This window comes from Vipera berus, assembly GCF_964194415.1.
Source record: "Vipera berus genome assembly, chromosome: 9".
Lineage (NCBI taxonomy): Eukaryota > Metazoa > Chordata > Lepidosauria > Squamata > Viperidae > Vipera > Vipera berus.
The window spans coordinates 17679531-17823709 of NC_138212.1; the positions used below are offsets into that span (position 1 = coordinate 17679531).

The window sequence follows — 144179 nt, forward strand, 5'->3', positions numbered from 1 at the left end:
CTGGGCTCGGAGGGCCGGCGGCGGCGGGCTCCGGGTAGTAGCGTTGGACCGCGGCGATCGGCTGCAAGGTCGCGCTGCCTGCGCGCTTGGCCGGAGCTTTTCGTCCAGGGTTCCGACCTTGGGAGGACGATCGCAGGAGATCGGGCGCGGTTTCCAGCCTGGCTGGCTGGCTGGCTTGGGGATCCCTGGCTGCGCCTCCCGTCCCTGGACAAGAGGGGTTGACCGCTGGGTTGGCAGCGCTTGGGGGGGTCCAACCCGGAGCTTCCCCGACTTGGAAGGGAGGCCAAGGGCTGAGCAAGCCGGCTAGCAGAAAATCTGGGGCCGGGGATAGGAAAGCCGGCCCATCTGGCGTGGAATCCAGGGCCACCTTTGCGGGGGGCGGGGGGGGGCAGAGAAGCGAAAGCGAGTTTGGAAGGAAGAGATCCTCAAACCGTCCCTCTTTGCTAGGCTAAGGCGGGATCTTTCAGGACTTGGTGACAGGTTCAGCAGATCCGAAATGGATCTCTCCGGTTCCCCTCTGCCTGGGTAGGAAAGATAGAGGAGACCACCCTGGTGGCCCTTGAGTTATAAACCAGGGGTCTTCAAACGTGGCCCTTTTATGACTTGTGGACTTCAACTCCCAGAATTCCTCAGCCAGCGTGCCTGGCTGAGGAATTCTGGGAGTTGAAGTCCACAAGCCATAAAAGGGCCAAGTTTGAAGACCCCTGTTATAAACGAAGACTAAATCCTTTGTGCTTTCAGTGGGTTGTGCAAGCTTTGTCCTCTATAACTTGACTGCCCTCTTCCCTAGTGGGCGGTCCACTAAGAAAAGGGCTCTCCAACCTTGCAACTTTAAGACTTGTGGACTTCAACTCCCAGAATTCCTCAGCCAGCAAAGCTGGCTGAGGAATTCTGGGAGTTGAAGTCCACAAGTCTTAAAAGTTGCCAAGGTTGAGGACCCCTGCACTAGGAAGTCTCACTCCCTGCCAATCACTACTGGGAGTTTCCAGAGAGATGTTCCTCCTCCTCCCCCCCCCTTTCCCTCAACAGTTTTTCTTCCCCCCCCCCCCCCGCAATTTCTATCTGGTCTTCGAAAATACCGTTGCTAGACTTTCTGAGATGGCACTTATGCCTGGGGGATTTAGAAAATTATCAAATGTTTAGAGCAGTGACTTTCAACTTTAGCACCTTGGAAGATGTGCGGACTGCAACTCTCAGAAGCTGGCTGGAGAATCCTGGGAGTTGAAGTCCACAAGTCTTAAAGTTGCAAGGTTGGAGAGCCCTGCCTTAGTGGACTGCCCACTAATCAAGAGGGCAGTCAAGTTATAGAGGACACATCTTGGAAGTTGCTAGGGTTGAGAAAACTGGGATTAGGGGCCTGTGCAATAGGAGATTTTTCTTCGTTTGCCTAACCTCATCCTAAGTTGAGTAAGTAATTGGGTTTTTTAAATCTGTGAAACCTGCGGCTGTTGGGACTGAGAGCCCCTTCCTCCTTTGATTCAAGAGGCAGACCTCTTTATTCTCCAAAGGGTGGGCTGTGATTTCTCCAAAACAGAAAGGAAAGCTATGTTTTCCCACACCACTCTAGGTAGAGCAGGAGTCTTCCAACGTGGCCCTTTTATGACTTGTGGACTTCAACTCCCAGAATTCCTCAGCCAGCGTGCCACGTTGGAAGACCCCGATGTAGAGTATAGACGTTGTGAAGCAAAAATGTCAGGTTCCCTCTTTACAAGAGTGGGGTTAGACATCCAAAATGAACATGCTCTTGGCTTCATCCACACCCCTCTCCTGTAGTATTCCCTTGAAAGCAACTTTATTTTGGGGTTCAGTCTCCAATAGGAGGTAAAGATGGAGAGGCTAAGCAAGAACTGACGTCTGCTTTGTGCTGTCCGTCCGTCTGCCGCTTTCTGTGTGTCCAAATTTCATGGCCTTGTCAATTCTCTTTGTGTGGGATGCTCTTGTTCTTTGAGACTGGGAACACTTGAGACTTTCATGGCCTTGTTCTTGAGCAGTAGAGAAGGTCCACTCTTGCTCAGCTCCATTTCTTTTCTGCTGAAGGATGTTTCAGGTTTCCATTTTGTCCTTGTCCTTTTTTTTTTGCTGCTCTGTTGACACAACATGGCAGCATGAGGTTACCTCAGGATTTGGAGCAAGGCATTGTCAATATTTAGAAGATACCCATCTCTCTTGTTCTTACACATCTCAATCAGCTGCAATAATGGGTGTGGTCTCTCACTGTTCAGCACTGCCTCCAAGATAGGGGGTCTTCAAACTTCCCTTTTATGACTTGTGGTCTTCAACTCCCAGAATTCCTCAGCCAGCCATTCTGGCTGAGGAATTCTGGGAGTTGAAGTCCACAAGTCATAAAAGGACCAAGTTTGAAGACCCCTGCTCTTAAGATGTGCAAACAAGCCAAGTCAGCTCTGAAGCACTTTAGAAATCTGCTTACATCAGGGGGTCTTCAAATTTGGCTCTTTTATGACTTGTGGACTTCAACTCCCAGAATTCCTTAGCCAGGCACGCTGGCTGAGGAATTCTGGGAGTTGAAGTCCACAAGTCATAAAAGGGCCAAGTTTGAAGACCCCTGGCTTACATCAACTGCTGGCTCAACCGCTTCCCTGCAAACAAAAAAATCACATCAGTAAAGCTTCTTCCTAACAAGGACTGTTGATGGGTAGTGCAACTGTGGAAGTGATTGGAAGTGGATTGGTCTGTGCCCCACAAAGGATCAGGTTTGTTAGTTTGGTCCAGAGGTCTTTTCCAAAATCCAGGCCTTCCCCTGGAGGATGACTAGCAAATGGAATACAAGGCTCCTGAATGTCTTGTGCCTACCTTTGATGTAGTAGGGTAGGTTTGGGAGGCCTTTAGTGGTTCTTCTAATCCAGCCCTCTGATCAGAGCTGGAATCTTCATATCCTCCTGGACAAATGGCTGTCCAATCTTTTCTTGAACACTTCTACTGGTGGAGCACCCATAATGTCAGGAGGCATCCATTCTTTTATAGCTCTCACCATCGGGAAATTCTTTCCTAATTTGAGTTTGGACCTTTCACTTGAAATAAGGAGGAATTTCCTGATAATGGTAGAGTAGGGAAGTGTAGCTAAAGAGTCTGGCTGTTGAAAGCAAACGGAGAAGTCATCTAGCAAACCATAGCAAGGTCAAGTCATTGAGGTCCAGTCAAAGCACGTTCTCCCAAATGCGTCTGTTCCCAGCCAGATACTTATAAGCTTTTGGCTACCATCTAAATATAGCTGGCACTGATCAGAATTAACTGCAGAATCTAAGGTGCCCAGAGATAATAGTCTAATCTACAAGCAGTCCTCTACTCTCATGGTGCTGTTCCAAGCAGGTAGCATTCTGGGTCTTTGGCTATAGATACAATTCAACTGACACTTTAGGAGACTTGGAAATCAAGTTGTTGGGTTAGATTAGAGACATTAGAGAAAAGCAGAAGAGTTCCACCCTGATCTCACTGTTAGATCAAAGCCATCACGTTGTTCTTTGTCTTCACTTGTACTGATTTGTCACTTCACTTGTACTGTTTCTCAAACTTGGCGACTTTAAGATGAGTGGACTTCAACCTGGCTGGCTGGGGGATTCTGGGAGTTGAAGTCCACAATCTTACAGTTGCTAAGGTTGAGAAACACTGGCCTAGGAAGTGGTGACATTGCTGTCCTTGGGCCGAAGAGGTCTCACTGTAGTTATCTGCACACAGATCATTTTACAAATAAATCATTATTTTGCCCGAGAATTTTAACTAATGCAGGATATGTCTACTTCCCTGCATGTTGGAGTTATGTACTGGGAATCTAATTAGCTGTCCTTAAATAGAACTGTAGGATACCGGTACATTTCCAAATACAGTACAGGATGCAGGTGTTTGTTTTAAAGATAATTTGGGATCTTAACAGCTGTCAGAAGAATCTTTCAGGCTCATAGATAATTCTAAGAAGCTTCGATATGTCTTGAGATTTTAAAAAAAAAAGCATTTTGGGAAGGACTTTTTTTTAAAAAATGTGGGACCCTCTTTGGAACCAAAAGTTGGTGAGGGCCATTTAGTTCATGTCAATTGCCCTCTTGATGTTTTAAAAATATCATAAGTGAAGATTTTCTGATATGTTTTTTCCCCCCAAATGTACAAACATTCGTAATCTTGGTTTCTCGTCTGGTCTACCATGTAGGGCTAACAGAGCCTCTGCCTTGCTCAAGCAGGGCGAGAGGCCACAGTGAGAACTGGGTGTGCTTGTTTGCAATAGGACTTTGGAGCCGAGCAGGCAGGAGATAATTCTGCTTAAATAAAGTGCCTTTGATTTCTTGCTCTCTGCAAAGAAAGAGCCCAGGGGAGATAAAATGACATTTCAAATAGCTACTCAGGGAAAACCAATCAAGAGCCACGGGGCTTTTTAAAGACCAATAAAGTTAGGGTTAGTCTTTTAAAATGCTATCACATACTCTGTGGTGGTTTTGTCATCTCCCCAGGGAATTCAATCACCTGCAGATAAATACCCCCTTTTCTAGCAAAAATGGATTCTTGGCCCGAGTCTGCTAAAAGCCATTGTTTGCTGAAATTGTGCCCCTACAGGAATGCTTTCAGTGCAGGCTTTCTGCCAAATTAGGGGGACAGATATGGAGGTATATCAGTCCTCCTGTGAACACGGCTCTTAATAATCATCAGAGTCCTTTCCTCTTTTACCCTTAAATCATTTTAAATGAATTACCCTTAAACCTTTTAAAATGACTGCCAGCTTCTTGCATTCTGTTAAACTAATAAAAATGGTTATTTGATCACAGTCCAGAGCACTCACAATGTGCTTACTCTTCGTGCAGAATGGCTTAGTTGGAGGAATAGTGAAGTATCTACGGCAGGAGTCTTCAAACTTGTCCCTTTTATGACTCATGGACTTCAACTCCCAGAATTCCTCAGCCGGGGATGCTGGCTGAGGAATTCTGGGAGTTGAAGTCCACAAGTCATAAAAGGGCCAAGTTTGAAGACCCCTGATCTACGGAGTAGATGGATGGACCGATAGAATATTTATAGCTCAGGATTGAACTGTGGGGTTCTTGGTGCTCTCTGACCTTGGTGGTTTTCTTGCAGACATTTCGTTGCTAAACTAGGTAACATCATCATTAGCAGTGGAACATCTGCAAGAAAACCACCAAGCTCAGAGAGCACCAAAGATCCCATAGATAAGGGTCTCCAACCTATGGTCCGCGGGCTCTTGGCCAGCAGGCCGTGGAAATGGCTGGCTGTTGTGCGCACACGTGGGCATGCATTTCCCCTCCACTCACGCTAGTGCCCGCGGTCCTGTTTGCACATGTGCGCAGGCGTGAACGGGAATGCTAGCGTGGAGTGGGTGTCCGTAGCCCGTTTGTGCATGCGCTTCTAGCCTGAGTGGTTTGCACGGCCCATTTGTGCATGCACGAACAGGCCGCTAGTGGCCGTTCATGCATGCGCACAGCGCCAGCACATGCCGCATGTGTAAACGGGGCTGTAATGCCGCTCCAGTGTGTGTGGCCCCATGTGCATGCACACACACCAGTTTTGAAGTTGCTCTCCTTCCTCTGGTCCTCCAGCCTGGAAAGGTTGGAGACCTCTGCCATAGATGCTTTTAAACAGACACTTTAAATTGGGATTTTGGGCCAGACTGATCATTGCTGATGAATGTAGATATTTTCCCCATGCAATCTATTTTCTGAGCATGCCTTGAATGTAACTACAGGTAGTCCTCGACTTACAACCACAATTGAGCCCAACATTTCTGTTGCCAAGTGAGACGTTATGATCTTCATTGAGTTTTGCCCCATTTTACAACCTTTCTTGCCATAGTTGTTAAGTGAATCACTGCAGCTGATAAGTTTGTCATCTGGTTGTTGGTTTCCTCCTTGACTTGCAAAATCTGGTTTCCTCCTTGACTTGCAAAAAGGGATCACATGACCTTGGGACATAGCAACGGTCATTAGTATGAAGCAGTTGCCAAGCGTCGGAATTTTGGTCATGGGGAATGTTGCAAAGGTCGTAACTGTGAAAAACGGCCGTAGGTCACTTTTTCCAGTGCCGTAGTAACTTTGAACAATCACTAAATGAATTGTAAGCCGAGGGTTCCCTGTATCAGTTTAGTAGAATTGCTGATCCTTCCACTGTGTTTTCTTTTCATTTCTACAGATCCCGTTTGGAGTCATGTGGCCCATCTTCTGGGCGAGCATACGAACCTATGCTCCCTACGTTACCTTCCCTGTAGCCTTTGTGGTTGGGGTGGTGGGCTACAATCTTGAGTGGTTCATCCGGGGCAAGCCCCCTCCCCAGACCCCTGAGGACGAGAAGAGCATTTCAGAACGGCGCGAGGACCGTACGCTCCAAGAGAGTGTTGGGAAAGACCTTACGCAAGTGGTCAGCCTCAAGGACAAGCTGGAATTTGCCCCCAAAGCAGTTCTCAACCGGAACCGACCTGAGAAGAATTAAGGAAGCTGGTTGGTTTTATTGCTAGCTAGTTAGATTTTCTTTCATTCGAATTCTGAATCCTTTGATTCTGAATATTGGTTTCCAAACAGTGTTGAGTCTGTCAGCCCATGCAAAGTATGTTTGCTCTTCTCGCCAGCTTTGGCAGATTTCTGCAGCTGCTGAGATCCCACGGAGATGAATATGGATTTTATGAATCTTAATATTTGGCTTTGGAATCTCCTATCTTCCATAAAAGGTTGTTTATCCTCAAATGGAATGGCCTCCGAAGCTCAGTTAATGGGCATCCAAAAGATTAGTTCAGCATCCAAGAAAGGATTTGGCTGTTAAAAGGAAGGCAGGAATTTGGCTGTTAAAGGGACTGCCGCAAAGTATATAGACCTCTTGTAAGGGAAGATCTTTTCTTCAAATAGCTTGGAGACTTTTTGACTCTGGATAGGCAAATGAAAAACTGTTCCTGTTACTGCTGGACACCTCACTTCAAGGGGGAAGTTATTGGCTGCTGACAGAGGCCACTGTTGAACCATATTTGCACTGTCACCTCTCAGGAAATTGTGTATTTCTTTCCCTGGAAATTTCTGTTGGGGACAGTGTGCTGGATTTTTATTTTTTTTATTTTAGAACGCCGATCCACTGCTGAAATTAAAGATTTAACTCAGTTTCCATGTTTGGTGGAGCCCTGCATTTTGTACCAGAGCTGGTAGGTGGGAGAGGATAAATCTATCTGCAGGTTGTATTAGCTGTACCGTTGCCTGAAAACTGCTTGAGATTCTCACCTGTGTGTTACGGTAGGAGTTCCTCAATAAACAGGAGTGCTGGAGAAATGACAGACAGTTTATATTTTGCTTGTGTATCTTTATAGCAGTGTTTCTCAACTTCACAACTTTTAAAGGTGTGTGGACTTCAAACACCCAGCCAGCATGCTGTTCGTGCACTAAGCATGCTGGTTGGGGAATTCTGGGAGTTGGAGTCCATATTTCTTGAAGGTGCTGAGGTTGAGAAAAATTGCTCTACACAGGACACAATTCCAAGAAAACTGTCAAACATATTGAGCCGTCCAATATACAGGGAAGTCCTTGCTCAATGACCATTCAAATTTATGATGGACTTCCCCCAAAGGTACTTATGACTCAATTTTGAGGTTAGAAGGACTGTAATGCCCCCTCCACTCCGGCAGTCATGTGATTGCAGTTTGGGTACTTGTCAGTTGGCTTATCTTGTAAGGCCATTTGCGCTGTAGCGTGGTCCCGTGACTGATTTTCCAAATTTTTGCTTGTTCCTGGTTATTTCCAGTTTCCAGCAAAAAATGCACATTGGATAAAAAAAGGACTTGCTTAAGGACTGCAGCGTTTGCTTAACAATTGGTGCAAATAAATTCGTCAAATCAGGCATGGTCACGTGGTGACTTGCTTAATGACCGTCACAACGTACGAACATAGTTCCACGCTCAAGTATGTTCATAGGTTGACGTCTACCTGCATTATGCTGTGGATCAGAACTATCCATTTTCCCTATGGAATCCTTGGGGGATGTAAAGGGGAAAAGATTTAGGAGTTTTTGAAAACTAAAAAAATTGATGGAAGACAGAATCCTACGTTCTCTTTCTCCTTTGCATGAACACAATACACACTTATAGAGCCAGAAAGGCTATCGCACAATACAAACAATTCAAACCTAGAGTATGTAGCTGCATTCATGTTGCATCTTAGGCTGATTACTAAATTGGGGTCTACGTAGAGTAGATTGGGGCCACACGCAGTACATTGAGCTGCTAATTAACTGAATGAGTTGGGGAACTGCAGCAATTAATTCAAGAATGCAAGTCAAAATGTTCTAATCTGGGCAAATCTGGCCGGTGTAGTTGTTTAATTTCTTACTGACCTTGAAAGTTGCAGCTTGGGTAGGAAGTTTAATTTTTTCCTAAATGAATAAAAGTAACGTTGAATCTGCTGGAAATGGTAACTTCAGACTTGAGCTATTCAAAAGCTTCTTTTTTCCATACTACTCTGTGCTTTGTTTCAACTTGATACCTTCCAAATCAAAAGAGATTTTTTTTTTTGCTATTTGCAGTATGTGTATATGAGAGATTAAACGGTGTGTGTGTGTGTGTGTGTACACTTTAAAATCAGTTTTGATTTCCGCGGTTGCCAATTTTGACACGATTTCTGAAGTGGTTGGTTCTTGCCTCCTACCTAGGGCTGAGAGAGAATGACTGGCTCAAAAATCACACTTTGTGTCTAAAGCAGGACTAGAACTCGCCATCACCCAATTGTTAACCTGGTACCCTAAACACTAGATCCAACTTGCTCTCTCCCAAACTCCTCAGCTAATACATTCCTCTATCAGGTTTAAGTCAAACACCTAAGTCCAGAGTAAGTCTAAGGAGACTTCAGAACTAGAATTTACCTCATGGTAAAACATGTATGTCTTTTTTGGGAAGTGAAGCTGCTGTTGTCTGTACTTGAGTTCAAAACTGTTAAAACTGGTTTGTTTGTGGAATTCCACCCCCCCCCCTTGAGTATTGAGTCCTGGAGACAACCAAAATCATCCTTGTAGGTTTTTTGGCAAGATTTCAGAAGAGGCTTGCCCTTGTCACTTTCTTAGAATTGAGATAAAAAGACTGGCCCAAAATCGCCCAACTGCCTTTGTAAATAAAGTAGAACTAGAATTCACAGTCTCCTGGTTCCTACCCTGGTGCCTTAAGCACTGCACCAAACTGACTTTTTTTTTGTAATGATAGACTTATCACAAAAACTCTATATGACAATATCTACAACTATTCCTCTGAAGACAATCTTAGCTTTAAGAATAAGCTAAAATACCCCCCCCCTAAAAATTACATTATAAACAAGACTACAATTAACGTGAAGACAATGAAGGTGATGTAAATATACTAACATGAAAGTGAAGTTTAAAAAGCTAAGATAACCAGCAGGGCAGTCAGAATGTGGCAGATGGGGTTTATTTATTTATTTATTTATTTAGATCTTCTGTCTTAGTTATCACTCCTTGGTAGAATTTAGAATATGAAAAGCAACTGGCTGTGCAGGATTTCCCATCACTGAAACATCCGCTTGACTTTAAAATGGGGAAGGTGTCATTTTTTTAAAATATGCAAATATTGATGCTGTTTATATATGTATAACCATTAACTGATTTCGAAGAATTTTAGGGGGGGGGGGAAGATCCGAGACCACTGCGGTTCTCTTTGCCATCCATCTATTTTGTCATCGCTGCTGCACCCCCAAAAAATGGAAGGAAAGGTTTGAATTAAAGAGTGATGAAAAAGAACTGGTATCCAATCGATTGAGGAAGAATAAGGCAAAGCAACGGACTTTCAAAAATTATCGTAAGGGTAGAGTAATAGTAAAAGGGTTTTTTGTTGTTGTTAAAAATGGCTGAAATTGCATGCCTGCTTGCCAAGAATATAACAATGTTTACGTCCAGGGTGCTGCATCGATGGGCCCAGGTTAAGCACTTGGTGTTTTGCACATTTTGAAGCGGCAGCATCAATGCACTTGCACAGTTCAACTTGGTTTTAAATAGTTTACAGAGACCTGGGTGCTTGTAAATGAACACTGGTTTGCTTTTTTTTTTACTGATTCATCGTGTTCTTGTTATTAATTATGAATGCATCATACTGCAGTTTAGGAAGTCAGAATGGTTTATGCCAGCCACTGCCAACCTTTTGGGAACCAGGGACCAGTTCCGTGGAGAGAGGTTTTTCCGTGGACTGGAGGAAGCGTGGTTTTGTATGCTACCTGCATCCTGAGGATAGGGCTTCGCTTCTTTGTGCGGACCAGTTGCTGGCATGCTGCAGCTCCGGTACTGGTCCATGGACTAGGGTTTGGGGACCCCTGGTTTATATGTCACTTGCAGAACCCTTTCACAAAGTCAATTCAATGCCTCCTCATTCGACTAATCACGGGCATTCGTTCACTTACCATACGCAAGTAGCACTTGTTTAGCGACTGCCTCATTTAGTGACCATTCGCAGTTACGACGGTGATGAAAAAGTAACTTTACGACTAAACCTTATACTTACGACCTTTGCAGGTCAGTGAATCATTTCTTGTAACATGATAAGCACCATTGTGGTTTTACTTAGTGACCGCTTTCTTAACAGAGTTGCCGGCCTCAACTGTGGTTTTTAAATGAGGACTATCGGTGTGGGCAGTAAGTCCTAACACACACAATTAATGCAGCAGCTCATTCTTGCAAGATTTTTTTTTCCCCTGATGCTCCAATAAGTCCTGTCCAATAGCATCTGAGAAAAGGCTGAAGATGCAAGAAAAGTAAAGATGCTTGAAAAAAACTAAAGTATTTGGAGATGCCAAGTGTTGGTATCTACCCATGTGGATCAATGGCATTACAATGCATTTGTTTGAGGACAGTGGTCTTGTTTTTCCTCTGCTTTTTCCTCTTCCTAGCTCTGAGATGTTGAGAGTAGAGGAGCACAGAAATGTTCATAAGTAAATAATTGCTTTTTACTGCAGATGTGGAAAATCCTAGTCTCACTTGAGACTTTCTTGAGACTTTGGAAAGAGTGCAGAGAAGAGTAACTAAGCAACGAAGAGCAATGAAGACGATTAAAGGCCTGGAGGCTAAAACAGTTGCTGGAATTGGGTATGTCTAGTTTAACGAAGAGAAGGGTGAGGGGTGACATGATAGCAGTGTTCCAATATCTCAGGGGCTGCCACAAAGAAGAGGGAGTCAAGCTATCCTCCAAAGCGACTGAAGGCAGGACAAGAAGCAACGGATGGAAACTAGTCAAGGAGAGAAGCAACCTGGAACTAAGGAGAAACTTCCTGAAAGTAAGAACAATCAGTGGAACGAGTGTTTATATATAGTATATCTGAGGGGCTACCACAAAGAAGAGGGTGTCAAGGGTGATAGGTGAAAAATGCCGTTGTAACTTTGGCGACTAAACAAATGGCTATAAATCGAGGACTGCCTGTAATTGTATTTCGGACTCCTGTAAAGGCTGACTGTCATAAATATGAGTCAGTTGCCAAACCTCTGGATTTTGATCACGTGACCCTGAGGATGCAACGGTCGTAAGTGTGAAAAAACGGTCGTAAGTCAGTTTTTTTCAGTGCCATTGTAACTTTGAATGGTCCCTAAATGAACTGTTGTAAATAAAGGAATGCCTGTATTTTGTGCTGATTACGTGCAAATAGAAAAAAAAGAAAAAGAAAGAATTGGCTGGGACTAACAAATTCAGGTCTCCTTTACCTCTTTCTTTGACCCCCACATGCTGTTTTCTTTTTCTCCTTCACAGTGATTTGGGTGATCTCCACATTCCCAACGTCCTTCTGTCAGCTGCTTGCAGAGTTTGCTTGTTTGCTGGTTTCCTCTGGTCCCGATTCAAGGTTAGAGGGTGCCTAATTTCCTGCAGATGTGGGAAAAGGTCAAACAGCTGATAGCTTTGGATAAGCTGGCTTGGTATTTTTTTGTGCCTGTGCTGTCCTTGAAAACGTCGGACCCTTTGGAACCCTTTCACACATTCAGTCTGTGAAAACATAACAAGCCCACGGCTGTCATCCATATCTGAAAAGAGGTAGGAGTCCCCAGACTCCGGAGGAGAGATGCAAAGATACATGTGGACGTTTGTTTTTTTTTAAAAAAAAGCAAATAAACTCTACAGAGCAAAATTCCTAGGGCTATGTCTGGGGGAACCGGTGCATTTTGTCAGGAATAATTCTTATTTCCTTGCCGTGTGGATTTTTTGTTTTGCATAGAGAAAGTCTCCATCTGCTTGCTAACGGCTTCCTGTTAGTGGCTTAACTCTCTTTAGGTATGTGCTGATTCTGCATGGAAGGAGTTGAAAAAGTTAAGAGGGTGGTCACATTGATGCAATTGAAGTCACCCTCCTGTGGACACCTCTGTGCTAATGCCGGCTGAGTACACTCTGGTCACTACCTTAATACACCTGATTTCCAGGCACACGTTGGGGGGTCTTTTTCATTGACAGAATCGATGCAACCTGAAAAAGTATAACGGTAATATCCAGCTGTTCAGCTCAAACTGCTCCCGGTTATTCTGCAGAAGGTGCATTTATTGTTTTAAAATGACGGGAGGCTGTCATGCAGATCAATATGGGATAATAATGTTAATAATGAAATGCAGGAAGTTCAACCCTGTGTGTGTGTGTGTGTGTGTGTGTGTGTGTGTGTGTGTGTGTGTGTGCGCGCGCGTGCACCTTGAGCCACTCTTGATTTTTGCTGACTATCTGGTTCCCGGGATTTACTTGGCAAGATTTTCAAAGTGGTTTGCCATTGCCTCTTTTCTAGGGCTGAGAGAAGTTGACTGGCTCAAGGCCACCCTACTGGCTTTGTGCCCAAGGCAGGAGAAGAATCCTGAAACATATGAAGAATGATTGCAGGAATTGGGTATGGCTATTCTAATAAAAAAGAAGGACTAGGGGGTGACATGATAGTAGTCTTCCAATATTTGAGCGGCTGCCACAAAGAAGGGGGGGGGTCAACCTATTTTCCAAAGCACCTGAAGGCAGGACAAGAAATAATGGATGGAAACAAATCAAGGAGAGAAGCAACCTAGAACTAAGGAGAAATTTCCTAACAGTGAGGACAGTTAACCAGTGGAACAGCTTGCCTTCAGAAGTTGTAGGTGCTTCATCGCTGGAGGTTTTTAAGATGAGAACGGACAGCCACTTGTCAGAAATGGTATAGGAGGTTAGACTAGACGACCTCCAAAGTCCCTTCCAACTTTATTTATTCTGTATTTGTATCTCCTGGTTTCTAGTCCCGCACCGTCATCATTACGTCAAACTGGCTCTCATTGCCTTCAAGTCAGTGTTGACTTCTGATATGTACATGAACAAATTCCAGTAGTTTTCTTGGCAACATTCTCAGATTTCACTTCCATTCCTTTCTTCCTCGGGCTGAGAGGGGGGAACTGGCCCCAGGTCTCCTAGATGAGACTAGAACTCAGGGTCTCCTAGTTATTCTGATACCAGCTCCTACACCAAATTGACACTCTAATTCAAACAGATAGAATGTATGTATGTATAAGATTTCCATTTCATCTTTCCTCCAGGAAAGGATGACAACCCTTGTCAGCTCTTTGAGGTAGATCTGGCCAGGAACTCTGTTGCTGCAGAGTATATAGATAATCCTCCAGTTACAACCGTAATTGAGCCTCGCGGTTAAGGTTGTAAGTTGTGATGGTCATAAAGTGGGTCACCACATGACCGGACCTGCTCTTACAACTTTTTTGCTGCAGGCATTAAGTGGACAGTCACTTGTCTGAAATAGTATAGGTTCTCCTGCTTGAGCAGGGGGCTGGACTAGAAGCCCTCCAAGGTCCCTTCCAGATTCTATTCTATTCTATTCTATTCTATTCTATTCTATTCTATTCTATTCTATTCTATTCTATTCTATTCTATTCTATTCTATTCTATTCTATTCTATTCTATTCTATTCTATTCTATTCTATTCTATTCTATTCTATTCTATTCTATTCTATTCTATTCTATTCTATGTGACTAGAACCCAGCTGATCCTCTTTCTTGTCCCACACTTTCCCCCAATGCTCCATGTTGCCTCTTGTCTCCAAAGCCCTGGGTCTAGCCAGCAAAACAGAATTCCACCCTCCTTAGTGAATATATGATCATTAGGTAAAGGCACTGGCTGATTCCCCTCCCCCCACTGTGTTGAACGGTTCCTTTAGGAAATGTTTTGGGGCAATCCAGAGATGCACATTGTCTGTTTAGACCTTTTGGTACATCGGATGCTTTAGGGGGCACTGTTGTGCTGCATTGAAAGAACGCTGCACACTTATCACACTAACATAATCCGCCACTGTACTGTCTTCTAGCTCTTTTCATTCTAGAGTCATTTAGCAGAGAATAAATGCATCTGGATTATGAGATTATCTGGAACCTTGGATGGGGTAGTGGTGCTGGTCCTGTGGTCCAAGAATGATGTGGAATTTGAGGGTCTTTGGGGAGTCCAGGTTTCTGCTCAATGAGTAGGTGGTACCCGTGGCTAGGAAGGCTTCTGGAAAATTCCATATCTTAGATCTGAAGGCCATTCAGACCTTCCATAGTGTCTTAGTTATCTCAGGTGCATCACCTAGGGTTACCTTGAAGATCCATTGGGAAGGTTCAGCTGGTCAAGAATGCAGCAGTGTGACCAGTGATGTGTATGTCTCTGTGCACTAGTATGACACATCAATTTTGTGAACTTCACTGGGGCTTTGCCAAGTGTCAGGGCAGTGATCAGGTGCTCAGGCAACTGGTTCTTTTGGATCCAGAGACAATAAGCACACCAGTAAATACAGGGATTTTAAGCTTTATTATTAGCTCAAGCAAGCAGGCTGAAAAATACAACATAAAAAGCATACCTAAAAAGATGATCTCCAAATCTCTTATAACAGGGGTCTTCAAACTTGGCCCTTTTATGACTTGTGGACTTCAACTCCCAGAATTCCTCAGCCAGCGTGTCCACAAATCATAAAAGGGCCAAGTTTGTTTTATAAGCTGCCAGGAGCTCCTTTATAACAACAGCAGAGATGCCCCATTGGCTGGACCGTTTCCACAGAGGCCAATGCAAGGTACCCCTTTCTACAAAAGTAAAGAAAAAAGAAAAAGAAAAAAACCAAGCAAGTTAGCTCAGTATGATCCCTAAACGTTTAGACTTTCCTTAATATGAAGGAGAAATAAAAACATGTCACTGAACTCCTCCAGATAGCAACTGTCTTCCGCATTGCCATCACAACTGGCTGCCAGTTTGCTTCCAGGTGTGATTCAAGTTACTGCTTATGGCCTATAAAGCCCTACCTGGCATGGGGCCTGGTTGCTTCAGGGACCACCTCATTCTAGTGGTATTTGCCTGGCTGGTTTATTTCTCATCTTAATGGTATTTGAGGAAACTCAGAAAACCTAAATCTTCCCCTGGGCTTTGAGCTAGAACAGTTGGAGCCCTTGTTGGGTGTGTGATATTGTTGTGGTCCAGATTTGCCATCTTTATTCATGTTAATGTTTTTGTTCCAACTAAATACTATTTCTGATTTTTAGGTTGCAAGCTGCCCAGAGTTTATTCGAAATTGGGCTGCACTGAAGGTAAATATAAAAAAATCAAATCAGTCAATCTGGACAAAATATTTCATAGCATATATGTAGATCAGATTCAGAGTGGCGTGGTGAAGACACTCTCCTCTCACTGTGAAGGTTGAGAGTTTCATCCTAGGCAGTGGCAGATATTTCCCTATCAGGGTGCAAAGAGGAAATATCTGCTGTGAACTCCGTGTAGGCATCAGGAAAGGCATCTGGGCAGTAAATGCTCAGCTCCATTCAGTTGCCTGAACTCCAAAAAGGGATATATATATATGAAACAGGAAAGAAGATTTAACTAGCAAGGTATTCAAAAGATTTGACAAATACTTAACACATATATACATACATATATATATATATATATGTATATATATATGTGTTAAGTATTTGTCAAATCTTTTGAATACCTTGCTAGTTAAATCTTCTTTCCTGTTTCAGCCTAGCCCAAGGCTATCTGCAGGCTATAGTCACAACTTACGACAGTTCATTATTTGTGTAAATTATTCAAATTGCTAATAAAGAATTAGGGAGTTCGAAATGGCCATATCAGCCTCCCTAATTCTTTATTAGCAATTTGAATAATTTACGTATGTATGTATGTATGTATGTATGTATGTATGTATGTATGTATGTATGTTAGATTTACCTTCCCAACTTACTGATGAACAGTGCTTCTGGGATATATGACTTTTAGCAACTTTAAGATGTATGGACTTCAACTCCCAGAATTCTGGGCATTGAAGTTCACACATCATATAGTTGCCAAGGGTGGGAAACACTGAGATAGAGAAATAACAATAATGATTTAAAAAAACACCATAAGAACAGGGGTGTCCATAGAGTACGGTTAAAGAAGACTTTGTTGGTGTGTTCAGAGGTATGACTGTAGGGATGCTACAATAGTCATAAGTGTGAGGACTGGTCATAAGACCCTTTTTCATGCTGTTGTAGCTTTGAAAGGTCGCTAAACAATTGGTTGTAAGCCAAAGACTATTTATTCTGCTCTGTTTGGTATTTTGAATACGTCTCATGGGTGGACTTATGAAATGGCTGCCCATAAACCTATCTGCTCGCAAGCCTGCGTCTCTGCTGGGAAGGTTCACTCACAATATGCCCATTGAACAGAAGGCAAATTGATGAAGTTGTGTCTTATCTCCCCTTCTAGCTCCTGACCGGTTCATCCATTTTACCTTTGCTGTTGTTTTTCTGAAGAAATGGGCATCCTGTCAAAGAAAGCCCTGGGCTGCAACCATCTGACATTTTTATTTTTTAACACCTCTGCAAACTCGGAGAAATCATTCTGAGCAAAGATGATTTTGATGTGGTTTTATAGCAGGTCTGCCACCTTTTTAAATTAAAAGTTGCTTTAAATATGTTGCAGTAGATAAGAGGAGATATATGCATAAATGTCAGGATCCAAGACGCCAGATTACCTAGGAAGAGCCGCATTGGTGCAGTGGTTAGAATGCAGTATTGCAAGCTAACTCTGCCGACTACCAGCAGTTTGATTCTCACTGGCTCAAGGTTGACTAAGCCTTCTATTCTTCCGAGGCTGGTAAAATGACCCAGATTGTTGAGGGCAATATGTTGACTCTGTACACTGCTTAGAGAAGGATTTAAAGTACTGTGGAGCGATATTTAAGTCTAAGTGCTAAGTGCTATTATCTGCTTCTGATAATGCTGCCACGAAACATGGAGACCTATTTTGCTAACTTTTATCGTAGGCTTCTTATGCTCCATATGTAGCATCCATTTCCCCCCTTTTTCAAATGCTCTCTTTTCCAACGACTCTCACTCCATCTGGTGGCCTTGAGTTCCATCAGCTAACTGTGCACGATGCAAAAAGAAGCACATTCTTGTCATTTGTCCTGCACTTGGGACCGATCCTTTAGCTCAGGGGTCAGCAACCTGAAACAGTGAAAGAGCCACTCGGAACCGGTTCCCTCACAAAAGGAAAAACTGGGAGCCGCAAAAAATGTGTGCACATGTGCGTATATGCGCGCATGCGCAGAACAGGATTTGACTGAAGAGTGGAGCCAAGGCGAGATATGCACTTACCCTGCATATTTGAATTGATTGGTTGAACTTTTTTAGTCCCACTTTTTTTTTGGACTACACATGGCAGAGGACTGGGAGCCGCAGGAGGCGGCTGAAAGAGCCGCATGCAGCTCCGGAGCCGCGGGTTGCAGACCTGTGCTTTAGCTGAATCCAGGGATTGCTTTCTGAACCTTTAAATTTGTATCAAAATTTAAGAATGAAAGAATGATGGAAGCTGTAGTCTAATCTCTCGGGTGGGCAGGAGACAAAGTATGGCTGATTTGGATTCTTGGGAATAATGAAGGAAGTTCTCCACCCCCACCCACCCACCCACCCCCAAAAAGCAGGCATTGTTTCCTGTGATAGGGAAGCACTTGTGTAAAAGAGCTTGTTATCTCTCTTTGCATACTGACTGGCAGTTCTTATTTAGTTTATCAGGAAAGCCAGAAACCAACAGCTACACTCTAAGCTGAAGATACCAAGTCTCCATTTGTTGGCAGAGTCCAAACATCAGAGTCCACATCAGCAAAGCTTTGGGCAAAGAAGTTTTGGTCCCTGGAAGTCTCTATTGCAGAGAAAGAAAAAGCTGTGTGTTTCCGTGTTCCTTCGCACGCTTCCCCTGCATGTTCCATCTTGAGCAACAGAGATGGTCCTTAACTTATAACCGTAATTGTGCCCAGGATTCTGCTCTTAAGTTGTAGTGATTGTTAAGTAGGTCACCAGATGATTGGGCCTGATTTCACAGCCTTGTTCTGTAACTGTTGTTCAGTGAATGCAGTGGTCGTTAAATGAATCGACTATGCCCAGGGGTGTTTTTGATGGAAATTGGAACGAAATGCTGGAAACCAGCAAAATCAGTGAAAATTGTGGTCACATGACCCCAGGATGCTGCAAATAGCCGCTAATGTGAACTGGTTGCCAAGTGACCCAAGTGAGATCTTGTGGCTGCAGGGGGTATACAGCTGTCAGAACTTTGAAAAATTCATTTATTTATTTGTTTAGTTTTCTATACCGCCCTATTCCCGAAGGACTCAGGGCGGTTTACAGGGCAGCATATAAAAGACAATATAAAAAGATAATATAAAATTAAAATAAATTAAATTAATTAAAGCCCAACAATTAAAACAATATTTAAAAAGCTAAAACCCCTTCAGTCCAGGCCTGATAGATCGAAAAGCCAGGTTTTCAGGTCCCGGCGAAATGAACGCAGATCGGGGGCGGTCCGGAGTTCCACAGGTAAATCATTCCAAAGGGCAGGTGCACCCACAGAAAATGCCCTCCCTCTGGGGATCACCCGCCGGCACTCCCTAACCGGCGGCACCCTGAGAAGGCCCTCCCTGTGGGAGCACACAGGACGATGGGAAGTTGATGCTGGCAGCAGGTGCTCCCTCAGATAATCCGGACCCAAGCCATGTAGGGCTTTATAGGTCATCACCAGCACCTTGAATCTCACCCGGAGGGCAACTGGAAGCCAATGCAGCTCGCGGAGAAGAGGTGTTACATGGGAGTACATATATTTATTTATTTATTTATTTATTTATTTATTTATTTATTTATTTATTTATTTATTTATTTGGTTTATATACCGCCCTATTCCCAAAGGACTCAGGGCGGTATACAAGGCAAAATTTAAAAACAATCCAATATAAAATTAAAATAAATTAAAATAAATTAAATTAAGTCTAGCCACAAAAATTAAATCACAATTTAAAAACATTAAACCCCTCAGTCCAGACCAGATAGCTCAAAGAGCCAGGTTTTTAGGTCCCAGCGAAATGAACGAAGGTCGGGGGCAGTCCGGAGTTCCGTTGGCAGTTGATTCCATAGGGGAGGCGCGCCCACAGAGAACGCCCTCCCCCTGGGGATCGCCCGTCGGCAATCCTTGACCGGCGGTACCCTGAGGAGGCCCTCCCTGTGGGAGCGCACAGGACGATGGGAAATTGACGCTGGCAGCAGGTGCTCCCTTAGATAATCCGGGCCCATGCCATTTAGGGCTTTATAGGTCATCACCAGCACCTTGAATCTCACCCGGAGGGCAACCGGGAGCCAATGCAGCTCGCGGAGAAGAGGTCTTACATGGGAGTATCAGGAGACTCCCATCAGAACTCGCGCAGCTGCATTCTGCACCAGCTGAAGCCTCCGAGTGGTCCTCAAGGGCAGCCCCATGTAGAGAGCGTTGCAGTAGTCTAACCGGGAGGTCACGCCCCACAAAAATGGGGTGTAAGGAGCTTTGAGGTGATCTGTCTAACTTTGAACGGTCACCAAGTGGCTGGTCATTAAGTGAGGACTACCTCTACATCTAACTCAGTTCCAGTTCCCTTAAAACGTGCTTGAATTAAATTAAAACTCTCACCTCATGTTCAACAGAGGAATCCAAACTTTGTCAAGTTCTGAGGGGTATTTTTGAACTTGCTTCCTTGTTAGAAGGGATGTACTAGAACAGGGATCCCCAAACCCCGGTCTGTGGACTGGTACTGGGCTGCAGTATGCCAACAACCGGTCCGCACAAACAAGCAAAGCCCCATCCATGGGATGAAGGCAGCACACAAAACCACATAACCTCCGGTCCATGGAAAACCCTCTCTCCACGGAACTGGTCCTTGGTGCCCAAAAGGTTGGGGACCTCTGTACTAGAACTCACAGTTTTTTGATGGTTGGCTCAAAGTCTCCAGTCAGCTTTCATGCCTAAGGTGGGACTAGAACTCATAAAAATGTAAAGGTAAAGGATCCCCCACACATGCGCGCTAGTTGTTTCCGACTCTAGGGGCTGGTGCTCATCTCCGTTTCAAAGCCGAAGAGCCAGCGCTTGTCCGAGGACGTCTCCGTGGTCATGTGGCCGGCATGACTAGATGCCAAAGGCGCACGGAACGCTGTTACCTTCCCACCGGAGTGGTCCCTATTTTTCTACTTGCATTTTTTACGTGCTTTTGAACTGCTAGGTTGGCAGAAGCTGGGACGAGTAACAGGCGCTCACTCTGTTACGCGGCACTCGGGATTTGACCCACCAAACTGCTGACCTTCTGATCAACAAGCTCAGCGTCCTAACCACTGAGCCACTGCGTCCCTTTAGAACTCATAGTCTAGATCAAATTAACACACATTAAAAAAAAACCACCCTATCCTAGCTGCCCACACTTTGCAAACTGAAGTACACCCACAAATAGGACCAAATGCCTTCCTTTGGAATTAAATGGGAAACTGTAGAGCATTGGAGAGTTGAGTGTGCAATAAAAATCCGTTTCCACAGGTCGTTTGGCTATCTTGTCACTACTAAACAAATGCACGACCTCCACACCCTTAGTCAGATGGGTCAAACTTCTAGCACATTGAAGTGGAATGGGAAATAAAAGTGTAGGAATCCTTTGCAACAACACTTAACCAGTGGAACAACCTGCCTCCAGAAGCGGTGAATGCTCCAACACTGGAAGTTTTTAAGAAGAGACTGGACAGCCTTTTGTCCGAAATGGTGTAGGGTTTCCTGCCTGAGCAGGGGGTTGGACTAGATGACCTCCAAGGTCCCTTCCAACATCACCACCACCACCATCATCATCATCATCATCACCATTATTATTATTATTATTATTATTATTATTATTATTATTATTATTATTATTATTATTATTATTATTATTATTATTATTATTATTATTATTATTATTATTATACCACAGCTGTAGATCCCTTCCAAACATTTTTCCAGAATCTCCTCTCTCTAACCTCAGCCTGGAACAGTCCAGAATTCCTTGTGCCCCAGTGAAGGCAAGGAAGAGCTGTAACAGAGAAGACTATCTCAGGGTTGAATGATGGAGTGTTTGGTGCTCTCTGAGCTGAGTTGTTTTCTTGCAGATGTTTTAATCATTTGTCTACAAGCAAACAACCAAGCCTAGAGAACACCAAGGACTCTGCAAGGAATTGTGCCCCCACTGGTGAAGATGAGAACAAGATGTGGTCCAAGGACAAGCAGGTTTGTGGAACGGGATTTCCGTTCTCTTCAGCTCAGCTGGGTCTTTAGTTAACCAAGTGGCTCATTTCCTTTTCCTCAATTGGCATGACCCTTGTCCATTGTTAGGCAACAATGACTTCTTTGCTGATGCTAACCACTAAAAATAAGAAGAAGAATGTAAGACAATCCCTGGTGGCCATAGACAGATGTTCTGCAAAGCCACTACATTGTCATTGGTTGGGCAGCCCCATCAAAGCACATGCTTCCTTGTGAAAGGCGGAAGTGAAAGAGAAAGATCCTTCATCCAAATGGCTTACTGTTCATGCTATGAAAGTCTCCAGCCTGATACTCCAGATGTTTAAGAAAAAGAAAGACAACCTTTGTAGCTCTATGGAGCTAAGCTTCTCCATCTGCAGACTTTCCAACCTGTGTTAAATAAGTGAAGATCCCCTGATTCCAGATGGATAAGGTGAAAGAAGGATCCTGCTTCCACGCAGCTTCCAATCTATGCTTGGAAATCCATCTGCCCCACCAAGCATTTATAAGTAATACAAACACCAAGGAGAAGGTACCAAACTCAAAAATAGTATTTCCTAGCTGAAAGAAAGAGGACAAAGGAAGGAAACTTTAGATACTCTATGTGGGAGGTATCACCATAATAATAGCAGAAAATGACATCATGGCTTGTGGCAAGGGTTAGGTACCAGGATCTTGGAGCAATGATGTAACTTGGAAGTTTGGACAAAGTGGCCTTCCCAATGTGAGGTGAACTTCCTAAAGAAGCTTAAATCAAGATCTTTAGAACTAACAGTAGTAAAGGTAAAGGTTCCCCCGCACATGCGTGTTAGTCGTTTCCGACTCTAGGGGCCGGTGCTCATCTCCGTTTCAAAGCTGAAGAGCCAGCGCTTGTCCGAGGACGTCTTCGTGGTCATGTGGCCGGCATGACTAGACGCCAAAGGCGCACGGAACGCTGTTACCTTCCCACCATAGTGGTCCCTATTTTTCTACTTGCATTTTTATGTGCTTTCGAACTGCTAGGTTGGCAGAAGCTGGGACGAGTAACAGGCGCTCACTCTGTTATGCGGCACTCGGGATTCGACCCGCCAAACTGCCGACCTTCCGATCGACAAGCTCAGCGTCCTAACTAACACTAGACTAGGCTAAAATGGGATTGGGATTTGAAGTCCATTGGCTTGGAAGAATCCCAGCCATTGCCTGAAGTCATTGTGTGAACCAGGCTGTCACACAGAACTATACTATAACTTACATTAGGAGAGCACAGTATATTATTCAAATACAACCATATATGGTTAACTTAAAATTAGTACCAGCCATGCTGGCTGGGGAATTCATAGCATTGAAGTCCACAAGTTTTAATGTTGCCAAGGTGAGACACCACTGGTTTAAGCAATCTTTTGTCTTTTTTTGTCTGGATTTTCCTGACAGGTCACGGGTGGTCAGGATTATTGAGTAGCATGGATGGCAAGGCTGGCATGGAGGTTATTCTTCTCACTGGCTCTTCCTGGGCTTTTTCTTGAGGAGCATCATGGTCAGCCCTGCCACTGAGCTTATGTACCCACTCCAGGCAGCCTTCATGCTGTGTCTCTTGCCACCTCTCAGAGGAGAAAGATGCCATTGTAATGGGAGGCCAATATGTTGTGGAGCTTAAAGTAATCACATTTTATTGCAGAAGAACATTCAGCCCCTTTACATTGAAGGGGCGAAGGGATAATCAGTTTCATTCATCTTTTATACTTGGTTGGAGTAAATAAAGGGAGAGAAAAGGAGAGGAGTCAGGAATTATGGTTGGAACCAGTTGCTGGCTAATGTAGTTAAACACTCTTGCTGGCTGATGCAGTTCAAATGTGTTTATTGAGTTGTTAGGTTTATATTTCATCTTTTCGCCAGGAGATTTCCTTTCACTTTTTCTCTCTTCATAACAACCATCCGATGAGTCTGACTGACCAGAGGGAGAGAGCAAGAGAGCATTTAATGTTCCCCAGTGTCGGAAAGCAACCATCCCAGTCAGAGGTAAAAGGTAAAGGTTCCCCCGCACATGCGTGCTAGTCGTTTCCGACTCTAGGGGCCAGTGCTCATCTCCGTTCCAAAGCCGAAGAGCCAGCGCTTGTCCGTGGACGTCTCTGTGGTCATGTGGCCGGCATGACTAGATGCCAAAGGCGCACGGAACGCTGTTACCTTCCCACTGTAGTGGTCCCTATTTTTCTACTTGCATTTTTATGTGCTTTCGAACTGCTAGGTTGGCAGAAGCTGGGACGAGTAACAGGCGCTCACCCTGTTACGCAGCACTCGGGATTCGACCCGCCAAACTGCCGACCATCTGATCGACAAGCTCAGCGTCCTAACCCACTGAGCCACCGCGTCCCAGTCAGAAGGAAGGATCAAATGGGGAATTAACATGGACTTATTATGTAAACACAAGAGAGTAAGGTCTGACTCCCATTTAATGCTTTTGAGCCTTATCTAGTCCTTTTCACATGAAAGCTGCCAGTCTGGGGGTGGGGGTGAGGATTCCTCTACTATAGGCAAGGAACAATAAAGTAGCTTGGCTGAACTGTATACACATGGGGCTGGTTGGTCGTGCCTGACATCAATTAGCTTCTACGGCTGAGGGTGCACATGTCCAGGGTGAACATATCTAGATCTTTTAAGTATTGCAACACAACCGATTTTGAGGAATATGAGATGGAGGAAGCTCTTGCATGCTTTTGAACTTTGCAGGTATGGAGAATCACAGCGTTTGAAACATCTTTTCCAAAGACTTCATGGCTGCTCTACCAGGTGCTAGTCTGCAAGACTGTTCATGCCTGCTTGCTCCTTTATTCTAGGTGGTTGATCCTAAAGGGCAGATGCTAACCACCACTTAGGTATCTTTATTGTCCGTTCTAAGACTGGTGCTATGATTGGTTTGGTCTCTTTTGCATTTAATTTTAGTTCCATTTTTTTCACCCTGTTCCTTGACTTTCATTACTAGAGCTTGCAGATCCTTTGCATTTTAGGCTATCAGAAGGGAGGGGGAGGGAGGGAAGGGAGAGAGGAAAGAAGTCATAAGGGAAAACTGGGCACTCCTAGAAAAAAAGGTCCTGATTTTGTTCTTCACATCTCCTTAGAGTAATGCAACCCATATAAATCAATCAATCAATCAATCAATCAATATTTTTGACTTATGACTATTCATTTAAAGAAGGTTCAAAGTTACAACCATTTCAGAAAAAGTGACACGACCCATCCTCAAAATTACCCTTGTTGTACTGCCCCTGTGGTCATGTGTTCAAATCCAGATGCTTGGCAACTGGCTTGCATACACAATGGCTGCAGTGTCTTGCGTTCATCTAATCTAAACCCAATTTGTGACCTTTCCAGTGAACGTCTGACAAGCAAAGTCAATTGGGGAAGCCGGACTCACTTAACATCCATGGTGATTTGCTTAACGACCACAGAAAACATGGTTGTAAAATCAGTTCTGGTTATGTAATGATATGTTTAAGGACCACATCACTTAGCAACTGAAATTCTGTTCCAATTGTGCTCATACATTGAAGACTACCTATACAAATACACACACACAGAGACACAGAGACACATACACACTAGACATTACAAATCCAAAGGAAAAGACTCCATTATAGCAATGGTTAGAATGAAAGAGATTGCAAGGGCAATCCTTAAAGTGATTAAGTGCAGATCATTGTCTCAGGGAAAAAAATAACCTTATTTCTCTGAAAAATAAGCCCCTTTATTTTCTCAGGATGGAATTCTTTGACTTTCAGATGCAATCAGACCTATTTCAGTCCAGGGCACTGGTTGCCCTGCAGTTCCTCATTTATTATTCCAGATATTGAACTACTAAGAAAAGATGTGGAACTGTTACTTTTGGATTTTAAGAAAGGTCAGTTTTGAAGTTCAGTTTAAGAGAATGAGAAACTGTAGGGGTTCATGAAAAGCAAAGGCCTGACTCTGGATTCAGACAAAGGCACTATTAGCCAAGGATGGGAAAGAAAATGATTTTATATGCAATTAAATGTGAACTTTCCTGAAATCTGCACTTTTATGAATTTTGTAAAGCAATTTGACATGCTCCCTTTTAAAAAGCACATTATATTAAAAAAATGCCCCTGTTTAAATGCATAAAGATGCAAACATATTAGTATGATCTATTTGCAAAGATACAAAAAGACACAACCGGAGAAGCATTTATCAAAATTCTTGCAAGTTTTAGTGTCAAGATTTTATAAGATTGTCGTTTAACAAACAGGCTGCGTAGACTTGCAGAGCTATGAAAGTGAAAACAATTGAACTTAACCAAGTATCCTAAAATCAGCAAATGGATGCATTCATCCTTCTACAGGACTACCCAATACTTGTGGGTATTGGGACCATGGAAGGAGATTTTCAACATTATTCCCACCCTGCCCTCTCTTATCCCCTTTTCCCTGGAGAAAGCTGCACCTCAGGGCCTCTTATTGTCTTGGCCTTTATCAAGTCTTTCCAACAATTGACATTCCAGGAAAGTGAAGGTCCCAAACAATTCCTTTTCATTGCCACCGAAGAATCAGGTTAAATATAACACAGTGGTGACCGAGGTCGTCTCAGACAATCAGGAGCCCAGAGGACTGGCTGTGCCATGCCAAGAGCCACTGACAAATGTGTGTGAACATCCCAGTTAAAGGAAGGCTCGCTCAAGAAATTGCCGGGTAACTTCCTGCATCCTGACATTGTCACTCCCTCCAGACACATTTCCGTGGGATCCTTCCAGAAAGGGGGTGAGGGTAGATTTGATCACCCAGCGCAAAGATCAGAAAGCTTGTATTCTCTGCTTGAGCAAAGATATTTAGATTTTTGTGCATCAACCTTCTTCCTGGGAACAGTTAGGGCTAGAATTGGGTCAAATATGGGTTTGAGATGTGAGGTGTCTTTAGAGAACCTTTTGGGTTTAAGCTCTGTTTTGAAACCAAGCTTTGGTTTATGTTTTTCCTACAAATCGTTTTCTGCTTTTCTACCTTACTTTCAGGAGAGGTTAAGCCAACCGTGGTGGCTCAGATGACTAGGACACTGGGTTGACCATTGGCAAACCCACGTTTGAAGCCTGAGTGCTGCTGTGTGTGTCAGGTTAAGCTCTTGTCGTTCGCTCCAGCTCCTGTTGACCTAGCAGTTCAAAAATGTGCAATCGTGAGTAGATAAATAGGTACCACTTTGGTGGGCTCATTATTGGGGACATGAAAAGAGCTCCAATAGGGCATTCCCCTGGGCAATGGCGATGTCACCTGCTGATCCTTTCAACGTGGAAAAACTTTGGTGCTTCCGACATGGAAGTTTTTGTATTAAAACTTCTTTTGAAGAATTTATTTTGGATTTCTCTCACTGAGGCTTTTGGGGCGACCTTGTTGCTAGAATTGGCAGACCAGGTTAGTGCTGGTCTTGCTGTTTTCTCTGACTTGCCCTTCTAGTGCTCCCCACATTGCCAACGGGGGAAAAAAAAGTCTGCTTGGAAGAATTCCCAACGCTTTGTGGATCCTTTCTCTGTCAAGACAGAGAAGGAGGAGGCTGAGATCTTTGAACAGAGGTTGGTTCAGTGAAAAAAAATCCATTCACAGCCATCTTTCGGCCAACGTGCCACCAAAAAGGCAAGGTTGCCAGTCCACATTTGTCTAAGGGAGAATGACACTAGAACAGTGCCCCCCCCCAATTTTTTGGGCATCAGGGACCGGTTCTGTGGAGAAAGGTTTCCCCTGCAGACTGGAGGGGGCCTGGTTTCACCTGTTGCCTGCATCCCACGGATGGGGCTTCGCTTGTTTGTGTGGCCCGGTTTCTGGCACGCCACAGCCCACTGCCGGTCCATGGACCGGGAATTGGGGACCCCTGCACTAGAAGTCTCTTCCCCTTTGGAAAAAAAAATGGAAAACAACTACTTTTTCATCAGATTGAAAGACAACTTTTTGGAAAAAAAATAACCCAAGCTTCTGGCTTGCCTCAAATGATCCAGGTCTAGCTGTGTCCTTGCCCTTTTGCAAAAGTGATGATTGGCCCATCTTTAAGATATGCAAAAGCCAGATGAACTAATGCAGTTAGTCCTCAATTTACGATCGGTTTCTTAGTTGCTTATGACCAACCTGAAAAGGGGGATCTAAAATTCCAACTGTTGCCCCCACCCACCCACAATTAAGTGACCACACTTACAGCTGCTTTCGGTCATAGTCACCTGACTGCACTTTGGTTTTGCTGAAAACTGCGGCAGAAAAGGTTATAAAATTGGATCAGTCAGGTGACCAACCTGTTTTATGACTATTATTACTTATGATTATTGCAGTTGTAACTTGAGGACTGTCTGTAAGTATAACTTTGAAGTATAACTCATTTAGGAGAGCAACAAACATAGAAACATAACTCTGTGTTCTTCCACAATCATAAACATTTCAACAGCAGAATTTCCAATGTCAAATGAAGAGGATGCAGGGGAAAAACAAATTGAACATTGGTCTAGAGGTTAAGGCACCCAGCTAGAAAACGGGAGACTGTGAGTTCTAGTGCCACCTTAGCCATCAAAGCTAGCTGGGTGACTCTAGTTATGGAGAAAATAGGAAACAGGGTATGTTGGATCTGTTTGCCATCTTGAACTATTTGTAAAGGGTTAGGGTTGACTATGACCATTTTCTGCAGCCAACTGACCATGGCCAAGTTGCCACAGGACAACTCATTGTGGGACAAAAGGTAGAAATTAAATTAATTTCTAATTTATTTTAAATAATTAAATAGAATTGTTAAATTGTCCCACAATGAGTTGTCCCACGGCGACTTGGACGTGGTGAGTTGGCTGCAGTGAGTTGGCTGTGGCAAGTTGTCCCCTTCCCTTTTGTAAAAATAGTAAAGGCTGGACAGAAACAAACAAGTGTACAGTATACAGTATATTGGTTCCATGTCAGTTGGAAGATGCTGCTGCTGCTTCACAGCCCCAAGTGCCACGTTCTTATGTCACATAATAAGCAGTTTAAACATGAACCATGCTTTGCTGCAAGTTCTGATCAATTGAGTGTGGAATAAACAAGAGCCAAAGAGTTTACCCTTTGGAATTTATACTCAAAATCCAGGCGGGGGTTTCCTATTCTATCAGAGTCTCTATCGTCTCTTGCTTCTGGTTGCCAGAAATGAAACTCCAATTGGGAGGGAGCGACACGAAGGCCGCTGGGGACTGTGACCAGAAGGTTTGGCCAGAGAAGGCAGAAGGGCAGGCAACTTTCCCACAGGGTCAGGGGAAAGGTCAGAGAAGGAGCATGGGAGAAAAAGCGACGCAAGGGGGAAGAGAGAGCCGATTCCCTGGGGGAATGGAAAGAAGCAGATTGTCTGCTTCTAATATGCCTCTCTCTCTAACTCAGCTTTTGTCACACTGATGAGTTGCCTTCTCCGACTTCATTGGATTGAACCGGAAGCCTGGCCTCACCACTGATTCACCCAGTCTGGGGTGGGCAAGAAACTCTACTGATGGAAAATGTGCTGTCCTCATTGGCAATCCCTCTCTTGCCTCTGTTCGTCTTCGTTCGGTTCCCCCAGTTTCTCTTCAAAGTCATAGGTCACCCAAAGCCTGATAACTTTGATATCATAGCAACGGATGGAAACTAGTCAAGGAGAGAAGCAACCTAGAACTAAGGAGAAATTTCCTGACAGTGAGAACAATTAATCAGTGGAGCAACTTGCCTCCAGAAGCTGTGAATGCTCCAACACTGGAAGTTTTTAAGAAGAGACTGGCCAGCCATTTGTCTGAAATGGTATAGGCTTTCCTGCCTGAGTAGGGGGTTGGACTAGATGACCTCCAAGGTCCCATCCAACAACTTTCTTCTTCTTCTTCTTCTTCTTCTTCTTCTTCTTCTTCATCATCATCATCATCATCATCATCATCATCATCATCATCATCATTATTATTATTATTATTATTATTATTATTATTTTAGATAATCTGGGAAGGAAGAGTAAAAATCCATCTTTAACACTGGCATAGCTATGGATGACTTCAGCATATCTCACTCATGGGATGGGTCTGACATGGAGATAACTCCTGAGCAGAAAAAAATAATATATTGTGTTAGTGGGTTTGCCCCCTTTCCCCTTTTGGCATGATCCTTTATGGAGATTCTCAGTCATCCATCCAGGTCATGGTTGTCCCAAAGGTGCTTTTTCAAAAGGCAACTGGACTTCCTTTGTTTTTCCTTGAAGACATTTTGCTTCTTATCCAAGAAGCTTCTTTGGTTCTCAGTTCTTGGAGAAGAAGTGAAACGTCTTCAAGGAAAAACAAAGAAAGTCCAGTTGTTTTTTTTTTAAAGAAAAAGCACCCTTGGGATCCTGTTTATGCAACACAGTCAATAGGACAAGGCTTTGTTCCATTCCTCATCGAGTCCTGCTGCATTTTGTTTGCAAGACTTGTTTCTAGTCCCAGGCTGGAATTTTTGGATGCATTAAAGAGAGATTTGCAAACTTACTTATTGTGCAATCAACAAGCAATCAACGCCCAGATAAGCAGAGATTAACACCAAGATTAATACTACACCAACAGTCAAGCAATAAACAATGCCCCAATCAAGGAATTGTCAACTCAGATAAACAAGCTAACAACAGCCAAATCAAGGAACCAGCAGGAACATTCCCAACAACACCGATAGGCCATTTCACTTGTATATAAACAGAACAAACCCCATTCCTTTCTAGTACTGATAATATTACCTAGTTGGGTAATGAAATGTCTGTAAGAAAACAACCAATTTCAGAGAGCACTAAAGATCCCACACTCTTATCGAATAATTCAGATAGATGAAGTACCGGTAGGTGTGGGATATTATATTTGTGTAAGTGTTCTTTTTATGGTGATTGTGAAACAATTTGGCCAATGTAATATCGATTTTATAGGTTTTGTCTCATTTTTGCCTGTGTTTCTGCTTGACTGTTTTAATTTTAATTTTATAATTTTAATTGTGGTCAGGCAATCAGCATTCTGGGGTAGAATGCACAATAAATACAATATTTGTTTTTCAAAGCATGTTTTGAGCCATTTTTATTAGGGGCAAATAGAGAAAAGTTCCAGGATAGTAAGAGAGACCCTTTTCCTGCTGTGGGTGCCACTCAACTGTTTTCCACACACCCCTGTCCTTTCTGCCTTGCCTTTAAATTGCAGTCTCATGTGAAACAAATAAATAAAAAATCATAGCCTGGAGTAACATTAGATGCAAGACTTTTTCAATGATTTATTTCAAAGTGAATGTCACTAAGGATCTAGGATGCAAATGGAAAACCAGACTGGGATTTAGCTTTTTTGAACTTCGAACGATACAGGCCATTTTGGGAGGAGGAGGAGAAGAAGTTGGTAAATCCCACAGCTCTTCTGCAGGATGGATTCGAGTTGTCTCAGAGTGCTGAAAACCTGCTGCCCAGCTTCTGGCAACTACCATATTTTATCTGCAGCAGTCCAGAGATGGCTGCTAAGAATCAATCAGTCTGCAGCTACCCGGGAGATCTGCTAGGTGCTCATTCAGAATATACCAGGCATAGATTAATAATAGATTATGTCCCCAGGCCTTAATCAGGACAGAGTAGCTGTTAGCTCATGATGATACTAAAACCAGCCTGCCCAGCTTTGGTCATTGGTTGGCTGGCTAGACATGGCAGCAGAGCAATGTGCTATGGTGTGTGTGTGCGTGTATGTGTGTGTATGTGTGTGCGTGAGAGAGAGGTGCACTTTTACTAAGAAACTAGGGAGAAATAGCACCTAACACAGTTTCTCAACCATGGCAAATTGAAGATATATGGACATGCTGGCTGGGGGATTCTGGGAGTTGAAGTCCACACATCGTTAAGTTGTTGAGGTTGAGGAAAGCTGGTCAATAGATAATGGAACTGGGTCTGGGATGCTGATCCCAAACAGGAGAGGCACAGGAATGTGCTTGATGTTGAATCAAACTGTTAGCTCTATCAACTCATTTTATTGAGTAGATCCTGACCATGCATCAAGACAGAAATGGGTTGAAGAATAACCTGCTGGCTATAGGTAAGTCCCTAGTCTGGATTTGCAGCCCACAGGATTGCGTGGTTAAAGTTCAGTGGAACGTATCAGCTTTGGGATGGCAATTGTTTTAGTCATCTCTCTTTCCCCCAGCCCTCCATAAACAAAATCAAGGGCAAATTTAAAATCTTGCAACCTTGAGTTTGAGATTTTTTTTAAAAAAAAGTAATAGAAACAATTTCCCTATATTACTGCGATCTAAAGCCCTGTTTTAGTTCAAATACAGTATGATGTTGAATAAAAGCAACAAAACCCACAAATTGCCTAAGTAAATCATCATTTATAAACAGCGGTATCTGCAGGGATGGTCAAAACCTCCAGCATGATGGATAGAAACTCAACCTCACTTGTACCTGTGTAGAAATGCGGTAGGGCTTTTAATCATGATGATGAACCAGCCATTTTTACAGATGTTGACACTTCCCACTGAATAGCCCTGTTTATAAGCTCAATTATCGGTTTCACAGGACATATTCAGCCAAGACAAAACAAGCCAATTTAGGTTGGTATGGTACGAAAATCCAGTTAAAGAACCCCAATTCTTTGAAACTTCTGAGCTTGTAAGTCCATCTTGCTCTATTACATGTTATTTTCAGTCCTCACATCAGTTTCAGAGGGAAGAAAGTTGTTTCTTGAGTGTATGTTAAAGGCTAAATAAACAATTATGCAAAATGTTTTGATGGTTGCAATTTCTGGAACGTTCACTTCCTGGTCATAAGACATGAGATCGGGCAGGAATGAGGCAGGAGGAATGAAGGGTTTAAAAATAGGGGCCACAGCGAAATACTGTATGGGAAAGAACACAGAAAATATGTAAAAATTGCCCAAGAGATCCAGCTAATTTAGCTCTACATTCTGTTTTTAGCAGTCGTTGGCCAACAGCAACTTCTCAGGAGCTCACAAGTAGCCATGATTGTGCCATAACTCTCCATAACTCTCCCCTTCTTGCTTGCTTCCTCTGAACATTTTAAACAGATGTTTTAAATTTGGAGAGGAATTCTTTATTTCTATGATAGTTTTGGGATCTCACACGCATTCCACATGGACGTTCGTAGAAAATCAAAATGGTGGATGGCTTAGACCAGGGATCTTCAACCTTGTCAACTTTACAAGTAAAGGGAGTCTTAGGCCAGGCCTAATGGCAGCCATTTTGTGAGAGGAACTCAATATGATCTCAGCCTTCTGAAAGGGCCTGTGAACCCCGAAGTTTGCTTCCTCCAGTGTTATAAAGAGGATTTCTGGGTTCCTGGCACAAAGCTTTCTCAGTTCTTCCTGCTGAGCTTGGGGATAAATAGAGATTTCGTCATCCTGCATGCGCTGTTTCCCAGTTGAATAGCCGTGTGGTGGGATGCTTTGTTCAATTTTCTCCCGTTCTCTTTGCCTTATCACGAAAGTGTTTCCTGACGACTCCAGAAAGAATGGACAGCACACCGCTGAGGACTTTATCCCTGACTTTACAGCACAAAAGCCCTTGTAAGCTTTTTCATAAACTTTGAATTGCAGGAAAAAAAGAACAGGCATTCCCAACTGGGCCAAAGAATTATAATAAAACATACACAAAGCTAATCCTTAGAAAGAAAAAAAAAAGAACATGAAATTTAGAGCTCGTTGCAAGGAGACAGAAGGATTCACATTCCATCGTTAGTTTTGCTTTTCCACGCATTCAGTCATTTCAAATCTCAAGTGCTTTCTTGTTCATCTGAGAAGAAGCAGGTGGATTTTTTTGGGAGAAAAATTCCAAAAAAGGGATAATCCCAAGCAATTTCCCCATCCAGCTGTACTACTTATTTATAGTTGTGTCACTGGTGACAAAGCAGAATCTCCTGCGGCTAAAGGAAGCCAGACCTAAGAGTGTCAGTATGATTTGGTGGGTTTGATGGTTCAGATGTTAAGTTGACACCCACTACTTGAGCATGGGGCTTATTTGATGGCTGTAGATAGCACCTTCGCCCTCGGTCCATCCAACCTCACAAATGTGGGCCAAAATCGGGCAAATAAATATAACGAGAAGAAACTGTAACATATTGTCACACACACTATGCAAACCGGTTTAGGTGAAACTGGGGGAGGGGTATATTTGAATATTTTTTGCTCCCTCTCCCTTCCCCTCCTATGTTTTCATGCAATTTGTCTATGTGTTTTAGAGGCTGCGTGTTGATTAGGAAGGTGCATTGGGTGGGACCTTGAAAAAGGGCTTTCTTTGTGGTGGCCCCTTCTGTGTAGAACATCATTCCTCCCCAAAAGTAGGGTTTGATATATATATTAATGTTTAATGTTACTTGTTATTGTTAATGAGTTTAGTTATAGGTTACATGAGGTAAATACGGCTGACAGGAAAACACGTGGCAGTTTGACAGCTGTCAAACTGCCCCCTGCAAGAGCGCAAGCGCGATAGCTGACAGCTCTCAGCGCAACGAGGACTCTAGCTGTCAAACTCCTGACACAGCCGATTGGCCCAGCTTCCCGGCGGGAGAAGCCGAACCGCTGATTGGTGGAACCAACTTCCAGCTGGCTATATAAAGAACTCAAGCCGGCAGAGTTTTGCTGGGTGTACCTCAATAAATCTGTAACCAGAGCCTGCTGTCTCCGCGTGATCCTTACACCCGAGCCACTTCAGGGTTGGCCCACACCTTATTGCTTTTCCAAAAAGCCGTAAAAACCTGGCATGGCCAGCGGGTCTGAGGACCAAAAAAGGAGACAGAACTGATCATGTGGCTGATTTGATTGTGTTGCGTTGCTGCCATAGGAGATAGAGCAGGGGGCAGGTTTTTTTTTTATTATACGGTAGATCTTTTAAAAAAACAACAACTGTAAGCTGTCCTGAGTTACCCTTATATGAATTGGGCAGCTACAGGTTGTCCTCGACTTACAAGCGTTCATTTCAGTGCCCGTTCACAGTTACGACGGCACTGAAAAATGTGATTTATGACCATTTTTCGCAGTTACGCCTTCTGCAGCATCCCCGTGATCAAAATTCAACCACTTGGCAACTGACTCATATTTATGACGTCTGCCACCTCCCGGGGTCATGTGACCCCCCCCCCTTTAGCAACCTTCTGACAAGCAAAGTCAATGGGGGAAGCTGGATTCAGTTATCAACCGTGTCACTAGCTTATCAGCTGCAGCGATTCCCTTAACAACGGAGGCAAGAAAGGTCGTAAAATGGGGCATAACTCACTTAACAAATGTCTCACTCAACAAGAGAAATGCTGGGCTCCATTGTGGTTGCACGTCGAGGGCTTACCTGCATATGCATTTGTTTAATCAATAAAACACACAGGAGCAGTATTTTTGGAGATGTCCCAGAATGGTTAGCCCACACGGGGGGGAGGAGCCCAATCATATCAATTGGTGAGGCTGTTCCCAGCCATTTCTAATAGCTGCAGGTGCAGTTTTCACTCTCCCCCCTCAAATCTATGTTGGTTTTTTAAAAAAAAATTCCATTTATATCCCGCCCTTCTCCGAAGACTCAGGGCGGCTTACAAAATTAGCAGTAGCCTTCATTCTATGTATATGCCTGCTTATTAGGGCTTTCACACACACCCCAAGCGGCATTATTACAAAGTCAGCTTAATTGCCCCCCACAATCTGGGTCCTCATTTTACCTACCTCGGAAGGATGGAAGGTTGAGTCAACCTTGAGCCTGGTGGGATGCGAACCTGCACTAATTGCAGGCAGCTGGTGTTACTTAAGGAGGCATTAGCCCACTGCTCCACCAAGGCTTATCTATGTTGGTTTTGAGTGGTCCTTGATGCTCTCTGAGCTTGGTTGTTTTCTTGAGGATGTTTCATTACCCAAACTAGGTAACATCATCAGTATTAGAAGGGAGTGGGGTTTGCTCTCTATCTATATGCAAGTGCACTGATGATGTTATCTAGGTAGGTCGTGAGATGTCTGCAAGAAAACAAGCAAACTTAGACAGCACCAAGGACCCCTCGTTTCAACCCTGAGCTACAAATATTCTCCTTTATTGGTATGCTTGGTTTTCTTACTAACAGGGAGAAGAACGCCAGCCACCATCTGTCTATATCTTTTAAAATTATCTGTGGGGCAGTTATTGGATCCAAGAGCTTTCTTGGAAATAAATGCTGTTCTGGAAAACTGGTGGCTTGGCAAGCAAATTTCCTTTTCATTCCTTTCTCTCTCTCTCTTTTTTTTAAAAAATAAAATAAAATAAAAATAAAATAAAAATAAATAAACAGGAGGTATGTTACTGCGCTCCGCTATGATGTAGTTGTTTGCCATTTCCTCTCTGATTGCCGAGCTCCTGATTCTAAATGGGTTACTGTAAAATTAATGGAAATGAGCAGCAGGGCAGGATGAAGCAAATCAATGCGCTTGCCCCGAAATTAAGCAGCAAGGAGGTTAAGAACTAAGGAGAGGAAATGTTGTTTGCAAATAACTCTCACCTTCTGGAAAACATCCAGCTATTGAAAACTCCATGCAAGATGAGGAAAAAGAAAGAAAAAGGGGGATTCGTTGGCCACATCAGTCAGATGATTCCCAGATGCCGCCTTGGCCCATTCTTAGGATCAAGAATGACAAAGTTGGACCCTCTCCAAACCCATTTGGGTCTAGTCTCCTTCTTGTGAAGGTGGTCGCGATATAAACTATGGTCTCCTGACTCTCCAGCGCACCATTGGCAACCTGCGAATGCACAGGCTGGCCAAAAGGAAGTCTTTAAGGTTGTATTTTAGTGACCTGTGAATGATTGCAGGGCATAATGAAGGCAGAGGAAGTTCCCGGTGAAAAGGTGATGTAACAGACACCTCCGAGGTTTTGGGCCAAACCGATGGGGAGAGTTGATACATACTGTATATTTGCTTCGCTCTGTTTTTCGCTGTCTTGGAGTGAATATTTTCATTGGCAGAATCGGGGATTGAGGAGGGGATGTGCTAGTGGCTTTCTTTTCTCATTTCCTTTATTAACCAACTGGTTCCAACAAGGTGGAAAACAAGATTAAGGGGACCGTTTTTGCTTACAACGACTCCTGCCCGGGGCAGTTCTCTTCTTGCCAAATTGGTCACTCTGCAGCCATCCCTTGCTTTTCTATTGTTTGAATGTTATGACAGGGGTCGACCTTGCTGGGAAGGGCCTCGCTTTGGTGCTCCAGCAGCCTCTCTTTGCTCTCCAAGAATAACACAGGCCCGTTCGTTTCTGCAGAGGGGATGTTTCCAGAGGTGAGCTGTGGGGCTCAAGAGGTAGGCTGGGGGCCCTGGCTTCACATGTGAAAATAAGGAACTTGGCCCAAACTCCATGTTTGCCCTCAGAAACTGGGGAAAAAGGGGTTGTCTGGGAATCTTCTGTAAATACAGTTGCGTGACTGATAAGAGCCAGAGATGGAAAACAGAGACTTTGTTGGACTTGGCTTTTACAGCACCCGTTGGAGGTGCCAACCGAGAAGCAGTATCTTTCCTCTTTTTTTTCATTACACTTTGGGATTCCAACTTGGCACGTTGCTGTCCACTCCCATCTCTTTGAGAGGAAAAAAAAAACAATTCTACAAGATAGGGATCACCTGTGTTTTAACAGAACAACAGAGTTGGAAGGGACCTTGGAGGTCTTCTAGTTCAACCCCCTGCTCAGGCAGGAAACCCTATACTGTTTCAGACAAATGGCTGTCCAGTCTCTTCTTAAAACCTTCCAGTGTTGGAGTATTCACAACTTCTGAAGGCAAGTCATTCCACTGATTAATTGTTCTAACTCTCAGGCAATTTCTCCTTAGTTCTAGCTTGCTTCTCTCCTTGATTAGTTTCCATCCGTTGCTTCTTGTCCTGCCTTCAGGTGCTTTGGAGAATAGCTTGACTCCCTCTTCTTTGTTGCAACCCTTGAGATATTGGAACACTGTTGTGATGTCACCCCTAATCCTTCTTTTCATTAAACCAGACATATCCAGTTCCAGCAACCGTTCTTTATATGTTTTAGTTCCCAGTTGCCTAATCATCTTGGTTGCTCTTCTCTGCACTCTTTCTAGAGTCTCAACATCTTTTTTACATTGTGGCGACCAAAGCTGGATGCAGTAGTCCGGTACTGCAGTTTTTCTTTGCCAGTTTCTCTGGAGAGGACAATTCAGGTAGGAAAGTTATGGGTGACAGGTAATCTCCTGTACCCCATTTGTTGTCTAGAACTCTTTATAGTGAGCGGGCACCAAATTTTCCAGTCCTCTCCAGCCCTTTGCTTTCTGGTTGGTATGTATGGTATCTGTGTGGGTGTGAGGCCCACACATGGAATTCTGTGTACAGTTCTGGTCACCATGATAGAAAAAAAATTGTTGACATCCTGGAAAGAGTGCAGACCAGAGCAACAAGGATGATAAAGGGTCTGGAGTCTAACTGATGAGCAGGAAAGGGAACTATGTATGTCTAACCTATTGAAGGAAAGTACTGGGGGACATGATAACAGCTTTCCAATATTTGAGGTGACAAATATTGGAGTGGGTCAACCTATTCTCCACAGCACCTGAGAGCAGGACAAGAAGTAACAGGAGGAAGATTATTAAAGAGAGGTCCACCATAGAAGTAAGAAGAATTTATCTGACAGTGAGAACAATCAGTGGAATAGCTTGCCTCCTGGAGTTGTGGGTGCCCCAACACTGGTGGTCTTCAAGAATAGACTAGACAACTATTTGATCAGGATGTTATAAAACAGTATCCCAAAACTGGAATAATGCATCCAGTTTTGGTCACCACATTATAAAAATGATGTAGAAACTTTGGAAAGAGTGCAGAGGAGAGCAACAAAGATGATTAAGGGCTTGGAGGCTAAAACATATGAAGAAGGGTTGCAGGAACTGGGCATGGCTAGTCTAGTGAAAGAGAAGGACCAGGTGTGACATGATAGCAGTGTTCCAATATTTGAGGGGCTGTCACAGAGAAGAGGGGTGGGGGGTGTCAACCTATTTTTCAAAGCACCTTAAGGCCAGACAAGAAACAATAGATGGAAACTGATCAAGGAGACATTCAACTTAGAAATGAGGGGAAATTTTCTGACAGTAAGAACAATCAACCAATGGAACAGCTTGCCTTCTGAAGTTGTGGTGCCCCATCACAAGAAGAGACTGGACAGCCACTTGTCAGAAATGTTATGCTTGAGCAGGAGTTTGGACTAGATGACCTCCAAAGTCCCTTTCAACCCTGCTATTCTGTTATCTTTTATTGAACTTCTTCCTTAATTAGTGGGTTGGAGTAGAAGACCTCTCAGGTCCCTTCCAACTCTATGATTTTATGTTTTATGTTCTATGGATGATAGATGGAAGGGACAAATGGAAGCTTGTCAATCATGGCTGAAGCTTAACTAAACAGTGAAATGTGCACATAACCCTTCCTCCTCCACGGTCTGTCTTTTGGACAACTCATTGTCCACCTGTTTTGCCTCAGGGCTGAATAGTTGACTTCCAGAAGGCTTCTGAAATTGAAAGCAATAAAAGTTTGCTTGGAGAGCCACAAGTCGGCAATCCCTGATATAGAATTACACAAAATAGCCATCTGACCGGTCAGATCAATAGGCCTTCTGGTACAATATTGCTTGCTCTGATGTGTTACGTAGATTCTACTTTGGCCCAAGTTGGAGCATTAATGATGGTTGCAGTTTTTACTGTTCAGGGTACTGATTTCTATCTTGCCTTTTTAATAAAAGGCTAAACCTGAACACACAGGTTCTTCGAACTCAGTTTACCTAGCCAAGCACTCAGGAATGCAAGAATATTGCACTCATTGATCAAGACCGCCTCCTTGCAATATTGAAATTATTTCTCCAGATGTTTGAAGGGCAACAGTCTGAACCGATCCAATGTGACTTTCAGAAGTGGGTTGACTTCATCATAGTCGTAGCCGTTTTGTTTATTTGAATTGCAAAAGAATATAGAATTAGAAAAAGAGGGGGGAAAAATCTTCCTTGCATAAATTAAGCAGAGATGAATGTGAAAAGACAACCTTCCCTTCATATTTTAACTGCTTTGATCGGGTTATTTTTAAAAGCATCACACACCAAGAGAACTCCAGGGAATGTACTGTGCTGGAATATTTCAAGTACTTTAGCAATAGAAACAAAACAAGACAAAACAAAAAAAAAACAATACAACGTCTCTGTGGTTTCGAGGCTTATCTGAAATCCATTTCCACCTATTATGTGTCAAACAGAGAACACGAAAGTTTGACCCACTCATTGGTTACTGAGAACCCAGAAGGAGAATGAAGACAGAAGGAGGAAGTACAGTAAGTGAATCAACTGAAGAATGGGTTGATATAGCTTCAAGGAACTTGGTCTTCCTGGTAAATACAGGACTCCTGAGAAGATGGGAGGGGGGCTCATGACACAGACACTATCCTTTCACAAAAAAGCATGGATGAAAATTGAATCTGGCACTAAGACAAGCCAAGATTCTCAGTCTGAGCCTAGAGTTGTATCACTACCCTCCTCCTCCTCCGCTTCTGCTTCTTCTACTTCTTTGCATTATTACTGCATTTGTGGCAGGGTCTACTTACTATAAAGAGTTCTAGCCTTGGTGGAGCAGTGGGCTAATGCCTCCTTAAGTAACACCAGCTGCCTGCAATTAGTGCAGGTTCGAGTCCCACCAGGCTCAAGGTTGACTCAGCCTTCCATCCTTCTGAGGTAGGTAAAATGAGGACCCAGATTGTTGGGGGCAATTAAGCTGACTTTGTAATAATGCCGCTTGGGGGTGTGTGTGTGAAAGCCCTAATAAGCAGGCATTATACATAGAATGAAGGCTACTGCTAAGCTTGTAAGGCGCCCTGAGTCTTTGGAGAAGGGCGGGATATAAATGGAATTAAAAAAATTAAAATAAACACCTTTATTTAAAGCTGGATAATTTGTTAATTCAGGTTTTCTCAACCTTGGCAACTTTATGACACATGAACTCTCCCAGAATTCCCTAGCCAGCATGATTGGCTGGGGAATTCTGGGAGTTGAAGTCTGTGTGTCTTAAAAGTTGCTAAGGCTGAGAAAACCTGTCTGACTATAGTATTTTGTTTTCCTTTTCTGCAGTGTTTGTCTTCTGTTTCTTCCAACTTTTCCAACCATCTGGGTACAATATATGTATACCTGTGTATGTCTGCATGCATGCCCACAATACAGTGTATTATCTTTATTATTTATTCACTTCACATCCTTAATAGCCTACCCATTCAAATAATTCTGGAAGAGTGATCAAGATTGGGAAGGAAAAGTCTTGAAAACACTTAAACTTTAGACTATTCAAACTTGTCGATAGACTTGTCCTTTGTGCCTCTCTGCAAATAGAATGACTGCTACCCAACATAGGTATGGATTCCATACTTGAAGAGTTTACTAAATAGCTAATACAGAGATTAAATAGAGTCGGGGCCAGAATTTAACCTGGTGTTGCCCAACTGTGGATGGATAAGGGCAGAAGAGAGAATACAGGATGCTCCTAAGAGCCACATTGAAGGCCCAACTAGGTAGACTAAACCAGAAGGTCAAGGCCACAGAGACTTCATAAGACTAGAACTAAATTTTATTAAGAGAGGCTACACTAACAGAATCCTGTAAATCTGATAATGCTTTCTTATACCCAAGTGAAAGAGGGAAGCATGTCCCTGAGCTGTTTTTTCAATATGATACAGTTTCCCAGGATTTCAAGAACATTTGGAATAGAACAGAACAGAACAGAACAGAACAGAACAGAACAGAATAGAATAGAATAACTTTATTATCACTTTAAATATACACTAATCAGCGTTCATTAAAATGAAATTTCATTGCATTCGGCTCTCAAAGGGTAACCGCCTCATTTCAGCTCTGTTTCCCTAGGTACTGGTATAATATTGAGCCAATATGGAGCTAGACCATCACCACAAAATCACAACATTTCGGCTAGAGTGGAAAGTTGCAAAACACTGAAAACAGTTATTGGAAAATCACTGGATGTATCATTGAATCCCCCAGGAACTGAAGAAGGAGCAGGTGAAAGGTAGACCATCTGGCTGGGGCTGAGTGCATCTAAGTCTCCTTGATTTCATAATGTACAGGTATGAAAAGGGGAAAGATTATTAAAAAAAAAACATCTATGTAGTTTCTAAAAGCTTTATTTTCCTAGTCCGCAGAATTATCAGAATGGAGAAAGCGCATTCAGGATTTCCCGTAAAGTTCTGCTAAGCATGGTTTAAACTGCCCGCTGCATGACATCGCTCCACTCATTGAAAATTACATAATAAAGGACAATGGATCCATTTCCTTGGGCTTCAGAAAGATTTCCTCATCCTAACACGAGATATAGAAAGCTTTAGCAAATCCAACTTTGAATTAAAATCAGTAGGAATATCAGTGTGGAAGAGAGGCAAAGTCCTCAACTTACAACCGTTTGCTTGAAGTTGCAGCCCTGGAAAAAGGGACACTTAACCGGTCCTCGTGTTTACAACTGTTGCAGCATCCCCATAGTCTTGTGATCAAAATTTGGGTGATTGGCAACCTGGCATGTCCTTATGATGGTTACATGTATACATGATTGTAATCATGTATAATCACCGTTTGCAACCTTCCCAGCTGGCTTCCAACAAAGAGTCAATGGGGGAAGCTGGATTTGCTTAATGACGGCATGGTTTACCTAACGATTGCAATGACTTGCTTAACAAGCATGCTGAAAATAACGATAATTAGACATGACTCACTTAACAACAGCTGTGCTTAGCAACAGCAATTCTGATCCCAATTGTGGTCATAAGTAGGGGGCTGCTTATAATTGGAATACTTGAAAAAATCCCTCTGCATTCGTGCAAAACAGCTAGCTAATCTGATTACTGAATGAACCTATTTAATGGGTTTCACAGTACGTGGAATCAAAACTAATTGGGTTGGATTCATACAACATGATAAGCAGCAAGAAAACAGGCCTCTCTGCCCCCCTCCCCCATCTTAGCACATTATACAGAATTGGCCCAATGTATCTTTAACTGATTTGGTTAAGCTTCCTGTGTGAACAAAAAAATACTGCTGGAAACAGAGAAAAGATTGCAAAATAATAGAATAACAACAGTGCTGAGACTTCTATACCACTTCACAGTGCTTTGCAGCCCTCTCTAAGTGGTTTACAGAGTCAGCCTATGGCCCCCAACAATCTGGCTTATCATTTTACCGACCTTGGAAGGATGTAAGGCTGAATCAACCTTGAGTCCTGTCAGGATTGAACTCCAGGCTGTGAGCAGAGTTTACCTGCAATACTGCACCACCACAGTTCATCAACCCACCTGCATTCCTAATGGAAGACAGTCCAGGGTCTTTTAAACCATTCCAGCAATAAGAGTCTGTCCCTTCCATGATAGCCTGTTCCAGTGATGAAGCGCTCTTATCATTAAGACCTTTTTTTTCTCATAACCAACCTAAATATCTGCTGATTCTGATGTTGGAATATTAGGATGCAGGGCTTTTTTTTTGTCATAGAACACCCAGAACGGAGTTCTGTCACCTTTTTTGGATGGAACCTTGTAGGGTAGGCAAGGTGGGTTGTTATGACGTGTGTGAGTTCCGTCACCTTTTTTGTTTGTTTTAAAAAGCACTTAGGATGAAACAGGCACATTTGGAATTTTGATTTCTTTCCTAAAAACAGCTCTATGGCAATGACCCTCCTCTCCAAATTCAGTTGTTAGAACAATGATGAAAAATAGAAAGTTTTTACCAAGGTTGGACAAGCCACAGCTATGGACTCCAGATATTCCCAATCCTATTTTAGACATAGGCAAGCAGTGGCAGATAGCATAGCTGAAATTTAGTGACAAAAGATCAGTTTTCAACATCAAGAGTTTTGGTGTGTTTGTGTCAGTGCATGTGGTGTCCCCCCCCCTGAAAAAACAGGACTGAAATAAAATTCTCCCTTGAAGGGCTAGCATTTTCTAGTGACATCACAGGCATGTTCTTCAAGAATGCAATTAAAAATAAAGTAAACAGCTCTTGCCTATGACTCCTTTTCGTCTTTCTCATGTTCCTGTATTAAGGACTTTAGCTAAATAAGGTTAAAATTCAAGCTGACTATTTCATTCAGGGCATTGTAGGAAATCAGCCATTGCCTTGGCATCATTTGTGAACCAGACCATCAAACGTTAAGCCACAGGATGCTTTTGCTGTTTAGATTTCCCATGCTAGGTGAGGCCAGCAATTGTGTTTTGTTAACCTGAGTTTAGGATTAAGTATGTTATAAGAACTCTGCCAAATTGTTTCCACTGTAGGGATAATAGCCGCTGGGGCAAGGGTGGAATTGGAGAAATGTCATGCGAGAAAGGATTAAACTCCCTTTTTTTCCTGTACAGCTATTTTTATCAAATTTCCTTCCAGAGAGTTAGCCCTGTTAGGCGATTGAAGGGAAAAGAACCATTTGCAGATAAGCTTCATCAGTTGCTGATAAGAGATTATATTGTTGTTGATCAACTCACAATGAAGTTCTATGCCACACCCAAGAACTATTTTATAAACAATCACGCTATAAATAATTATAGTTTGCACCCTCCTCTTTTCTCCTTTTACCATGGCTGCCAGATCAGGCTGCAAAAATACAAACTGCTACTAGATGGCAGCAAAGAGACGCAGGAAATAAAACATTTCCTGCTGTTTACTGGTCATCTGGATTTTCGCAACCCCACATGAGGTCCTCCCTTCTCTTCCAGTAATCCCAAATTATATGCACGTCCCCTTCAGATCATGCTCCATGTATCTCATATCTGTTTCATGATCTAAAACAGGGGCGTCAAACTCACAACGTCACGTGACGTGTCACGATGTATTGCGACTTTTCCCCCCTTCGCTGGCAATGGGGTGGGCGCGGTTTCGGCATGACATAGCCGGTCCATGGGCCGGCATTTCGACACCCCTGACCTAAAAGATTGGGAGTCTTGAAGTCTTGATAGTTTTCATGGTGCCTCAAAACTAGATTGATTTGCTATTCAGATCACATCTCTCCCCCAATTTCAGGACAGGTGTGGATTCCATCCTGAGCACTGATTGGTCTTAATGATCTCAAGGGTGCCTTCTACTTTTGAACAAAATACAAAGAACAGATGATGATCTGAATACTAGTGTAATCCTTTATTGGATGAGGTCTGCCCAGGGGAGAACCTCAAAGAACAGTTCACTTTTCTCTCTCTATTTCCAACAAAAATGATCTGAACATTCCAAATAGAAGGGAATTTGAACTGCATCCAATCAGTGTATTATTTGCATAATGTCACAGGAAGAGAGCCGTATTACTGTATGATAGCCCCAAATCAGGAGCAATCAGGTAGACACATTTGACTAAAAGGCATCAGTTTTGGGGAGAATCAGGCAGGTGATCTCTGAAGGTGACAACAGAACACATTGAAGCTATCAGTGGTTAAGATATTTGTAAAGTCTTGCACAGATAACCTGTGTTTGCTTCACCTGCCTTCTCTTTCCTTCCCATTCTTTGCCTCATCCCAGTATGGATCTGCATCAGAACTCTGCACGTTGGAGGAAGTTAAATGTAGTTCATACACTGTAATTCATGCCTTTGAATAAAATATTAATCAGAAGCGTGTCACCAGTTTCTTTCCGATTTGGGGCTATCCATGTTTACTCAGAAGAGTCTCCCATAAATATCAATCAGGCTTTCTTCCAGTGAGTGGATATAGGATTGTAGCCGCAATTCCAGCAATTATTTTTCCCCTGCCACTACACACTCTAGCAACTCAAATGCTGAAACAAATCTGTGAATAATTGAGGATCAATTTCAGGTTAATAGCCAAGGTTCACCAGAAGCTTCCTCTGACAGGGTTAGGTGTGAATAAGCCATGATGATGAAAAAGGACTTCAGTCCTTCAATTAAATATGGCCATCAGAGTTTCCCGTCTGATTAGATGGAAACACAGCTTGTGGCAAGCCATGGTTTGGAACTAGGGCAAGTTGGGATTCAAATAAAGGGGCTGCATTATATAGTGTATGTAATATGTGAACATTGACCATACATGGGACTTTAATACAAGGATCCCAATAGGTCGTTCATCTAATGTGCGGTCAAGTTAATAAACTCTTTCTTATATAATTGACATTTAAATAATGTATGCATTATGTCCTCTATCTCTGGAGGTCTGCAAAAGATGTATGTTCATTATAAGGGACTTGGTTAAATCCTCCATATTTTAAGCTACTGGACTGTTAGGGGAAGGATGATTATTGGTTTTTTACTGCAATAATCACTGTAGACTGCAGAGGGGTTGACAACAAACCACAATAAAATGCAGACTAGCATCATCAAATGTTACCCTTGCATAATTATAGCATAATGCCTGATACACACACATGAGTCACATTGCTGGCATCATGTAGTCATTTGTGTTTTGTCATTTACTTTCCCTTCCCCTTTGCAGATTATTCATGTGTGATTCGCAACGGATGCTTGATGTTGCTAGGACAACCTGATAGCATTTTGAGAGAGGACTTTGGGGCTGTGAGTAACTGTTCCACAACTCATTCTGGACTGGAGATCATGTGTCGCCCAATGGAATGAAAGTGAAGTAACTCTATTGCTGATTAGCCAACAGACCATATCCATTACAGAATATAAAACACAGAATGTTAATAAGACTGTATGTAAACATGGAATTAAAAACAAATTAGGAGTGACGTGATAGCAATATTCCAATATCTAAGGGGCTGCCAGAAAGAAGTGGGGGTGTGTGTGTCAACCTATTCTTGAAGTCAGGACAAGAAGCAACGGATGGAAACCAACCAAGGAGAGAATCAACCTAGAACTAAGAAGAAATTTCCTGACAGTTAGAACAATTAATCAGGGGAACAACCTGCCTCCAGAAGCTGTGAATGCTCCAACACTGGAAGGTTTTAAGAAGAGACTGACAGCCATTTGTCTGAAATGGTATAGGGTTTCCTGCCTGAGCAGGGGGTTGGACTAGAGCAGGCATGTTAAACTGCCAGTCCATGGGCTGGATGTGTCATGCCGAAACCACGCCCACCCCATTGCTGGGAAAAAGTCACGATGTGTTGGCAACGTCACGTGACATCATGAGTTTGACATGCCTGGAGTAGAAGGTCCCTTCCAACTCTGTTATTCTGTTAAAGAATAAAAAATGCAAATCATATTTCTGTGTATCCCTACAATTTATCCCAATGAAACCCATATATGGAACTATTTTATTCAAATGAAGGGCTTTGTTATATATGTAATTTGTGAATTTTGACCACGCAGGAATTTTTTTTAAAATATCAGAATATCAATAGATCGTTTATCTAGTGTGCAGTCCAGGATACTGATCTCTCTCTTTCTTATATAACTGACATTCAAATAATATATGTCTGGAGCTCTGCAAATGCAAGTATGTTCATTATAAGGGACTTGGTTAAATCTTCCATACTTAATCATTGTGTCCAGTGGTTTGAATCTTGCAGCAGAATGGAAGCATTCACCAGACCAGTTCTACACAGGCTGCAAGATGTACTATTGACCCATAGAACAGTCTTTTCTTCTGATTTAGAAAAAAAATTCTTTTTATTTAGGAAAAAAAATGACACAAACCCAGAGTGCATACTTATAGCCCTACTACTTGCACCCTGCAAGTATGAACATTGGTTATGAACTGGTGATGTGAAGCCAGCTTCTGAATGGCCATGCTGATCTGAGTCATCTGCATCACACAGGTAGGTTTTCTACACCCGACAGCCTCTTTTTCACAGTTTAGTTATCAGAAAATGTTCAGTAGAGATGGAAAAAAAGGTTCGTGCCCCCCTCTCTCTTCCTATCACTGTTTGCTCTTGATTGAAGCTGGAGAGCGATCCTATTTTTATAACCGTCACAAACTTTTCTCCTGCAGCAACAAAAGCCAGTTTCCAGAATATATATTTTTGCACAAAACCCCCAAACAACCCCGCTCCTTTGATTTAATCCAGAGAGAGGCAGGAACTTTTCCCCAAAAGGCTGACACATGAGCATGGAAAAAATCCTCATTTCCCATTGCAGGAGAGATTGTGGTTTTAACACTGAAGGATCCAGCTCGTGCTTACAGTCATATGATGTGAAAGAATTAGAACACATAATAAAAAAGAAGGTACAAATATGAAGCCAGGAAGGAGATTGACCACTGCAACAATTCATAAGGATACACAATATTGACCTCAAACATCCAGTAGTAATCTCTGCTTGGCAGAATCCTGCACAAATAATGATTGCAATGAGAAGGAAGAGTGAGCAGCTACACTAGATAAGGCCAGATAGCTTTCAATACTTAGAGCGTATCATCAATGGACAATTTATACTGAGTAAAGTTCAGGCAACACAACAGTCTTTTGTCTATGAAGGAATGTGGCTTCATAAAACCATCAGGATGAAGTTTTGATCCACTTAAAATCAAGAGTAATGTGTACCTGCGGCAGCTTTTCCTAATTTAGTATCTTCTAGATGTGCTGGGATCTCAACATCTCGAACCAGCTTGGCTGGGAATTTGGGGACCAAGAGGGTTGAAGACCATTTAGCTTGTGGAAGGCCAATCTCCAGAAAAGTATCCAGATGGAATGAGAGATGGAATTACATAACCAAGGAGGCTGAGAAAGGGGAGCTAATTAATTTTTCCATATTACCAGTTAAAAAAAAAAGCAGAGAGATCACTTTGCAAACCCAGGGTCGGTGGAAACAGAAATTGGAGTTTCAAATATAGCGAGATTGAAAACTGTGCTTTTCTACTCTGTTAGATGGAAGACATTTAAGAAGTAACCCAGAGGACTTAAGTCATGTCAGTTCTATGCTTAAGTAGGAGTCATATTTAATAAGGTAACATCAGCAACAGCAGTTATTCTCCCTAATGCCTACTTGAAACAATATGCAAATGGTACATGAGCTGCAGTTTTTAATAAGTAAGCTGCTCAGAGGTTTGACAACTGCAACATGAAAATAAATCTGCTTGATGAATGATTTTCCTCAATCTATTCACATGTCCATTCCTAAAAAGGTGACATACCAGAAGTTCCTCCTGGAGTTCACTCTGCACTCTCCTTTTCAGGTTGCATTGACTTCCAAAATTTGAGATCCCGTTTTGGATAGTCCAAGCTGGTTTCTCTTTTACCTACCCTCCTCCCTTTGTGGTCCAGTGGTTGTTTTCTGATCTGCAAGTCACAAGACCCCTCAAAAAGACAAACCAAGCCACTTATGGTTTCCCCCCAGTAATCAACATTTAGCACTCTGTCTTAAAATGCCCATTAACCTGCCACTTCAGTGGCTTGTATGAGATTGATCTATGTCTCTTTTCCCACTTTGGGTGGATCCACAAGTTCAGCCTACAAGTCCTGGTTTTCACCTAGAGAAGTAGAATACTGCGGCAAAAACATGGGAAGCACCTGGGAAGAATCCTGAGGCCCAGCCTCTTTCTTCCTTCCATGGTAAGGAATCACAGTGGAGCCTTCCAGATGAAGAGACCCTCGAGAGAAAGCCGGCTGCAATCAAGGAAGCCCCCATGGAACGTAGACTTCAAATGGCTGCTTGCTAGACATACTGTTTTTTAGAAGCACTGCTACTTGGGCGGCTGGACTGCATTTCTGGAGAGAGATGGACTGCAGGGGCTCCCGTTGGAAAGAGATCAGGAGGTTTAATCTGGTTTTGCAAGGCCAAGGTTTCTTCTGTGTTGTAGTTGGCCCAGTTCTGCTCACTGGAGAGCTTGTTGTATCCGTGGTAGGGTGGTGCGTGTCTGTCTGACATGGGCAGGTAGAAATAGGATTTATCTGGTGGATAAGGCCCTGTTGGCATTTTACCAATGCTGTTGGCTTCAAAAGGTAGAGGGGGAGCAGAAGATGGGGAACAACAGTTATCTTCCTTAACCTTTTTGACCAGGTTCTTGCAGAAGAGATGGAGAAGTTCCAGAATGTTGAGGACAAGAGAGATCAAGCCCATTACCAGCATGAAAAGGATGAAGATGGTTTTTTCAGTGGGACGGGACATAAAGCAATCCACGAGGTGTGGGCATGGAGAACCTTGGCACACATAGTTAGCATGCATGACAAAGCCATACAGGTACCACTGGCCAAGGAGAAAGCCTGCCTCAAAGATGGTCTTGAAGATCACACTGATGACATAGGTCCACATCAGAGGCCCACGGATTTTAATTCGGCCATCTTCAGCCACACAGATCTTGGCCATCTTCTTCTCCACTGACATCAACATATCTGTCACGTTGTAATCTTTGGCTTGCAATGCCCGGAGTTCACTCTCCTTCTCCTTTAGCTTCTCCTCTTGTCGGGAGAGGTAGATGACATGCCCCAGATAGACCAAGGTTGGGGTGCTGACAAAGAGGAACTGCAGCACCCAGTAACGAATATGGGAAATAGGGAAGGCATTGTCATAGCAGACGTTGGTACAGCCAGGTTGCTTGGTGTTGCACACAAAGTCGGACTGCTCGTCCCCCCAGACGGACTCCCCAGCTAGACCCAGGATCAAGATCCGGAAGATGAAAAGGACTGTCAACCAGATCTTGCCGATGACTGTTGAATGCTCCTGCACCTGGTCGAGCAACTTCTCCAGGAAGCCCCAGTCGCCCATCCTGTGCTGAGGACAGTAGAGAGGCAGGAATTAACAAAGGGTCCATAATTACTTCATGAAAGCTTAAAGTTCCCACCATCATCTAAATCAGGGCTTTTCAATCTTTTCACCCATTGTACCACTTTTAGGATACGGCAACATCCGAGTACCACCAGTGGCCTAGCAAGGTGTCAAAAACTTGATGACCAAAAAAAAAAGGCAGAAAGTAATGAATTACAGGTAGTCCTCGACTTACAACAGTTCGCTTAGTAACTGTTCGAAGTTACAATGGCACTGGAAAAAGTGCCCCCCCCAAGCTACAGCCGAGCAAGACACCTGCCTGCCTGCCCGGCGGTGCTCTTCCTCCTGTCTGAGGTTTTCATTGTTGTGAGCATTTCTGTTGAGGATTGGCAGCGGGGGCGGGGCAGGGTGGGTGTTTGGTTTTTATTCCTCCCCTCTCTGCTGGGTGGTTGCAGCAGGTTTTGGTCACTTCACATGACTCTGGGACACTGTGACCGTCATAAATATGAATCAGTTGCCAAGCATCTGAATGTAAATCCACAAAACCCTGGAGATGCTGCAACATTCCAGCTGATCGGCGCTTCTTCTGGGCTCAGCAGACACACCAGGATCAGCGCCGAGCTCCAGCCTGGCTCTGATCCTGGCGCTTCCGCTGAGCCCTGACAGCCCTGCAGCTCCAGCCATCTCTCGCTGAGGCTTGTGTGGTGCTGCCATTCCCCTCCCCCGCTACCACTTTTCTAGGATGGTCATGTACCACCTGCCAGGTGCCAATGTACCACAGCTGGTTGATAAGCCCTGATCTAAATTACATGGAGGCAAACTTCCTGAACTGAAAACTACATTGGCCACCACGAGGCCTTCAAGAGATCCAAAGGAAGGCATGGATAATGAATGGGACCATAATTCACCCCAGCCAATTGGTATGAAACTCATTCCCTTCCTAACATGGCTGGACTCATGCAATATTTTAAGTCCAAGCCATATGATGATGGTGTTTACACAACATTATGAATTTAGTTATTGAGGAAACCCTCTTGTCTAAATTACACTATAAACTGCAAAGCCAGTAAACTCAGTTAAGTCTGAGTTTAGTATCTTATGCAAATACAGCGGTTAAGTTTGCAATTGATCTGATTTGAGGTGTTGTGGGAATACAGAATAGACCTGAGCATGATTTGGGGATGCATTTAGAGTTTAAAACTTTATACTACTATTTTACCTAGCAATAGAGGAGACCTCATTCAAAGGGATGATGCTGAAAAGTGTTGTCATGTGTCTGTGCATAGGACAAAGGGGATTTGAATGAGTTCCTTTCCTTATTTTAGTAGCAAAACCGATGCATTCATGTTTAAACATAGCTTTAAGTCTATTGGATGTAAAAATTGGGGAAAAAAGCTCTTCTGAATAGTAGTGCAGAAATCTAAATATGTAGGTTGGACACAAAGGACTTGTTTTAAAAAACAGAGGTACTTGAGGGCTGTATGTGTCAACCTATTCTCCAAAGTACCTGAGGGCAGGACAAGAAGCAATGCAATGGAAGATCATTAAAGAGAGGTCCAACGTAGAACTAAAGAGAAATTTCCCGACAGTGAGAAGAATTAACCAGTAGAATGGCTTGACTGTAGAAGTTGTGGGTGCTCCATCATTGGAGGGTTTCAAGAAGAGACTGGACATCTACTTGTCTGAAATGGTATAGGGTCTCCTGCTTGGGTGGTGGTGGTGGGGGAGGGGTTGGACTAGAAGGCCTTCAAGATCTTTTCCAAACCTAATATTCTATGTTCTAGGTCAGGCAGAAACATTCAGGAGAAGCCCTTTACAATACTACAGTGGTTGGCCATCAAACCATGACCTAAGTTCCGAAAAGGAACATCTGCAATTTCAGGCAAACCACTTCACAACACTGTATTAATAGGAAAGTCTCTCTATCTTTCCCTCTTCTGGTGCTGGATGTGTCAAGCCCAAACCTCCTTGTTTTCTAGTCAGCTCAGCCAACAAATTGTTGGAGTATAACCAGATTGGACAGCTGGATCCAGCCTTGCTCTACTTAGTCTCCTCTAAAAGTGATTTTTATATACTTTTTTAAAATTTTATTAAAAGACGAGTTACAATAATACATATGGTACAAAGCTAGAGAAAAGAAAAAGGGTGGAGGAAGATATAAAACAAGTAAATGAAAAAAGAGAGTAAGTAGAGAAAAAAGAAAAGAAAAAAATGTTATTAAGAAGCAGCTTCTAATCCTTTTTTTGCAGCAGCAGTTACAAATGAATTTATCATCTTCCCATTTTCTGCCCTTTCTAATCATCAAATCCATAAATCACCCTTTCTCCATTCTAAATTATGAATTCATTTTTTCCATCTTACCTTGCCCTACCTAGTGTCTTCTCAAAGTGCTGGGATCATTGAACGCGATACCTGGAAACTCTACCAACCAAATACTTTGTTGTTGTTAGCTGCTAAGTCGTGTCTGACCCATTGCGACCCCATGGACAACATTCCTCCAGGCCTTCCTGTCCTCTACCATCTTCTGGAGTCCACTTAAGCTCACGCCTACTGCTTCAGTGACTCCATCCAGCCACCTCGTTCTCTGTCGTCCCCTTTTTCTCTTGCCCTCCATCTTTCCCAGCATTAGGCTCTTCTCCAGTGAGTCCTTCCTTCTCATTAGGTGGCCAAAGTATTTGAGTTTTAGCTTCAGGATCTGGCCTTCTAAAGAGCAGTCAGGGTTGATCTCCTCTAGGACTGACCGGTTTGATCGCCTTGCAGTCCAAGGGACTCGCAGGAGTCTTCTCCAGCACCATAGTTCAAAGGCCTCAATTCTTTGGCGCTCAGCCTTTCTTATGGTCCAACTTTCACTGCCATACATTGCAACTGGGAAGACCATAGCCTTGACTATACGCACTTTTGTTGACAGGGTGATGTCTCTGTTTTTTAGTGTGCTGTCTAGATTTGCCATGGCTTTCCTCCCCAGGAGCAAGCATCTTTTAATTTCTTGGCTACAGTCCCCATCTGCGGTGATCTTGGAGCCCAGGAAAATAAAATCTGTCACTACCAAATACTTTAGCATGGTTTATTTATGTAGTTGCCTGCCTTCTTCTTACATTGTTATGCATCTTAGTACCTTGTATTGTTTCCATACGTTGATGTTTCTATGTGTTCAAAAATTATTAACATTGTAGTAAATAACCTACAATATTTTTTTCTTTTCTTTTCTTTCTATTCTCAATAATCTCTCAATATAAGTTACAATTTAGGATGGCAATATTAAAAAACAAGGTTTTGGGGTTTTTTTTATTCCAAGTGGAGTACAACATTGAAAAAGAACTATTACAACTCATATACAAATAATTGCTATATACTAGAGAGTTTGACTGTGGCTGTTAATTTTTTAAAGTTTCTCTTGTATTCTTACTGTGCATATGTATATGTATATACATATATATGTATATAAATTTGTATGTATGTGTACGTAGGAGACACACAGAGGCATAAATAGTCTCTCTCTCTCTCTCCCCCCCCACACACACACAGAATAAATATATAAAATCTTCCTTCTCACCCCTATGGGTGGTCTGTGTTTTGCTCAATCTCGGGTCTTCTACCAGAGGGCCTGGGAGTTTGAGGGTCCTGCACAGGATCTCAGGTGTTTCTAGCACTGCTCTCTTTTGAACAGAGAGCATTGATGTCGTTCTTGGAATCTGCTGGATCCCAGCTTAGGAGTCACAGCCCCAAATGCTCCTATCAAAACTGGTACCACTTTGGCCTTTACTGTCCACGTCCTCCTTCAAACCCTGGTCCTTTTCCAGCTTCTCATACTTGTTTCTTTCTCCTGATGTTGATGTTACTTGGCATTGGTACATTTATCTCCACTGCTGTCTTCTGCTGCTTATCTACCAATTCCATTCATTTTTTGAACACACGAGAACACACACACGAGAGGGAGGGAGAGAGAGAGAGTAAAAAAAATTGAAACCCTAGCATCCAGCAAAATGTTAGTTTACAAGAATGTCACCAGTCTCATGTGGTTGCCTGGATATTCTTGGAAGATTATAAAAAAGTGGTAGGGGCTGGGATCCAGTGCTTTCTTTGGAGCAGGGGTCTTCAAACTTGGCCCTTTTATGACTTGTGGACTTCAATTCCCAGAATTCCTCAGCCAGGTGCCTGGCTGAGGAATTCTGGGAGTTGAAGTCCACAAGTCATAAAAGGGCCACGTTTGAAGACCCCTGCTTTGGAGGAATGAAGAAAAGAGAAAGAGACAGAGAAAGAGAGAGACAGAGAGACAGAGAGAAGGAAAGAGAGAGAGAGAGAGAGAAGGATAGTGAGGAAGCTATAGGAGGCTCTGAAATAACAACAACAACAACAACAACAACAACAACAACAACAACAACAATAATAATAATAATAATAATAATAATAATAATAAGTTGGAAGGGACCTTGGAGGTCATCTAGTCCAACCCCCTGCTCAGGCAGGAAACCTTATACCATTTCAGGCAAATGGCTGGCCAGTCTCTTCTTGAAAACCTCCAGTGTTGGAGCATTCACCACTTCTGGAGGCAGGTTGTTCCACTGGTTAATTGTTCTAACTGTCAGGAAATTTCTCCTTAGTTCTAGGTTGCTTCTCTCTTTGGTTAGTCTCCATCCGTTGTTTCTTGTCCTGCCTTCAGGTGCTTTGGAGAATAGCTTGACTCCCTCTTTTTTGGGGCAGCCCCTGAGAAGACGGCTATCATGTCACCCCTCACCCTTCTCTTCGTTAAACTACACATACCCAGGTGAGTAAGTAGAGAATAACCACACCCATCAACACAGGTGGTAGGAGTCCATATTTGAATCCACAACCAGCTTTCAAAATTCCAGGTGGGTACTAATTCACCCCCAAAACTTAATATGCCCCTGCACTAGATCATCTTTTCAGGCACAGAGCATCCAATAAATGCTGAGTTTTGAGAGCTGTGCCAGAAGGAAACACAGATTAAGGCAACATTGCATGTATGGGTCTCAGGCTGTCTGAGTACAAATTCTATCATGACCTCTAAATTTGTCAGCTTCAACTTAATATAGGAGAATTAGATCTTCTGAAGAGAACAATACAGACTGCACAATGGCTTACATTTCAAAAGGAAATTCTGGAAACCGAAAGCTGTTCTTTTGCTCTTCTTCCGGAAGGGATCTATAAATATCTTTTTCAAAAATGGTTGCGTTTACAGTTCGCTTACAATAAGAGAAACATTTAGGTGCTACAACACTGTGATTTCTGCCTCGAATAGTCAAACAAAACTGCCCTTCTGAAATTGGGAATAGCATTAACTGTGGAGTTAAAATTAATTTGCCTCTGTGCACGATCAGGAATAAAAAATGATTTTAAAGCAATCAATGATTGTAAAAGTCTCCTTCCAAATAAAGTTACATGTTAACCTGGCTTAAATATATTTTTTGATGTTTGAAAACCCAACAGTTCCACAAATGGGAGAAGACTGAAGGATGCGGTTTTAAGCATGCAGTCATAAAGCCGAATGCATGCTGTCATAAAGCCGTTCCCTATAAAGAATGGCTGCCGGGATTGGGTATGTCTAGTTTAATGAAGAGAAGGACGAGGGGGGACATGATAGCAGCCTTCCAGTATCTCAGGGGCTGCCCCAAAGAAGAGGGAGTCAAGCTGTTCTCCAAAGCACCTGAAGGCAGGACAAGAAACAACGGATGGAAACTAATCAAGGAGAGAAGCAACCTAGAACTAAGGAGAAATTTCCTGACAGTTAGAACAATTAACCAGTGGAACAACCTGGTTTTTTGTCTGAAATGGTGTAGGGTTTCCTGCTTGAGTAAGGGGTTGGACTAGAAGACCTCCAAGGTCCCTTCCAACTCTGTTATTTTTTTCTGTTATTCTGGTACACTATCCCTTGCAAAAAATATTTCACTGTACCATTCCTTGTCTTCATGCTTTGCTAGAGTCCTATTTTTATGACCTGTTTTAAAAAGATATACAGAAGCAGGATTCAAACCCCCAGCTGTCCAACCAGTGCTGTGTTGGCATTTAAAGCATTAGCTTTTAAAATCTCCTACCCAGAAAGGAAGAAAACCATGATAATCCAGGGGATAGTAAAAAAAAAGGTAATTTATGTCTTTTAATAAAACTTGTTGTTTGGAAAAGATGCTACTAGGCTCCTCCGGTCTCAGGAAGGCAGTAAAACTAGAAGAAAAAAAGTACCAAGTGGTTAAATTTACACAGGAGTGCTGCTGCCTGCACAGCTGTGCCTATGATATTTTTTATATATATATCTTTTTTTCTATCTCTATCCTCAGCAGCTGCCCAGGACTTACAAAGTGTTAGTGCCTGAGGTTGAGGTTCTCAATTGCTTTGGTAAAAATAGGGGAAAAAAACAATAAAAACTGTATCCTGGGTTCCCCCCCCCCCATCCTGCATTAGGAAAGGTTGTCCCGTAGACAAGCTTTTCCTGACAAGGTGATAAAATAGCCATTGACTGTCTACACACCACTGCACAACCAGAAGACAGAGGACAGCTGGAAGTGTCGACATCCTGAATTGATGTATTAGTTTTTAATGATTCTAGCTGTGTTTCTACTGGGAAAAAGGCAGGAACTCCATGCTTGGTCTTAGAGAATTCCTTTGAGCATGTGCACTAGCTCTTCTCTCATTAGTCAATGAGGACTAGTAAATTCCTATTAAAGATCCAAGAACCCCAGCATGGAGTCGGTTGAGGCTTTGGAAAATTATGCAGAGAAGAGCAACTAAGACGATTAAAGGCCTGGAGAATAAAACATAGGAAGAACGATTGCAGGAATTTGGGTATGGCTAGTCTAGAGAGAAGAAGGACTAGGAGTGACATGATAGCAGTGTTCCAGTATTTGAAGGGCTGCCCCAAAGAAGAAGGGGTCAACCTATTTTCCAAAGCACCAGAAGGCAAGACAAGAAACAATGGATGGAAACGAATCAAGGAGAGAAGCAACCTGGAATTAAGGAGAAAGTTCCTAACAGTGAGGACAATTAATCAGTGGAACAGCTGGCTGTCAATAGTTGTGGGTGCTCCATCACTGGAGGCTTTTAAGAATAGACTGGACAGCCACTGGTCTAAAATGGTAGAGGGTCTCCTGCTTGAGCAGGGGGTTGGACTAGAAGACCTCCAAGGTCCCTTCCAGCTCTGATTGAGTCTAGAGAACGTTAAACACTCAGGCTTGATTTAGGCAACTAGAAAAGGATGGCAGAATGCCTTGATGGTCCTACATATGACAGCATGGTAGAGAAAGTCAAACATTAGGAAAATACCATCAATCTTTACCTTAAACCTTAAAACAGAATAAGGGCTATGGTGCCAAGAGGGAATAACTTTGAAGCAGACAAATGTGAAAATCAGATTTACTATTATTCTAAAAATCAAGGCACCGCCTCCAGGACTTCCAGGTTTAGGGCTATCTAACAAATTTAAAGACAGTTGTACTCACCAACAAATCAAAGGGATTTTCCTGACTTAAATGTCCTCATTAAAAGTTTTTGGCTTAATTTTCCTGGTTTCAGCTCTGCTTCCGAAGAGAAGCTGCAGCCCAGCTCAGAGGCAGGATGGGAATATAACAAACGGTCCTGGAATTCAGGACACTCAGAGACTGTTATGAAGAGCGAAGAAGGGGAAAGTTTATTATAATAACCCTTGGATGAGTTAACAGAAGGGGCGGAGTTAGAGGAAATGAGTTTGGGAAGAGGAGGAGAAAGGGCTGTGCAATTATCGTTGAGTTTTTCTTTTCTTTTCTTTTTCAAAAAAAAGTCCCAGCTGACTGGGAAGGTGGAAGGAAAGAACAGTCAAAGCTGACTTCACCTGTCTCCTGACTGAAAGAGCTTAGCACAGTGGCTCAACTCACACAGGTTGTGTTCACACAACCCACCAAAGCAGGTCCATTCAAGAGGCAGCAGTGAATCTGCATAACATTCTAAAGCTGTGCTTTTCAACCTTGGTACCTTTAAGAGGCCAAGCTGGCTGGGGAATTCTGGGAGTTGAAGTCCACAAGTCATAAAAGGGCCAAGTTTGAAGACTCCTGCTTTAGAGTTTGTTAAGGGAATCTGGAGGCATTTTTCTGGGAGTGTAGTGTCTTATATGAACCCAGTCCACTGGGGTAGCTTACAATTCAAGGCCTTATGCAATCCCCCCCCCCGCAAGCTGGTTAAGATAAAACCTGGTTCGGCATGTTGGGTGAAGACAGGGACAGAAGAGAGAGGAGAGAAAGCTTTTGATTTCCTAAACAGCCGTAGCAGCAGCAGGATTGTGGAGATTATTTCTCCATAGCCTGGCTGAGGAAAAAGGAAGCAGAGGAAAACAGCGGAGACTGAAATAACAATTGGTGCCTCTGTTGCGCAGCAACGCAGGCCAAGAGCAACACAAGGGAAATCCTGCACGGGAAGAATTTGCCAGCACCTTGCAAAGCGTGGGAATCCGGAGCAGGAAAATGTGTGTGTGTCTTTGGGGGTGTTGGTGTTTCAGGCAGGGAATCCCTGCAATCCTTGGGGAAGGGAGTGAGGAGTTGCAAGCAGAAATCAGTATCATCTGGGACGTTGACAATCTGCATGCAGAAGCAGCCCCCCTCCGGTATGAAATGTGGTCAAAGAATGAAAAAGGTGGTCTTCTTAAGCTTGAAAATGGACTTCTGGTTTCCTTGAAATACACTGCAATACCCCCTTTAATTCCACACTCAGTTCTTATGCCAACATTACTAACCTGCACAGTGAGGAGGTCAGCCAACAGGGTGAGAAGGTGAAAGTATGGTTGAGATTGACAAAGATTGATGAGTAATCATCAGGCTCTGATAAACTGATCACAGAAAGAAGAATTCAGAGAATAAGGACAATATAGAAGGGAGTGGAGTGGAGTGGAGTGGAGTGGAGTGGAGTGGAGTGGAATGGAATGGAATAGAATAGAATAGAATAGAATAGAATAGAATAGAATAGAATAGAATAGAATAGAATAGAATAGAATAGAATAGAATAGAATAGAATAGAATAGAATAGAATAGGAGATGTGGGATGTGGGATAGAATAGAATAGAATAGAATAGAATAGAATAGAATAGAATAGAATAGAATAGAATAGAATAGAATAGAATAGAATAGAATAGAATAGAATAGAAGATGTGAGACGTGGGATGTGGGATAGAATGGAATAGAATAGAATAGAATAGAATAGAATAGAATAGAATAGAATAGAATAGAATAGAATAGAATAGAATAGAATAGAATAGAATAGAAGCTGGAAGCGAACTTGGATGTCTTCTAGCCCAGCTCCCTGCTCAAGCAGGAGAATCTATGCCATCTCAGATAAGTGACTGTCTAGCCTCTTCTTAACAATCTCCAGTGATGGAGCACCCACGGTTTCTGAAGGCAATATTTGGCCAAGTATGATTAGTCACACAAGGAATTTGTCCCTGGTGCAGAAGCTCTCAGTGTATATGCAAAAAACAAAGTAATAATAATCATAATAATGATACCAATAAGAGAAGGTAGTGGAAAGAATGAGAAGGATCATAGCAATACAGTCTTATTACATGGCTAAATATCCCTAGGTATGACAGTGCTGTGGAAATTAGGTGTTCAACAGAGAAGTTTCAAATTTCAAAGGGTGTTCAGTCTTTCAAATATAGGAATACGTGTTTTAGTTAAGCCAAATGATCCTTTGCATAAATGTTAATGTGCTTTCCTTCCCTCCTGGGATGATAGGAAGGTGAAAGTAGTCCTCAACTTCTCTCTCTCTCTCCCCTCCCCCTCTCTCTCCCCCTCTCATCATCTAATTTTCACATCATCCACGTCCCATACAAGGTGACGCTGGAGGGGTAATTCATGCTCATGTTTTTAATCACACCAGTATCCATTCATTTTCCAAACACAGATTCCTCCAATTCTTTCCAAAGGACTTTTATTACTATCTGAGCTGGGATTGACTAGTTCCCTCCCCCTTAAACAAAATATTTCTCAGAGCTGAATAATATTTTTTGGGAGAGGGGACGGGCATCCAGGGCATTGTGTCAAATCATTTACGCAGCTGCAAAAACAGCCTGGGCACCCACACCTTGGAATGAAGCTCCCTTCAAACGAAACTTACCTCCTGGAAAGGATCCAATCTCAGCCTTAGCAAACTTTCTCCTCACATGCTAACTTTGTTCGGGGAGGTTTTTACATCGTTCAACTCTTGGAGACGTTCCTGGAAGCTTGTGCCTCTTGGATAGCTTGCAAGTCATGAATAAAGTTATGTTTATAGAAGAAAAATGTTACTGGGATGGAGGGCAGCTGGATGCCCATTTATAGCAGTTCAGAGCCAATTGAAGAACCAGAGTGATACCTTATCACTCCTTCAGCTATAAACCTTGGCGTTATGTCATAACCCTGACTGAGCAAATCAGAATGTTGCTGTGGCTCAGGGGCTAAGTTGCGCCTGAGCCAAAATGGAAGCTCTGTTCCAGCTGTCATTGATCTGGAACTCTTCAGATGTTTCCAGAATCTTCCATCAGCCAATAGTCTGCTGGCCAAGAATGTTGAAAGGTATCCTACCAATGTACCTGGAAGGCTGTTTATTTAGCCATTAAATCTTTTTTTTTCTTTTTCTTTTTCCATTCAATTGTATCCAATATCCTGAAGTCTCTGAAGTTTTCTGGGCAAGAATTTCCAGAAGTGGTTTGCCATTGCCTCCTTGCTAGGGCTGAGAGAGGGTGACTGGCCCAAGATCACCCAGCTGGTTTTGTGCCTAAGGCGAGACTAGAACTCACGGTCTCCCAGTTTCTGGCCTGATGCCTTAACCACTACACCAGAGTGCCTCTCCAGTTGACATTACCTATGATAAACTTTTTCCAGAGGTATTTTTCTGAGAAATTTCCAGCCTCCCTCCCCCACTTCCTTTTCAGTCTCTGCTTGGAAAAAGGGGAGAACTTTTCACAGCCATGTGCTGCTTTTATTCCTATTTCTTAGGAGAAACTGCTGCGTTATTGGACTATTTCAAAGGGAGCACTGCCATCTTTTGGAGAAGTTGTGCAGCTGCACCAGATTGCTAAAATTAAGCCTCTTATAATAATAATAATAATAATAATAATAATAATAATAATAATAATAATAATAATAATAATAATAATAATAATAAGAAGAAGAAGAAGAAGAAGAAGAAGAAGAAGAAGAAGAAGTTGGAAGGGACCTTGGAAGTCATCTAGTCCAACCCCCTGCTCAGGCAGGAAACCCTATACCATTTCAGACAAATGGCTGTCCAGTCTCTTCTTAAAAACTTCCAGTGTTGGAGCATTCACCACTTCTTATAATGCATAAGACAGGGACGCGGTGGCTCAGTGGGTTAGGACGCTGAGCTTGTCGATCAGAAGGTCGGCAGTTTGGCGGGTCGAATCCCGAGTGCCGCGTAACAGAGTGAGCGCCTGTTACTCGTCCCAGCTTCTGCCAACCTAGCAGTTCGAAAGCACGTAAAAATGCAAGTAGAAAAATAGGGACCACTACGGTGGGAAGGTAACAGCGTTCCGTGCGCCTTTGGCATCTAGTCATGTGGCCACATGACCACGGAGATGTGCTCGGACAAGCTTTGAAATGGAGATGAGTACCGGCCCCTAGAGTCGGAAACGACTAGCACGCATGTGCGGGGGAACCTTTACCTTTTTATAATGCATAAGATGCATAATTAGTAGTACAGATAGTCCTCAACTTACGACTTACTTACAAAAAAAATCATAAAATGGAGCGGGTCACGTGACTGAACTACTTTATAACAATGACGGGCAGGCTCCATCATGGTCACGACATGAGGACTATCTGTATCTTCTGACAAATTTCCCAATAAAACCTATCCACTGGGTTTTATTCATTTTAATTTCTTCATTACAATAGTCACACTCAGCTACTTCTATATTTTACTTATTGGATTTGGATAAGGAAAGGAGAAAACAGGTCCTTTACTGGATAAAACTCTAAATATGAATTCCTTCAGGACATGTTGAAAATGATAAGATAGTGCATATGTTTGGGTAAATTGTACTATGTTTTAGCTGTCATTTGCTGAATGATCACAACTGGCTTTATATGCCATATCTAACCATGGTTTGTCAAGCCAACTGATTTGGTTTGCACCTTGTCCTAGGCAACTTGCTTACATCTGAAAACTTAGCTAATAATAATCTAAAACAAAATAAGTTGATGTTTTGGATTTCAATCTCCATTAGTTCAATGAGAATGATGAATAGGGGATGATGGGAGACATAGTCCAAAGCATCTGGGCTGCACTGGGTACCCTAGTCTTGAAGAGCAACAAAGATGATCAGGGGACTGTAGGCTAAAACATATAAAGAACGATTGCTGGAATTGGGTATGTCTAGCTTAATGAAGAGAAGGGCGAGGGGTGACATGATAGCAGTGCTCCAATATCTCAGGGGCTGCCCCAAAGAAGAGGGAGTCAAGCTATTCTCCAAAGCACCTGAAGGCAGGGTAAGAAGCAACGGATGGAAGCTAGTCAAGGAGAGAAGCAACCTAGAACTAAGGAGAAACTTCCTGACAGTTAGAACAATTAATCAGTGGAACAACCTCCCTCCAGAAGCGGTGAATGCTCCAACACTGGAAGTTTTTAAGAAGAGCCTGGACAGCCATTTGTCTGAAACAGTATAGGGTTCCCTACCTGAGCAGGGGGTTGGACTAGATGACCTCCAAGGTCCCTTCCAACTATTCTATTCTATTCTATTCTATTCTATTCTATTCTATTCTATTCTATTCTGTTCTGTTCTGTTCTGTTCTGTTCTGTTCTGTTCTGTTCTGTTCTATTCTATTCTATTCTATTCTATTCTATTCTATTCTCACAGAAATATATAAAAATAACAAATCAATATAAATAAATGAAAAAAGGGGAAAGAGAAAGAAAGGAAATGTAGGAAGTAATATATACCCATTCAGCAACTGAAGGAAATTAGGCCAAATGACTTGGAAGTTCTCCTCCTTGCTTATCTGTTAGGGAAACAGGATTCCAAATAATGAAAAAAAGTTCCATCTCAGAGTCACCTATCTTGGAAAATTGGTAGATTTTGCCAATCAACTGTTTTTGCAGAGATTCAGATTTAAAAATGTCAAGCGAAGTCATTTTTAAATTATTTGTGGCCAGAAGGTGGTGCTAGGATCACATCAACAAAAGTCCAAACTTCTGAAAAATTTTAAAAATATTTTTTTTAAAAAAACAAAAACACAAAACATTAATATACAATGTCTATGGAGATCCTCAGTCACCCAGGTCGTGATTGAACTGAAGAAGCTTCTTGGATGAGAAGCGAAACATTTTCAAGGAAAAACAAAGGAAGTCCAATTTCCTTTTGAAAAAGCACCTTTGGGACATTAAAGTATAAATTAGGGTGTCCCTTTTTGTTTATATTTCCAATATATTTTTTGGAGAATCTTTATTTTCAAGAACCTATGCTAGTTATTAGGTAGCACTGATAATGACAGGTATTTGTTAGTTATGTTGAGAAGGCCATCCCAAATAATAGTAATAAAAATGGAAGATACACAAAAAGCTGGACAATATTTGATTTTAAGGCTATGCTTCCCAGATACAGAATACAGAATAACAGGGTTGGAAGGGAAGAGATCTTCTAGTCCAACCCCTTCCTCAGACAGGAAACCCAATATCGTTTCAGACAAATGGTTGTCCAATCTCTTCTTAAAAACTTCCAGTGTTGGAGCATTCACAGCTTCTGGAGGCAGGTTGTTCCACTGATTAATTGTTCTAACTGTCAGGAAGTTTCTCTTTAGTTCTAGGTTGCTTCTCTCCTTGATTAGTTTCCATCCATTGCTTCTTGTCCTGCTTTCAGGTGCTTTGGAGAATAGCTTGACTCCCTCTTCTTTGGGGCAGCCCCTGAGATACTGGAACACTGCTATCATGTCCCCCCTCGTCCTTCTTTTCATTAAACTACTAGACATACTCAATTCCAGCAGCCGTTCCTTATATGTTTTAGCCTCCAAGCTCCTAATCATCTTTGTTGCTCTTCTCTGTACTCTTTCCAGAGTCTCAACATCTTTTTTATAATGTGGTGACCAAAACTGGATGCAGTATTCCAAGTGTGGCCTTACCAAAGCATTATAAAGTGGTATTAACACTTCATGTGATCTTGATTCTATCCCTCTGTTGATGCAGCCTAGGACTGCATTGGCTTTTTTGGCAGCTGCAGCACACTGCTGGCTCATATTTAAGTGATTGCCCACTAGGATTTCAAGATCCTTCACACAATTGCTACTATTGAGGCACGTATACTATACCTGCGGCAGGGGGTGGGGGTGGGTATAGCATATAGATGGCGGACAAAAACATAAAATGGAGAACATGTCCTCCTTTTGCCATGTATCTGGTAACCCTACCTCTTGAGATAAGCTTTTAATGTGGAAGACGTTAAATTAAATGTGATGGGGGTGAGAAACCTTCAGGCAATAGACCTAATCCGTCCTATCAGCATGGTGTATTTGACCCACAAGGCTTACACTGTGGCCTTGTTCCCTTTCCCATCAGTTACAGTCAAAGCAGCCTCTGCTTTGCTTTCTTGAAACTCCATCCCAGATTTCACTTGAAGAAGGACGTAAAAGAGAATAATAAAATTACAGAGTTGGAAGGGACCTTGTAGATCTTCTAGTCCAACCCCTTGGTTGTCCTATCTCTTTTTAGAAACCTTGAGTGATGGAGCATCCATAACTTCTGGAGGCAATCTTTCCATTGGTTAATTGTTCTCATTGTCTTGAATACATCCAGTAAATTCAGTTCCCCAGACCTGGCCTCTTTTGGCTTACCACAATGAAAGGAACTATCTCTCTAAGCCAATGTTTCTCAACGTTGGCCGCTTGAAAATGAGTGGACTTCAACCCCCCCCTCCCCCAAATTCCCCAGCCAGCATGAATTCTGAGAGTCAAAGTCCACCCATCTTCAAATGGCCAAGGTTGAGAAACAGCGCTGTAACCATTGTTCAGTTTATCTTTTTGGTAACTTTCTTTCGAAGTCATTAGTGGCAGTTTTGGATACCGACTTTCTTTCATTTCTTATTTTAATGTCAAATATTTTCATCTGCCAGTGATTGAGCCATTTAAGTAAGATGATCTCGCAATTACAAGAGGAGTTTGATCTAAATTTATGCTGCCCCAGTGTACAAGAAAGGATCAAATAAAGCTAGCATATTTCCTTTCTCCACATTTTACTTCCTTTCCTACATTTTAGTTATGCCTACCACTTTAATAGCGTATTTTTTAAACTCAGAAGGCCAGAATGTTGAAGCTAGGTCTCTTCTTCCTCTTCCTTCTTTTTTTAGAGAAAAGGTGAGATTATTAACCTTCTCTTTAAAAAGAAAAGAGATAAAAAGAGAGCCGAACCATTAAATGCTCACCTTGAGGATAGAGAAGCTGAGATAATTTATATGTTTCTCTTTTTTTTAGAGGATCCTTTCTTTCCTTAAAAAAATAGATTTATTAAAAGATTTTACTTGCTTCATAAGAAATAGTTAAAGAAAAAGTATAGCAAAGTAAATGTGGGGGGAAAAAAAGGAAGGACAGGGAAAATGAGAATTTTCAAATTTCAGGAGGGTCTCCAGTCCTTCAAATCTAGGAATACCTACTTAGTTAGACTAAATCAGAGGTCTTCAAACTTGGCCCTTTTATGACTGGTGGACTTCAACTCCCAGAATTCCTCAGCCAGGAATTCTGGGAGTTGAAGTCCACCAGTCATAAAAGGGCCAAGTTTGGAGACCCCTGGACTAAATGATCTTTGGATAAATGTTAATGTGCTTTCTTTCCATCCTGAGATGATAGGCAGGTATAAGTAGTCCTTAACTTACCATGGTTTGTTTATTGACCATTCAAACTTACAAAAATAGAGCCTTGGTGGAGCAGTGGGCTAATGCCTCCTTAAGTAACACCAGCTGCCTGCAATTAGTGCAGGTTCGCATCCCACCAGGCTCAAGGTTGACTCAGCCTTCCATCCTTCCGAGGTAGGTAAAATGAGGACCCAGATTGTTGGGGACAATTAAGCTGACTTTGTAATAATGCCGCTTGGGTGTGTGTGAAAGCCCTAATAAGCAGGCATATACATAGAATGAAGGCTACTGCTAAGCTTGTAAGCCGCCCTGAGTCTTCGGAGAAGGGCGGGATATAAATGGAATTTTTAATTTTTTTTTTTTTTAAAAATAAAAAATTCTGAAAAAAGTGACTTATGGCTGTTTGCACACTTACGACCATTGCAGCATCCCCATGGTCATGTGATCAAAATTCAGATGCTTGGCAACTGATCCATATTTATGACCGTTGCAGTGTCCCAGGGTCACATAATCCCCTTTTGTAAACCTCTTTCAAGCAAAGTCAATGAGGAAGCCAGATTCACTTCACAACCACGTTACTAACTTAACAGCTGCAGCGATTCACTTAACAGGCTGTGGCATGAAATAGGTCACAACTCATTTAACAAATGTCTCACCTAGCAACAGAAATTTTGAGCTCAGTTGTGGTGATAAGCCAGGGACTATCCGTATGTTGTTTTCCGTGGAACTGGTGAATTCTGCCAGAGTAAAAAATAAAATAAAAATAATAATCACTCAGGCACAGCCCTTTTTTTAATCCCTAGACTTTGCCTCTGGATCAGGGGTTCCAGGGATTTACGTGTTTTTTTTGTTTTTGTTTTTTTTTTAGATTTGCTTTCTTTTTTATATGAAAAAATATTTAAAAATGAGAAAAGCTATTGTTAAATGTATCATTGCATAAGAAAAGGAAGGAAGGAAGGAAGGAAGGAAGGAAGGAAGGAAGGAAGGAAGGAAGGAAGGAAGGAAGGAAGGAGGGATGGATGGATTAAGATGTCCATGTCACCTAGAGAATTCTACCTCAATAGTTACATATTTTTTTAACATAGGGGGATACAACCCCTTCTGCAGGCTTCTTTTCATTCTTTCTTTTACCCTTCAAATCTCTTCCCCATCCCAGGAAGAACGATTTATTGAGACTTGCTTGTCAGCGAGCGAATCCACTCATTTTAAGAAGTTCTGTACAGCAGCCAGTTCGATTTAGATCCTTTTCTCCAGGGTGTTCTGTTAAAACGTAGACAAGGAAGTTGAAAAATATCCAGGAAAAAGGCAATGGCAAACCACTTTTGCTTTGTTACCAAGGAAATGGTGTGGTTGAGTCCATCAAGGGGTTGAACTCAACTTGAGGACATGTTTATCTTTGCGTTGATCTGCTCTATAGCCAGTCAACCGATGTGTAAGGGATTGTTTAAAACCAGACATGACTGAGCATTATATGCTGAAATGCTGAGATTACAGCAAAGAAACGTCTTTTTGTGAGTCAGGGGAAAGGAGGTCAGTGTGAGTGGCATGCGTAACTTCTTGGTTAGCTGCTTTGAAGGCCCCCTCGAAGAAGAAATGTGGTGGAAAACGCCTTGTGTTTATAATAGCTATGAAGTGTTGTGAGTAGGAGTGGATTTCCTGCAGCCGGCTGGTACTTGAGGAAGCAGAATGAAAGAGCAAGGGAGGGATACTCAAACCTGAATGGGCTAAAGGCTCGTGTTCCTTGAGTAGATAGATGGCAATGAAAGCCCTGGATCTTTAAAAAGCTGCCCAAAATTAATCATTTTTCATGAGCTGAGAACTGCATTTAGCTAAAAGTGGTGCTTCAAGATTTAAGTGAGGCCAGAAGAGGAGATGGCTTGGTCAAAGGCTAAATATATATTACAAGTCAACTCAAAGACAGTTTAATTGATTACTTCCCATGTTTTTAATAGCTCTTCTGTTCCATTAATGATCACAATTTGGTGTCAGGAATCTAGGGAGGTGCTGGGCTACGTTTGCCTAACTGTATACAACTTGAGGAAGTTCAGAGGTAGTTTATTCAGATGAGTAACATGTCTCTTGTAATGTGCATTTAATAGGATTCCCCATCTACTGACTCATTGGCTTGACGTGGCTACCTACCCCTACATTATGATTCAAAATCTAATTACAAATGGGTGAAAAGACAGTAGATAGTTTTGCCGATAAAAGGCTTGGACCGATACACGACTACTTACCTGTTATCACACTTGGGTGTGTTCAAGAAATTTTTAGCCGCTGAATAATCTTTGTTTATCCTTGAAGACTCATCTGCAAGGTAGTCAGCATTGCCAGTACATGATTTAGGTAGCGGGAGAGTGGAGAGAAAAGAGCTTTGAAGAAAAGTGAGATTGTTCCAACCGATATTTGCAGGTCTCAGAAAAGAATAGATCTCACTGACCTCGAGGGAGGAGGGGACTTTAATTCAAAGAAGGGCAGGATAGAGATGCGGGAGGGGGGGAAAGACCCAGTTTGGGAATAATGAAGGCACCAGATTAGAAACCAGGAGACTGCGAGTGGTAATCCCACATTAGGCACGAAAGCCATCTGGGTGACTCTGGGCCAGTCACCAGGAGACTGTGAGTTCTAGTCCTGCCTTAGGCATGAAAACTGGTTGGGTGGTCCAACTGCTAGGAGACAGTGAGTTCTAATTCTGCCTTAGGCATGAGAGCCATCTGGGTGACTCTGGGCCAATCACCAGGAGACTGTGAGTTCTAGTCCTGCCTTAGGCATGAAAACTGGTTGGGTGGTCCAACTGCCAGGAGACAGTGAGTTCTAATTCTGCCTTAGGCATGAGAGCCATCTGGGTGACTCTGGGCCAATCACCAGGAGACTGTGAGTTCTAGTCCTGCCTTAGGCATGAAAACTGGTTGGGTGGGCCAACTGCCAGGAGACAGTGAGTTCTAATTCTGCCTTAGGCATGAGAGCCATCTGGGTGACTCTGGGCCAATCACCAGGAGAGTGTGAGTTCTAGTCCTGCTTTAGGCATGAAAGCCAACTGTCCAGTCCTGAACCAGTTCTTCTTTCTCAGCCCATAGGAGGAGATTTTCCTCCTATGAGGAAAAAAGGAGGAAGAGGAGGGAATGTTATGTATGTTTGCCCCCTTGAGCTATTTATATAAAAAAAGATGGGATATAAAGAAAGAAGTAAACGCTTTTCTTCAGTTCACATATTAATATAAGTATACCATCTTCACTTTTCCATAAGCAATATAGTAACCGAAATCTTTTTTATTTTCTAAGATTTACAGTTTCCAGACCATGTTTTATCATTGGTATATCACTCTGGTCTTGATTGCTAAAATGTGTACTAGACTACACACAGTGCAGCTTACAATATGGAAACTCTCAAATGTTGTCCTGGAGGATGCTAGCCTTGATATTCTGCCTTTCTTGCTGTCTGTCTATCTTTTTCTGTAATATCTATTTTATAAAATACTCTTTAAGATTTCTACTTTTTATTCCTTTATATGATAATAATATAGAACACAGAATAGAAATGCAGAATAACAGAGTTGGAGATAATTCTAGTCCAAGTCCCTGCTCAAGCAGGAGACCTTACAGCATTCCAGAAAAATGGCTGCCCAGTCTCTTCTTAAAACCTTCCAGTGATGGAGCACCCACAACTTCTGGAGGTAAGCAGTTCTACTGGTTAATTGTTCTCACTGACAGGAAATTTCTCCTTAGTTCTAGGTTGCTTCTCTCTTTGATAAGCTTCCATCTGTTACTTCTTGTCCTGCCCTCAGGTGCTTTGTAGAGTAGGTTGACTTCCTCTTCTCTGTGACATCCCTCAAACATTGGAAGACTGCTATCATGTCACCCCCCCTAATCTTTCTCTTGCTGAGATTAGACATACCCAATTCCCACAACCATTCATTCTATGCTTTAGCCTCCAGTCCCCTAATTATCTTGATTGCTCTTCTTTGCACCCTTTCTAGAGTGTCAACATCTTGGTTCTCTTGTGATGACCAAAACTAGACACAGTATTCCACTCTTACCAATGCAGACTGAAAATGTTTGCAAGTGAAAACAAGCTCGCAAAAATGTAGCTGATTGAAATGTGGTAAATTTGTATTAATTATTCTCTAGAATTATCAGTGCTTTTTTTGTAAAAAAAAAAAAAGGTGCCGGAACTCACACACGTCATACAACTCGCCTTGCCTATCCTACAAGGTTTACCTTTGTAGTTGAAAAAAAAAAACCTTCGATTTTTAGTGTATCTAAAAGACTAGGATTTTGTTCAAGGTAAGTTAATACTATTAATGTTACCATGCACAAATCCATTGGGGGAAAAAGGTGCCAGAACTCCGTTCCAGTGCGTTCTATGACAAAAAAAGCCCTGAGAATCATCATCATCTTCATCATCTTCATCATCATCATTGGCAGAAATGAAATGAAAGAAACTTAAAGCTACAGAGATAAAGTGGACAAAGCTGCCATGCCATAGATTTATTTATCTATCTTTCCAGCAGCTTCTTTGCTATTTCTGCTTGGATAAACTGGAAGTGTCAGGCCAGGGCCAGAAATAATTGGAACTCTTGCCAGTTCTCTTATAATGGAGAAATGGTTGGTGAAGATGACCAGATTTGCAGAGATGGCAATATTGACATATTTGATTAGGGAAAAGACAATAGCCACATTTGTTAACGATGGATTTTTATGGATATTTTTTCTGTGCTGAAAATGGAAAAAAAGAACTTGTGATTTATGGTTTTGATTATTAGAAAGGGTAGACTATGGAAAGAAGGAAGCCATGATTTAACCTTAGAGAGAGAGAAGATAAAATAAAATATAAATGCATTTTAAACTGCTGTAAAGAAGAAACTCCTTTCTCCCTCCCTCCCTCCCTCCCTCCCTCCCTCCCTCTCTCCCTCCCTCCCTCCCTCTTTCTTTTTTCTTTTCCCTTTCTTTTTCTATTTTCCCTTTCTTTATTTACTTAATGCTTTTCTTTTTCTTTTCTTTCTTTTTTTCTTTAAATTTGAAGTATTTTTACTTGGTAAAAAAACTTCTGTAATAAAAATTGAATAATTAAAGAAAGGATTTTTTTTTGCCTGCTCTCCTGTTGCTAAGCTGATCCAGAATGAGTCATGAGTCCTGCCTAATATTTATCCATGGTGGATTTTATTTCCCAGAGTAACAGAACCAGCAGCCAAACAAAAACCTCAAATACAATTTTAATTCTTGCTCTGCATGGAAGAGGGTCTACATGGAACTCAACCAAGGAGACTCGAAATCTAGTTATAAAAGTTTCTATAGTCATAAGATTCGATAGCCATAAGATCCACAGCTGTCTCAAAATAGCTTAAATGTTTTTGCTAACCGTAAAACCTCTTCTGTTGCTTGATTTGTTCCTTTTGGCTAAACTGAGCTGTAAACATTGATTCTGACTAATTGCTTCCTTCCATTTCTCTTCTTAAGACATGTCCCCTTTTCTCTGGAGTAAACTTTCCAGAATAATTTCAAATGTTACATTAAACTTGATTTCAGTGGAAACTTCTCTGTTACAGACAGGATGAGAGACTAAGGGTGGAGAATTGGGGAAAGTTAGAAGGTTAGAAGACCTCCCACATCAAACTTTCATCAAAATAATGGAAAAAAAATGTAGGGGAAAATTCAGGAAGAAGAGAACCAAGGATACTTTTTCCTCCTTTTTTATGTCCTCCTCCTCCCTTCTAAAGGTTTTCCTGTCCAGTTGTGTCCAACTCTAGGGTGTGGTGCTCATCTCCCTTTCTTGGCTGAAGACATTTTCCCTTGTCATGTGGCCAGCATAGCTATATACCAAAGGCACACAGAACACCAAAGAGACACAGAACGCTGTTGCCTTCCCACCAAAGTGGTACCTATTAATCTACTTGCATGTTCATGCTTTCGAAATTCTATTTATATCAAATTTAGCTTTCCATGTCAGAATACATCTCTCATTTTCAGAGAGTAGAAGGCTATGCCTTGTCTAAAAAGCTTTAGGGAAGAAAATACTGTCTCATTCCTTGTTAACCCAACTCAATATCTTTTGTTTTAGGGGGAAGGGGCACTAGAAAATTAGCAGGTAAACAATACTTTGTGAAAATACTTTCTACTGCAAAAGGGGATACTGTCATCAAGAATTAAGCTCAAGTATAAATGGGGTAGGAATGGTGTAAGCAGACTGTCCTGCAAAAATTTCCTTCTCTTGGAATTCCTCAAATATGAACACCACAGTGGATTTCCTCCAGGTGAAATTCAAGAGAGGAAATTTGACTAAAACAATTTTCCAGTGTGATTTGTTTTGCCTGCTTTGTAGCTTTCATGGACATTTGTCATTTCAAAGAATTGTGGCCTGCAAGAGAAGGGAGGACATCTACTTAAATTATCCAGGTTTACGAAATTTCCCTAATTAATTTACTCCCCTCCTTCTCAGACAATTCTTACAACTCTATAAACAATTCTATAAACAACTAAATAAATCAGTGGAAGAAATCCAGAGTCATAGATTTTGGCTATCCTAGGTTTTAAAGACCACAACATATTGTACACAGATGTTTGCTTAGCTTCTGGGATAGTTTAGAAAAACAGAAAGCATAGACCTGAGCATGTAGAAGGTTGCAACTTTTCGAAAAGGGTTTGGAGAACAAACCAACATAGACTGCCAAAGCATATTAAGTGTGCATGCTTAGCTTAGTTATAACATGTAAACAGATGGTCTTGCCTTAAGACCTGAATAAAACATGGCAGTGCTCTTATCAGCTCCCCTTCAGTCATGGCGGTCCTTCGCTTGTGGAAAATTTGGTTAGTGATTCAATGGAAGGCTTCCACTTCAAGTCCTTTCCCCCTCCCCCATTTCATGTGTCCTGGCATGGGGTCATTTTGGATTTGCTTCTTCTCCCTCTCAGATTAAAGTCAGGTTAGGCGCAGAAGATCTCAGGCCTTCTAAGGGGGAATTCTTTAATTTGCCATCCTGTGCGTGTTCCATCCTCATATGGCAGTGACAAGTGGAGGCCTTGCTGTAGGTCAAGGATTTTTTGTTCTTCTTCCATTTGTGCATTGAGCGGACCATTCTCTTGAAGATGAGGTAGAAGATCTCACACATGGTGAGGACAATGCAAAGAGCTGATGCCCCTACCATGAAGTATGTGAAAATCTTCTTCTCAGTAGGCCGAGCAATGTAGCAATCAATCGTATTGGGGCAAGGTGACAGATCACACTTGACCAGACGTGGTAGGTCAAAACTGTCCCATATTCTGTGGAGGAGATAGAGGAAGAGGATCTCAATACCCAGCTTGAAGAAGAGGGTCAGGAGGTAAGTCCACCACAGACCACCGTGTTTCTTTCCAGTGTTGCTATACAGTTTGGGACAGTTTTCCCCATTTTTTTCCCGGTTCTTCCTTTCTCGGTCCTCACGGTAGGCCACATGCATGATGACGAGCAGAGATGGACAGGTGACGAAAATCAGCTGCAGGGCCCAGAGACGGATGTGGGAGATGGGGAAAAAATGATCGTAGCAAACATTGGTGCAACCAGGTTGCCGGTGATTGCAGTCAAAATCCTTCTGCTCATCTCCCCACACCCGCTCAGCAGCTACCACATAAACAAGCACACGGAAAACAAAGACCACAGAGAGCCAGATACGGCCAAAAGCAGTGGAGTATTTGTTCACTCCGCTCAACAGGCCCTGTAATGTCTTCCAGTCCATGGCGGTAGAAGTTGGAGACCCAGCTCACGAGCACCTGGAAAGTCAACAGAAATGTATAGTAATAATAATAATAATAATAATAATAATAATAATAATAATAATAATAATAAGAAGAAGAAGAAGAAGAAGAAGAAGAAGAAAGAAGAAGAAGAAAAAGAAAAAGAAGAAGAAGAAGAAGAAGAAGAAGAAGAAGAAGAAGAAGAAGAAGAAGAAGAAGAAGAAGAAGAAGAAGAAGAAGAAGAAGAAGTTGGAAGGGACCTTGGAGGTCATCTAGTCCAACCCCCTGCTCAGGCAGGAAACCCTATACCATTTCAGACAAATGGCTGGCCAGTCTCTTCTTAAAAACTTCCAGTGTTGGAGCATTCACCACTTCTGGAGGCAGGTTGTTCCACTGGTTAATTGTTCTCACTGTCAGGAAGTTTCTCCTTAGTTCTAGGTTGCTTCTCTCCTTGACCAGTTTCCATCCGTTGCTTCTTGTCCTGCAAGTTTCCTAGCGTTCAAGTGTTAGGTAACTTTTTAATGCTTATATATGCTTCCAGTCCAACATAATATCTTGACGGAGGTAGGTAGGTATGACCACAGAAAGTAGGTGGGGCTCAAAAAAACTGGGTGGAGCAGAGCGGGAAGAAAAGGCAATTGATACTTAAAAGTTTATGTACAGGCATAAATAAATGCTTTGTTTTTCTTCCTGCCAAAATGTGGTTGAATGCTACGTTCACACTGTTTGGCGCGCCAAGGATGGAGGGCACCAGAGGGGGATGCAAGTTGCTCTCTCATACTAAGATTGCGCCAACATGCAGAAACTCACTTCACTTTCCTGACAGTGAGAACAATTAGTCAGTGGAACGACTTGCCTCCAGAAGTTGTGGGTGCTCCAACACTGGAGGATTTTAAGAAGAGATTGGACACCATTTGTCTGAAATGGTATAGGGTCTCCTGCCTGAGCAGGGAGTTGAAGTAGAAGACCTTCAAGATCCCTTCCATCTTTGTTATTCTGTCATATTCCCTTTCAAAACACTGCTTTCCAGATTTCTACCAATGAGTAGTTTTGTAAACTTTCTATCAGAATTATGTAGGAATGGACTGTGGAAGTCATTTCTGCATGGATAAGTCAGGAAGGAGTTGATAAGAATCTGTGCATGGCCCATAGGCTGGGTTCACACAATATCCTAAACTCCAAATCCAGGTTTGCAAAACATACTAACAGTGTTCATATCATATACAATACCAAAACACATCATCTAAATCAGGGAGGGGTGTCAAACTCACAACGTCATGTGACGTGTCACGGTGTATCGTGACTTTTTTGCCATTGCCAGCAATGGGGTGGGCGCAGTTTTGCTATGATGCATCTGGCCCACGGGCCAGCAGTTTGACATCCCTGATCTAAATGATGGCTTCCTATGCAGACATAATTTACACTAGATGTTAAAATAATGATTGGTTTTCCCATAATGGTACCCAAAGTTTTTCATAAAACTACCCCCTCTCCTTTCAGCTTAACCTGAATGGTGTGTGATCCTAGCTTTCCTTAGAGAACCTCACAGAACCCGTTGCTTTCTCTAAACATCTGGATTTTTTCTTCTTGCTAGATGCCCCCAGTCTTGTGTTTCCTTTCTTCTTTTACCGTTCACATCTTTAGCTGCTTAGAATGAAAGGATTTGATTACTTTTCTGATTGCCACCCCCCTCTTTTTTAAAAAATAATAATATCCTCTTAACTCATTCAAAGATAACTTACTATAAAATCAATTCAAACAAAATACAATCAGAAAATATGAAATAGAGGGAAACTGTCCCAAACCTCTGGGCTATTTATCAATTCCTGGAGGGTGGGGTGCCTTTGCTGACTTATGGACAGTTATGATCCTTAAGTGGTTTGAAATTGGATGGGATGCTATCCCCTTCTACTATTACAGTCCCATTGTTATACTACATCATGATATTATTGTCAATCGCTTTTGACAAGATAGAGCAACCCTCTTAATCTTTTTAATTGCACTCTGCTTTGTTTTATATTTGTCTTTTTTTTTAAAAAAATATAGTTTTTATGTCTTGTTTGTTAATCCCCATAATTACTTAAGAAGTGTGTGTGTGTGTGTGTGTGTGTGTGTGTGTGTGTGTGTGTTCATTCCAAATCAACCAGCCTACAAATAAATCACATTCTTTGAAATTATCTCGGCCACTTTTCTTCTCGTTTTTTATTTCAGGCGGATAGTTTGCTCTGGCTGAAAATACCGGTGTCACAATATTTATTCACCTGGCCTGGTGGTAACTTATTATTCAGCTATTATGTTTAGTTGACTCACAGCTTAGTGGTTTCCCGGCATATCTTTGAAATAATTTATTGGGGCTAAGCAGTTCCCAATTTCATAGTTGGGAAAGGTTTTGACTTGATACACCCTGTTTCCTGTTCAGCATCTGGTACTCATGGATATGAAGGGACATAGAATCTCAGACCCAAAAGCACAGCATGGACAAACTGCTTACTAAGAGTCTAACCTTGCTGGCTGGGGAATTTTGGAAGTTGAAGTCCAAGTGTCTTAAAGTTGCCAAGGTTGAGAAACTCTAGTCTAATTGAATACACTGCTCTTTGGATGCTTGGGTAAAGAATGAAAGGATGTGATTCCTTTCCTGACTGCCACCCACCTATCTCTAAAAAAATAATGTCCTCTTAACTCATTCAAAGACAGCTTACTAATAATCAGTTCAGACAAAATACAGTCAGAAAATATGGTTCTAATTTTTGTCCTAAAAATCACAAGGTAGGCCTAAAATATCTACAATGAAGGAAAGCATAGTTGAGAACTACTATCAGACTTCCCCAGCCATGATATGTGATCATTCAGAATGAGACAAGCATGTGGTTCTTAATCTTTTTAAAAGATGTTGCCCACTGGGCAAAGAGGAAAATGTACGATATGTTTGTGAAGAAACTGCATTTTAATGAAGTGTCAATGAAGTCAAGTGTGAGTTTTGCTCTGGCCTCACCTACTCCTCCCCAGTCCTGCTCTGCTGCCCATTGTGGTAGGGCGATGGTGGTAGGGGTGTTCCTGGGAGGGATAAGCAAAGAATGTGGTAAGTGTATGTCAGGAGCATACATTCCCAGCAAGGTCATCCAAGGTGTGAAAGCCATCCCATCTGCCCAGCAAGCAGTTATCTATATTGGGCAGCAAAAACATAGGAAGATGCTGGAGGTGGGCAATAACTTTAGGGACCATGGAAAAGCCATCCATTCATATTGTCCAGGAGAAAACAATGGTATACCTTCTATGTATTTTTTTTACCAAAGGAAGCATAGACATAGACAAGGCAAAGAAGTCCTGGAAGACTGGATTAGGGACAGATCATTATGAAAAAAAGAATCTCTCTATGTGGTTGTGAAGAATTGACAACTTGACACCATCCATCCATCCATCCATCCATCCATCCATCCATCCATCCATCCATCTTACCTACTACTCATTGGTTTCAGTCTCCCCAAATTTGCATAGCCTGGTACAGTCCAGTAAAACTAGAAGGCATTAGTTTGGAGAAGGCTAGTGGTGAAAAATACAACCCTCAGAATTGGGTGGCTCAACATTCTTCGGAGGAGACAGTTTTCCTTGGTTTAAGAATCACAAGACATCAGGGGTAGTTGAAGTCCTGGTTGGCTATTTTTTATCTAAAAGGTGTTTTTTTAACCCATAATGCAGATATATGTGATGAAGTCAGCTGAAGCTCACAAAAGTGTATTCCTTTTAATAAACTTCATTAAGTGGATAAAGGTGTAATCAGACTCTCATTCTTTTTTTTTTGCCCCCATAAACTATGACTGTCCTCTTATGAGTCCTACCTAAAGTTCATATAGAGCCTTGGTGGAGCAGTGGGCTAATGCCTCCTTAAGTAACACCAGCTGCCTGCAATCAGTGCAGGTTCGAATCCCACCAGGCTCAAGGTTGACTCAGCCTTCCATCCTTCCGAGGTAGGTAAAATGAGGACCCAGATTGTTGGGGGCAATTAAGCTGACTTTGTAATAATGCCGCATGGGGTGTGTGTGAAAGCCCTAATAAGCAGGCATATACATAGAATGAAGGCTACTTCTAAGCCGCCCTGAGTCTTCGGAGAAGGGCGGGATATAAATGGAATTAAAATAAAATTAAAAAAAATATAGGACAGTGATGGTGAACCTTTTAGAGACCGAGTGCCCAAACTGCAACCCAAAGCCCACTTATTCATTGCTGGGTGCCAGGTGGGTGTGGCCTACTGGGTGGGTGTGGCTGTGGTGGTCATGGAAGATTGGGTGGGTGTGGTCACCTCAATGTCGCTTGTGGGGAGGGACACCTGTGGGGGGCAGCTGGTTGAAGAGGGACAGTTGCCACCTCCGAGGCATGGCGCGGGTGCCCACAGGGAGGGCTCTGAGTGCCGCCTCTGGCACCCGTGCCATATAAAAATAACATTATAAAATGTCAAAAGGTGACAAATTCCAAGATGGGTGGTTTTTTTAGCAGTTGTTAATATAGACGGGGGGGGGCATCCAGCCTCACAGTTGTGTGGGCCTCTCTATCCCCCACACAAGGCCGGACAGACTGGTCATCTCCAGTTTGTAGCATTTTTCTACTCCTTTCATCTCTTCCTAATTCCTTTTCCCTTTCCCTCCTCTCTCAGATCTTCATTGCTGAAAAATATGGACAAAATGCTGTCTTGATGTAATCAAGCTATTGGTTGGCCAACTCCAAGAAGGATGCGGCATTTTTGCGGACATGCATCTATCCCTATAACATATCAAGATTCCCCCGCATTTACTGCAGTTTGGCACAAGTATCTTGAAGACCCAATCCCAGACAATGTTAAGTCTTCTAGTTTAACGAGGTCCTGGCTTTTAAAAGACTTGGAATCTGGAAGAAGGTGGCCCATGCAACAGCACTGCTCTGGGGGCTGCACCGACTGCTGGTTGTGGGTGAAATTCAAGGGCGTTGGTAATCACCTTTAAAGACCTTCATGGCATGGGTTCAGGTTTCTTAAGGGACCATCTCTTGGGATTGGCCTGCCCCATCTGTGCTGGCCAAGGAGGCATGCTGTGGGCCCCATTGGCCAGGGTATTCTGGCTGGTGGGGTCCAGGAGAAGGGCCTTTCCTTCCCTTGTGTCTGCTCTCTGGAACATCTTGCCCCCCGTTGTGACACTGGCATTTTCACAGACATTTTCTGTATGTCCTCTCCAACCCTCCTGATAAGAGCCTAAAGGCCTGGCTCTGCCAGTTGGTTTGGGGCCCCACAGGAGTTTTATGTTTGAAATGGCTGATAGGTTCATATCAAATCCCACTTCCTCCCTGCTCGTCCTGCTCCCTCCATCCCTCCCCATCTTTTAGCTACTCTGTTTTGTATTTTTATATTTTTGTAGTATTTTATATTTACCGTTTTATCTTTTAATATCATAAGTCACCCAGACTTACCTTGCGGTAAGATGGGCAACCAATCAATTTGGTTAATAAATGAATAAAAATAAATAAATAAAAGATTGTTCTTTTTAACCATCCTAGGCTTAAGCCCAAGTTTGCTTCTGCCTCACTTCCTCTTTCTTGCCTTTTCGCCTCCCCTCTTTTGCCACCCACTCTTTCCTCTTGGCTCTGTTCTTCTGGCCATTACTGACTTCATCCCACTCTCTGAGTTACACCCGTCAATGGGCAGCCTGCTTCCTCCAGGTCATCCCAGCAGCCAGCTTCTCCCATCTATAAGTCAGAGCTGGGTGACACATGCCCGCCTACTGTTTCCAGCCCCATCTTGAATGACATTTCCTCTACTAGCTGCACCTCCTTCTTCGTACTTCATGGTGTACTAATGCCTCTCCTATGTTCCCCTGCCAAGGGCCATTTCTCACATAGCAACCACTTTGCTTTTAAATTATGTCTTGGATTTTTCTGTGTTTCAGGACCTGTACCTAGTCTCCAAGCTTGTCTTGCTCGGGATTTAATTACTTTTTTATGTATTACCTTTATCCTTCTCATCTGTTCCACTACCTTCTCTTATTGGTATCAGGGTTATGATTATTATTATTTTGGTATTAAGATTATTATTACTCTGTTGTTTTGCATGTATACTGAGAGATTATGCACTTGAGACAAATTCCTTGTATGTCTAATCAAACTTGACCAAATAAAACTATTCAATTCTATTCTATTTTTGTCTGGAATGTTAGTGTGTGAAAGCCCTAATAAGCAGGCATATACATAGAATGAAGGCTACTGCTTCATTCTATGTATATGCCTTCCATCCTTCCGAGGTAGGTAAAATGAGGACCCAGATTGTTGGGGGCAATTAAGCTGACTTTGTAATAATGCCGCTTGGGGTGTGTGTGAAAGCCCTAATAAGCAGGCATATACATAGAATGAAGGCTACTGCTAAGCTTGTAAGCCGCCCTGAGTCTTCGGAGAAGGGCGGGATATAAATGGAATTAAAATAAAATAAATAAATAAATAAATAAATAAATAGTGAATATTTTGGGGGCAAAAATATTGAAAAATTTTGAGTTTCTCTGATCTCTTTCTTGCCAAGAGATTTTTCTCCTCATTATTGTTGTCTGTTACTGGCAATTCAAACTTTGCCCAACTGGCACTCTGCCCTTCATCAATTTGTTAGTCAAATCTTGGCTTCTGAAGAAGTCATGGACAGAAAAACAATGAAACCCATTTCAGGTAAGGGAATGCTTATTCAATAAATTTGCCCTCACGCCCAGTGCCACTTGACTCAATTGGTTTTGTTAAGTGAGAACAATAGTATCACAATTATTTTATTGGGTGTCCAATATGGGCTGCTCCTAGGCTGTTCATGAACGACAGTAACATAAGACTTTTTTATAGATTGCTTCATAAACTGAGCTAAGCAACTGGGTCATGGTTTGTTCAAGCATAGTTAGCTGAACAAACTGCAATTTTCTGGATATATGTAATAAATACACTGAGTCATGGGTGTCCAACCGTTTGGCTTGCCTGGGCTGCATTGAGTGATATGGCAATAGCATGTAGACTTATATACTGCTTCACAGTGGTTTACAGAGTCAGCATATTGCCCTCAACAATCTGGCTCCTTATTCTACCGACCTAGAAAGATGGAAGGCTGAGTCAACCTTGAGCCAGTGAGAATTGAACTGCTGAACTGCTGGCAGCTGGCAATCAGCAGAAGTAGCCTGCAGTGCTGCATTCTAAACCACTGTGCCACCACGGCTCATATTGGCATTAGATCCTCCCACATTATATAGCAAATCAAGCAGCAAGGGATCTCCAATGTTTTCGATTTTGGAAGGCATCAGCAAGTATTAACAAGAGACTCTACATCTTCTAACAAAGATGCCTTCATCAAAGCCTAAAGATTCACTATTTTGATCACGTCACCAATGAAAGAAGAGTTTCAATTACATAACAGTCAAAAGAGTTTCTCCTGCCAATTACATAACATAGTCACACACACAGAAGATTCCAGGTCGGTACAGGACTTGCAGGGCATATGCTCTGTATGGGTCACATATAAAATACATAATATAATTAATGTATATAAATAACAAACTTTCTTTTTTAAACCTTTTATTATATCTTGTGAGGCCACGTTGCTAGCTGTCCAGGACCACATGCGGACTGCGGGCCGCAGGTTTGCAACTGCCTGTCCTAAGACATAAAGCACAATTTGCAAAATGCAGTGGGCGGGTGCACGTCGGGTGCTAAGAATGTTGTGCATGGTTAAAAAAAAATGTGTGAACTCAGACTAGGAGGTGGCATGATTTGTGAACTTAACTGCAGCTCTCTTCTACATCTCAGTCTAACTCCAACTGCCTAATTTTTCCATGGTCTCCTGAAGTTGTAGGTTGAATAGGGATTTGAGATACAAACACTGAAGTTTTGTCCAGCCACATACAGGTACTCCATGACTTACAAGCAGTTTAGTGACTCTTTGAAGTTACAATAGCACTGAAAAAAGTGACGTGAACATTTTTCACATTTACGTCCATTGCAGCCTCCCATTGGTCACGTGATCAAAGTTTGGGTGCTTGGCCACTGAGATGTATTTATGACACTGTCCCGGGGTCATGTGATCCCCTTTTGCATCCTTCTGACAAGCAAAATCAATGGGAAAGCCAGATCCATTTAACAACCATGTTGCTAAGTTATCAACTGCAGTAAATCACTTAACCATTTGGCAAGAAAGGTCACAAAATGGCTCAAGGTTGACTCAGCCTTCCATCCTTCCGAGGTAGGTAAAATGAGGACCCAGATTGTTGGGGGCAATTAAGCTGACTTTGTAATAATGCCGCTGGGGGGGGTGAAAGCCCTAATAAGCAGGCATATACATAGAATGAAGGCTACTGCTAAGCTTGTAAGCCGCCCTGAGTCTTCGGAGAAGGGCGGAATAGAAATGGAATTAAAATAAAATAAAATAAATAAATAAAACTCACTTAGCAATTGTCTTGCCTAACGATGGAAATTTGGGGCTCAGTTATGGTCATAAATTGAGGACTACCTATACATTGGTTGTTCCAAAGTTCAGTTCAGTCAAGTTTTGCAGGAATAGCAACTATTCTTAGCGAGGAAATCCTGCTTGTGTTTTGGGAGCTGTCCAATTGCCCTTTCTCTCCTTTAATTGTGGCGCTTGTGAGCAATTAGCTCTTTTACAATTTTTTTGTGCATCTGCAAAGGACCCATCAAACAGGTGGAACTGCTTGTATTTTGACTGTAGGTTTCCTACCATTTGTTTTTCCAACTGACATTTAAAAAAAAACCTTCCTAAAACAACACAGGACTGTGCAAAAACTACAACAATGCTTCCTGAGATTTAAATCAGAAATGAATTCTCTGGATTTTGTCTAGCCACTCAGGATTTTCCTGAGAATCAAAGACACTAATGGGGTTCATACGTGATGTTAGGTCAATTTTAAAATAATCGTTTGTGGAATAAATCTGAATGGCTTGTTTTAGGGCCACTATGCTTATAAAAGGTGGGTTAGAAAGTTAAGGAATAATAACAATAATAAGGCTAAGGCTGTACGATACAATCTGGTTAGCAGGTTAACAAAACAAGCCATGTAATTCACCACTAAAACAAACCAAATTATGGCTGGTTATGATGGCTTAATTCACACGAGAAAATTCCAGCAAGGTCAGAACTTCCTGTTCCCATGTGGACATTTGAATCATCCAATCCCTTGTTAGTTAGTGCCGCAGGTGGTGTGAACTCTGCCACTGGATGAGTTCATATATTCTGCCTAAACAAAAACTAATAAAGCACCTGGTGGATTAATAGAAGTGATTTTTAACTTACAACCATTTGTTTAGTGACCATTCAAAGTTACAGTAGCCCTGGAAAAAGTGAGTTATAACCGGCCCTCACACTTATGACCATCACAGCATCCTCCCAATCACATGATAAAAAATTGGGTGCTTGACAATTGCCATGTGCTTACGACAGGTGTGTTGTCCCGGGGCCTTCAGATCACCCCTGGCTTCTGACAAGCAAAATAAATGAAATAAATGAAAGAAGCTGGAATTTGCTTAACAACTGTGTGTTTCACTTAACAGCTGCAGAGATTTGCTTTGCTTGTAAAAAGGTTGCAAATGGCGATCACATGACTCTGATCGGCTGCAACTGTCATGAATACAAGCCAGTTGCCAAGTGTCCAAAGTTTGATCACCTGACCATGGGGAATGCTGCAGCAATCATGAACGTAAGGACCCATTGTAAGTTACTTTTTCCCCCATAGCTATGTAATAATAATAATAATAATAATAATAATAATAATAATAATAATAATAATAATAATAATAATAATAATAATAAAAGTTGGAAGGAACAGAAGGAATGGAACAGAAAAGAATAGAATAGAATAGAATAGAATAGAATAGAATAGAATAGAATAGAATAGAATAGAATAGAATAGAATAGAATAGAATAGAATGCAGTGCAGTGCAGTGCAGTGGAATAGAATGGAATGGAGTGGAGTGGAATAGAATAGAATAGAATAGAATAGAATAGAATAGAATAGAATAGAATAGAATAGAATAGAATAGAATAGAATAGAATAGAATAGAATAGAATAGAATAGAATAGAATAGAATAGAATAGAATAGAAAACAGCATTGGAAGGGACCTTGGAGGTCATCTAGTCCAACCCCCTGCTCAGGCGGGAAACTCTATACCATTTCAGACAAATGGCTGGCCAGTCTCTTCTTAAAAACCTCCAGTGTTGGAGCATTCACCACTTCTGGAGGCAGGTTGTTCCACTGGTTAATTGTTCTCACTGTCAGGAAGTTTCTCCTTAGTTTTATGTTGCTTCTCTCCTTGACTAGTTTCCATCCGTTGCTTCTTGTCCTGCCTTCAGGTGCTTTGGAAAATAGCTTGACTCCCTCTTCTTTGGGGTAGCCCCTGAGATATTGGAACACTGCTATCATGTCCCCCCTCTTCCTTCTCTTCGTTAAACTAGACATTCCCAATTCCAGCAACCGTTCTTTATATGTTTTAGCCTCCAGTCCCCTGATCATCTTTGTTGGCCTTCTCTGTATTCTTTAGAATTTACAATAAATACATGTAATAAATAAAAGGATTTACCTTTACCTTTTCTGCTGTCAGATGCACTGAAGTTCAGTGTCCCAAATCTCTAGACAGTAGGACTACGTGAACTATGGAGGGCAAGACATTAAAACGGTCAGCCCTGGATCTCAAGTACACAAAGAAAACTACATCTGCAGGTGTCTGTCTTTCTTCTCCATTGTGATTACAGATTTGTCACACATCCGTCTGTACAATAACCAGGCAGCAAAAATGAAAGGACCACACCTTTCCCATCTTTTAAAGGCCTCCTTTTTTTTTTTAGGGTTAGGAAAGTGACTGGCTGATTCAAAGAAAGTCAAAGAAAACCATATTTGAGTAGGAGATAGCTTGAAAACTTATTGGTGAGTCTTCAACAATAAATAAATAAAACCCAAAAAGAGAAAGAAAGAAAGAAAGAAAGAAAGAAAGAAAGAAAGAAAGAAAGAAAGAAAGAAAGAGAAGAAAGAAAGAAAGAAAGAAAGAAAGAAAGAAAGAAAGAAAGAAAGAAAGAAAGAAAGAAAGAAAGAAAGAAAGAAAGAAAGAAAGAAAAGAATCTCTTTGGACTTGGTGGCATCAAGCTCCCTTCGTCCTGTGCGCTCCCACAGGGGGGGGTCTTCTCAGGGTACCGCCGGTAAAAGATTGCCGGCGGATAATACCCAGGCGGAGGGCCTTCTCTGTGGGTGCGCCTGCCCTCTGGAACCAGCTGCCCGTGAAGCTTAGGACTGCCCCTGACCTTCGCTCATTCCGCCGGGACCTGAAGACTTGGCTCTTTGAGCTTTCTGGCCTGGACTGAGAGTATTAATTGGGGTTTTAAATTGGATTTTAATTGGGGTTTTATATTTATTCAAGGTCTAAATGTAATTATTTTAACTGTTCTTAATTTTTGTAATTGTTGTATTGTTATTTTAAAAAACCTTGTGAACCGCCCTGAGTCCTACGGGAGAAGGGCGGTATATAAGTCTAATAAAGATAAAGATAAAGATAAAGATTTTAATTTTTCTGCTTTCATATAGTGGCTCTTTCAAAAATGGTATTCTTCCCTCACCTTCTCTTTGATATATTCTGTTTTCCCTTCCTTAGCCCTGAAACTGCTTATTCTCTTGCTGGTTGAAGTTAAGCAGGCCTCCTTTTGCAAGTAATAAACTAACCTGGGGGAGGTTTATATATGCTCTTCAAAAAAACAGGAAAAACAAGTCAATCTTGCCTCCCCCCCCCCATGTGTCTCCTTCTGGGAGTAATTAACTTTCAACTAGTGGTTCTCCTCATTCCACTGTCAATTCCCATAAATGAACAAGGACTTGTTTTCCGTACAACCAATCCCTGCACAGAGAAATCTAGCATACGAACTTCTCCAGATTAGTTTTCTATCTGCATGGATTTCTTTCCCCCATGTGATAATTGGATTCTGCATAATCCAAGAACCATATAGTATTATTTATATGATAAATTAAGTTCCATGTTACTTAGTTCAAAGGGCAGTCAAAGTAAAGGATTGCAAAGTTGTGTTTTTTTTCAAATTTAGATCCTGCTTGGCATTGAAACCGAGTGCCAGAAATTGCATTCTTAGAAATTTCTAGGCCAGACAAAAACAAATTGGATTACAAATCAGGAATCTGCATTCTTGGAGTGACTGAACTCCAAGACTTTGCTACTATAGGTTTTGCATTTCTGTGTTAAATAAGGTCATTAATAATTTTTGTTGGCTCATTCTAGGAAAAAAAATGTGTCTCCTTCAAAAACATTGCCATGATCTCTGAACAAATTTTATTTGCTGTGTTTCTTAGGCTGTTGTCCATTCAAGGCAAAAGGAATAAAATCAAGTCCTTGCAGGTAGGTGCATTTTTTTTTAAAAAAAAAAGTCTGAACATCTTTAGAGTATCCATATTGTTACATTTTTTAATATTTAAATGAAAGCACACATAGCCAAAAAACAGACAAGGTTAAATCTGTCTGTGCCTATTGTTAAAAACTTTGCAAATGGTTCTTTAAGTTTTGCTATTGCCATCTTCTTGATAGGCAGGAAAGTAAAGGTATGGTTAAACAAAAGTCAAAATGGCAGCAAAAAGTAATCCATCCATCCTTCCTTCCTTCCTTCCTTCCTTCCTTCCTTCCTTCCTTCCTTCCTTCCTTCCTTCCTTCCTTCCTTCCATCCATTCATCCATCCAGCTGCCCTTCCTTCCTTCCTTCCTTCCTTCCTTCCTTCCTTCCTTCCTTCCTTCCTTCCTTCCTTCCTTCCTTCCTTCCTTCCTTCCTTCCCTCCCTCCCTCCCTCCTTCCTTCCTTCCTTCCTTCCTTCCTTCCCTCCCTCCCTCCCTTCCTTCCTTCCTGATTTTTTTCATCACACCTTACAGACGTCCTTGCAAAGAATGGGAATAGCAGAAGTTAATCAGCTGTTCTTGTCTGAAACTCAGCCACTGTATATGAAAAGCAAGGCAGGAAAGTAAAAACATTGGCAGCCTTGAAGGTTAGCCGGCCAGAAAAAAGAACTGGCCTCTTAATTTATCCAATATTGAAAATATTCTATCATGCCTACGTTTCCTTATTTTTTTTTCTTGTCACATTGACAGGGCCTTACTGTTCTTTTAAGGCTTTGACAGGCAACTTTAGCTGGTATTCTTGATGGTGGTCTTAAAGTCCCCGATTTGCCAGTTGCACTTAATAGCTCTTTCTGCTTGAACTGAACTGGCTTGTCATAGACTTGGCCAAACTTCAGTTTTTCAATGCAACAGTTCGTAAATCTGATCCATGATTTCTTTTCTACTTCATGGCTGCTTCACTTATGGCACAATACTATGTTTTATGTGTGGGGAAGTCAAAAGGCACATCATGTGTTCTGGGAGGCAACAGCAGGCTCTGTGTGTGTGTGTGTGTGTGTGTGTTTGTGTGTGTGTCTGTTTTGGAGGGGGATATTTGGCAAGAGTTCTTTGCTTTACTTTTAAAAAAATTAGGAGGCCAGTCTTGCTTGTGTTTTAATAGCACCAGCCACCAATGCTGGGATGATTTATCACTATTGCAGGCTTTACCGGGTTTACTCTTTTACCGGTCTACTATAGAGAGCGTCCTCTCGTACAGTATTGTGGTTTGGTATGCTGGTCTGACAGCCGTGGATAGGAAAGTATTACAGAGGGTAGTGAGCACAGCACAAGACATTGTGGGCTGTCCCCTGACACCACTGGATGACCTCGCCAGGGCTCGTTGCCTTGGAAGAGTGAGGAAGATTCTCGGGGATGACTCACACCCTGGATGGTATCTCTTTACTCTCCTACCATCTGGTAGGAGATATAGGAATATAGCCAGCCGTACCAACAGGCTGAAAAATAGCTTTTATCCGTGGGCTGTTAGGCTTTTAAATGGGACATAATCTTATGCAGAATTGACTTGGGAGGCCGGTGTGTGGTGTAGTTGGTTCACAAAGTGTGGTGGGATGGAGGGTTTGTTGTCACTGTGTGTTGGGGGGAGAGAGCACGGGGTGGGGGGAGGCTCAGCTAATCTCAATGTACACATGTTGTACTTTGACAATAAAAGGTTTATTATTATTATTTTAGACGGCCACCCTGATCAGTTAGAGGCAAAAGCGATGGAATTTTCCCTGTTGTCCACTTGAAACTGGTGAAACGAATGAGTCTGATTTCCACCCATAAAAGGTCAAACAGTGGGGGCTGCAAAAAATTAGCCAAGGTGGGGGGGGCACATGGTTACCATCCCTGCTATATAAAGGGTTATGTGGTGTGGTTAAAATGCTAGATTAAAGGCTGGGACAACCCCTCTTAGTTGAGGAAGTATATTGGGAAATTTTGGGCTAGCGTCTCTCAATCTATCAGAATAGAACTGGAAGGGACCTCGGAGGTCTTCTAGTCCAACCCCCTGCCCAAGCAAGAGACCCTGTACCATTCCAGACAGGTGGCTGTCCAGTCTCTTCTTAAAAACCTCCAAGTGATGAAGCACCTACATTCTGGGTTCTGTCAGTCCTTTGAAGTAGTCCAGATAGGATACCAGAACCATGAATAATAAGCACACTTTATGGGAAGGTTGCAGTAAGAGACTCTTGCAAGTCTGAAAACACGACTCCCCTCCCTTGCCTTTGTCTTCCAGAGAACAAGAGAGGTTATTTCTTTGTTTATCAAATTAACAGGCCACCCTTCTCACTGACTCTGGGATCCATTCCTTTCCAGAGAACTAGGAAGCGTATTAATCAATTAAACAATTAACTAAATTAATATGTCTCCACCTCACTGATAAGGCAACTCTGGAATCCATTCTGAGATGCCTTCTCCGTGCCCATTCCTTTCCAGAGAGCTAGGGAGGATTATTTATTCATTTATTCATTCGTTCGTTCGTTTATTCGTTCATTCATTCATTCATTTATTTATTTATTTATTTATTTATTTATTTATTTATTTATTTATTTATTTATTTATTTATTTATTTACTTATTTACTTATTTACTTATTTATTAAATTAATATGCCACCCATCTCACAAATAAGGCAAATGGGATCCCTTCTGAGATTTTTATTTTTTATTTTAATCCCATTTATATCCCGCCCTTCTCCGAAGACTCAGGGCGGCTTACAAGCTTAGCAGTAGCCTTCATTCTATGTATATGCCTGCTTGTTAGGGCTTTCACACACACACACCCCAAGCGGCATTATTACAAAGTCAGCTTAATTGCCCCCAACAATCTGGGTCCTCATTTTACCTACCTCGGAAGGATGGAAGGCTGAGTCAACCTTGAGCCTGGTGGGATGCGAACCTGCACTAATTGCAGGCAGCTGGTGTTACTTAAGGAGGCATTAGCCCACTGCTCCACCAATGCCTTAACCAATTAATGCCTTAACCAATTAATTAAATTAAATTAATATGTCTCCATCTCACTGATAAGGCAACTCTGGAGTCTTTTCTGAGACGCCTTCTCCATCCCCGTTCCTTTCATGAGAACTAGGAAGGAGACTGGTTAGTTAATTGATCAACCAATGAATTAATTAAATGCGTTTTCCACATCTCACTGATAAGGCGACTCTGAGATCCTTTCTGAGATGTCTTCCCCATCCCCATTCCTTGCCAGAGAAGTAAGGGAGGATCACTTCCGAGAGGCTTTCTTCACTCCTGTTCCTTCCATGGACTGAGATACCGCTTGCCTGGTGGTTGCCCTGGTTGCGTCTCTTCCTCCTGTCTCCCAAACTTATTTTCACAGCCCCTGATATCCTCTCTGTCTTAGCTCAAAAATTATTGCTGTGCAGTGGTCAAGGCGTTGGGATGGTAACAGAGAGATCCAAATTCTAATCCTTCCTAAGCCACTGAACCCGGTTGCCAAGGGTAGGCAACCGTGGCTCTTTTATGACTCGTGGACTTCAACTTCCAGAATTTCTCATCCAGCCATAAAAGAGCCAAGGTTGCCTACTCCTGCTCTAGGCCAACCCTGTCTTTAATCTTAGGGCAACAGTGAACAGGTTGAACTAGGAATGGAGAGACCTAGGTCCTAGCCTCCTCCCCAAGCTCAGAAACCTCTGGGGGGCTAGAGGTAGTAAAGGTAATTGTGGAGGCACTAAATAGATGTAGAGAGACTTGGCTGTCATCCCTCAAAGAGAGTTTGGGTCTCTCTTTCCTTTTCTTGCAGTCCAGACTAGCTCAAACCTGGATTGATTGGTTGATTGATGGATTGATTGATATCCATTAGATGCCCAACAATGGATTCTGAGCAGTATACAAAAGTAGGGGGGGGAAACCCCATAAAAACAAGTAAACCCATGAAAAATAGGAGAAAGTGCTACGTATGCTGCCTTGAGCTTCAGGAGGAAAGGGGATTGCAACCTAAATAAATAGGGAATTTGTATTTATTAAAAGCTCCTCTACAAAGCCGTTAGTTCTTGCCTATTTTAAGTACCTGCAACTGCACTGTGAGGGGTGTGTCTGTCTATATGTTCAAAGAATCTCTTGTTCTTTCATGATATCCGGGGTTCTCCAAAGTCTTCAGTATTGACCCTCCCAAAGGGTTAAGATTAAATGTTTGGGCATCAATGAACAATCTGAAAGCTTCATAAAACAGTCAACAGGCCGAAGAACTTGGGGGTCCCTGTCTACACCCTCTTATTCCAACAGTCAAAAGTACAGCAATTTTCTTGAAGCTATTAACAGATAGCTAGGCACTGTAACATGATCCCTACCAATCTGATATCTAAAGTCAGCTAGTCATATTTTGCATCTCAGTTTCTGTAACCGGAATTTATATTATAAGTGTAATATGCAATCATACCTCCCAATCTGAATAGCTGGAGTAAAACACAGCCATTTCATTGGAGATTATTTTTCAGAATGCTGACTATATTTAAGTGAATCTACGGGCTCTCAAGCACAGGATAATAGATTCATGAGCTCGCCTTTAATGTATTATATTTCAGTCGTATATCTTTGTGGTGGTGGGGGACTTACTTCAGAACACCACATTTTACATTCTCAATAGGGAACATATTTACACCCTGGGTAGATGGTTTAAAAATATGGTCATGCAAATATGTTTGTCTCCATTTTTTTCTTCTTGATGGTTTCATTTGGCTTTGGCAGCTATCCTGCACAGAATCTCATGAGCCATTAATTATGGAAGGTGGGGTCAGGTACTAAATAACTATTGTGTATTTGACTGAAAATGTTAGCGTGGGGGAAAGAAACTTCAAACAAACATGCTTTGGGGCAGATATAGGGGGATTCCTGTAAGTGAAAGAGTCTGTTTATGTGGGACCGGGGAAGTTGAAACAATGTCCCATGTAATTTTTGATTGCTCCCTGTATTCAGATTTGAGGGAACATCAGTTGGGCAGGATCTTTTATACTAGTACCCCTATGTCTAAAGAGCGCTTCTTGCATCATTGTTTGTTAGGCTCTAATTTGCAGTTGGTGAAATGGATTGCCAAATATGCTGTAAAGTTGATGGAAATAAGAACAAAATTGGTGCAGCAGAGTGTGGTAGATTGTAGGAAAGATCACTTGATTTTAAAATGTGATTTTAAATGTAGTTTTAAGACTGGGGTAGACGCATGGGTGACATTGCAATATAATTTTAAGCATATTTAACCTGTATCTTAAATCATTGTATTCTATCCTGATTTTATTTCGATTGTATTTTGTTTCAGTTTCATTTTAAATTGTATTTTATCCAGTTTCATTTGAATTCTTTTTGTCAAGTTTTAGTGATATTTTGTTTTTGGAACTTTGCAATTTGATATGACCCAAGGGCTAATCAATAAATAAAGATGATGACTGACTGACTGACTTACTTCAGAACACAACATTTTTACATTCGCAATAGGGAACATATTTACACCCTGGGTAGATGGTTTTAAAATATGGTCATGCAAATATGTTTGTCTCCATTTTTTCCTTCTTGATGGTTTCATTTGGCTTTGGCAGCTATCCTGCACAGAATCTCATGAGCCATTAATTATGGAAGGTGGGGTCAGGTACTAAATAACTATTGTGTATTTGACCGAAAATGTTAGCGTGGGGGAAAGAAACCTGTGGTTCTCCACCCAATGGTAAACAGTTATAAGGAGGGTCACGCTGGCCTTCTCTTCCTTTATGACTCATTTTTTTTTGGCTCAAATTTTGTTTGGACTCAAATGGCTGAGAAGCACCAACACAGATACATTTGTCAGCTAGGAATGCCAACCAGGCAGCAAACAGCTGGACCTAAGCCTTTAGCAGTAGCACTGACTGCAAAAATATACAAGTAAAGATAACCGCGAGGAATCCAACCGCAGATGGAGGCGCAAGAGTGACCCCTGGAGTAAAAATACTCCTGGCCATTGTTCTTCTGCCTGACTTCAATCCCCACAATGGATGAAGGGTTGCAAAAGCTGATGGAATTAGCAGAGATGGCTAAATTTACTGCTTTGATAAAAGAAAAAAAACCCCACACATTTACTTATTGTGTTACTTATTATTCCAGTATCTGAGGGGCTGCCACAAGACAGAGTGGGTCATGTTATTCACCAAAACACCAGAGGGCAGGACGAGAAACAATGGTTGGAAACTGATCAAAGAGAGAAGCAACCTGGAATTAAGGAGAAACTTCCTGACAGTTAGAACAATTAGCCAGTGGAACGGCTTGCCTCCAGAAAGTGTGGGCGCTCCATCGCAGGGGATTTTTAAGAAGAGACTAGACAGTCACCTGTCTGAGATGGTATAGGTTCTCCTGCTTGAGCGGGGGGCTGGACTAGAAGACCTCCAAGGTCCCTTCCAGCTTTATTCTATTCTACTTTTGTTTCTGCTTGGAAACTGCTTCTAGACTTCTGTGCTTGAGGTGGGGGGAAAAATGAAACTTTGATTTTGGGTTTTACTGATTAGATAGATCTGTTGTTATAGAAATGGCTAGTTTATACTATTATGTAAAAGTAAAAAGTCGAGGTTTGATATTATTGTCTTATTCTATGGCACCGAAGGGAGTCAAAAGTCAATGCCTTTTCTTTCTTTTTCTCTTTTTTTTCTACACGTTCCTCTTCCCTTTTCCCTCCCCTATTTTTCCTATTATTTGATTTGTATTTTTGTATTTTATATTATAAACTAATAAAAAAGGATACAACAGATGGTTCTTCTGCCTGCTGTATGGCTGAAGCAGCCATATTTAGAATCGCCGAAGGTTAAAAGTGGCTCTGCTTTTAACAGCAAGGTACAAGATGTGCCGCAATAAAGTGTTCCTGGTTTGGGAGCCCAGCCCTTGCCAAGGGTTGCCACTATGCCTTTATTTAAAGACATGATCAAAATTCAGAAATTAGGTGGTGATCTGGTTCATATCCTGAGCCAAAATGCAACACTGGTTACCAAGCAACTCGCTGACAATGTCTGTGGTTCTCCCTCCTCATTTTATTACTTCACCAAACTCTAGAACCTGCAAACAGTTCCTTGTTTCAAGAGATACATGTCTTTTACTCTCTCCTGTTTGTAACAGGACTTTGACGTCTGCATTCCAAGAGGTTCTGAAATGGGAGTTCCCAGGGTGGGGGAGGGGAATGTGTATATTGCAGGTGATCTCAGTCTAATGCATGAGATTAAAAGGAAGATATTAACCTCTTTACTGCTGGAGTACTTAGCAACTACCTGCTAAACTGTGCTGGCGTTAGGCATTGTTCTGAGCAACAATTAGGTGTATTACTTGGCTTTGGCCTAGTGTGTTTTGTGAATCTAGATAATTGTGCTTTAGTCTTTAAGCCGTGGTTAGGGTGATATGGCTTGATGTGATGCATAAACCTAGTAAAGGTGAAGGTTCCCCTGCACATGCGTGCTAGTCGTTTCCAACTCTAGGGGCCGGTGCTCATCTCTATTTCAAAGCTGAAGAGCCAGCGTTTGTCTGAGGACGTCTCCGTGGTCATGTGGCCAGCATGACTAGACGCCAAAGTATTTTTCTACTTGCATTTTTACGTGCTTTCAAACTGCTAGGTTGGCAGAAGCTGGGACGAGTAACAGGCGCTCACTCTGCTACGTGGCACTCGGGATTCGACCCGCCAAACTGCCGATCTTCTGATTGACAAGCTCAGCATCCAATCTATTTGAAACCTGCCTGTCACGTTTCTTTATCCCATTGCTGGATTGGTTAGTCCAAACTGAGATCTAGTGAACAGAGAAACATGGTTGCAAATTGTGTTCCAATGATAGACTCTGGTTAGATTCAATTCTTTTACTGAACCATTTTGTGATTAACTTGTTGGAGTTTTAGCTTGTTGTGTGAAGTTAACTACCATGGTTTGTATGTCTTTATAATGCTTAGTATGTTGTTTGAATCAGAATGTTGCATGGGTTCCACAAACCTCAGTGAAAAGCATATCAGATGGTGACTGTTCTTGGAAAGCTAGTCAATGGGGATCCTAATTAGGTCTCAGACAGGGAACCATTTGGGATGTACAGATTTGTAGGCCAAACTAGGAAGTTGAAAAAAATAAACCTACATGCATGGATCCATGTAAATGATGCAGGTGACATCAAGACGGGGGAAACACCAAGTGTACACGTATAGAATAGGTGGTACCTGGCTCAAGAGGAGCAACTGTAGAGTGCTTAAGCATGAGCCAGCAGTGTGCTGCAGCTGCCCAAAAAGCTAATGCATTCCTAGGTTGCAGCAACAGAGGGATAACTTCAAGACCCCATGAAGCAATAGTGCCAATTTATACTGCACTGGTGAAACCACACTTGGAATACTGCATCCAGTTCTGGTCACCATGTTGCAAAAAGGATGTAAAGACCCTAGAAAGAGGATCAACAAAGATGATTAGACATCTGGAGAATGAACAATTGAGGGAATTAGGTGTCTCTAGTTTAATGAAGGAAGGGATGCGGTGGCTCAGTGGGTTAGGATGCTGAGCTAGTCGATCAGAAGGTCAGCAGTTTGGCGGGTCGAATCCCGAGTACCGCGTAACAGATTGAGCGCCTGTTACTCGTCCCAGCTTCTGCCAACCTAGCAGTTCGAAAGCACGTAAAAATGCAAGTAGAAAAATAGGGACCACTACGGTGGGAAGGTAACAGCGTTCCGGGCACCTTTGGCGTCTAGTCATGCCGGCCACATGACCACGGAGATATCCTCGGACAAGCGCTGGCTCTTCAGCTTTGAAACGGAGATGAGCACCGGCCCCTAGAGTCGGAAACGACTAGCATGCATGTGCAGGGGAAACTTTACCTTTAGTTTAATGAAGAAAAGAATTAGGGGTGACATGATAACAGCCTTCCAGTACTTGAGGGGTTGTCACCAAGAAGAGGGGCTTGACCTATTCTCCAAAGCACCAGAGGGTAAGAGAAGAAGTAAGATCATGAAAGGTCATTAAAGAGAGATCCAACCTAGAACTAGAGAGAAATTTCCTGACAGTGAGAACAGTGGAATGGCTTATCTCCAAAAATTTTGGGTGCTTCATCACTGGAGGTTTTCAAGAAGAGGCTGGACAGCCATTTGTCCAGAGTAGTATAGGGTCTCCTGCTCGAGAAGGAGGTTGGCTAGAAGATCTCCAAGGTCCCTTCCAACCCTATCATTCTATATTCCATGTTCTATGATCTAAATCACCAGCAGTTGAGACTTACAATAATATTGTATATACAATAATATTAAATCTGATGATTATTTTTTTGGCTACACTGAGAGTTTCTTGAACAAAATGAATTATGGCCATAAAGAGAAGTCGGATGATGATTTTTCCCTACAAAATTCTCAACAGCTGAAGAAGGCAACAGTGCAGGCCGAAACAATTGTCAGGTTCTGAAGAAAACACCCATATCCTCGTGACCAACATACTGTAGGTACTGTAGTTCTCAATTCACAATCATTCATTTAGCAACCTTTTGAAGTTACAATGGCACTGAAAAAAGTAACTTACAACCGGTCCTTGCACTTACAACCATTGCAGATTCCCCATGGTCATGTGACCAAAATTAGGGGACTTGGCAGCTGGTGTGTATTTATGGGGGTTGCGGCATCCTTCGGTCGTGTGTTCACCATTTGCAACCTTCTCAGCTGCTTCCAATAAGTGAAGTCAATGGGGGGGAGCCCGGATTTGCTTAAGAATCATGCAATTCACTTAACAACCACAGTGATTCACTTAATAACCGTGGCATTTTTTTTTGCAAACTTGGATGCGACTCACTTAATCATCACCTTGCTTAGCAATGGAAATTCTCGTCCCAATTGTGGTTGTAACTTGAGGACTCCTTGCAGTAATGATGCCGTCTGGATGGCTGTTGGAAGCATTTCCAGCTATGCAACATGCGGCTGCAAGCCACCAGGTTTGTTGACGTCGGCAAAAAAAGTAATTGAAGGGCCTTAGCTCAGCGGTGCTGTGCATGCCTTGCACCTGAAAGGGGATAGGTTCAACTCTGCCACCGTCACCGTTTCAGAGACTTCCGTTCAAATTTTCAGAAAGCCGTTGCTAAGACTGCAAATATCACTGGGGCATCGTGAATTGAGGCTAAAATAATCTTTTAATTGTCAGTCTGTCTCCTTGCAAATGAAAAACTCGCACACATGGAGTTCAGCAGTCTGGAATTTCCCTCTTTATGGCTACTTTGGTTAACGATCTTTAGCCGAAACAATAAATAAATAATGTTTTGGGCTCTTCAACAGGGGCGATTTTAAATATAAATGAAAAATTTAGGGAAGCATTAAAAAAAAAAGAGAGAAATCCTTCTGAATCTTGCACCTATGGACTGAGTGAGCAATGAATTTCTCTCTCTCTCTCTCTCTCTCTCTCTCTCTCTCTGGATTAATTCCGACACTTGGGAAAGCACTTTCCTCGGAACAATAATAAGCTCTCGGGACCCCCATTTCGAATGACCCCATTTTGAATTCCCCACCCTTGACTAGGACCAACACAAACAACCACCCCATCTGACTGTCCTCACTCATTCCTCCTTACCACCATCCACCCCCTGGTGCTCCCTGCAGAAAGTCAGGTCTGGCAGGAAGGATCTCGTTTTTTTTTTCTCCCTGTGCAAAGTTTATTAAAGCTCCTTTATAAGCAGCTGCCCTGTCTTCATCAAACTGCAGCAGCTTTGAGAGAAGACTTTTTTTGTGTTTTCTACTCCAGGAGCTGCTTTTGTTTATTTATTTTTTTCCTCCTCTCTTTGTCTAGTTGCTATCTTCCTTTACAAGCCAGTGCATTTCAAAAGCAAAGGTATTTACAAGAGTATATACCTTGGCTGCAAAAGGAGAAAAAAAAGTTAACTCCTTCTTCTCTGTGCCTGCCTACCTGCTTTCCATCTCCATCAGATTATATACCTGTTTGGGGTTTTTTCACACACACCCCCGTGCCAGTATTAAATTTACTACCGCTATGACAACTGATTTTACAATGAAGGCAATTTGCTGAATGGAGAGCTTGACAAATTGCCATTCAGCTCCATGGGATTGATGGAAGGTTACCATTCAGATGACTGCACAATTAAGGTTGATTTTTCTACCTGCTTTTTACCTGCTTCCTATTCTTCTATCAGGTCACACATGTCCTTTTTACTCTGGACGGTATTAAATTTACTACAGCTAGTACTACAATTCTTTTTTTTTTTAAAAGGCAATTTGCTGTATGGAGAACCTGATAATTGCCATTCAGCACCAAAAGGCTGATGGCCAAGTCACCAATCTGACGCCTGCACAATTAAAGCCTGATTTGTGTACATCGAGACATTTCATTTTTTTCTTTCTTTCTGTCTCTTGGTGGAAAGAACCAACCTTGTGCTTAGCTGCAGTTCTTTCCAGCACTTAACTTGAATTGCCTCCTGTTCTGTAAAGCTCCTACTCAGCTCAGTGTCTGAGCACCGATGAGGCTTATAAGGAGATCTGCAAAACGAGGAGAGAGGCACTTCCTGGTTACCGACATTAAAACACCTTCTTTTTCCTGATGCTTCTTATCGAAGCAAACTTGGCTAAGCAAGTTGTTTTGATTTGTTGTTCAGCAATTGAACCCATCAAGCTATTTCGTCCTGGGGTCCTAAGTAGAATTAAGAAGCTGGCATGGCTCCTCTTTACCTCTGGGTGCTGAAAATGCCTACTCAGACTTCTGAGTAGCTGCTTGAACAAGCAATATGATCTTGTTATCCGCTGAAGTTATACCTACACATCATGTTTAATACATTTTGTACTATGGAAAAGTTCCCAGCAATCTCTGTTTCAGGGTTAAAGTATTGGCATCTCTCCTGGTTGCAAACAACGAACGCTTTCAGATATTTTCTTAAAAAAGAAGCTCTGCCGAAAGAGCCTCTCTCTCCATCTTCCGAAACTCACGTCCGTCCACCGGTAAGAAGGGAAGTTCTACTCACCAACTTCTTCAAATCTCCTTTGGCCTTTCCTCAGGCGGGCCAGCCTCCCCAGCAAGAAAAGCAGAGATTTCTTTTTCTTTGTGGCAGGTCTCCTGAAATCTTAAGAGTTTAAGCCATGAAACTTTCTCCTTGTCCTGCATGAAAAAAAGCACCAGAGGACTCCGGCTCATGGCACTGTAATGAGATGCCTTATTTTGTGTGAGCAATAGGGTGTGGTCTCAATTTTCTTCAGTTGTGCAAGGAGAAAGGAATTCTCTCTGTGTGGCAAAGGGGGGGGGGCTAAGTCAGATTTTTTGTTTTGGCTGGTTTTACAGCCAAACTGATTGCATCTGTTTTAGGTCTTGATTGCCCTAAGAGAACACAGCAAGAACTACTTCTCCTTGCCCCAAATCAATGCTCCCTCAGTCCATTTTGTCTTCCTGTTCAAATTTTGGTCTATGCCGAGCGAATCTTTTAGTTCATGACACAGACTGGGAGCAAAAACAATGGGTCTAGGGCAGTTGTGGTGCCATGTGGAAAAAAGGGCTCAACTTACAACCATTCATTTAGTGACCATTCAAAGTTAATAAGCTGCTGGAAAAAGTGACTTGTGACCGTTTTTCACACTTACAGCCATTGCACCATCCCTCTGGTCACATGATCAAAATTCAGACGCTTGGCAACTGGCTCGTATTTATGACGGTTGCAGTGTCCCAGGGCTATGTGACCACCTTTTGCAACCTTCTGATAAGGAAAGTCAGTGGGGGAGCCAGATTCACTTAACAACCGTGCTACTAATTGCAGTCATTCACTGAACAACGGTGGCAAGCACAGTGGCAAAATTCACTTAACAAGTGTCTCACTTAGCAACAAACATTTTGCACTCAATGGAGGTCCTAAGTTGAGGATTCCCTGTAGTGTAGGGGTGTCCCCAGAGGAAACGGCTACCAATCTGGTGCAGTGGTCAAGGTGTTAGAGTAGAAGTGGGAAGACCCAGGTTCTAGCTCACCTCAACCATAGATGGTCTTGGGGTGACTTTAGGCCAGTCCTTCCTTCTAAGCCCAACAGTCCCTCTGGTCCAGTGGTGAAGAGCTGGATCATCAGTATATAACCCAAGGTCTAAATGTCTATAGAGATTCTCTGTCCTTCAGGTCATGGTTGTCCCAAAGGTGCTTTTCCAAGAGGCAACTGGACTTCCTTGTTTTTCTTTGAAGACGTTTCGCTTCTCACCCAAGAAGCTTCTTCAGTTCAAGATGGCATGGACTGTACCTTCTCCTCCCAATCTTTCACAACAGCTCTAGAGCTGAAGAAGCTTCTTCAAAGGAAAACAAGAAAGTCCAGTTGCTTCTTGAAAATGCACCTTTGACACAAACCAGGATCTAGTCTTCCTTCAAACACTGTAAGTTCTTTACAGGACTTTGAGCCCGTCTCTTTTCCTCAACCCAAGGCTTGTTGTTGTGAAAGAATGGGAAAAGAAGGTACAGTATGTGCCATCTTGAACTCTTGGGGTGGGGAGGAGACAGAAGGAGGCTATATAACTTGCAAGGAAGCAAATCAATGAATGAAAAGTTGCATTCTAATATGAGCAGAGAGGGAGAATGCAAAGGTCAAGGGAGGTGAATAAAGCAGAGGAGTAAGTTTGAAGAGGGGATTAATAAGAGCAAATATTTGATAATATTGGAACAATCTTATTGGCCAACCAAATAGGCCACGCTCTGTAGGGCATGCCTGGGCTCATCCAGCACATCTAACCAAATCAAAGGCATACCAGTAGTAACTTGATTTGTCTAACACAAGCAGCTTAAGCAGTTTTTTTCCCCCTTTTATTGTTGTTGGGTAGCCCAGCTCTTTTGGTTACATTGTGATTCCCCCCACCTCTTTCTTACAAATCCAGAAAATGAATTAAATGAGTAAACTAAGTTAAATTAGTAAATTACCTTTACTAATGAGGTAAAATCTTGCGTGTGACTGTAGCTAAAGATGGTTTTAATTCAGACCTAACATTCCACTGTATTACCCTTTCACGAGAAAGCAAGTCAGCAATATTTAAAATGATTTATTCTGGGTTGGGATGGATTGCAAAACCTCAACTATTATCTTGTACAGGTAGTCCTCAATGTACGACCACAATTGAGCTCAAATTTTTTGTTGCTAAGCAAGACAGTGGTTAAATGAGCTTTGCCTCATTTTACAATCTATCTTGCCACTGTTGTTAAACTAGCAGCATGGTTGTTACTTCCCAGTTGCAATGTATGGCAGTGAAAGTTGGACCATAAAAAAGGCTGAGCACCAAAGAATTGAGGCCTTTGAACTATGGTGCTGGAGAAGACTCCTGCGAGTCCCTTGGACTGAAAGGCCTTCAAACCGGTCAGTCCTAGAGGAGATCAACCCTGACTGCTCTTTAGAAGGCCAGATCCTAAAGCTAAAACTCAAATACTTTGGCCACCTAATGAGAAGGAAGGACTCACTGGAGAAGAGCCTAATGCTGGGAAAGGTTGAGGGCAAGAAAAGAAGGGGACGACAGAGAATGAGGTGGCTGGATGGAGTCACTGAAGCAGTAGGCGTGAGCTTAAATGGACTCCAGAAAATGGTAGAGGACAGGAAGGCCTGGAGGAACGTTGTCCATAGGGTCGCGATGGGTCGGACATGACTTCACAGCTAACAACAACAACAACAACAATGGTTGTTAAGTGAATCTGACTTCCCCATTGACTTCAGAAGGTTGCAAAAGAGGACCACATGGCCCTGCAACCATCACAAATGTGTATCAGTTGCCAAGCATCTGAATTTTGATCATGTGACAATGGTCATAAGTGTGGAAAAAGTCATGTCACTTTTTTCAGTGCCACTGTAACCTTGAGCGGTCACAAAATGAACTGTTGTAAGTCAAGGACTACCTGTATTTATTTTATACAGAAAGTTGTATGCCTATCCATCTCAACATAGAGTTAATCCAACCACAAAGGCAACTAAGGAACCATATCACAAATTCGCTAAATGGGTATATGTGTGCTCCCAGAACATCTCAACCCTAATGTCTGAAGATAATTAATAAAAGATCTTAAGGCAGGGGTGTCAAACTCAATTTCATTGAGGGCCGCATCAGCATTGTGGTTGCCCTCAAGGGGCCGGGTGGGCGTGGCCAGGGTGGGCGTGGCCTACTGGGTGGGCATGGCTAGAGTGCGTATGGCTTACTGGGTGGGCGTGGCCAGCTCTACATCATTCGCATCAAGGGTGCCTATGGGGGCCTGGGCAGGAGTGGGACGGATCTGAGGGTCTCTGGCAGAAGGAGGGTCTCTGGGCCAGGGCCAAGGCAGTGGGGGCCGTTCCCTCACTGTTTCCAGGATGGCTTCGGGGGCTGCATGAAACCACTTTGTGGGCCACATCCAGCCCCCGGGCCTTGTGTTTGACATGTCTGTCTTAAGGGCTTTCTGGAACATTAAGTGGGTTTGCTTACAATCAGAGAGGTTGTATAGAAATCCAATAATAACAAGCACACAAATAAATAAGTCAATCCACCCACATAATGTACTAAGGGCCTACCTGCTTTGCCTACCATGATGGTGCAGTCATTAGAATGCCATATTGTAGGCTAATTCTGCCAACTACCAGCAGTTCGATCCTGACATGCTCAAGGTTGATTCAGCCTTCCATCCTTCCATGGGTTGGTAAAATGAGGACCCAGATTATTGGGGACAATATGCTGACTCTGTTAGAGAGGGCTGTAAAACACTATGAAGTGGTGTATAAGTCTAAGTGCTATTGGTATTGCTGTTGATCCTTTTGTGTGGATCCTGCAGCATTTAGTTGCCAATTATACATTGCTAGTTTTGCTACAATTTACAGCTGGTGCATGCTGTGGTCTCTTGGGCTCTTAGAACATAGAATCATAGGAAGGAACGTTGGAGTCTTCTAGTCCAACCCCCTGCTCAAGGCAGGAGACCTTATTCCAAGGGTCTTCACACTTGGCCCTTTTATGACTTGTGGACTTCAACTCCCAGAATTACTCAGCTAGGCATGCTGGCTGAGGAATTCTGGGAGTTGAAGTCCACAAATCATACAAGGGCCAAGTTTGAAGACCCCTGCCTTATTCCATCCCAATCAAATGGTTGTCCAATTTTTTCTTGAAAACCTCCAGTGATCGAGCATCCACAACTCTAGTTGCTGAATCTCTAGGCTGAATATCTGTTTAACAAGCTTCCACCCATTACTCTTTGCTCTTCTCTCTCCTCTGTTCCACTCATTATTCTTCTCTTCTCTATTAAGGAGTGAGATCTTAATGGATCTTCCTGCTGGCTTTCTAGATATCTGTGCAAAAAACCAAAGATCTACGATCCCTCCCTAGATAGTGACACAAACTCCATACATAGGGACACAACAGGTCCAGAAATCCTAAACGAAGCTATGTGTATCTTTGTTTTCCTTGTTTTATCTTCTTCCAGAAATCTTTCCAAGGTTATCAGGAGCTGGGTGCCCTCCCCAAAAAAACACCTTTCACTTGAGTCATTGTTTTTCTCTGTTCTTTTGATGTTACTGCCTCTACTTGTAAGTCCATGTTGAGTTACTACAGAGCAGATGTAAGAACAGACTAGAGATTATTGACAAACAGAATATTTTACTAATAATGCATTGCCCAAGATACACTTTGGGGGTGTAGGTTGTGCAAAAATCTTCTAAGATTCCAAATCTTCTAAAAAGAAAAGTTCCAGCCCAAAGCTACAGTGTGGGCTTTGTACTCCCATGTGCAAATCACAAATGATGGACAGCCAGCTAAAAAGCCAAGGAGATGGCAAAGAAATTCTGAATCATTGCAAAGGAAGATCAAAGAGAAATTGGAGATGACTTGGAAGGGTTGACATTTACTCCCTAACACAAAACAAAGCAAAACAAAGATTTACTCTGCAAAAGAAAACATGATAGTACAGTATTTCTTTGACGTCAGATTCGTTCCTCTCATCTTGGCAGACACATCCAACTGTTTCAAAGGTGGTGTGAAGCAGAGCATGCAACATGCTGTACTCCAGTTTCATAACATTACTTGTTATGTGGGTTCTTCACTGCTCCTGGCGAGTATTTATCTGCTATTTTTCTTGGATGTCACCCAGATGTCTTGGGTGAGAACATTTATTTAGGTTTGCAAAAAATTAATAAAAAAATAAAAGTAAGGGAGAAAAAAAAGCAGGTGAGCTTTTGTTTTGGAGAGCCTTTGGGGACGATGATGGCATTGTTGTTGTTGACTTATTCCCTTGATTTGTGAAATTAAAATGGAGTTTCTTAGAAATGTGCCAGTGCCTATCTGTGTGCAAGCTTCTGCCCTGTTTGCAAACCCACAAGAGCAAGACTTTGAAAAGCAAGAAAAAGGATCTTGATGGAACAGGGCAGAAGCTTGCACTATTTGTTTAATTTATTAAATTTAATCAGAGAATAGCTTAACTTTAGTATGACTTTTGCTGCTAGTCATTTCTTAATAAGTAGAACTAAAAGTAGATCTAAAAGTTCTTTGCATCTCCATCCTTTGCTTTTCCACCCTGTGCTGAACCCTGAACCCCTGTATCATCGGAACAATTGGTCAAAACCTTATACAGGTAGACCTCAACTTAAGACCAGTTGCTTAATAACCATTCGTGTTGACAAAAGTCATGGAATGGGGGCTTTACAGCTCATAAAACATCCCCTGAGCATTATACATGCTGCCTACCCCTTCCCATGGTTATACGACTAAATGAGGGCAAAGGTTCATTCTCCGAGCTTGAGGGTTGGTTTCCGAATGTTTCATTACCAGACTAGGTTACATCTTCAGCGGCGTTTAGGGGAAGTCAGTGTCAGTGCCCTTCTGTTTATAAGGGCTTCAGGTGTGGGTGTGTCAAGAGAGGGTCTTGTGATGAGTCATCAGAGAGACTGATGTGTTGGGTCTTGTGATGGGGAGGTTACTTCAGGTCAGGGTCATTAGAGGGTGTGAATTATTGGTGGGTCAGGGGTGAGTCATTGGTGAGAGGTTGCCAATGGGTCTTGTGATGGGGAGGTTTGTTGTTATTGTTGTTAGTTGCGAAGTTGTGTCCAACCCATCACGACCCCATGGACAACATTCCTCCAGGCCTTCCTGTCCTCTACCATCTTCTGGAGTCCCTTTAAGCTCACACCTACTGCTTCAGTGACTCCATCCAGCCACCTCATTCTCTCTCGTCCCCTTCTTCTCTTGCCCTCAATCTTTCCCAGCGTTAGGCTCCTCTCCAGTGAGTCCTTCCTTCTCATTAGGTGGCCAAAGTATTTGAGTTTCAACTTCAGGATCTGGCCTTCTAAAGAACAGTCAGGGTTGATCTCCTCTAGGACTGACCGGTTTGAAGGCCTTTCAGTCCAAGGGACTCGCAGGAGTCTTCTCCAGCAACATAGTTCAAAGGCCTCAATTCTTTGGCACTCAGCCTTTCACAGCCATTCATTGCAACTGGGAAAACCATGGCCTTGACTATATACACTTTTGTTGGCAGGGTGATGTCTCTGCTTTTTAGTGTGCTGTCTAGATTTGCCATGGCTTTCCTCCCCACGAGCAAGCATCTTTTAATTTCTTGGCTGCAGTCCCTGTCTGCGGTAATCTTAAAAATAAAATATGTCACTACCTCCATTTGTTCCCCATCTATTTGCCAGGAATTGAGAGGGCCAGATGACATGACCTTGGTTTTCTTAATGTTGAGTTTCAATGGGGAGGTTACATCAGGTCAAGACCATTGGGAGGTGAACTGCTGGGGGGGGGAGCAGTGCTTGCCTGACCCACTGATAATTCACACCCTCCAACAACCCTGACCTGAAGTCAACTCCCCATCACAAGACCCACCACACGCCTCTCTCTGATGACGCATCACAAGACCAACACTTGACATACCCACATCTGAAGCCCTTAGGAACAGAAAAGCATTGACACAGACATCTCCCCTAAACTCTGCTGAAGTTGTTACCTAGCCTGGTATTGAAATGTTCAAAAACCAACTCATGAGCTTGGAGAATGAATCTTCATCCCCATTCCACACCCCAGCTACAGATATTTGCCACTATTGCAAACATGACTACATGTTGGGCGCTTGGCAACAGCTCACCTTTACAACTGATTGCAGACCACAATTTGCAATATGTTTTTCTGGTTTTTTGGGGGTGGGGGGGGAAGCCTGGTCAAATGAATGGATTTGCACTGATAACCACCACGTTTACTTAATGAGCTCTGCAAAAAAAGATTGTAAAATCTCTTCTGGTCACATGAGCACCTTGACTTCTGACCTTAAGTATTTATAACTGGATTTCTGGTCCCAATCATAAGTCGAGAAATATCTGCAAGTGTCCTGGAATCCAGATATCAATTTTTGTCTTCTTTCTCCTGCCTTCTTTGCATTGTACCTAGATCTTTGATTTAGCATAAAGTCAACCTGAGAGTTTCTTGAAATGACAAGAAATTATCCAAGGCTATATGTCTGTGTCTTCAAGCTGCCAAGCTTGAGAAACACCAGTCTATGGAGATTCTCAGTCATCCAGGTTATAGTTGTCTCAAATTATAATTTATGAATTATAACTGATGAAGCTTTTTGGATAAGAAGCAAAACATCTTCCTCTTCTTCTTCAAATAAAAAGCAGTTTAGCTGTCTTTCAAAAGGAAAAAAAAAACACTTTGTGGTATCCAAGGCTATTTTTCATTCTTTCCACCTGGCATTAATACTGCTCAGCAGCCTAACAAAGATTAACAAATATTCTCTCCTACCAGTAACTTGGCTTTCCACAGAGCAAATTCTCCTTTTCTTCTTTTGACTCAAGTCAGTTCAAAAGAATTTTTAGCATCTCTCTACAGAACATCCATTCACCTCCAGAATATTAGCTCAGAATTCTCAGCATTGTATTTCCATCCATTTTGAGTCTGTGCATTATCATTTTTTTCTACCTTTTTTTCCCTTGAATCTTTAAATGTTCGATATTTCTTGCTGTGGTTCCCTGTTTCCATCAGCAACTGAACTTTGCCTGGTCAACCCTGTTTTATTTCCTTAGACATCCTCCCACTCTACATTTGTTAAATGTTATTTTCTCTTTTCTCCATCTTTTCAATTTCAGTTGTTTGAAATAACATACCTGCCCACATTATGAATCAACCCTTTCTGTGGTTGCTTTTGTAAGTTGAAGGATGGAAGCTCTTTGCCCTTGTGAGAGATAAACAGATATTTTGAATCTAAATGTTTAAAAAGTATGTAAGCATATTGATGTCTGGGTTCACTAATTTTCTTTGCTTGAGCTATTCTCTGACATATTTGAGTCTTAATGAGCCTTTGAGCTATTCATTTCCTGAAGTAGAAATAGTTTCCCAGGTTACAGAGCATGTAGGTGAGTTTCATATACTTATGAACAGAGAATGCTATAAATATGAGTGTTTTGCTGCTAAATGCTGTACTAAGATGGCCCTGGAATTCAGCAACGATAGTCAGTATTACTTATGATACTTTGCAAATTCACTGGGCCTCTGTAGAGAACAAACATCAGTGAGATGGATTTTGATTCAAGGTGGAAACAGATGGTACCAGATTTCACAATTGTCCAGATCTATATATATGGCATAAGGGACGCAGTGGCTCAGTGGGTTAGGATGCTGAGCTTGTCGATCAGAAGGTCGGCAGTTTGGCTGGTCGAATCCCGAGTGCCGCGTAACAGAGTTAGCACCTGTTACTTGTCCCAGCTTCTGCCAACCTAGCAGTTTGAAAGCACGTAAAAATGCAAGTAGAAAAATAGGGACCACTATGGTGGGAAGGTAACAGTGTTCCATGCGCCTTTGGCGTCTAGTCATACCGGCCATATGACCACGGAGACATCCTCGGACAAGAGCTGGCTCTTCGGCTTTGAAACGGGGATGAGCACTGGCCCCTAGATTTGGAAACGACTAGCACGCACCTGAATTTTCTATTTACCCACATGAGTGGAAAAAAAAATCTTCATCAGATGCATTTTAGCCATAATCTAGCTCAGAGGCCCCCAATCTTTTGGGCACCAGGGCCCGGTTCCATGGAGAAAGGTTTTTTCATGGACTGGAGAGTGCATGATTTTGTGTGCTGCTTGCATCCCATGGATGGGGCTTTGCTTGTTTGTGTGGACCAGTTGCTGACATGCTGCGGCCCTGTACTGGTCCATGGATTGGGGGTTGGAGAACCCTGTTCTAGCTAACCATTCCTGACGTTGTTGCTAAAACAGGATTTTTTAAAAGGTAGGAATGACTGAGGTCTTGATAGGTATTGTCTTATTAAGAGATTATTTATTAAATATTGGCAAACTATCCAGTTGCAGGCGGTTGACAAACTCAACTCTCCCCCCAGTCCAGCTTGACAGCCAGTGACAGCATCTGAAATGGGTGGATGTCAACATCAGCAAGGTGAGAGATGAAGTGTCACAGTGCAGATTGATGCCATATTATTTATTCAACAATGTTATGATTCTACAATCCATGATTAGCCTTGAAGCAATCAGTTAGGGACCATATTCTTCAGAGTGGATTCATTCATTCATTCGTTCATTCATTCAGTGTTTATTCCTCAAACAAAAATTGAAAATTCAAACAAGCAAAATGAAAGAAATTAAAATGTGGTGGCGATGATAGGCACGTTAGTGCGCTTATGCACAACCCCTTAAGGTCCTCGTAAATACGGGGTGAGGTCCACAAGTTGGAGTTAAAACTACGAAGGCTAGTAACGGAGACTACTGAATTGGATAGAATATTCCAAACTTTGACAACTCTATTACAAAAATTGATTATTTTTTTATAATCACATTTAAAATGGTTTACATGAAGTTTAAAGCGATCATTCATACGCATTACATTACATTAGTTAAAAACCCAAAAAAGTCATTTACAGACAAAACCTTACTATGTAATATTTACATAACTGCGAAAAGTCTTGCAGTTTTAGGCTATCCAAACCAAGAATTTCAAGCCTAGTAGTGTAGGGCAGACATGTCAAACACAAGGCCCAGGGGACAGATCAGGCCCACGAAGTGGTTTCATGCGGCCCGCAAAGCCATCCTGGAAACAGTGAGGGAACAGCCCCCACTGCCATGGCCCTGGCCCAGAGACCCTCCTTCTGCCAGAGACCCTCAGATCTGTCCCACTCCTGCCCAGGCCCCCATAGGCACCCTTGATGCGAACGATGTAGAGCTGGCCACGCCCACCCAGTAGGCCATACACACTCTAGCCACGCCCACCCAGTAGGCCATGCCCACCCTGGCCACACCCACCAGGCCCCCTGAGGGCAACCACAATGCTGATGCGGCCCTCCATGAAATTGAGTTTGACACCCCTGGTGTAGGATATTCTCCTATGGACAGGAGAGTGCAAAACATTTCTTGTAAAGTACAGGTACTCCTCCAGTTATGACCATGATTGAGCCCCAAATTTATGTTGCTCAGTGAAACATTTGTTAAATGAGCTTGCCCCCTTTTACGACCTTTCTTGCCCCAGTTGTTAAGTACATTGTTGCATTTGTTAAGTTGGTAACACACTTGTTAAGTGAATCTGGATTCCCCATTGACTTTGCTTGACAGAAGGTCGCAAAAGGGGATCACATGACCTTGGGACACAGCAGCAGTCATAAATATGAGCCAGCTGCCAAGCATCTGAATTCTGATCATATGACCATAGGGATGCTGCAATGGTCATAAGTGTGAAAACTGGTTGTAAGTCACTTTTTTCAGAGCTGTTGTAACTTTGAACAGTCACTAAATGTAGTATTGAAAGTTGAGAACTACCTATACTTCTGAACTCATCGGATTGTATTAATGTCCGATATATGGATTCCAAATGGTGGGGCAATATTCTGGGATTGGCCTAATGCAGCCTTTCTCAACCTTGACCACGTTAAGATGGGTGGACTTCAACTCCCAGAATTCCCCAGCCAGCTATCTTAACATGGGCATGGTTGAGAAACACTGGCCTAAAATGTATGTCTTCTTCAGCTACATTCTTCCGATTGGTTTTCACCTTGCATTCGTCTTCAGAAGTTTGACAGAAGCACAGATACGCTATGAAAAGGAGTGTCATGTTAGCATTTGGCCATAGAAAATCTTTTACAGATATACGCAAATTCTTCTGCCGCTTTGCAAGACTGTATGTGCTTTGCTGACCTTGATTAAAGAGAGAGATGAAGCTGGAGTCATGTCCTCAACCTGTCAAAGGAAATTCAGTAGTCAAATTAGTTAGCTAAGAAGTTAGTTGTAGGAGGCCCTTGATCATAAAGCTGCATGACGCAAGAAGAGGCAAGTTATAGGAGGGTGTGAATGCTTTCCTTTGCATTAGGCGTCCTTCTCTATTACCATCTGGAAATAAAGTTCACTAATATCTACTCTGAAGATCCAGAATTTCTTCTATTGGACAAGGATGGGTGGCCCAAATACCTTAGCAATGTTTCAGACAAAATTTTGCTAGCCATGGATGGCTGAGTGAATTCTAGGTTAAGTTCATTATTATACCAGAAAAGAATGCCTCGCCTTTATGAACCAAAGGCATTATGTTTACCAAAATCTATGCTAGATCGATCAAGTATTCATTATGGAAAACAATGTTCTGGGCTGCTGAGATTTCCAAACATCAGGGTGGGGAGAATTGGTTCCAGTTTGAATAGCTGAATTGATTCATATCATTGAATTAAGTGGGAAGCTTCTGATTCAGAGATTCAATCTGGATTGTTGATTAAGCTTGGACAATTGGTTGGATCAAAACATTTGCTGAGATGGCCTACTACATGAACCACTAAAACGAAGCTTCGCTGCTGTAGTAGGAAGTATTTTGCCTAAGTTTTGTATGGTTCTTTTTTTGTTCATGATGTTTTGTAACATAATAAGCTTTTATATTCAACTAATACTGTATATAACCCTCAGGATCCCTATCGACATTTTATATAAATACGTTTATATAGCATGTCCTTGATCTACATCTTTTTCATGTACATTTCTTTCTTTCTTCTCAAATAACTATGTTTTTCTGTCTCCCATTTTTTAGAAGCATACACTGATTTTCACATTTAGCTTGCTTGTGTGCAGGATGTATACGATCTTTTATTTGATGCACTTTGGTTAGTTCTCTTTAATGCTCTAATTCAGGGGGCAATGAAAATCTCTCTGGGGGAATCTCCAGTGCCATAGGAATCAGTGGTGGCTTTCTTTTTAAACCTACTCTTCAATGACATAAGGAACAAACCTTATATGGTAGCTATCAGGATCTATGAAATGAAATGAAGTGGAAATGAAATGAAGCTGAATAGGAAAGGGGAGGGGAGGGAAGGGGAGGGAAGGGAAGGGAAGAGAATGAAAGGAAAGGGAAGGGAAGAAGGGAAGGGAAGGGAAGGGAAGGGAAAAGGAAAGGGAAGGGAAGGGAAAGGGAAGGGAAAAGGGAAGGAAAGGAAAGGAAAGGAAAGGAAAGGAAAGGAAAGGGAAAGGAAAGGGAAAAGGAAAGGGAAGGGAAGGGAAGGAAAGGGAAGAGAATGAAAGGAAAGGAAAGGAAAGGAAAGAAGGGAAGGGAAGGGAAAGAAAGGAAAGAAAAGGGAAAGGGAAGGGAAAAGGGAAGGGAAGGAAAGGAAAGGGAAGGGAAGGGAAGGGAAGGGAAGGGAAGGGAAGGGCAAAGGAAAGGGAAGGGAATGGAAGAAGGAAAGGGAAGGGAAGGGAAAAGGGAAGGAAAGGGAAGGGAAGGGAAAGAAAGGAAAGGAAAGGAAAGGAAAGAAGGAAAGGGAAGGGAAGGGAAGGGAAAAGGGAAGGGAAGGGAAGGGAAGGGAAAAGGAAAGGGAAGGGAAGAAGGAAAGGGAAGGGAAGGGAAAAGGGAAGGAAAGGGAAGGAAAGGAAAGGAAAGGAAAGGAAAGGAAAGAAGGGAAGGGAAGGGAAAGGGAAGGGAAGGGAAAAGGAAAGGGAAGGGAAGGGAAAGAAAGGGAAGGAAAGGAAAGGAAAGAAGGGAAGGGAAGGGAAAAGGAAAGGAAAGGAAAGGAAAGGGAAGGAAAGGGAAGGGAAGGGAAGGGAAGGGAAGGGAAGGGAAAGAAGGGAAAGGGAAGGGAAGGGAAGGAAAGGAAGAAACAGACATGGCAAAGCAATAGTGAAAAAGGGAAGGGAAGGAAAGGAAAGGAAAGGAAAGGGAAGGGAAGGAAAAGCATGTGAGAAAGACCTTGGAGGCTGGATAAAGAGATTTGGCCAAAGGATAAAAGACAGCATAGCCCACAGCTGGATAGTAGGTAGGGTAAGAAACTCAGAAGAGACCGTCTCTTCAGTTTCTCAGTTCTAAAGGAGATGAGCGGGAGGAGGGAAATTTGCACTTTCAGACTTGCAAGCTTCTGTCAATAAAGTAGAATTAGCTCTTCAAGTTGAGATTCCTATCTGGCTTACCGGGCAAGGCCAACAGGAAAGGAAGGAAGAAAGAAATGGATGAATATAACTGAAGACATCTTTAATCATTATTGTTATTGATAGAGCTGGCTAGCATGAAGTCAGAGATCACACTATTTGATTGCTATGTAGAGTATAATTATTATTGTTAATTGTTATTGTTAATTTTATTTGTATACCGCCCTTCTCCCGAAGGACTCAGGGCGGTGAGATATTGAGGTTCCTCCCTTGCTTGACCTTACTTGGCCCTTGAGGAATTCAACATTTGCATTCTCACATTCCAGATGGCTGACAATGCAATTTGCCTTCTTGAATTCATTCTACCTTATCTTTACTGGCATAAATGCACAATTTTCAATATGAAAAACAAACATCTCACCTTAACTTCACCCTAAAAACAAAGGGTGTTTATTTATTTATTTATTTATTGCAACCTTCTCTCTTAAAAATTCTGCACATGTGAGGCAGATTAAGCTTTAGCAAGGATGACAAGTTATGAACCACCTTTTTATTCAAGCTATAGCTGCCTCCTGATCATGCTCTAAAGTCCTTCAGGGGGTTATTTTGTTTTTTATGATGTTAAAAATAGACATCTGTGCGGCAGCTGGCTTGGATTCACCTTCACATGGCAATTTGCTTCAGCAAGAATGTCTGTTTTATTTCAAAACTTCAGCAGCAGTTTTTAATAGCAGGCTTCCGTGTCCAACCTGGTTACTGAATTAACCAATTTTCTGAAATTAACCAAACCTCCAAACCACAAACCCCAACAGGCTGGTTTCACACATTTTAAGATCCATAGAAATGCACAGGCAGACATTCATGACTTAGTTGAGATTGTCATTTAATAAACCTAACCTGTGCTCGACTTACAACAGTCCATTTAGTAACCATTCAAAGTCGCTGAAAAAAGTGACTTATGACCGTTTTTCACACTTACGACCATTGCAGCATCCCCAGGGCCACGTCATCAAAATTCAGACGCTTGGCAACAGACTCATATTTACGACGGTCACATCCCGGGATCCTGGGATCGCCTTTTGTGACTTTCTGACAAGCAATGAGGAAGACAGATTCACTTAACAGTCGTGTTACTACTTTAATGACTGTCGAGATTCGCTTAACAGTTCTGGCAAGGAAGGTCGTAAAATGGGGCAAAACTCATTTAACCAGTGTCTCACTTAACGACAGAAATGCTGGGCTCAGTTGCGCTTGTAAGTCGAGGACTAACTGTAGCGTATCAATACAGCAACTGGGGACTTTACCTGACTTGGTTATGCTGTGAATTCAATAATAAATTCTGCCCTTCTGAACAAGCCAAATGTCTGTGGAGACTCTCGGTCATCCAGGTCATGGTTGTCCCAAAGGTGCTTTTTCAGGAGGCGACTGGACTTTCTGTTTTTTTCTTTGAAGACGCTTCCCTTCTCATGCAAAAAGCCAACACAGTGCTAGGCTGCATTAGCAGAGGGATAGAATCAAGATCATGTGAAGTACTAATACCACTTTACAACGCTTTGGTAAGGCCACACCTGGAATACGGCATCCAGTTTCAGTCACCACGATGTAAAAAAGATGTCGAGACTCTAGAAAGAGTGCAGAGAAGAGCAACAAAGATGAATGGGGGACTGGAGGCTAAAACATACAAGGAAGGGTTGCTGGAATTGGGTATGTCTAGTTTAATGAAGAGAAGGACTGGGGGGACATGATAGCAGTTATTCCAATATCTCAGGGGTTGCCACAAAGAAGAGGGAGTCAAGCTATTCTCCAAAGCACCTGAAAGCAGGACAAGAAGCAACGGATGGAAACTCATCAAGGAGAGAAGCAACCTAGAACTAAGGAGAAACTTCCTGACAGTTAGAACAATTAACCAGTGGAACAACCTGCCTCCAGAAGTGGTGAATGCTCCAACATAGGAAGTTTTTAAGAAGAGACTGGACAGCCATTTGTCTGAAATGGTATAGGGTTTCCTGCCTGAGCAGGGGGTTGGACTAGATGACCTCCACGGTCCCTTCCAACTTATTATTATTATTATTATTATTATTATTATTATTATTATTATTATTATTATTATTATTATTATTATTATTATTATTATTATTATTATTATGCCAGTGCATCTTGCATGGTGGTGATTATATAGTGAGAATTACCATATCGTTTTTATATTACGGTACATTTCCATGCATCGTCTAATTTTTTTTGTTGCAGTTGCAGGCTCTCCGGATGGACGCGTCGGGCTTGTGGGTAAGAAGGGAGAAGGCTCAAAGGAGAGAGACTCGCCAACGAGGAGGTCTACAGGGAACATACCAAACAACTGTAAAATCCATTTTAAAAGGGGGCAACCAAAATGATCATTGGGCCTTCATAAAATGAAAAGCCAGAAATATTTACCTTTTTTCTTCACAAGGAAAACTACCCATTTGTGGCCTTTCGTTTTAGAGATTTGAGGCACGGGGAGAGAAGAGTAGAAGAGTCCTCTGCAGCCTTGGATTATCCACAATATCTTTTTAAGGCAGAGCGCAGGAATTAATCTACCTCAGGGCCTAAATTCACAAAATTATGTTTAACCAGGTCATTTACAAATATTTTCGTTGGAGAAGAAGTGGGACATGTTTTAAAAACTGTATAGAGTGTTACGCTGTATGCACTTACGACCACATCTGAGCCCAACCTTTCTGTTGCTAAGTGAGAGACTTGTAAAGTGAGTTTTGCCTCCTTTTATGATCCTTCTTGCCACAGTTGTTAAGTGAATCCCTACAGATGTTAAGTTAGTAACACGGCCATTACAGTAAATGAATCTGGCTTCCCCAGTCGCAAGTGTGAAAAATGGTCATCAGCCATCTTTTTCAGTGCCTTTGTAACTTCGAACAGTTACTAAATGAATTATTGTAAGTCAAGGACCAGCTATATTGATCTTGAAGTTCAAACCAAGTGGCAGAAGTCCAGAAGTGACACAAATGTTTGCTTTGAATGAAGACTTTTTATATTCTACTGGATGATTATTGCGGAGAAGAGAAATTCTTCTTCTTGGTTTTGTCAAATGAGACAACTCGCCTGTGGAAACTCGAGGATAAACATTGGGCTATACAGGTAAACGCTCAGCTCCCCAAAAACTTAACCCAGTCATTTCTTATATCTCCATTCTTTTCTTGCATCGACAATCCTGGTAGTTTTCTTTCCATTGAACTGGTCTTATTACAGAGGCCTCCAGTCTTTTGAGTTTTTCATTCAGATTTTGAAAATGCAGGTTTGTTGTTGTTTTTTTTATTGCTGATGTTGAAGAATTTTCATCGTTTGGGCTTGCCTTTCAAACCAGCCACTTGGAAACATTGCAGTTTTCCATCTTTCTGATGAATGGTGTTTATACTTTCCAGCTCGCGGCTTGGTAAATCAATATTTGGGCTGCCCGTGGGCTGGTTCAGAATTAGTGGAAAGTCGTTTTGACTAGATGTTGGAATTCTTTCCTTAATTAAAGAGTGGGTCTCTCTTCTTCCACTGCAGACAGTTCAGCCTGTTTGTTCTGCTGCAGGCCGTGGGCTGGGAATAATATTCTTTTCCCGACATGCTCCTTCTCATTCTTTTTTTCCTCCAAACATCAATGGGCCTTCATCTCCAGGGCTTTTGCTTATTGACCTTGCCAGCTGCTCCAGAGTTGATTATAGCCTTCCAGGGCATGGCCAGCTCTGGTTTCAACCACATGAACACTCAAGGCAGGGATTTGGTGTTGCATTGGCTTTCTTCCATTGACTGCCTTCCTTTCTCTTCTATACTGACCAATCCATGCAATCAGAAAGTTTAGTTCTTGGTTCTGCTCACTAAGTAGCTGGTAAAGCTACTGGATAGGCAGAAAGGGTGAGTTTCTCCATCCATCAATCAATGGATCACAAAGTTTTTTCCACCCAATTTTCTCCAAAATGAAGATCATGGCATCCGGCCCTCTCAATTCCAGGCAAACAGGTGGGGAAGAAATGGAGGTAGTGACAGATGTTATTTTCCTGGGCTCCAAGATCACCGCAGATGGGGACTGCAGCCAAGAAATTAAAAGACGCTTGCTCCTGGGGAGGAAGGCTATGACAAATCTAGACAGCATACTAAAAAGCAGAGACATCACCCTGCCAACAAAAGTGCGTATAGCCAAGGCCATGGTCTTCCCAGTTGCAAAGTATGGCTGTGAAAGCTAGACCATAAGAAAGGCTGAGCGCCAAAGAATTGAGGCCTTTGAACTATGGTGCTGGAGAAGACTCCTGTGAGTCCCTTGGACTGAAAGGCCTTCAAACCGGTCAGTCCTAGTGGAGATCAACCCTGACTGCTCTTTAGAAGGCCAGATCCTGAAGCTGAAACTCAAATCCTTTGGCCACCTAATGAGAAGGAAGGACTCACTGGAGAGGAGCCTAATGCTGGGAAAGATTGAGGGCAATAGAAGAAGGGGATGACAGAGAATGAGGTGGCTGGATGGAGTCACTGAAGCAGTAGGCTTGAGCTTAAATGGACTCCGGGAGATGGTAGAGGACAGGAAGGCCTGGAGGAACATTGTCCATAGGGTTGCGATGGGTCGGACACGAGTTCGCAACTAACAACAACAACAACAACAAGTGACATGGCTGCCATTTTCCTACTTTTTATTTCATCTCTATTTCTTCCTTCTAATGCTGGGCATCCATCCTGCACTGAAGTTCTCATGGATGTCATAATTGCACCTTAAGTTGTACATCAGGTTTCCTATCCTGGCACCTTCCAGTTGCACTGGGACTAGAACTCCCAGCATTGCTTATATTTAGCAAAGGAGGTGAGGTCCTCTCCTTAGGAGGGATTCCAGATTGAGCTTTCGTATCCAGCTGTGGTTCTCAACAGTGAAAAAAGTCTCTCTGCACATGCTCAGGAATTCCAAAATTCCAAAACTGGACTGATTGGGAGGAGAAAACTTCCTTGGTTATTAGAAGGATTATGGCAGATTGGAACAACAGTGAGTAAAAGTGGATTTAATGCTGCTAACATCATGTAAATGCATGTGGTTATTGTTGTATTTTTTTAGCCTTCTTAAAAATAGGGAAAGCTGTACTTTTAAATGCTAGCATTGGCTCCATTTTTGATACAAAACATCAGGTAATTGTCTCATGTTAAGCTCCATAGGAAAGAGATTCAGGTGCCCTCTGCAGCTTTTAGATTATCCACAATTTCCTTTGAAGACAGAGTGCAGGATATAGTCAATCTATCCCAGCAGCTAAATTCATAAAACGTTTTTAACCAGGTCATTTACAAACTCCTAGCAACTGCATGCACACATTTTCCCAAACTTGGAATCAGCTGCCTGTGGAGCTCCGGATAGCTCCTGACCTTCGCTCTTTTCGCCGTGACCTGAAAACCTGGTTATTCGAGCTTGCCGGCCTGGACTGAGGGATTGGGGTTTTAAATTTCATAATTTAATTTATTTGTTTGGGGCTAAATTTAATTTAATCTATTTTTAACTTTTGTATGTTATATTTTAATTGCCCTGTACACCGCCCTGAGTCCCTCGGGAGAAGGGCGGTATATAAATCTAATAAATAAAATAATAAATAAAATAAATAAGCATACAGCTTGGGTGGATTATTGGTAGTTATGTCCATGGGGGCGGGTTTGAAAAATTAAGATGGTAGTTTTGATCACATGACCAAAATGCGTGTTGGAAGGGGCGGGGCTCCTATTGCCAAGTTGTGACCACCCTCTTCGTATGTTCCTGATTATTTTTGACCTCAGGAAGCCCCAGCCTTTGGTTCGCTTGCAGTTCAATATACTGTGAAAAAGCAACTTGTAAATTTGGGATCCCAGTTAAATATGTGTGGACACAGCCATGAATTTATTGTGGGAGGTAACTTTCTGCACAGTGCTCAGATCCTTGGAGGGAGATTGAAATGTTATTAAAATAATGCTTTGAGTTTTAAATTTTCCTTCATCTCTAGTTTGGAATTAGAAGAAAGGATATTTTAGCCAAAATGACTTTTAGGAATGCCAAAAACATAGACTGCTTTCATGCTTGTTCTGCATCTGATCAACACATACAGCTGTAAAAGAAAAGTTGTTTTTAAAAGATGGCTTTATTTACTCATGAAAGATTCTCTCCATCTTTCTTTCCTTTAAATGGAGTACCCCATCAAAAAGAGGTACAGCTCGCTAAAGGATTCAAGCGAAATAATTCAAGCAAAATCATTCAGCAACATCTTATAAAAAATTCTAATATTGAACCTCCCCTCTAAAATCAAGGACAAGAAATCCAGATTATGTATACAGATAGTCCTCAACTTACAACTGTTTCATTTAGTGACCATTCAAAGTTACAACGGCAGTGAAAAAAATGACTTATGGGCATTTTTCACTCTTAGAACCATTGCAGCATCCCCGGGGTCACACGATCAAAATTCAGATGCTTTACAACTGATTTATATTTATGACTGCTGCAGGTGTCCTGGGATCATGTGATCCCCTTTTGTGACCTTCTTATAAGGAAAAGTTAATGGGGAAGCCGGATTCACTTAACAACCATGATGCTAACTGAACAACTGCAGCGATTCACTTAGCAACTATGGCGAGAAAGGGGCAATGGGGCAAAATTCACTTAACAAGTGTTTCACTTAGCAACAGAAATGTTGGGTTCAGTTGTGGTCGTAAGTTGAGGACTACCTCTATTAAAAGCAGCCCTTGGTGATGGATGACAAAGCAACCAAAATTATTGACCCAGTTCCTAAAGTGCCATTTGAAACTTGACTCTCCCATCAAGCACAATTTCTACCAAATTCCAGTTGGTAGACCCTAGGATTCGAAGGAAAAATAGATCCAGCAAGCCTATATGGATATTTTAATAAATCAATTTTTAAAAAATGAATAAAAATTTGCCCTCTTTGAAAAAGTAGATCCAGCAAGATGGAAATTTGCTCCCTTTTCCTGCGATGGCTGCTGTCCAATTTCCTATCCACGTGGGAAATGAGAGGTGCAACCCCCGTTTAACCTAGCCGTGGATCCAAGAAAGTCACAGTCTTTTGACCCTAGAAATAAATTCCTATTTGGCACCTCTGCAGTCCTCCTACAGTGTGATTTTATCAGCTTTTGTGTGTCGGCAAGCACACTTGGAGTTCTCTGGGCGAAGGGAGCCCTCTAAACATCTTCCAACTGACCACGTTACCCCTTGCCTGCATTGCTTGACCATATATAGAGCCAGTAAAGAGTTTGGGGCACAGAAAATTCACATATATGGAAAGCGTCTCCAACAGCACATTAATTAACCCAAGGCTAAGTTATCCTTTTGAAGATGGAGCTGCCTACACCGCATTAGGCAAACTCTAGTTATGTCAAATGAATGATCAGAGAAAAAAAAAGTCTGTTATGTATCCTGGAAGCAGGGCTGTCTAAATACCATATGGATGGATGGATGGATGGAAGGAAGGAAGGAAGGAAGGAAGGAAGGAAGGAAGGAAGGAAGGAAAGGAGGAGGGAGGAAGGAAGGAAGGAAAGAAAGGAGGGAAGGAAGTAAGGGAGGAAGGGAGGGAGGGAGGGGAGGGAGGGAGGGAGGGAGGGAAGGAAGGCAGGAAGGAAAGGAGGAGGGAGGAAGGAAGGAAGGAAGGAAAGGAGGGAAGGAAGTAAGGGAGGGAGGGAGGGAGGGGAGGGAGGGAGGGAAGGAAGGCAGGAAGGAAAGGAGGGAAGGAAGGAAGGAAGGAAGCGATGGAAGGAAGGAAGGGAGGGAGGGAGGGAGGGAGGGAGGGAGGAAGGCATTCTCTTCCATACATTATGCAGACTGGGCATCATTGAATTATTTCTTTTTTATTAGTTCTTTTATTTAGTTTATTCAAGAAAAGTTAAAATACAAAACATCAAAAAATTATGAAAATACAATAATTATGAATTATTTCTTTAATAAGGATAAATTTTGCATAATGTTGTGGATGGCCTGCACGATTTATGCAGAGATAGAACAGATAAAGCCACTGGCACATAGTGTTTTCTGTGTGTTTAATGTTTTTTTTTCTTTCTTAGATTTTATTAAATTTCGTTATAAAATAAAAATACAAAGAGAAAGTGTGACAGATGGTCATAAGTCACTTTTTTCAGTGCCGTTGTAACTTCAAACAGTCACTAAGCCCACGGCTGTAAGTCGAGACGACCTGCATTCTTACTGCTTAAGAGAAGCAAGCAAATTAACTTTGCATTCTACCCAAAAGTCTTTCAAGCTTATATTTTTTTTTGCAGGAAAAGAGATTGAAAGCCGTGTTTCCATCAAATGGGATAAGAATCACCCCCAAATTTCAGAACACCCCCCCAAAAATGACACATCAGTATTCCCACTTCTCAATGTTTTTAGCATTGGTTTAATTTTATTTTCTTTTTTTGCATTGTATCCAGCTTTTCCATGTCACTGGTGAGCTGAACACCATGTCCCAGATGTGTTTGCACGCCAATGATTGGAACAGCAGCATCTTCTGCTTCCAGTCTCTTGCTTAATCAACTGGAATGTGGATTCTCCTTGAGTGGATTCTGTTTTTCCAAACATCGTCTTACATAACGCCCCCAGGATTGGCACTGCATTTTCATCTTATTTCCAGAGTCTGCAGTCCAGCGCATGTTCATACAGATGCAGTTCAGCTGAAGCATTCCAGTGTGTTTGTTTGTCTTGTTACATATTTAGGAGACAAAGCCGCCTTGGAAACTCTGCCAAAGCCTCACATGGCCAGCTCAAGCTGTTTCTTTCCTTCTTCCTTCTTTTCTTTCTTTCTTATTTTTTTCCTAATGACAAGCATCTCTGTGTCCTTAAAAGCACTGTTTGTTTCCCTCTTCAGTATATTCTTCAGACATTTTCCTTCTATCTATCAGAAGAAATTCCTCTGTTTTTCTGTTTGGGTTTCTGTGGCCGGCATTAGGGTACATTCAGTCTTCTGACTCTTTTTTGTGGGGGGGTAATGGGAGAAGGGAAGGGGAAGGGAAGGAAGAGGAAAAGAAAGGAAGGGAAAGGAAAGGAAAGGAAAGGAAGAGAAGAGAAGAGAAGAGAAGAGAAGAGAAGAGAAGAGAAGAGAAGAGAAGAGAAGAGAAGAGAGAAGAGAAGAGAAGAGAAGAGATATATTATTCCCCATAGCAAAGAGTAGCAGAGATGGTCAAACTGATTCATTTACCCAAAGAAGAGAATATATTTAATCTTGTCTCTATTTTGAAATTGCTTCCGGATTTTGTCCTTGCAATGAGAAAAAAAAATATGAAACTTTGATTCTGTTTTTGTGAACTAGATAAGCTTATTGTTACAGAAATGGCTTGTACAGTATATCTATTGTGTAAAAGCAAAAAGTTGTGGTTGCAATGTTGTTACCTTTTACTGTGCTGAAGAGAGTCGGAAGCCCGTGCCTTTTTTTCTTTTCTCCTTTACACTATCCCCCCCTTTCCCCCTCCCTCTTCTTTTAGTTTTCTATGCTTTTTTCCTTGTATTTTATACTTTGATAAAATTAATAAAATAAAATTAATAGAAGAGAAGAGAAGAAAGAGGAAGGAGAAGAGGTGGAAGAATCAAGTTTTTTTAAGAGGGGGAACTCCACCTCTCTATTTGTTCTTATCAAACATGACATGAATTTTATAATATAAATTCTGGAAAAAGCCATTCCTTGTGAAGGCTTAAAGCTTTGGTTCATTTCCATCCTTGTCTTTATTATTCAGAAAGGGCAATCCAAACTTTTTTTTTTCCTTATGTGCAAACTGGAGTGTCTGACTCATTCTGTTATCCAAACACACACTGTTGCAGCATATCATACACTCCAATTAAGCATTGGATTGTCCATTAGTTTTGTGACTGTTCTGGCGTTCATCTGGTCAAACACTGTCCAGTTCTGTACATAGAAAATGCTTGATGGTTTGTAGACTGGGCAACTAATCACCTACTGGTTAATTTGGAGGACAATTATTTTCATCTTGGCATCTACCTCTCCTCTGCCCTCCCCCCAAAAAAAACACATAAGCTTTTTTGGCAAGGAAAGGAAGGCTTTGAGAATCAACAAGATTTTTCATGGCTAAACTCAGGGAGGGTTGAGAGAAACATAATCATTTAAATGCCTGAGCAAATTAATTCTGAAGAAATGGAAATCAATTGGTGAGAACTTGTAGAAGTATTGAACAAGATGTGATTTTGCAGGGCAAACAATTCCTTAGAAGAACTTCAGGGGAAAGGAGTTATGAAAAAACTGGGAATTAAATCTTGCTCTGAACGTAGCAGATTTCTGAGGAAGAGTTGAAATTTGATAGTAGATAAACATATGGAAAGGCACGTGGTGGCTCAGTGGGTTAGGACGCTGAGCTTGTCGATCAGAAGGTTGGCAGAATCCCAAGTGCCGCGTAACAGAGTGAGTGCCTGTTACTCGTCCCAGCTTCTGCCAACCTAGCAGTTCGAAAGCTCGTAAAAATGAAAGTAGAAAAATAGGGACCACTATAGTGGGAAGGTAACAGCGTTCTGTGCGCCTTTGGCGTCTAGTCATGCCGGCCACATGACCACAGAGACGTCCTCGGACAAATGCTGGCTATTCGGCTTTGAAACGACTAGCACGCATGCGGGGGAAACTTTACATTTACCTTAAACATATGGAGGGATGCAGGATCCAATCTGGGTCAGTCACTGGGACCGGAGTTTTACTCTTCCAACTTGTGCTGAAGCCCATCTTCACGGAACTTCTATTTAGCAGAGTGTGTGCTTTGGGCTATTCTCCGTGTGGTATAACCGCAACATTATCCTGGGACATGTATATTTGCCTTCACATGGAAGGATGATGCCTCAAATAGAATTTATTTATTCATTTGTCCAATTTATATAGCTGCCCAAGTGACTCTGAGCAGTGTAGAGCAAACCTAACAGTCAGTGAATGCCATTATTTCTTAAGTACCAAAACCACAAACTTTATTAAATATTAAAATTGATTGCCTGATCATGCTAGCATTATCCGAGAGAGCCGTATGTTTTTAAGAAATGGGACATCCTGGTCACAGGTGAAATGGTTTGAACTGATTCCCATGCATCCAAGATCATATGGGTGGATTTCCACCAGTCAAAGAAGGTGACGCCAAATGGAACGTGCCATCCACGCTCATTGGCTTGCGGCCTAAAATCAGACAAGTTCTTTCCAGTGTTTCACTTATGGTGAAAGTGGAGTTAGTTACTGGAACAGTTTCTTAGGTGCAAATGAATTGTTTCCTTTCTTCATGTTTGCCTACTTGATATGGTCTCCAGGCAGTGAGTTTTAGGCAGCTGTAACTTGACTGAAGAGACTTCAGCAACTCAACTTGGAATAAAATCTTTATCATAATTAAGCTGTTAAAGGTAAACTTCAGTTCACGACATTTTGTTTAGCGACTGTTCCAAGATACAAAGGCACTAAAAAACGTGATTTACAATTGATCCTTGCACTTACAACTGTTGGGATATTCTTAGAGTGCTGAGTGCCAGAGAGGAACTGGACCATTGTATTTAATCCTATTACAAGTAATAACAATCATTTGTTTAGTGATTGCTTGAAGGTTAATGATACTGAAAAAAGTGACTTACAACTGGTCCTTGCTCTTACAATCGTCGCAGCCTTAGTCACATGATCAAAATTTGGGTACCTGGCAACTGATACTTACAGTTGGTGCTTACAATGGTTGCAGGATTGCCATTTGACACTTACTCAGCCGGCTGCTCAGAAGCAAAACTCAGTTTGCTGGATTCCCTTAATGATACATGATCCACCTAAAAACTGTCGGGATTTGCTGAAAGGCTGCAGGAAAAAAAAAGATAGTAAAATCAGGAATGACTCACTTAATGACCGCCTCGCTTAAGCGATGGATGCTCTGGTCCCACTTGTGATCATACATTGAGGACTACCTGTATTAACATAGATCTACAAGTAACAGTTGAATGTAGGGTGAGATTGAAATAAAACTCCTAGTTTCAAACATGCTGCTCTCTTTTACTGGGTCTCCCCCCCCCACCCCAAAAGGGTTCATACCTTCTGATTCTCATGCTGTCATTAGTGGCACTTAGATGATTACATGCTCTGCACTTGAGTTCTGAGAATCTCTTCCCATGATGGGAATCCTGACAAGAAGAGCTTTTATCTAATAATAATAATAATAATAATAATAATAATAATAATAATAATAATAATAATAATAATAATAATAATAATAATGATGATGATGATGATGATGATGATGATGATGAAGAAGAAGAAGAAGAAGAAGAAGAAGAAGAAGAAGAAGAAGAAGAAGAAGAAGAAGAAGAAGAAGAAGAAGAAGAAGAAGAAGAAGAAGAAGAAGAAGAAGAAGAAGAAGAAGAAACATTTTTCTGGATGCAGCTTATTGGAGCTCCATGTTCCATCAGTGGGCAAGACCTGAGTCAGAAGTGATAAAGAGACATGTATGACTTAGATTTGTTCAGCACTCAGCAGGGAAAACAAACAGAAGATACCACTGTGTAAAGATTATCTTTATTAGTATCATACTGGGTAGAACAGAGCAGTGTCTGTGAGTCTGGAGAAGAAACAAAGTACTCTTTGTCGTCCCCCCCACCCCCCAAATCACAGGTTCTCCACCCTTGATCTGGGAAAACAGAATCTTGGCATTTTAGAACCAGGAATTAGCATCATTAGTATCTCTTAATCTGTTTTTTTTTCTGTTAGAAAAAACAATACTTCCAGAAGGAGGAGGAGGAGGAGGAGGAGGAGGAGGAGGAGGAGTTTTTATTGAACTTTAGTGACAAGATCATTGCTGGATCAGACAATACAGAGTGTCAGGCTCGAGTTTATCATTTCCAAGGGTAATGTCTCAACAACGATAGTATTATGTATGTGCTTCTTTCAAAAAATGGTATTATTGTTAAGTTACATCCTGGAGCCTATAGAACTAATCTGAAAATGGGGAGATACATTTCCCTCTTTAGTAAAACGGTCTTGAGATTTTTAGATTTATGAGGAAATGAATAAACATTTCTGAAACCATTTCTTGTCTCTTCAGTCATGAAATCTGTAATTTGCTCAACATTAAATAACATTGTGTGGGGCAAGTGTTAACAATACAATATCCAAGACATCCTCCGTTGGGGTCTTTAGCCTCTCTTAGATTAAATTAAAAAATGAATGTTAAAAGTCATGGTTGAAAACTCATGCGATGAGCCTGAAATTGTGTGAAATTTGAACGTTCTTGCCCAGGCTTCTGTTGATCTCTCTCAACAGAGAGATAATTGCAACTCACATTATTCTGGGAGTTGAAATTTACACATCTTAAAGTTGCCTAGTTTGAAAAACACTGATTTCAATTGCTTAAAATTTGTAGCAAATCCCCATATTTGGTGTCCTACTCTCCGAAAACCCGATGCAAGAGGACTGTTTTAAGCATTTTTGTAAAAGTTAATAGAGAGGGGACTAGATATTGCCTTTAATGTATTTTTTTAGGGAAGTGATTCAAATGGATGGTCAAATTTATGGAGTTGAGACTTTGGCTTGATTTTTGTTTGTTTTTAAATTGCTTTAAGCTCTTTCTTGGGCTTACAGAAAATCCAGTAAATTAGAAGAAGATCACACTACTGGTATTCAACAAACTCACAACCACAATTGGAGGATGCAGAGTCTTAGATACCACAAAAATGAGCTTTTGGGTTGGTTATCGGCCACAAGCCATAGGTTGTCCTGTTATGGTGTAGTACCTTCAGGGTATTGGAGAGAAGTCCAAAATGGCATCTGAAAGTTGCTTAACATCAGGGATAACATAACAAAACGTTATGTTGAAAATGAGGCCCAGGGCAAATGACAGCATCCCAGAAGGATTTGGGATCTGGCAGTTGTTCAAATAAAATCTGACATGGTGCCCAGCCGGTCTTCATTCATATAGTAAATATTACTTTTCCTTTTGCAAATGCATTTGCAGACGTTCTCCGTTATCATTCTCTACATTTTCCATTTGTAAAAAAATACAGGGCCGCATTTTTGAAGGACAGGTGATCTATTCTAGAGAGTGGCAGTGACTAGTTCCTCTCCTTCTTTCGGACATGCATTTTAATGCTTTCCGATTTGCATCAAAGCCAACAGGAATGCTGACAAGCTGCAGAACCAATTTACCACGTCTGTAAAGCACACAGATGAAGTGTACAAATAGATAAAGAGAAAGGAATTTTTTTTTATCCTAGAACTAAAGAACAAGGAGGCAAGAAATGAAAAGAATCTGAGAATGATCCACATGGAATTCTCCTGATTCTGTTTCTTCCCAAGCAAACATGGGAAGATGAATTCAGACTGAAGACGGTTCCTACCTAGTTTTCTGCCAGAGGTAGAGGACAGAAAAAAGCGATAGGTTAAATGCAGAAGAAAAGGAGTTGAATCTGAACATTTTCCCCTTGTGGAAACCCATCTACTGATTCAGAACTGAGCCAAATGGGGAAAGTTGTCAGCGGTTCAGGAACAATGAGTCACAACTCACAAACCATGCAGAGAAATCTGAGCATGGTGTTTGTTTTGAAAAACCACTTCACCAGGATAAGATGTGGAAACTATTTCAACTTATGGGATTCTCTGAACCCTTGTGACCTGGAGGGCTGGTGCTCACAATTCTAATTTCTAGATAACAACAACAACAACAACAACAATAAAATAATAATAATAATAATAATAATAATAATAATAATAATAATAATAATAATAATAATAATAATAATAATAATAATATCCCTTCACAATGGTTTCTCTTTATCACATGGGTTGGCTTGGAGCCTCAGCAATACCTCTCGTTTTTGGGGTGTAGGCTCTTATTGAGTAGCTGAAAACTGAAGAGTTCACCAGATCATGGGGTGTGAAGACCTCCAAGATCTTCTAGTAAAACTCTATTTATAAGGCAAAAAAACCCCTCAGATTCTTTCTAGAGAAATGGCTATCTAACCTTTGCTTGAAAACCTTTAGTGACGAGGCAGACTCATCCACTACTTAATGGTGCCAGTAGTCAAGAAATTCCCCCCTTTTTTGAGTTTGGATCTCACTCTGTAAGGTTTCCACACTTTGATTCTTGTCCTAATCTTGAACACAACAGACAATAAATTCACAGCCTTTCAAGTATTGCAAGATTGCCGTCACCTCTCCCCTTAGCCTTGTCTTTAACTGAAATTTCTCACCCCCATCCCCAAATAGGAATGCTAGACCTGGTGAAATAGCCTCTCCAGAGAGTAAAGAGGAGACTACTATGATTCAGGTCGTCTCCCAGTTCTTTATTTCTTTCTTTAGAAAAGGTCTTTAACAGCAATACAGAAAATAAGCCTTGCTAACAAGCACTTTTAATGTATTGATTTTAACCATCCCGTGACACATCTGTAGCTCCACTGTAGCTAGATCTGAAGCCGAATTGAGAAGAAATCCCTGTGGGGCATTTAAAATACCTTGTTTAGTAAGAGGACTTGCTGACAATTTCCTTTCTGTTGCTTCTAGCATTGAATTTGGGAAGGAAAGGGAGGGCAGGGCAGGGGAAGGGAAGGATAAAAAAAGGAAACATGAAAGGGAAGGGAGGAGAACATAAAATGGTTGATTGAGTCCTGAGGAGAAAATAGGATCTTGGTTAAACTCCCAAATTTCAATGGGGAATTTCAAGAATATGTTGTAATATGAGTTCCAGGAACTAAGCTTGCATTGCATCCTGGGAAACATGACTCTCTGAACAGATTCAGCAGGTTTAGCATTTCCAGAAAATGTTCCTGAAACTTTTGTCTCAGGATTGAACTGAAACTGCAGCAATGTTTTGGACAGTGCCCACCCCCACCCCCCCTGCACAAGGACAGCTTGTTGCTAGGTTTATGAGCTGTCTTGTAACATCCCACTCATGCTTTCACGTTGAAGATAAGATTGGTGGGATTGTATTAGTCAGGACCAAACGTTTTTTAACCACACCATGTAGATGAGATTTAGAATGCATTGACGTGATGCTGGAAAGGGTCAACCTCCATATATGCCTAATTTGGAGAAATAACTGTAGCAGGAGGACTGAAGCTTCCTGATGTCAGATTTTGGACAGCTTTTCTGTGGGTAGAAGGATGCTCCTAAAATACAGAGCTTAAAAGCCTCTAGCTTTGCGTTCTTTTATGCAACCATTGTGCAAGGCTTCTGCAAACATTGCCTGCATTAATCCTTGGATGAAGTAAGCAGGTCTTTGATACTTGCAGATCGGTTGACATATGCATGTTCTTTGAGCCTTCCCTTCTGCAGGTGAAATGCTGAACGCATGCAGCCCATGTTGAGAAAATAGAACCGGCAAGTTTCATATGGGGGATGGAGCAAGAAAAACCTCTAATGAGCCTCTTCCAATTTTCGGCCTTGCCGTCTCTTGAAGGTGGGAACTTTACCTTTAATCCACAGAACAGGTTTGTCGAGGTGCTGGGAAACCCAGGAGCAGCCAATTAGCTCTTTATACAACCCAAGCATGTTTCAGTAATTCAGCATGTCTTAACACGACTTAAGTACACTGAAGCACTGAACAGGCATTTCATTATTAAGAGACGGGGACACTGTGATTTGCACAAGCCCAAACTTACCTCACTCCATCGTGTCCAATTTGCAAATTGAAAAGCAAGACTCAAGCGGAGCACAAGTGGCCACCAGCCTAGAAGCCATCTGAGTTCCAACATAGTAGAGCCAAGCAACTTGAAGTCTTCAAGCTGCTTGCTGCTCTAATCCTTCATTTTTAGGTCCTCCTGTAACTACAGCCACTAAAGAGTCATTATAACAGTGAGGTGGGCAGTATATAAATTTAATAGATAAATACATAAAGGTGCAGTTTTAAGAGTAGCCTCTATTTTTTTAAAAAAAGCAAAATTTTCCTCTTAAAAAGATTTATTTATTTATTTATTTATTTATTTATTTATTTATTTATGTGTTTGTTTATTTATTTAGCATATGGCATCACTGATATAAGGGATGCGGTGGCTCAGTGGGTTAGGACGCTGAGCTTGTCAATCGGAAGGTCGGCAGTTTGGCGGGTCGAATCCCGAGTGCCGCGTAGCAGAGTGAGCGCCTGTTACTCGTCCCAGCTTCTGCCAACCTAGCAGTTCGAAAGCATGTAAAAATGCAAGTAGAAAAATAGGGACCACTGCAGTGGGAAGGTAACAGCGTTCCGTGTGCCTTTGGCGTCTAGTCATGCCGGCCACATGACCACGGAGACATCCTCGGACAAGCGCTGGCTCTTTGGCTTTGAAACGGAGATGAGCACCGGCCCCTAGAGTCGGAAACGACTAGCACGCATGTGCGGGGGAACCTTTACCTTTACCTTTACCTTTATCACTGATATACAAATTTAGTTTGAATAAAACATCAGCAAAAATATATAAATATATAAGGTATGTGGACAATAAAATATAGGAGATAATATATTACAAATTAAGATGAAACCATAATAAAATCATCATGTTATGGAACCAGAACTGGAAGGATTTATACTCCCTGCAGACAGCTGGCCTTTTGCATTCTTTCTGAGGGTCAGTGACCGCACTTGGAGGTTTATCTGTGCCCTCAGGGGTCACCTGAGTAGTGCAAATGGGTGTGGAGCCTACTTGGAACTGCTGAGAGGACTGTGTTGTAAAACAGGGGATAGGAGGTGTCGTATCCCTTCCCCTCTGTTCAGAGAGGGCTGTTCACTCTTAAGGTAGATGGCCTCTTTGACCCCTCTTTCAAATCTCACAAAACAGTGGTGCCATTTCTCCAGAAATTTCATAGCAGTGAACCAAGGTATCTACCTTAGGTTATGCTGATTTTTCCACTGGATCATGTTATCTGTGTAACTGCTTTTCATTGGAGGTAAGTGCCAAAAGTCTAGTGATGAAGATTTCATATAAACTGGTTATTAATATACTTTTTGGATTAACAAGATAGATTACCATAAAACAATTAATTGGCCTACATTCACAACAAAGCTAAGCTACAACAAAATCTAACCCAAATAAACACCAAGTTTACCATGCAACATGAATGCATTTGTTACAATTAGCACATCAAAACATGATGCACAAAACATGATGACCTGGGCCACCTGTACTTAAATGAAGAAAACTAGGTTTAAATACACATGGCCCTTAATAGTGAAGTACATATTCTCACCATTTACAGTTTCTTAAAGTAACAGTCCATCTTTTCAGAGTGAAGGTTGCACAGTAAAAACTGGAAAAAGAAAGATATGAAAAAAAGATGAATGGAATGTTCCCTCCAGATAAGCTATTTAAAAACAAAATAGACAAATAAAGAGATACATTGTTTGCTTAACAGTGTGTTTTTGTGTGTGTGTGTGTGTGTGTGTGTGTGTGTGTGTGTGTGTGTGTGTGTGTGGTGCTAGGGTATTCTGCAACAAATGGATTTGGATTATCTCATAGAGGAGTTGAGATGCTTAATAGATATGAATATACTGAATCTATTTATCCAGGATGGCTTTTTTGAGGAAAAAGCTTGCTTGCTATGTCAACATAGAATGCCACTTCTTGTTCAAGGAGAGTGACTGACAGTACTTTTATGCTGACTGTTATCATTCTTAAGAGAACTCTAATATCATATATATGTTCTGGTACCCGGAGTTGGCCTCAGAACTTTAGAAGGAAATTTGGTTGTGTTATGGAATTTATTGTGCAGAGGTCTCCTTGTGCTACCAAAGAGTTGCACAGACAAGGAAGGGCACTGAGAGCAGTAAAAATCACACACAGAAATACACTGAGTTCTAAAAGCAAAAAGTATTTTACTTTGAGGTGGTGTAAAAACAAAAATGCACAGTCAAAAAATAAACAGTCCAGGTCATAAACAATAGCAACAGTCCAAGCTACAAAGTCTTCTTACCGGTCCAGAGGTCAATACACAGTTCAGGTTTACAACAGTAGTAAACCAACAGCAGAGCAAAAACAGTAATAGTAGAAAGCAGTGAATTCAGAGAGAGAGAGAAGCTACGTTCCTAGCTTCCTCTTATGGCCATGAGAACACTTACACACCCATTGGCCAATTAACAACTTAAAGCCATAGCATTATGGTTAATATATTTTCAACCCAACATTGTAGGCTAACACCATATGCCTAACAGGTTGCAAGATCAACAGAGACAAAGGATCTTTGTCCAGATCCATCAGATCTGGATACTGATGAAAGAAAAGTTGAAGGACAAGAAATGAAGTAAGCAATCAAGATGGACAGCTTCCTGGAGTTAGTTCCCAAGTTATCTAGCTTTGCCCATGCTGAGATGGACCATCTTTGGCTGAAACCTATTTCAATCGAACAGCTGTTGATGCTGTCAGAATAAGAGGATCCTTGTTCCTCTAACACCTTTTTTCTGAATGTCTCAAAGGGTCAATACAGCTATTGAGGCTCATTGGAAATTTGGTAGAATGGATTCCTCTTGCTCATGGGGTATCTGAAAGGTGATTTATTTTTCAGGCTTCAGATGGAGGCTGGACATGAACCACAGGCATAATTTCAAAAGAAACTCCAAGGACTAAGAAATCATTGTAGATTGAGAATCCAGCAATTACAGTAAATAATAGTAAAGGTAATGGTTATCCCGCACATGCGTGCTAGTCGTTTCCAACTCTAGGGGCCGGTGCTCATCTCCATTTCAAAGCCAAAGAGCCAGCGCTTGTCCGAGGACGTCTCCGTGGTCATGTGGCCGGCGTGACTAGACGCCAAAGGCGCACGGAACGCTGTTACCTTCCCACCGTAGTGGTCCCTATTTTTCTACTTGCATTTTTACGTGCTTTCAAACTACTAGGTTGGCAGAAGCTGGGACGAGTAACAGGCGCTAATGCTGTTACGCGGCACTCGGGATTCGACCCGCCAAACTGCCGACCATCTGGTCGACAAGCTCAGCATCCTAACCCACTGAGCCACCGCGTCCCTACAGTAAATAATAGGCTAACCTTATTTGCAAAGACAAAGTTTAGTTGTTCATACTGCCCTGCTTAACAGAGATTTTGCTTGTTTCCACCTGATCTTTGTTTTCAAGATGATGAAGCTTGCTCTTATCTGGTTTCTCACTGATTGTGTGAGAATTAATTCTCACTTTAAGTCTCATATTGCTTTCAAACTTGTAATCACTTTCCCTGAAGATGGAGAGTAGTCCACTTTGAATAAAGCTTAATTCCAGCCCCCAACACATGGAAGATATTTCTAAGAATGGCTTCCAATCTGAGGTAGCCCCAAGCAAAATGTTCTTGATATGGCCCATTGGTGTATTAGTGCTTCTACTGCCAGGGAGCTTAGCAAGAACCACTAACAGAACCATAATTTTATTGTCTTACCCTGGCTTAAAAACAAAACAAAACAACAACTTGGGTTGTAAAACAGGGGATAGGAGGTGTCGTATCCCTTCCCCCTGTTCAGAGAGGGCTGTTCACTCTTAAGGTAGATGGCCTCTTTGACCCCTCTTTCAAATCTCACAAAACAGTGGTGCCATTTCTCCAGCAATTTCATAGCAGTGAACCAAGGTATCTACCTTAGGCTATGCTGATTTTTCCACTGGATTATCTATGTAACCGCTTTTCATTGGAGGTAAGTGCCAGAAGTCTAGTGATGAAGATTTCATATAAACTGGCTATTAGTATACTTTTTGGATTAACAAAATACATTACCTACAAAAAAATTAAATGGCCTACATTCACAACAAAGCTAAGCTACAACAAAATCTAACCCAAATAAACACCAAGTTTACCATGCAACCTGAATGCATTTGTTACAATTAGCACATCAAAACATGATGCACAGATTAGACGACCTGGGCCACCTGTACTTAAATGAAGAAGACTATGTTTAAATACACATGGCCCTTAATAGTGAAGTACATATTCACACCATTTAGAGTTTCTCAAAGTAACAGTCCCCTTCTCTCCTTTGCATCTTGTAACACCTTGTATTGAACTCACTTTTCCCCGGTATACAAATTAAGATATATCTGTTTACCACTGTTTAAGTGATACATCAGTTGTCAAAACAGGTATTGTCTGAAATGAAAACAACATTCTAGGCAAGACATCCATGTTAATCACAAAAATTCTGCCCAGCAATGACAGTTGTAACTTCTCCCATTTTAACCTACTTTTTAAACTTCATTCCATGTCCTGCCATAGTTATTTTGAAATCATACAATTCATATTTGTCATAGTGATATCCAAATATTTTAGATTCTTCTCAATCTTAAAACCTATTTGATATATCAGTTCTGTTTAATCTTGTATTTTCATATTGTTGTTAACATCTCCATCTCCTGTTTTGTAATCTTGAGGCTTCCTGATGCACCAAATTCTTTTAATATGCCTATTAACGCTTCACTTTTCCTTTAAATGATCTTCCAAAAACAATGCCAAATCGTCTGCAAAAGCTCTTAGCATATAAATCTCTCTTTTAATTGTTACTTCCACCCCATCTCATCTTGTCTTATATCTCCAGCATTTCAAGTATCAAAATTAACAATACAGCGGGCATCCCTGTCCTGCACCTTTATGTATATCACATGGTTTTTAAAATCCTCATTAACAATCAACAAAGGGATAGAATCAAAATCACGTGAAATGTAAGTATCGCTTGGCTTTGGAAAGACCACATTTGGAATATTGCATCCAATTTTGGTGGCCACAATATAAAAAAGATGTTGAGCCTTTGGAAAGAGAAGAGCAACAAAGATGATTAGTGGGCTGGAGGGTAAAACATAGGAAGAGTGGTTGCAGGAATTAGGTATGCTTAGTTTAATGAAAAGAAGGACAAGGGGTCACATGATAGCAGTGTTCCAATGTGTCGGGTTGCCACAAAGAAGAGGGAGTCAAGCTATTCTCCAACACAGCCTAAGCCAGGACAAGAAACAATGGATGGAAAGTAATCAAGGGTAAAAGCTACCTAGAACTAAGGAGGAATTTCCTGACAGTGAGAACAATTAATCACTCGAATGATGTGCCTTCAAAACTTGTGGGTGCTCCAACACTGGAGATTTTTAAGAAGATGTCTGAAATGGTATAGGGTTTCCTGCCTAAACAGGAGTTAGACTAGAAGACCTCCAAAGTCTCTTCTAACTCTGTTATTCTGTTAATTATTTGTGTTTTTTGTGATGGGTCAATCAATCTCAAAAAATGAAAACCTGGTTCCAATTGTCAAATTCTCTGTATCTAAGAGAATCTATGTGACTTGTTTTTCCTTATGTTGTAAAAGGTCAAGGTCAAGGTTCCCCCGCACGTGTGCGCTAGTCGTTTCCAACTCTAGGGGCTGGTGCTCATCTCTGGTTCAAAGCCGAAGAGCCAGCGCTTGTCCGAGGACGTCTCCATGGTTATGTGGCTGGCATGACTAGATGCCAAAGGCGCACGGAATGCTGTTACCTTCCCACCAGAGTGGTCCCTATTTTTCTACTTGCATTTTTACGTGCTTTCGAACTGCTAGGTTGACAGAAGCTGTGACAAGTAACAGGTACTCACTCTGCTACGCGGCACTCGGGATTCGACCTGCCAAACTGCCAACCTTCTGATCAACAAGCTCAGCATCCTAACCCACTGAGCCACCGCGTCCCTTTCCTTATGTTGTACCAAATATTAAAAAATATCCAACCCATATAAAAAAATACATGACATCAATCACTGAAAAAAAAATCCAACTCATTTCTAACATTATCCTTTAACTGTGTTTTAGGGTAAAAACTGGTCCTCCTGAATAAATTTTTGCAAAATTGTCCTCAGTCTATCAGCTAGGATTGTTATTTGTAGTCATTATTCAATTGTTGTTAAAGTCCAGTCTAGATGTTCTTAGATATTAATGGTATATTCGCCTCTTTCCACCTCTCTGGCCTTTTTCCTTCTTGTAAGATAGAGTTCATCATATTTTGTAGAGCTTGTAAAAGTTCATCTTCCAAACATTTATAATAAAAAGCTGATAGCCTATCTGGTTCAAGGTCCTTTTCTGATTTAATCTTTTTAATAGGATCAGAGACTTCACTTATTGTTATAGTCTATTCATATTTTTCTCTGTTCCTCTATAATCTTGGTAAATTTTGTTTCTTTAGATATTTAACTATTTTCTCTAAAGAAATGTCACTTCCTTTGTGTAAGTTAGAATAGTATGGATGAAATGTTTTTTTTGCATACTCACACTATTCCTTAATACAGTGCCTCCCTTGATAAGATAGAAAAATGTGGGTTAGATAGCATCACCACCAGATGGATTCGTAGCTGGCTGACAGGCCGTACTCAATGGACCTCAATGGAACTGCATCTACAGAGAAGGAAGTGTGTAGAGGGGTGCCCCAGGGCTCTGTTCTGGGCCCAGTGCTCTTCAACATCTTCATCAACGATTTGGATGAGGGGATAGATGGGGAACTCACCAAATTTGCAGATGACACCAAGCTGGCAGGAATAGCCAATACTCCAGAAGATAGGCTTAAGATACAGGAGGATCTGGACAGACTCGAACACTGGGCACTATCTAACAAAATGAAATTCAATTGTGAAAAAAGTAAGGTTCTGCATTTAGGCAGGAAAAATCAAATGCACAGGTATAGTATAGGTGGTACCTTGCTCGATAGTAGTAACTGTGAGAGGGATCTCGGATTCCTAGTGGACAATCACTTAAATATGAGCCAGCAGTGTGCTGCAACTACCAAAAAAGCCAACACAGTGCTAGGCTGCATTAACAGAGGGATAGAATCAAGATCACGTAAAGTACTAATACCACTTTACAATGCCTTGGTAAGGCCACACCTGGAATACTGCATCCAGTTTTGGTCACCATGATGTAAAAAAGATGTTGAGACTCTAGAAAGAGTACAGAGAAGAGCAACAAAGATGATTGGGGGACTGGAGGCTAAAACATATAGGGAATGGTTGCTGGAATTGGGTATGTGTAGTTTAATGAAGAGAAGGGTGAGGGGTGACATGATAGCAGTGTTCCAATATCTCAGGGGCTGCCACAAAGAAGAGGGAGCCAGGCTGTTCTCCAGAGCACCTGAGAGCAGGACAAGAAGCAATGGATGGAAACTAGTCAAGGAGAGAAGCAACCTAGAACTAAGGAGAAATTTCCTGACAGTTAGAACAATTAATCAGTGGAACAACCTGCCTCCAGAAGTGGTGAATGCTCCAACACTGGAAGTTTTTAAGAAGAGACTGGACAGCCATTTGTCTGAAATGGTATAGGGTTTTCTGCCTGAGCAGGGGGTTGGACTAGATGACCTCCAAGGTCCCTTCCAACTTCTTCTTCTTCTTCTTCTTCTTCTTCTTCTTCTTCTTCTTCTTCTTCTTCTTCTTCTTCTTCTTCTTCTTCTTCTTCTTCTTCTTCTTCTTCTTCTTCTTCTTCTTCTTCTTCTTCTTCTTCTTCTTCTTCTTCTTATTATTATTATTATTATTATTATTATTATTATTATTATTATTATTATTATTATTTCAATTTCTTTTCTTTTTCTTTTCCTAATTCCTATGCCAGCCACATTCCTGATTTATTTACAATATTTCCATTTCTCTCAATGTTAACATCAGTATATTTTATTGTAAGAAATTAATCTGTTAAGCAATTCTTATCTTTTCTGGGAATTTCTTCAATTCTTTTTTCCACCTAGGCTCAAATATCTGAAATGGAGTATTTAGATACCACTTTGTAATTTAAACTTTATACAAAGTGAAGCAGTCATCATTTTTAAAGATTCTTTTATTTTAGCCTAGATCAGGATTTCTCAACCTTGGCAACTTTAAGATGTGTGGACTTCAACTCCTAGAATACCCCAACCAGCTATGCTGACTGAGGAATTCTGGGAGGTGGAATCTACATATCTTAAAGCGGAAATGGTTGAGAAACACTGGCCTATATTAGTAAAAAAGAGTTCTAGCATTTCTTATGATGTCTTTTTCCTGACTTTACCTACTTGGAAGGGCTGATATGAATCTTGAAAGCCTCACAATGTTCCCCATGTATTCCATCTTACATAAAAGAGAATCAAGGTGAGGCAACTTTGTACCTCACACTACTGTATCTTGTTTCTAGACTGAACTCATGTTTTGCTAACTGTCTCTACAGATCTTCTCCAAGATCTGTTCCTTTACAGGTCTTGACCCACATAATCTCATGCTAAGAGCCCAATTACCGCTTATCCTTCTCCCAACTTGGAATGAAAGGGCATTTGGTTCAGCTGGTCCTCAAGACCTCAGTAAGATCTGATATTTGTTGTATGCAACCCAACTTGGGTGTCGCTTTCTTGGCAATGAAGACAATGAATCACCAGAAGTGTTGTCTTTGGGTGCAATGCAATGACACACCCAGATGGATCTGGCTTGACAGCCACCTACTTAATCTCGGAAGATTCTCAGGCAAACAAATGAGAAAACCATCTGTTTTCCCTCTACTTGTGTACAGACAGGATTGGTCAGGACTATTTAATCCAATCCTAAGGAGCTGGAGGCCATCTTGAACCCTGGGGAAGTTGCAATTATTTTCATACCTGTCAACCTTGCTGTGGCAGGTCATGGAAAGGCTATGATTTTCTGGGAGGATGACATACACCCTTTTTCCTTTGGGAGAGATCCTCCTTAATCCCTTTGTGCAACAAAAAACCAAAGAAGATGAGAGGAAAGGGCAGCTATTCCAACCAAGAACTCCTACATGCATGTAGCCGTCAAGGCCAACAGGATGGGGAGGGGAGCAGAAGAACCCTAAGCCTGAACTGGAAGGTCAAAGGGAGTCTCAGGTTTAGGCACTTGCTGTATTTTTCACTTGGTCTTACAACATTTCTCTCTCTTCCCTTTTCTCCTTTTAAATATAGATCATGTTTTAAAAATGCTATTGTCTCTAAAAGGTAAAGATACCTTTGAATGGAATTCCAATCATGGTAAAGGTAAAGGTTCCCCAGCACATGCGTGCTAGTCGTTTCCGACTCTAGGGGCCGGTGCTCATCTCCGTTTCAAAGCCGAAGAGCCAGCGCTTGTCCGAGGACATCTCCGTGGTCATGTGGCCGGCATGACTAGACGCCAAAGGTGCACGGAATGCTGTTACCTTCCCACCGTAGTGGTCCCTATTTTTCTACTTGCATTTTTACATGCTTTCGAACTGCTAGGTTGGCAGAAGCTGGGACGAGTAACAGGTGCTCAATCTGTTACGCGGCACTCGGGATTCGACCCGCCAAACTGCCGACCTTCTGATTGACAAGCTCAGCGTCCTAACCCACTGAGCCACTGCGTCCCTTTTATGGAATTATCCTGGCAGCAGTATGAACATGGCTCACCGCTATCTTCTCCTGAGATGTTCAGGTTTATTTGATTTAATTTAGTGGACTGCTGCCCATGCAAGTACTGAATACATGTCAATGAGTTTGACCCAGTGCTCAAGAAGGACCACTTCTAGGGCCAGATTTGAGTTGTTAAATTCCATGGCCAAACATGGGCACTTCCACCACCTGCATATTATGAAAAGACTTGTACTGTGTATGCAGTGCACTGACTATGTTTTGTTTGACGACTATAAGTCCCTCTTAGGCTTAACTGAATAACACAATAACAGAGTTGGAAGGGAACTTGGAGGTCTTCTAGTCCAACCCTCTGCTCAAGCAGGAAACCCTGTGCCATTTCAGACAAATAGTTGTCCAATCTCTTTTTAAAAATCTGCAGTGTTGGAGCACTCACATCTTCTGGAGGCAGGTTGTTCCACTGGTTAATTGTTCTAACTGTCAGGAAATTCCTCCTTAGTTCTAGGTTGCTTCTCTCCTTGATTAGTTTCCATCCATTGCTTCTTGTCCTGCCTTCAGGCACTTTGGAGAAAAGCTTGATTCCTCTCTTCTTTTTTGCAACCCCTGAGTTATTGGAACACTGCTATCATGTCATCCCTAGTCTTTCTTTTCATTAAGTTAGACATAACCAGTTCTTGCAAGTGTTCTTCATATGTTTTAGTCTTCAGTCCCCTAATCATCTTTGTTGCTCTTCTCTGCACTCTTTCTAGGATCTCAACATCTTTTTTTACATCTTGGTGACCAAAACTGGATGTAATATTTCAAGTGTGGTCTTACCAAGGTATTATAAAGTGATATTAACACTTTGTGTGAAAGATACAAGTCACTAAGTGATTGTATCACTTTGCAATGGCAGTTCTGGTCCCAACTGTGGCTGTAAATTGTAGATTTGCTGTACTGTTGGTATAATAACAGGAGCTTGAAATGTTGGATTAAGGCATTAATAAATCCCTGCTCCTATCTCTATTCTTGTGTAGATGTTTGTATTTGGAAATGTGTAGACGTTTGTATTTGGAAATCTCACAATATTTTAACCTGCTCATTTTCAACTATTTTTTTTCAACTCTTATGTTCCTGCCAATTTTTCATTACACGATAATTTTCATAGATGAATTATTTTGGAGACTGTGATATGATTGTTTACAATCAGTTTGTGTGATCTTCTTGAACAAGTATATGAGCTACTCTTTCTTCTGCTTCTTTGCACAATCTGCACTTTGAATCATTTGATGATTTTTCACTTTAGGCCTTGATTGCATCAGTTTGAACAGCCTGGTCTTAAGCAACCAATTACATTATTTCAATATTCATGTTTGTTTCCTGTATATTCAGTAAGTTCAAATTTTTAACTTGCACCAATGCTTGTCCTTGACTGTCTTTTACATAAACAGCCAATGCATGCTTTTCATCTTCAACAGTTGTTTGGCTGGAAGTAAACCTCTACCTTTCTTTCTTTTTTTTAATTAACTTTATTAAATTTATTATTTAAAACATTGGACATGGTACAAACGGACTGACATACCTTCTTGTCTACAATATTCATATATATATATGTACACATAAAATACACTTAAGATACAAATCAATTAAATATAATACAATACAATACTTAGAACAATCAACCAATCTATAAGTTCTAACAGAGACCTTCCTTTTGTTCCCGCCAAAGATAAAATTTATTCCAAATTTTGTAGTAACCTGATTGGTCTTTATTTTTAATTTCCAAAGTTAATTTATCCATTTCTGCGCATTCCCAAATTTTCCTTATTACCTTGTTTTCTACTGGGATTTCACTCCTTTTCCAATTCTGGGCAAATGACATTCTTGCTGCTGTAATAATGTGAATCATCAAATACAACTCGTCTTTAGGGTATTTCTCTTTTGTTATGCCCAATAGGAAAAATTCTGGACTGAACTCAACTTCTTGTCTTAATATTTCTTTTAGCCATGCCCAAATCATTTGCCAAAATCCTTGTGACTTGCTACAGGACCACCACGTATGGAAGTATGTACCTAGTTCTTCGGAGCATTTCCAACATTTGGGAGATACTGTCTTATACATTTTGGCTAAACGTGCTGGGGGAAGATGCCATCGCTCTACCTTTATTTCTATGGGGCAGGTTTAATCCATTAATATCACTACAAGGATGTAATACATAGTGAATAGTCATCACTTTCCTTGGTTTCCTGTCTAAATTGTCCAGATAATAATTCCAGTAGTGTACTGTATCACAGATATAGACCACATATTGATGGTATTTCCACTGTTCTATTTTATCTTTAACACTTTTCTCACTTTTTGGGTATATTTTTTACTAATCACATTTTTAATTTGTCCATACTTGATGTTCTCCAACTGCAAAATGTCCAGATTCTTGTAGGCTTTATTCTGATGGCTCCTGGGGATTTGGCCAGTTAGCATTTCAGTTCAATTCAATTATTGTTCATGATTTTACCTTGCTTTATTGCTTCATAGCACATTTTTCTAGGCCGAATTCCATTGCTATACCTATACTAAAAAGTCTTAAAGTTGGTCAATGACTGGATTTTGGCTTCTGATTTTTTTTGTAAAGCTTCAGTTCATCTATACAAAACAAAGGCATGATTTTATTAGCATAATTTTGCTGTTAGTAGCAATGATTTATTTTCTTCAAAACAATGACAACTAATAAGGGGGGCGGTTTGAAGAGTCACCCTGGAAGATGCCTCTCCAAATGATGACAAGCTCATATTTTTCATTTTTAACCCCAATTTTGCATTTCATTACCTTATTATTTTTTTCCCTAGGAACATTCTAAGGTTTTACTGAAACCCGTTGTTTTCAAATATTGGATAATCCAACTATATTTCTCCCCACCAGAGAAAGAAATATTTTGGGGAATATTTAAAAGGCAGAATATATTTTCCCAAAGGAATAATAGAAAATCTTAGGCAGAAACCGCCCCCCCCCCCGCAGGTCTCTCTGCCCCAAGTACAAACCAGGTCTGTAGAAATGCAGATCTGATAATCCTATTCAGCAGGACTTTTTTTCTCATAGCACCTCAGAACGGAGTTCCGGCACCTTTTTTGGATGGAACCTTGTAGGGTAGGCAAGGCGGGTTGTATGACATGTGTGAGTTCCGGCACCTTTTTCTTTTACAAAAAAAACACTGCTATTCAGAAAGGTTGGAGCCAGGAAGCTAGAAGCTGATGAGATTAGAAAGACAAAGACCCCTAAAATCTACATACCCCACCCAAAGTCTAAAAGACATAACCTTTGGGACATAATAGGATTAACCCACCACCATCAGAATACCAAAAGGACATGCTCAGAATCTCAGGTCAAAGTTCACGACACGGGAAACAACCTCAAAAGCCCAAGAAGGTATTAAAAACCCACCACTCCCAGCTACATGTGGTCAGCTTTCCTAGAGCCTCATTTCTGTCTGGCTCTTCTCTTCAATAAACTACAACCATCTTTCTAAAGCCATCTCCATTTTGTTTATTCACGGCTTGGACTGGACCCCGATGAAGATTTTTTATTCAACAACCTTTTTATAATCAATTGAGACCATATGGCAGGTTTTTTTTGGTCTTTTTCAATTCTCCAAAACAATTTTAGCAATCAGAAGCTTATCTTTTGTTCCTCTGATTTTCCTTTCCTTCTTGTTCTATTGGGAGGATGTTATTTCCTTTTAAATAATCTTGGATGTTGTCTGCTATTATGTCTGTGAGTAACTTAAACATCTTAGGTGAGCATGTTATTGGCCTACAGTTTCCCGGTGTCCGTTTCACTGAGTCTTTTTGAATCAGATAAGTTTTTCCAGTTATTAAACAGTCACTGATGACTCCTTTATGCAATAATTCATTAAGCTGTTTAGCAATAATTGGATGTAAGGTAATAGCAATAGCACTTAGACTTATATACCACTTTATAGTAGTTTACACATTCTCTAAGGGATTAAGGAATGTTAGCATATTGCCTCCAACAATCTGAGCGCTCATTTTAGTGGCCTCAGAAGGATGAAAGGCTGAGTCAACCTTGAGCCAGTCAGGATTGAACTCCTGGCTGTGAGCAGTAAGTTAGTTTACAATACTGCCTTCTAACCACTGCATCACCACTGCTCTTACTAATCCAATATTTGAGCCCAAAGCCAAACAATTTGGCTTACTTCCAGAAGCCAAAACTGACTATTTCCAGAAAATGTCCAGTTTTAAATCTTTTCACTCAATTTTTAACCTTTTCTGCTGTTACTATTAATTCTTCTGTTCAATTTTTTTACTAAATTCATCTTCAAAGTTTTACATCCATCCAGCAGTTTTATTAATAGTCTATTTGAGTTTCCCATCAATCTTTCCAAAACCGGATTGTTTCTGTCTTGTTTGGTTTTCCATTTTCAAAATTTCTTTTTCTATTTGGTAGAATGGACTCTGGTCTGATTGAACTAGCTGATCTTGCTTAAATTGGATGATTCATGCCTCATAGCATTCAATTTTCCCTGCTATTGCTGTTACTTTTTGCTTTATGATTTCCAAAGCTTTTTCTATTTTTCCTGGTGCAAAGCCCATTTTTAATTAGGCTTGTCTTGATCCTTGCATTCTTCCATTTTTGCCTTTTCAGGTTTTTAAATTACTTGCATCTGATCTTTATTTCTTTATCTTGGCCTCCAGTCTGATTTTTCACTTTAGGATTGAATATAATTTTGGTTTCCTAACTTCAATACCCAGTTCTTCAGTTGATGTGGTTGCAAGTCATGCAACACACACACACAGACACACACAGAGACACACACACAGTAAACCCTTGTTTACTGAAGTTTGTTCTTTTTTTAAAAAAAAAACATGACATACATCTTTTCTGAGCTTTTCTGAGTTCTTTTTGCTTTTGTTGACATCCCATTTGTTCACATCTAAGTATTGCAAAGCCAGGGGATTAATATGATTATCCAATGGGAAATATATTAGTATTCTCTTTCTCTCTCCCTCTCCCCATTTGAACGGATAGGAACTACGTATGTAATGACAAGGTGTTGCATCAGTGCTCAGAAAAAGTGAGTGGGTGGAGTAATGAAAACCTACTAACCAAAATAATAATAATAATAATAATAATAATAATAATAATAATAATAATAATAATAATAATAATAATAATAATAATAATAATAATAATAATAATAATAATAATAATAATAAACCAGCCAAAAACACCAGCTGCCTGCAATTAGTGCAGGTTCGCATCCCACCAGGCTCAAGGTTGACTCAGCCTTCCATCCTTCCGAGGTAGGTAAAATGAGGACCCAGATGGGGGGGGGGGCAATAAGCTGACTTTGCAATAATGCCGCTTGGGGGGGGCGAAAGCCCTAATAAGCAGGCATATACATAGAATGAAGGCTATTGCTAAGCACATTGATTTGTGCTTAGATTGTAAGCCGCCCTGAGTCTTCGGAGAAGGGTGGGATATAAATGGGATTAAAATAAATAAATAAAATAAAAAATTCAGACCTATTTGTGTCGCACAGCTGGGCAGCACATCATTACCACCACAAGGTCTCACAGCAGCAAGATGGTAAATGACTGCATTAGCGCAATGAAGCCTGATAGTGTGGTGAGAGTTGGAGGTGCTGGTAATAAGATCATTCAACTTGTCGCAGGCAAAGCTTCTGCATATGTATTTGCCAGTCCTGGGTGCAAGAAATGGGATACATGTGCACCAGAGGCTATTTTGCATGCAGTTGGAAGCAAACTTACTGATATTCATGGGAACTGTTTTCATTATAATAAAGAGGTCAAACACATGAATTCAGGAGATGTCCTTGCTACTTTAAAAAATCATGACTACTATGCCAGTCGAGTTCCTGAAGCAGTCAAAGAAGCCCTTGTGCCCTAAAAAATGCAGAGAATTGTGCATTCCATTTGGCTGGAAATAAATTCTTAGCTGAAATAAATTGTGATTTTTGATAGGGTAACATTCTGGGCCAGTTCCATTATCTTTACTTAGAGATTTATTGCTTGCTTGACTTAATATACATTCTGGTAAATCTGAAATTTTAATTTTCAGTTGGAATATTAGTGACTTCAGTAAAGTTGTCCAAGTTGCTTGTTAATATTATATGTTCACCTATCCAATTATCAAATCTTTATTCAATCTTTCTTGATTTGAAGACAAAAAAAAAATAAGTGAGCCACAGTTACTTCAAATGCCTTTTGTATGTAAGACTCATTCATGCATGCTTCACTTGAAGGGATCATTTTGTCTAGCTAGCTAGTTCTTTTTATAAATATACATGGATGCATGGGATGTATGTCTGTTCTGTGCCTAATTCTCCCCTCCTCCAGTTTCAGATGCTTATATAGAGGTATGGAAATATACCTATTTTAGCTTTTATATGCTGAAGAATACAGTCTTGAAATAAAATTATAATTTTTGTTGGGAAAGAAAAAGAATTTTGATGCTTGTTTAAATTTCCAAATGATATGTCAAATGCGAATTTTGTATCCCAATGCACAAAACGTGCATATATTTTGGGTTTTTGGTGTTCTCTGAGCTTGATCAGAGGTGATGATGTTTCCTAGCCAAGTAATGAAAACAGGAAAACAACCAAACTCACAGAACACCAAGATCTGAATAATTCAATCCTTATTTATATCTCCTCCACTGTTGGAAATGTCTGCATTGACACAATTTGCATTGGGTAAACAGAAAATTATCAGATGTTCCCGCTTATGAAATACA

The 144179-nt window shown here is 41.6% G+C and overlaps 3 protein-coding genes and 3 long non-coding RNA genes across 7 annotated transcripts in view; 4 read left to right on the forward strand and 2 right to left on the reverse strand.

Annotated features, from left to right (window-relative positions):
* The window catches only part of SMIM12 (small integral membrane protein 12), a 7292-nt gene extending 194 nt beyond the window's left edge, over positions 1–7098 (forward strand). The window contains exons 1-3 of one of the 2 annotated variants that reach the window (XM_081335215.1): positions 3729–4846; positions 4990–5230; positions 6032–7098. In XM_081335215.1, the coding sequence (XP_081191341.1) occupies positions 6157–6438 (282 nt within the window). In that variant the 5' untranslated portion in view covers positions 3729–4846; positions 4990–5230; positions 6032–6156 and the 3' untranslated portion in view covers positions 6439–7098. Of the gene's footprint in view, positions 1–3728; positions 4847–4989; positions 5231–6031 lie in introns of those variants that run through there. The other variant, XM_081335216.1, reaches the window with a different exon arrangement.
* A 4874-nt stretch (positions 7099–11972) lies between these two features.
* LOC308672366 lies at positions 11973–18374 on the forward strand. Its single transcript, XR_014027400.1, has 4 exons — positions 11973–12827; positions 15476–15520; positions 16680–16850; positions 17982–18374. It is a non-coding gene; the product is annotated as an uncharacterized lncRNA (long non-coding RNA).
* Positions 18375–26176: 7802 nt separating this feature from the next.
* On the forward strand, positions 26177–30827 carry LOC308672368. Its single transcript, XR_014027402.1, has 3 exons — positions 26177–26206; positions 26524–26681; positions 28883–30827. It is a non-coding gene; the product is annotated as an uncharacterized lncRNA (long non-coding RNA).
* An 8921-nt stretch (positions 30828–39748) lies between these two features.
* LOC308672367 lies at positions 39749–46621 on the forward strand. The gene is made up of 3 exons (XR_014027401.1): positions 39749–39767; positions 41344–41561; positions 45903–46621. It is a non-coding gene; the product is annotated as an uncharacterized lncRNA (long non-coding RNA).
* Positions 46622–47055: 434 nt separating this feature from the next.
* Positions 47056–57594, reverse strand: GJA4 (gap junction protein alpha 4). The gene is made up of 2 exons (XM_081335206.1): positions 57523–57594; positions 47056–50077 (listed from the first exon to the last, which is right to left on the reverse strand). Exon 2 carries the CDS (start codon positions 50069–50071, stop codon positions 49022–49024), a length of 1050 nt encoding a protein of 349 aa, XP_081191332.1. The 5' UTR covers positions 50072–50077; positions 57523–57594; the 3' UTR covers positions 47056–49021.
* Positions 57595–69743: 12149 nt separating this feature from the next.
* On the reverse strand, positions 69744–98106 carry GJB3 (gap junction protein beta 3). The gene is made up of 2 exons (XM_081335212.1): positions 97913–98106; positions 69744–73617 (listed from the first exon to the last, which is right to left on the reverse strand). The coding sequence occupies exon 2, from the start codon at positions 73581–73583 to the stop codon at positions 72780–72782; it is 804 nt and encodes a 267-aa protein (XP_081191338.1). The 5' UTR covers positions 73584–73617; positions 97913–98106; the 3' UTR covers positions 69744–72779.
* Between the last annotated feature and the right edge of the window lie 46073 nt (positions 98107–144179).

Coding starts and splice junctions, on each gene's coding strand:
- GJA4 (XM_081335206.1), bottom strand. CDS start 50,071: ATGGGCGACTGGGGCTTCCTGGAGAAGTTGCTCGACCAGGTGCAGGAG.
- GJB3 (XM_081335212.1), bottom strand. CDS start 73,583: ATGGACTGGAAGACATTACAGGGCCTGTTGAGCGGAGTGAACAAATAC.